The sequence below is a fragment of the Oryctolagus cuniculus genome, chromosome 5 (assembly GCF_964237555.1).
Source record: "Oryctolagus cuniculus chromosome 5, mOryCun1.1, whole genome shotgun sequence".
NCBI classification, from domain to species: Eukaryota; Metazoa; Chordata; class Mammalia; order Lagomorpha; family Leporidae; genus Oryctolagus; species Oryctolagus cuniculus.
In genome coordinates this window covers 116,745,436-116,889,614 of record NC_091436.1, presented here as the reverse complement: position 1 = coordinate 116,889,614, position 144,179 = coordinate 116,745,436, and the positions used below count along the sequence as shown (strand labels likewise).

At 43.4% G+C, this 144,179-nt stretch overlaps 4 protein-coding genes across 4 annotated transcripts; all 4 read right to left on the bottom strand.

Moving 5' to 3' along the window:
• Positions 1-33,682: 33,682 nt before the first annotated feature.
• On the bottom strand, positions 33,683-50,673 carry LOC100354436 (glutathione S-transferase A4). Its single transcript, XM_070074658.1, has 6 exons — positions 50,544-50,673; positions 45,519-45,570; positions 41,530-41,662; positions 39,041-39,182; positions 35,936-36,067; positions 33,683-33,952 (listed from the first exon to the last, which is right to left on the bottom strand). Exons 1-6 carry the CDS (start codon positions 50,628-50,630, stop codon positions 33,830-33,832), a joined length of 669 nt encoding a protein of 222 aa, XP_069930759.1. The 5' UTR covers positions 50,631-50,673; the 3' UTR covers positions 33,683-33,829.
• A 15,147-nt stretch (positions 50,674-65,820) lies between these two features.
• LOC100341622 (glutathione S-transferase A4) lies at positions 65,821-82,507 on the bottom strand. The gene is made up of 7 exons (XM_002714505.4): positions 82,407-82,507; positions 81,366-81,470; positions 75,417-75,468; positions 73,591-73,723; positions 72,520-72,661; positions 70,637-70,768; positions 65,821-66,418 (listed from the first exon to the last, which is right to left on the bottom strand). Exons 2-7 carry the CDS (start codon positions 81,450-81,452, stop codon positions 66,296-66,298), a joined length of 669 nt encoding a protein of 222 aa, XP_002714551.1. The 5' UTR covers positions 81,453-81,470; positions 82,407-82,507; the 3' UTR covers positions 65,821-66,295.
• Positions 82,508-85,553: 3,046 nt separating this feature from the next.
• Positions 85,554-124,925, bottom strand: CILK1 (ciliogenesis associated kinase 1). Its single transcript, XM_008263058.4, has 13 exons — positions 124,787-124,925; positions 121,173-121,227; positions 114,732-114,853; positions 113,653-113,732; positions 105,601-105,733; positions 103,221-103,392; positions 100,675-100,842; positions 97,946-98,266; positions 96,386-96,576; positions 96,101-96,249; positions 95,063-95,191; positions 90,151-90,273; positions 85,554-89,284 (listed from the first exon to the last, which is right to left on the bottom strand). The coding sequence occupies exons 1-13, from the start codon at positions 124,885-124,887 to the stop codon at positions 89,130-89,132; spliced, it is 1,899 nt and encodes a 632-aa protein (XP_008261280.2). The 5' UTR covers positions 124,888-124,925; the 3' UTR covers positions 85,554-89,129.
• LOC138849653 (uncharacterized) lies at positions 124,787-125,036 on the bottom strand. Its single transcript, XM_070073992.1, has one exon. The coding sequence runs from the start codon at positions 125,034-125,036 to the stop codon at positions 124,917-124,919; it is 120 nt and encodes a 39-aa protein (XP_069930093.1). The 3' UTR covers positions 124,787-124,916.
• Between the last annotated feature and the right edge of the window lie 19,143 nt (positions 125,037-144,179).

Genomic DNA, 144,179 nt, shown 5'->3' with positions numbered 1-144,179 from the left:
ACTCTTGAGGTACAGGTTTTTTTTCATACTATTTGTTGAACTCTTTACTTATCCTCTGTGTATAAAGCTAATTGAAAATAGACTTTAGTAAAAAGTAGAATGGGAATAGGAGAGGGAGGAGGAAGAAGGGTGGGAGAGTAGGTGGGAGGGTGGGTAAGGTGGGAAGAATCACTATGTTCCTAAAGTTGTATTTGTGAAGTGCATGAAGTTTGTATACCTTAATTAGAAGGTTTCTGCAGGGAGAGGGGAAGGCAATGATATTCAGAATTGCATTTTAGCAAAACACACTCTGGTTGTGAGCAGAGACTAGAGGCATGTGAAGCTGCATCTGGGGAGCCCCTCTATGAAGTCATTGGGGTGGTACAGGTGAGAACCCTCAGGACTCTCACCCCACGAGTGGAAGAGGATGGAAGAGGTGAGAGATGAGGGAGGTGGTAAAAGAGGAACAGTTTCTGGGATTGTGTTCCATCTAGTGGAAGGGCAGAGAGCGAGCTGAGAATGGCTCCTGCTGCCTTGCTTGGTTTGACTCTCCACAACACAGTTATAGTGGGGAGACAGATTGATGCCAATCTCCATTCCCTAGAGCCAGCTTTGGAGAAAGCAACTCAAACCCTCTCCCCTGGGACCACACCCTCCCCTGTTTCCGTGAGAAAAATAAAAGGCTGGGCAGCTCTCTTGGGCACAGCAATTCCCTAAGGGGTGGCAACAAGAGCGTGGTGAAATCAGCAACTGAACCGTGGGGCAGGTTTCTAGGAAGAGCTCGCTTCACAGACCTTTCTCAGGAGCATCTGACCCTCCTGCGCACCTGCCTCCTGGGCACATCCACCTGGCTGCCCCTCAGGCAACTCAAAACCAGTTTTGAATCTCAGAATTGGAGGATGCACACAGAGGCCCAGGCTGGAAACCTGCCAACAGCCCTGCCTCCACTCTCCTCCTTTTCTCTAAGCTCTCCAGTCAGTTGCTGCTGTCTGCTCCCACCCATGTTTCTGCAGCAGCCAGGGCTTTGAGTCCTGGATTCTCCATAGCATTTTCAGGCTTATAACTCTACAGGGAGCATGACTGCCTACAAGGTGAAGTTCAAGCTCTTGAACAGCTATTGAGGCCCATGTATTTCACCCCTCTCTACTGGGTCAGCCTCATTTTGGTCACTCCTCCTCCTCACTCAGACACTCGTCATCACAACCTCTTTCCTCCCTTCTCCCTCCCACCGCTGGACCCATTCCTTCCATCTGCCCATCTCCTCCTCCTCAATTTCCCAGGCTACCTCCTCCTGCCCTTTTAGGCATGCTGAAATCTCACTGCCTGCTGGAAGTTTTCCCAGTCCCATTCTCACAGTCCATGGCAGGGTGAGTGTGCAGCTCTGGGTCAATGGAGTGGTTTCCAAATCAGACAGCCTGGGTTCAAATCATGGCACTGCCACTTGGTACTGTGTGAGTTGGGCGATTACTTCCTCTATTTTTCTACATCACTTTCCTTATTTGTAAAATGAGGCAATAATAAAACCTATTTTATAAGGCTGTTTTGATGACTAAATGTAAGGTTTTAGATCAGGACCTTATAGTCAGAAAGCACTATACCTAAATCTTAATCATTAGATTTTTGCCCTTATCACAGTATTTCAAAAATGCCAGCCTTTAATACCACTAGATTTGGATTCTGTATGGGAAAACTTGGAAGTGTATACATTTTTTTTTAAGATTTATTTATTTATTTGAAAGGCAGAGTTAAAGAGAGACAGACAGAAAGAGAGGTCTTCCATCTGCTGTTTCACTCCCCAAATGGTCACAATGGCTGGAGCTGGGCTGATCTGAAGCCAGGAGTCAGAAGCTTCTCCTGGGTCTCCCACATGGGTACAGGGCTACAAGGACTGGGATCATCTTCTACTGCTTTCCCAGGCCATAGCAGAGAGCTGCATTTGAAGTAGAACAGCTGAGACTTGAACCAGCATCCTTATGGGATGAGAGAGAGAGAAAGTCGTCCATCCACTGGTTCACTCCCCAAATAGCCTCAATGGCTGGAGCTAGGCCAATCTGAAGCCAGGAGCTTCTTCTGGGTCTCCCATGAAGGTTCAGGGGCCCAAGGACTTGGGTCACCTTCTACTGCTATCCCAGGCCATAGCAGAGAGCTGGATCGGAAGTGGAGCAGCCAGGACTCAAACTGGTGCCCATATTGAATGCTGGCACTGCAGGCAGCAGCTTTACCTGCTTGGTATGCCACAGTGCTGGCCCTGAGTATATATTTTGATGGTTAGTGATGGTTAGCTTTGGGTTGTGGAATTAGGGAAGATAATGATATACTTGGTGTATTAATCCTTCCCTATGTCTGAAATATAGAAAAAGATATTATAATTTTTATATATGCAATTTTTACAATAACATCAAAGATAAAATTTTTGGTATATTTCTTTTTTAAAAATGTATTTATTTGAAAGACAGAGTTACAGAGAGTGGGATGTAGAGGTCTTCGTCTGCTGGTTCATCCCCAAATAATCACAATAGCTGTAGCTGAGCTGATCAGAAGCCAGGAGCCAGGAGCTTCTTCTGGGTCTCCCACATAGGTGTATGGACCCAAGGACTTGAGCCATTTTCCTCTGCTTTCCCAGACACATTAGCAGGGAGCTGGATTGGAAATCGAGCAGCCAGGACTCAAAGAGGCATCCATATGGGATGCCAGCACTGCAGGCAGCAGCTTTAACCCACTGCACCACAGCGCCAGCCTCCTAAATAGGCAATTAACAAAAGCAGTCCATGTAAGAACACAAGAGGAGGACATAGAGGAGGCAAATGACAAATTCACAGCGAGAGCAAGTTTATTCAAAAAGGAATAAACCTGAGAGAGGCTAAGTGCCGGCGAACACATGGCAGAAAGTGAGAATTCAGTTACAGACCAGGTGTGTGTAGCATAAGCCAGCTGAGGGTCACGAGTGAGAGGGCATTGCTGAGCTGGCTTATGCAGACTTTTCTCTCTGGGGGGTCAATGGTAGGAGGTAGTTGAGCTGAGTGAGGGGAGAAGTGGCGGGTGGGATGAGTTTAAGGTCTTTGAAGAAGATGGCAGGAGAATATGTCAGTGGGGCTGAAGGCTGAGGTCTGTTTCTTTAGTCAGTAGGCAGGAGACGAGCATCTTCATGAGGGCAGAGGTCTGCTCCCCAGTCACGTAAGCCAGTGACTCCTGACCCAGTTGGCTGAGGGAGATAAAAAGGGAGGTGTCTCAAGAATGCAGGGGATGGGGCTGAGCTGGTTGAGTTAGAAGACCAGGGGAAGTGTCACCAAGCAGCAGTTTCTAAGGTCATGTAATCAGGGAGCTGAAATAAATCTAAAACTTTTGTCCTTGCTCCATCAATCAGAATCCTCAATTCTTTCTACACCAGGGTTATAAATAGAAGAACCTTGGGCAGCCGGTGCTGTGGCATAGTGGGTAAAGCCACCGCCTGCAGTGCCAGCATCCCATGTGGGTGCCAGTTCGTATCCTGGCTGCTCCACTTCCAATCCAGCTCCATGCTATGGCCTGAGAAAGCAATAGAAGATGGCCCAAGTAATCCTTGGGTCCCTGCACCACATGGGAGACCTGGAAGAAGCTCCTGGCTCCTGGTTTCGGATCAGCTCAGCTCCAGCCTTTGTGGCCAATTGGGGAGTGAATCAGTGGATGAAAGACCTTTCTATCTCTGCCTCTCCTTCTTTCTGTGTAACTCTGACTTTCAAATAAATAAACAAATAAATAAATTTTTTTTAAAAAAAAAAAAAAAAGGAGAAGAACTGAAGAACCTTGGGGCCAGCACTGTGGCACGGTGGATACACTGCCTCTTGCAGTGCCAGCATCCCATATGGGCACCAGTTTAAGACCTGGCTGCTCCACTTCTGATCCAGCTCCCTGCTAATGTGCCTGAGAAAGCAGCAGAAAATGGCCCAAGAAACTGTGATGGTGGAGTCTTCTAAGCACAACAGCATCTAGCAACCAATTAGAGGGGTGAAAACACCCATAAAAAGGCCTGAATTGTAATCCTATCTAGCTTGCTCATGATAAAACGAGAGATCATCAGAAGGGTTGCAAAGGTAACTTCTTTTCTTATTTTGCTTTATTTCAGGTATGCACATTTCATTTATTTCATATATACAGATTTAGGAACATAGTGATACTTCCCACCCTCTTCTAGTCCATGCTCCCACCCTTCTTCCTCCTCCCTCTCCTGTTCTCACTGATAGGTAACTTCTTTATATTCTGAAGATACTTTTGTCTTGCTAAACATAGCTTCTAGAGAGAAGTATGCATTCCATACACTCTTAAAGAGATTCCCCCTTTTCTTGTTCCCACAAGGACCTGACTTAAACTGTCTGTTTAGTTTATCTATCTCCTCACATCCCGCACCACAAGAAGAAAGGACCCTAACTGCTGTTAGGGATATGGGAGTGATGTCTGCTCTGGCTGCTTCCTGCTGAAAGAGAAAATCATTGAGGGACAACAGCAGAGCATTCTTCTGCGGGTTGATCTAAGGGTCCCTGGTAGAATGCAGAGTTCCTTAGGCGCATTGTCTGGAGTACCACCTAGAGTTCTAGCTGTTTAGTCCTGGATAACAAAAAGCAAGACTAAGTCTGTTGTGATGATAAGTTCTTGCTAGTGTCTTTTCAAAATGGTGACTAGGGAAAATGAGACATGTGGTGTCCCTTGGCAGGGAGGGCCAACTGAGACCAAGTGCCAGGCCTTGGCTGCTGAGCAGATGCAACATCATTGCTACATCCCCACCCCTAAGCCCCGCCAACATATACTTCCTGACATTGAAATGAATGAGAGGGGTAGTGAACAGCCTGGGCAGACCAGGCAAGCCAAAACCAGGCAGGAGGAGGGCCTGGTAGAGTCTAGGCCTAGGCTTCTTTTTAAGATACTCCTCCTGCATGAGGGTGGCCAGGAGACTCTGGCTGAAAGAGGTTTTGTCCTTGCACAAGAAAGAATGCAGATGTGAGACAGAGTAGCCATAAGCAAGATAGCAAGGTACAGGGATTAGAAACACAGCACGGATGGGCAGTGCTGCCTCATTAATGAGGGGGAGATCCTGTACTTGTCTCCATTCTTCATTTGGCTTTTGAACCCCTAGAACTGGAGTATTGCAGAGACTGCTGCATAGCTTTAAAAGTCCCTGCACCTTGAGGTTGTCTACTATGGCTCTTAGTCCTTTTCCAAGGCTTAGGCTTTAATGATATTGATTCTGATGGGGAAAGGAGGATGGGTCTTTAAGATGAACATAGATAGCCATAGCCCAACCAACATTTCCCTGGACACTACAAACTTCTGGACCGGTGTCCACCTCTGTTAGAGGGAGGAGTAAACTCTCCCCTTGGTCCTGTAGGAACTCTGATCTTCATCTGGGCCAGGAGATCTCTACATAGTAAAAGTCCTCTGAGGTTTTGACTATATGGGAAGGACCCGACAGAGGGGACCTGAGAAACGGAGACTTGAGAAGGGAAGTAGGGGATACCAGGGAATGTGCTGGGGGACCTGTCTCCCCAAGCTCAGGTCACGCAGGGATTTACACCTCACAGGGAGTCAAGATGGAAAAACCGCCTGTCTGTGAAAGGGATATCTAAACTCTGATCCAGAACTCATGAGATATCCAGGAAATATCAGCTAATGGGATCAGGAATCCGAGTTTGTAGGAACTAAGGAGACCTGGCAAGGTGAGGAGAGCATTTAGAGCAGAGCGACAAGCAGAAAAAGAGATGGAGACCTTGTCAGGGTCTGGGGTAAAGAAGATTTACTGGGGCATGGAGCACAGAACCCAGGGCCTCACTCCAAATCATGCTCAGTGTCACTGACAAATTGATCTCCGTGGAAAGAGGAGAATGCAGTTTTCATCCTGACACCTTATCAGGCTGTTGAAGTCTGGTGTCCAGTCAAGGAACCTTTAAACAACACCAGAGCATGGCCCTGGCCTGAATTTTAAAATTACTCCAAGACCCTCTCCCAGTCTCACTTGATAGGCCAATTCCTGAGAAAGGAAACTGAGCCAGACAGGACCAACATGCCCAGAGCTGAGACATGTAATACGAAGGGTGGGACCTCTAATGTTTGTGAGGTCTCCCAGAAAGCAGATAATGAGATGGAGTCTGAGGTGAAGTATGGAGTCATTGAGGCACTGGGGCACGGATCACTATGCCCAGTCTCAACAGTGCCATTCCCTGCAGAGAGTGCACTTCACAGCCCAGTGTCCACACAGGATTCTCCGGGACTGGAGTCCAGCCAAGAGATTTACAGAAAGCACTGGAGTGTGCCCTGGCCAGAATTCCTCAGGCATCCCAGGGCCTTTTCCCAGTCCCTTGGGAAGGGCCAGTCCACATGAGAGAGAGTTTAGGGCAGAGTCTCAGCTCCAGGGAATTGGCTCCAGCCTAGACAGCAAGCCTAACCCCTGAGGCTTAAGACCGGCAGCCACAGTAACCACTTTTAACTGGCTGACGGGGCCCCGATGTTCTTGAGAGAGAGAAATAATGTGGAGGAGAGTGAGGATCTCTGAAAAACAGATGCTTGCTCACCTGTCAGGCAAGGCAATCAAATGCTGGCTGGAGTTGAATTTGAACTGGATCTGAGTCATGTTGGAGTTCTGAATCACAGTGACAAACTCTTATGGGGAAAATGGTGACAAAGGAAGGTGACCTCGGTTCTGGTCTCACAGAGAAGAAGAATTTCCACATGGACGAGGCAGTGGGCAAAGCAAGATTTATTTACATCAGAAACCTCCCACTGCAGCAGCCAGGAGAGGGCGCCAAGAGAGGAAGATCCGAGAAGCTGTGATGGTGGAGTCTTTAAAGCACAGCTTGGGAGAAAGAACACAACAGCCTGTAACATTCAAAGGTCAGGGACAGAACCCATCAGAAGGCTGGAATTGTAATCCTGTCAAGCTTGTTCATGGTAAAACAAAAAAGTCATCAGAAAGGTGTGCCTGGAACTTTTTTTTTTTTTTTTTTTTTTTTTTTCTGACAGGCAGAGTGGACAGTGAGAGAGAGAGACAGAGAGAAAGGTCTTCCTTTGCCGTTGGTTCACCCTCCAATGGCCACCACGGCTGGCACGCTGCGGCCGGCGCACTGCACTGATCCAATGGCAGGAGCCAGGTACTTCTCCTGGTCTCCCATGGGGTGCAGGGCCCAAGCACTTGGGCCATCCTCCACTGCACTCCCTGGCCACAGCAGAGAGCTGGCCTGGAAGAGGGGCAACCAGGACAGAATCCGGCACCCCAACCGGGACTAGAACCTGGTGTGCCGGTGCCGCAAAGCAGAGGATTAGCCTAGTGAGCCACAGTGCCGGCCGGAAGTTTCTATTCTCACGATAAAGCTAGAAACTCAGTAGGGAGGGATTGGCACCTTTGACAGCTTCTGGGGAGAAGTGTGCATTTTGTGCACTTTTAAGAAGACTTTCCCTTTCTTATTCTAACAGAGACCTGAGCTAACTGCCCATTAGTTTATGTAACTCCTTACAGAAAGACCTCTATGTACTTGATCAAAGACTGAAAGGGATACAAATCAAGAAGCATAATGTGCTTTGGGGTTGTGAGATTGTAAGTAAATTATTTTTCTTTTAAAATATTTGGAATTTTAGATAATATTTCTTACAGTGATAAATTAAAATCAAGAGAACAGACATAAAGCAAAGGAGAACTCTGTACAAGACAGAGGCAGAAAGGGAGAGATGAGAGAGAGGAAATAGGAAATTCACTTTAACTTGCCATAGATTTCATGGCCTAAGGGCCAGCTATGAACAAAATGGCACAACATTGCTTTGCATTGTACTGTATGACATGCTAGTGCTTTGCAGACCATGCACCAGCCCCTGGCATAGGCTTTAACTTTGTTGTGTATTAATTTCTGTCTACCTAGTAGCGCCTTTTTCCACATGAACAAGAACATGAATCATTGAGTTCAACCACGCATGAACTTATGCGAACTTGGTAAGCAGTTTAACAACTCTGAGCCTAATTCTTCATAAAATAGAGGCAGTAACACCTGCCACTGCAGGTTAATGTGGCTTAAATAAGTTCATAGATGCAAAACAACATATAATTATTCAAAGTGGTGGTTAATATTATCACATATCAATAGCTTTGTGGGACAGAAAGGGACTACACTTGCCAACAGGGCCCCAAATGCAAGAAATCAGCCTCTGGTGCAGGAGTTGGAGGGGAGGGCGTGGGGAGTGGAATGAGGCAAAAGCAAACACTTTTCAGGTGGAATTTCTTTTCTTTCTTTCTTTCTTTCTTTCTTATTTGAAATGCAGAGAGAAAAACAGAGAAATAATCAGAGATCTTTTATCCACTGGTTTATTCTTGAAACACCCTAATAGCCAGGGCAAGGCCAGGCCAAATCCAAGAGCCCAGAGTTCCATTTGCATTTCCCACATGGATGATAGGGAACCAAGTACTCGAACCATCACCTTCTGCCACCAGGGGTGACATTAGCAGGAAGCTGGATCTGAAGTGGAAGAACTGGTACTTGTTGGCACTTGAGTACCAACAGGTACTCAAGCCAGGCTCTCCAACAGTGGGCAGGCATCCCAAACAGTGTCTTTAACCACTGTGCCAAACACTTGAACTCCAGGAGGATTTCACAAAAAGGATATCTGGCCAAGAAAAAGATTCAGTTACCAGAGATTCAATCCAAAGCAAGTCCTGTGCCAAAAAATAAAAAATTGACCCCCAAATTAGAGACCATTTGAGCCAACAGAAGACAAGACCCAGCTGTGGGGAGGTCAGTACAAGGAGGCCAGGGGTCAACATGCAGCTGGTAGGACTGGGGCCTTAAAAGGACAGGCTGATGCCAGATACCAGGGTCCCTGGCTCAAAAAATGAAAGGAGCCCCAGCCTTGCTTTAGAACAGGATCCTGTTGCCTTTGTTCTAAAGCATGTTTATAAATTGGAGAGTACTTCCCCATAGGAAACATGCTGTGTTTGTAGCTTTTATTCCTGACCAAGGACTCATCAAATAGTCAAGAAAATGTCATAAGTATGAGAGAGAGAGAGAGAGATGGAGGGAGAGAGTTGTCTATCTGTGTGTTCCGTGAGGGTGGCAAGGGCTCCAATACTTGAGCCATCATGCCTGCATATCCTGAGGAGACTGTAAGCCTGATAAAAGCAGCTTAGGAAAAGTATATCACATAGAAGACCAGTTTCGGACAGCAAGGCAATGCCCTCATCTTTTTTGCTGTGAATTTATATGAGGCCCAACAACATGGGAACTACCACAAAAGACCTTGATGTTCTGAAAACAAGGTCAGAACAGAGCTCTGTGGACACTTGAACAGAGTAAGAATGAAATGCTCACCATGCCTGAAAGAAACCCCAGCATGGAGCTCAAGACCTGCTTGTCTGAACAAGCCCTTGGCTCCTATACTCAGTGCTTTGGACTGGTTCATTAACCACTCACCATGCTTGAGAAAACTCCTTAATTCCACTAGCTGTCCTTGTTACTATTTTATTTTATTTCATTTGTTTATTAGAGAGGCAGAGTTACAGAGAAAGGGTGAGACTAAGAGAAAGGTCTTCCATCCACTGATTCACTCCCCAACTGGCCTCACCAGCCAAAGCTGGGCCAATCCGGAGCCAGGAGCCAGGAGCCAGGAGCTTCTTCCCAGTCTCCTACAAGGATGCAGGGGCCCAAGCACTTGGGCCATCTTCCATTGATTTCCCAGGCCACAAGCAGAGAGCTGGATAGGAAGAGGAACAGCTAGGACATGAACCGGCACCACAGGTAGAGGCTAACCCTACTAGACCACAGTACCAACCCCTGTTCTTGTATTACAAATAGTGTTTAACTTAGACTGCTTTATGTACTGTTCTTGTTAGATAACTTGTAAGTTAAGAGTATGGCCTCTTTGCTTGGATTATGTGAATAGTTCATTGGATTACCTTGGGATTAAGGACTTGCCATTTGCCTTGCATAAATTTGCCCTCTCTCACAACTAACAGGAGACATGGTCACTTCTGGGAACCCTGAGTCCCTCAGGCCTGTGACTTCGGGCACTGATTTGATTAACAACAATAAAGCACGCCATTGTAGAAAGACACAAATGTGGGTGATCAGTTAAGGTCTCTCTGCTGCTCACAACAGGATCTGCCATATGTGTGGCCATCACCTGCTGCTTTCCAGGGTTCATATTAGCAGGAAGCTGGAATCAGAAACAGAACTAACCTCTTACTCAGGCACACTAATATGGGACATAGGGGTCCCAAAGGGCATCATAGCCTCCATACCAAGTGCCCACCCAGTGAAAGATGGAGAGTTTTTTGAAGGGAGCAGAAAAGAGACAGAAAGCTGGGGGAGGGGATCAGGAACAAGGGGCAAAGGATAGGGCCTGCATATGGGCCTCTGACCAGGCAACAGGGACTAGTCAGTCACAGATGCTCTTTTTATTATTATTATTATTTTATATTTTGTTTATTTATTTGAAAGTCAGAATTAGAGAGGGAGAGAAAGAGAGAGAGAATCTTCCTTCTGCTAGTTCACTCCCCAGATGGCCCCAACTACCAGGGCTGGGCCAGGGCAAAGCCAGAATCCAGGAGCTTCATCCAGGTCTCTCACATGGGTGGCAGGAGCCCAAGCACTTGGGCCATCTTCTGCTGCAGTTCCCAAGCCATTATCAGGGAGCTGGATCAGAAGTGGGGCAGTGGAGCAGGACAAGGACCTGCACCCATATGGGATGCTGGTGGTGCAGGCAGCAGCTTCACCCACCATGCCACAACACCTGACCTGGTTATTTTTAGCTTGTAGTCATAAATGAAATCCTCTGGACATAGTGACCAGAGCCAGATCACTTTGCAACTTCAGTTGGCTTTCTCATGGTCAGTATTTGGAATTCTCAAGCAAACATTATGTATCTGGCAAATGAAACATAGCTCAGATTAGTCACAAAGTCAGCAGTTAGGTTTTATCAAGCAAATTGAAGTCACTTGAGCCACTGTTACACCCTCTTCCCCTGCATGACCCCGAGGAGGAGTGCTTCAGAGCAGTGCTTCTGCAGCTATAGTGTGTAAAAGAATCGCCCAGAGACGGAGAGGTTGTAAAACACAAATTTCTGGGCCATCTTAAGAGGAGGGGTTGTGATTTCATACTCTCAGAAAGGACCTTCTTGGGGCAAGATATGCCTTTAGCATTTATATTCAGAAATTCCACTTCTGAACATACATCCAAAATGACTGAAAATGGGGTCTCAAAGAAATAGCTATGCATCCATATTCATAACAACATTATTCACAATAGCCAAAAGGTGGAGCAATGAAGCTGCCCATCAATAGAAGAATGATAAGCACTATGTGGTCTATATAGACAATGTATTAATCAGTCTTAAAAGGAAAAAAACTCTGATGCATACAATAACATGGATGAAACTTGAGGATGCTAAGTGAAACAAGCCGGTCACAAAAGACAAATACTGTTTGAGTACTCTTATATGAGGTTTTCTACAGTAGTCAAATTCACAGAGACAGAAAGTACAGCTAGATTGCCAAGGGTCTGGGGAAAGAAGGAAGTGGGGAATTAATTGCTCAATGAATACAGAGGTTTGGTTTTGCAAGATAAGTAAAGTTCTGAAGATGGATTGTGATGATGGTTGCACAACAATGTAAATGGGAAGTACCATGGATTGTACACTTAAAATCGTTAAGATGGTAAGTCTCATGTATATATAGTTATATATTTATAATTATATTTATATGTGTATACATATATGTGTACTACAATTAAAATTTAAAAGAATAAGAAAAAATTTTCATTCCAACAAGCTTTCAGATGACATTGGTTCTGCTGGTCACTGGACCAGCATAGACACATTGGAATTGTAAGCAAATTAGCTCTTCGAGATACCAACTTCCTTCTTTTGAATAAAGGATTAGTCACAAAGCATCTAAGTCGCAGCTGCTATAATTTGAATACGATTTGGCTCCTGGATTTGTTGTAGAGGGTTAAACCCCAAAGTCATAAATTGATAGTACTAAGAGGGGGGACAAACACCTAATTATGGTGATTAGGAGATGGGCACAGTGAAAGCCCTTAGTGGGCAATGCCCTTGCAAGAGGGGTGGGTATCAAGGGTTGAGTGGAGCCCAGCCCAGCCCTCTGTTCTTCCTGGCTCTCCTTGTGATTGTTCCTCTGCACATTCTCCCTCTTGCTATATGATGCCCTGGGCAGCTTCAGGATTCTTCCAGCAAAACACCAGTTGCTGGACCAGTGGAGCTTACCCAACCTTGAACTATGAACCTCCAAAGCAGTAAGCCAAAATAAACCTCCTTTCCTTCTTAAGTTGTTTGTCTTAGGTATTAAGTAGCAGTAATGAAAAGCCGACTGACACAACAGTAATGCCTATTGTCAGCACTGTACCAGAAGTCAGTTTAACTCCTTGGTTCACTTGATGTTCTCAACTGGACAGAGCTCTTAACCTCCCCAGGTGCTCACTCATGTTCACATCCATAAAGTGAGAACATGGATAAATGAGTAGACCAGGTGGCTCCTACACGTTCTTTGGCCAGAAGAGTGCATACTTTGAATCTGAAATCGATCCAGGAGCGAGAAAAGGCCAGTTGATGGAACGACTGTGCTATGTACTACAGTGTGGGGACCCAGGGCAGTCAGAATTTCCGAAATCTTTCCTATAAGGAACTCATGTTCAGGGTGCTGTAGTGCAGCAGATAAAGCCACCTCCCGCAATGTCCACATCGAGTCTCAGCCATTCCACTTCTGATCCAGCTGCCTGCTAAAGCACCCGAAAAAGCAGTGGAAGATGGCCCAAGTGCCTGGGCACCTTTTCCCACATGGGAGACCCAGAAGAAGCTCCTGGCTACTGGCTACTGGCTATTGGCTTCAGCCTGGCCCAGCCCTGGCCATTGCAGCCATTTGGGGAGTGAACCAGTGAATGAAAGACCTCTCTCTGTCTCTCTGTCTCTCTCCCTCTATCTGTCACTGTCTTTCAAATAAATAAAATAAATCTTTAAAAGAAAAGAAAATCAGGTTCATTGAGAATGATTCTGAAGATTTTGAATCAATAGTTAGCAAACCCACTATCTGACAAGGGATCATTTGAGTCTTGGATTGCTAACGTGTGGTAGTTTCCAGAAATGTGGAATCTAGCAGAGAAAAAGAAAGTTGTGCCACTACAGAGAAGGAGGCTTCTCGCCAACATTTTTGAGATACACATCAAAGCAAAAGCAAACAAGGTCTGGTTTGACCACTTTTGCCTGTTATGTTTAAAACGCAACTTGATTTTTCATGTTACAGCTGAGAACTAAAAACTCCAAATTCATTCAAAGTAGTCCAAAGGGAACATTCACCTCAATATGTTTTCCTTCTACTACATGGTTTTATATATATGTAGATATAGATATATTTTTTAACTTATTCATTTGAAACACAGACAGAGAACTCCCATCTGATGGTTCACTTCCCAAAATGTTTGCAACAGAGCGGGGAGGGAAGGCTAAGTATAGAATTGGAAACTCAATTCAGGTTTTCCACATGGGTGACAAGAACTCAACTACCTGCGCCATAACCTGGCATCCCATATGGACACCAGTCTGAGTCCCGGCTGTTCCATTGCAGCTCCTTGTTAATGTGCCTGGAAAAACAGTAGAGGATGAACCAAGTGCTTGGGCCCCTGCATCCATATGGGAGACCTAAAGGAAGCTCCTGGCTCCTGGCTTTGGCTTGCCCTAGCCCTGGCCATTGTGGCCATTTGGGGAGTAAACCAGCAGATGGAAGCTCTCTCTGTCTCTCTCTATGCATATATATTTCTGACAAATAAATAAATAAATTGTTCAAAAAATATGTATTTTGTTAAAAGTCATAGAGAGAAAGGGAGAGAATCTTCCATCTGCTGGTTCACTCACCAAACACCAACAGTAACCAGGACTGGGCCAGGCCAAAGCCAAGCGGTTGCAACTTCATCTGGGTCTTCCACAGGGTGGTGAGGACTCAAGTAATTGAACTGTCAACTACTGTCTCTGAGGATCACATTAGCAGGAAGCTGTATTGGAAGCGGAGGAGCTGAAACTCCCACTAGGCACTCATACAGGATGTGGGCACCTTAAATGCTGTTCCACAATGGCCACCCCTCCCAGATGGCAATACGTTGAGATTGACTGCCTGAGCTCATCCGTGCCAGGTCTGAAACATTGTGAAACTACACAGAGGGAAAAAGAATCTACAAGCACAAAAGAATGACTTGGTAAAGACTGGGACTGCAAACCTATAAATAAAAATACTTATATTAACAACATAGAGCAAGCTGAAAATACAAGCTAAAATCCAAAATGCCTTTAAGTGGATGTAACTTTTATTTTTTATTTTATTTTATTTTTTTTTTTGACAGGCAGAGTGGACAGTGAGAAAGAGAGAGACAGAGAGAAAGGTCTTCCTTTTGCCATTGTTTCACCTTCCAATGGCTGCCGCGACCAGCGCGCTGCGGCCGGCACACCGCGCTGATCCGAAGCCAGGAGCCAGGTGCTTCTCCTGGTCTTCCATGGGGTGCAGGGCCCAAGGACCTGGGCCATCCTCCACTGCACTCCCTGGCCATAGCAGAGAGCTGGCCTGGAAGAGGGGCAACCGGGACAGAATCTGGTGCCCCGACCGGGACTAAAACCTGGTGTGCCAGCACCGCAGGCAGAGGATTAGCCTAGTGAGCCGCAGCACCGGCCTGGATGTAACTTTTAAATTCAAGTTCCTCATTCTATTTTTTTAAGATTTATTTTGTTTATTTGAAAGAGTTACAGACAGAGGTAGAGACAGAGAGAGGTCTTCCATCCACTGGTTCACTCCCTAGATGGCCGCCACGGCTGAAGCTGTGCCAATCCGAAGCCAGGAGCCAGGAGCTTCCTCCAGGTCTCCCACGTGGGTGCAGGGGCCCAAGGACTTGGGCCGTCTTCCACTGCTATCCCAGGCCATAGCAGAGAGCTGAATAGGAAAAGGAGTAGCTAGGACTAGAACCGGCGCCCATATGGGATGCCGGCATTTCAGGCCAGGGCTTCAACCTGCTGCGCCACAGCGCTGGCCCCCGAGTTCCTCATTCTTATTATTTGAAGCATTACTTCCTTAAGTGTAGCAATGAGCCCCTAAACTGTTAGTGGTTAGTTCTGGGATTTGCTGCTAATTCAATTTTAAAGTGAAATTAAATTTTCTATAACAAGCCTTATAAAACTAAATTAACTGGTTAACTTTTCAACTATTATCAGATACACAGCTTGAATAATATGCCTAGTGAAAACAGATTGTGTAGAAATCAGTTTTAACTTTTGAGGGAAACAAAAGCATACAACGGAAAAATTTGACATCCCATTTTACTGAGTCACCAGAGGTCAAAAAATTACTTCAAAAGAATGTTTCTTCTTGCTTCTGCTGCCCTCTAGTGGTGCCGTCAGCGGTGTTTAAAAGAAGCAAAGGAAACAAGTAGAGGTGGTTGGGGGGAGGCACAGTACTGGGATGGAGGTGACCCAGAGGTCTAGGCAGATGCTGTAACATGTCCTCCATGTTCATGACTCCCCCTGCTAGGGTGGGAGCTCGCTTTGCCCAAAGCCCTGAACGCCTTGACCCTGAACGCCGCCCTTAGACTTTGAACGAGTGTGTGTGGTCTGGCGTGTGAGGCACAGCCTGGACTGATGTAGTCGATGGATTCAAAGTAGAACTTCCAGTGGCCCCCGGGAGCACCAGGCCACCATATCAGGAGCCTGCCAAGGCCCTCTACGCCTAGTGATCACTTGTGGCAATGAAACTCTTGAACAGTAATAAGAAAAGAAAACATTTATGGGTCATGTTCAAGAAGCCATTATGTGGTCATTGCAGATCTAGTAACTGCATATGTGGTACCCGAATGAGAACATGTGAATCTTCCAACAAATAATGACATAGAAACAACACCCAAGAAAGAACAAGAATGGCTTGGAAGAAGTAAACATCACCATCCACAGGTGAGAGAACAGCAAAACAATATCCAGAGTCCCTCAGAATCAGCCCTTAAGGCACGCAGATCTGCCTGAAAAGCCCATGAGAGTATTTCAGGCATGGAAAGCCAAGACACTCTGCCAAAAAAAAAAAAAAATGAAATTACCTAAATGAAAGATCTCTGCGAGTGAGATCCCAGTGGAAAGAAGGAGGTACCTTTCTCTGAAGGGAGGAGAGAACTTCCACTTTGACCATGACCTTGTCTAAATATGATCAGAGTCGGTGAACTCAAAAGGCTTCCATAGCCTTGGCAACTCATGACAAGAGCCTAGGGTGATTACTGATGCCATACACAAGAGTGTCAATTTGTTAAGTCAACAACAGGAGTCACTGTGCACTTACTCCTCATGTAGGATCTTTGTCCTTAGTGTGCTGTACATTGTGATTTAATGCTATAACTAGTACTCAAACAGTATTTTTCACTTTGTGTTTCTATGTGGGTGCAAACTGTTGAAAGCTTTACTTAATATATGCTAAATTAATCTTCTGTATATAAAAATAATTGAAAATGAATCTTGATGTAAATGGAAGGGGAGAGGGAGTGGGAGATGGGAGGGTTGTGGGTGGGAGGGAAGTTATGGGGGAGAAAAAGCCACTGTAATCCATAAGCTATATTTTGGAAATTTATATTCATTAAATAAAAGTTAAAAAAAAAAAAAACAATATCCAGAGTCATCTCTCTGGCCAAGAGAGTATAAGAAAACCACAAGGTGAAATGCAAGTGATTCACCTTTGCCAAGAAAAGGAGATAGACATTGCAGCAAGAGAAAAGAATTGTGAGGAAATAAATGGTGAACCACTAGCATCAATGGGCTGATAGCAAAAAAACACATTCTATATCAGAACAGTCACTGGACCAGGCTATAGGAAGTTACTACATTAACTTAGAAGATGAATTAAAGAACATAAAGAAGACATTCAGGGAAACTTAGAATCAGAAGATCAACAAAAGGAGGTAGTCCAAAACGCTGAGAAAATTCAAGATCATCTGGAAAAGTATTGTCGCTCCCCGTCTTCATGGAGGAACCACACAGGACCCTGCGCTGTTCTTTCGTCTGCTCGGCCCTTCCCGGGTTTGCTGCTGGTTCTTCCCGGGTTGGCTGCTGGTCCTTCCCGGGTTGGCTACCGTCCCTTCCACCTCCGTGGAAGGGCGGTTCCCCCTGCCACTTTCCCCACTTCCGCGGGGGAGCAGCACACCGCCGGCCGGCTCTCTCGGGGGCTGCACAGGTGTTTCTCCAGATAGATGTTCCCTCAGATAGATGTTCCTGGTGCATGCCGTCTCTCTCCTCCTTTATAGTCCTCTTCCACCAATCCCAACTCTGCTACCCACACGCCGAGTACGCTGCTCTCCTCCAATCAGGAGCAGGTCCCACAGTTTATTGGTTGAACTGGAGGCAGCTGTGTAGAAGCTGTTTCCCTTCTCAGCGCCATATTGTGGGAAAGCAGATGCATAGAATAAGTCTTAATTCCAGTAACTTAGTCTAGTCCGAGTTGCTCCCAGTTGCTCCCCACAAGTATAATTCAAATAACCATTCAATGGAATGGGAAAGGGAGCGGGAGATGGGAGGGTTGCAAGTGGGAGGGAAGTTATGGGGGCGGGGAGCCATTGTAATCCATAAACTGTACTTTGGAAATTTATATTTACTAAATAAAAGTTAAAAACAAAACAAAACAAATACCCATTCAAAATAACTTGAGTCTTTCTAAAGAAGTATGCCATGTACTATGAGAATTACATCAGTTTAGAACATAAGTAAGCCTGTGCGAAGCCAGGGAAAACTTTCAGTGTTAAACTGTTTTGAAATGCATAGCTTTTGAGCATTAGCCATAAATTTTGTGCATTATTCACAGAGCAACATAGAATCATGATATATTCTCCAAATGATTGACTTCAAATTTCAAGAATTTGCATAATAACACTTCAGATGTTTATTCAGAAATGTATTATTGTAAATTGACTTGTGAGAATAATTAATTTCTAATACACATTTAGGCTTGATCAAGAAAAACGTGAGTTGAAAGACATAATGGTAAAGCAATCAAGAAAACAAAAATCTTCAGGAAATCCTGTTCAGACTGATTTCAGTAAGTCAGTCATCCTGTTATTGGTATACTGAAAAGGACTATTTATTTCACTAGTGGGCAATTATAAGAATATTTCAGGGGGCTGGCGCTGTGGCATAGAGGGCATAGGTGCTGTCTGCAGTGCCAGCATCATATATGGGTGTCAGCTCAAGTCCCAGCTGCTCCACTTCTGATCCAGCTTTCTACTATGGCCTGGAAGAGCAGTGGAGGATGGCCCAAGTGCTTGGGCCCTGCACCCATGTGGGAGATCAGAAGCTCCTGGCTCCTGACTTCAGATCAGCCCAGTTCCAGCCATTGCTGCCATTTGGGGAGTGAACCAGTGAATGGAAGACCTCTCTCTCTTTCTGTCTCTGCCTCTCTGCAATTCGTCTTTCAAATAAATAAATAAAATCTAAAAACAAAAAGAGTATTTCAGATAATATGAAATTTGCAAATATATTTACTATAATAATGTGGATTCTGCTTGCCACAAGTAATGTGCATTTTCTTAGTTTCATACTACACATCAACAAGTTCATAATGTTAATGATTTTGGTAGTTAAGATTTTAACTTAGAGATTGCAATAAACATAAAAACAATAAATAAAAAGAAAACAAGTAGAAATGAGGGGGAGGGGGAAGAGAACATGTTCTTTGCTGAATGTATGGAGCTCCTAGTACCAAAACATGATTGAATTCAAAATGCATTTCAAAACTGAAACTTGTTCATTGGTGATGGTAACATGCTGCGTTCTCTCAAACAAAAACCTGCTACCCAAATAGTTACAAAAAATAATAACCACATAATTATTGCATTTTGCTTGGAAGCAATTTGAACAAAAGATTTCATCCTCAATTTACAACCTGGGAACTGCCTATGGCAGAGCTGAATTCATGGCAGATCAGGAAGAGGTGTTATTTGATGATGGCACTGGTTTGCATTTAAGTACCATCCACATCCAAGTCTCTGAAGCCAATATGGGAGAAGGGTATTATTCTAGGAAAACCTAGTATACAAGAACCAGCCACCAAGACAATGGTGTGGAGCCATTGAATAAAGAGGCAGGAGAGCAATGTTGTGGCTTAGCAGGTTAAGCTTCTGACTACGATGCTGCTATCCAATATTGGCACTGGTTTAAGAACCAGCTGCTCCACTTCTTTTTTTTCCAGAAACCTTTTATTTAAGGAATACAAACTTCATGCTTTCATAAATACAACTTTAGGAATATGGTGATTCTTCCCACTGTAACTGCCCTCCCACCCACACTCCCACCCATCTCCTTCCTCCCTCTCCTATTCCCATTCTTATTTTTTACTAAGATCTATTTTCATTTAACTTTATAGTCATACAATTTTTTTAAAAGATTGATTTTTAATTATTTGAAAGACAGAGTTACAGATAGAGGTAGAGACAGAGAGAGGTCCAATGGTTCACTCCCCAGATGGCTGCCATGGTTGAAGCTGTGCCGATCCGAAGCCAGGAGCCAGGAGCCAGGAGCTTCTTCTGGGTCTCCCAAGTGGGTGCAGGGAGGGGCACAAGGACTTGGGCCATCCTCTACTGCTATCCCAGGCCATAGCAGAGAGCTGGATCAGAAGAGGAGCAGCTAGGACTAGAACCAGCGCCCATATGTGATGCCGGAGCTTCAGGCCAGGGCGTTAATCTGCTGCGCCACAGCACTGGCCTCTAGGCATACAATTAACTCTATACTAAGTAAAGAGTTCAACAAATTCTATGAAAAAAAAAAAAAAACTGGTCCTCAAGCCCAAACAAGGACTTTTCAAAGTCATTGCATCTTGAAGTGTTCATTTCACTTCCATAGATTACCTTCTAGGTGCTCTATTAGTTATCAAAAATCCAGGAGAACATATGGCATTTGTGCTTTGGGGACTGACTTATTTCAGTAAGTATGATATTTTCCAGTTTCATCCATTTTGTTTCAAATGACAGGATTTTATTTTTTTATTACTGTTTAGTATTCCATGTTGTACATATCCCATGATTTCATCATCCAGTCTTCAGTTGATGGGCATTTGGGTTGATTTTATATCGTAACTATCATAAATTGAGCTGAAATAAACATGGAGATACAGACAACTCTTTCATATGTTGATTTCATTTCCTTTGGGTAAATTCCCAGGAGTGGGATGGCCGGGTCATATGATTGCTCTACATTCGGATTTCTGAGGTATCTCCATACTGTCTTCCACAGTGGCTGTACCAGTTTACATTCCTACCAATAATAAATGAGGGTACTTCTCCACATCCTCACTAGCACTTGTTTCTGTATGAAAACCATTCTGATGGAGGTGATATGAAACCTCTTTGTGGTTTTGATTTGTGTTTCCATGATGGCTAGAGATCCTGAGCAGTTTTTCATGTGTCTGTTGGTCATTTAGATTTCATCTTTTGAAAAAATGCCTGTTTAAGTCCTTTGCCCATTTCTGACTGGATTGTTTGTTTTTTGTTATTGAGTTTGTTGATCTCTTTATATATTCTGGTTATTAATCCTTTATCAGTTGCATAGCAACTGGCAAAATTTTCTCCCATTCTGTTGGTTATCTCTTCACTTTGCTGAGTGTTTCTTCTGTAGTGCAGACAGAAGCTTCTAAATTTGATATAATTCCATTTGTCAATTTTGGTTTTGATTACCTGTGCCTCTGGGGTCTTTTCCAAGAAATATTTGCCTGTGCCAGTGTTTTGCAGGGTTTCCCCAATGTTCTATAATAATTTAATGGCACTGGGACATAGATTTAGCTCTTTAATCCATGTTGAGTCAATTTTTATGTTAAGGTATAAGGCAGGGTCTTGCTTCATACTTCTGCATGTGGAGATCCAGTTTTCCCATCACCATTTGCTGAAGAGACTGTTCTTGATCCTTTGCCAAAAATAAGTTTATTTTAGCTCCTTTGTCAAAGATAAGTTGGTTGTAGACACATGGGTTGATTTCTGGAGTTTCTATTCTAGTCCATTGGTCTATCCATCTGTTTTTGTACCAGTACCAGCTGTTTTGATTATAACTGCCTTCTACATGTCTTGAAATCAGGTACTGTGATGCCTCCAGCTTTGTTTTTTATGTATAATATTGCTTCAGGGGGGCAGCGTTGTGGCATAGTTGGTAAAGCCATCACCTGCAGTGCCGGCATCCCATATGGGTGCCAGCTCGAGTCCCAGCTGCTCCACTTCTGATCCAGCTCTCTGCTATGGCCTGGGAAAGCAGTAGAAGATGGCCTAAGTTCTTGGGCTCCTGCACCTGTGTAGGAGACACAAAGAAGCTCCTGGCTCCTGGCTTCGGATTGGCAAGGCTCCAGCTGTTGAGGCCAACTGGGGATTGAATTAGTGGATGGAAGACCTCTCTCTGCCTCTCATTCTCTCTCCGTGTAATTCTGACTTTCAAATTAATAATAAATCTTTTTTTAAAAAAAGATTGATTTAGTTGGTTGGGGTCTCCTGTGTTTCCATATGAATTTCATCATCATTTTTTCTATACCTGAGAAGAATGTCCTTCATGTTTTGATTGGTATTGCATTGAATCTGTAAATTGCTTTTGGTAGTATGGACATTTTGATGATGTTGATTCTTCCATATGTTTAATATGTTCTTCCATATGTCCCATCCATGAATATGGAAGATTTTTCCAATTTTTGTGTCTTCTTCTATTTCTTTCTTCAATATTTTGTAATTCTCATCAAAGAGATCTTTGACATCCTTTGCTACATTTATCCCAGAGTATTTCATTTTTTTGTAACTACTGTGAATGGGATTGATCTTAGAAGTCCTTTCTCAGCCATGGCATTGTCTGTGTATACAAAGCTGTTGATTTTTCTGTGTTGATTTTGTATGCAGCCACTTTACCAAACTCTTCGATGAGCTCCAGTCGTCTCTTAGTAGAGTCTTCTGGATCCCCTATATATAGAATCATGTCATCCACAAATAGGGATAGTTTGACTTCTTCCCAATTTGTATCCCTTTGACTTCTTTTTCTTGCCTAATGGCTCTGGCTAAAACTTCCAAGACTGTATTGAATAGCAATGGTAAGAGTGGGCATCCTTGTCTGGTGTCAGATCTCAGTGGGAATGTTCCAACTTTTCCCCATTCAATAGAATGCTGGCCATGGGTTTGCCATAAAATGCCTTGACTCTGTTGAGGAATGTTCCTTGTATACCCAATTTGCTTAAAATTCTCAACATGAAAGGATGTTGTATTTTATCAAATGCTTTCTCTACATCTATTGAGATAATCATATGGTTTTCGTTATTCAATTCATTAATATGATGTATCACATTGATTTGCAAGTGTTGAAACATCCCTGCATACCAAGGATAAATCCAATTTGGTCCAGGAGAATGATCTTTCTGATGTGTTGTTGAATTCGATTGCCTAGTATTTTTCTGAAGATTTTTGTGTATATGTTCACCAGGAAAATTGGTCTATAGTTCTCTTTCTCTGTTGTATCTTTTTCTGGTTTAGGAATTAAGGAGATGTTGGCTTCATAGAAAGAGTTTGGGAGGATTCCCTCCCTTTCAATTGTCTTGAATAGCTTGAGAAGAATTAGAGTTAGTTCTTCTTTAAGTGTCTGGTAGAATTCAGCAGTGAAGCCATCAGATCCTGGGCTTTTCTTTGATTGGAAGGTCTTTATTATTGAATCTGTTTCCATCTTGGTTATGGGTCTGTTTAGGTTTTCTGTGACTTCATGACTCAATTTAAGTAGATTGTAGATGTCCAGGAATCTATCTATTTCTTCTAGGTTTCCTGATTGGTTGGCATAGAGCTCTTTGTAGTAATTTATGATGATTTTTTTCTTGTGGTGTCCATTGTTGTGCTTACTTTTTCTTCCCTAATTTTATTGATTTGGGTTTGCTCTCTCCTTCTTTTGGTTATTTGGGCCAAAGTTGCGTAAATTTTGTTTATTTTTCAAATAACCTGCTTTTTGTTTCACTGATCTTTTGTATTGTTTTTGGTTTCAATTTTGCTTATTTCTTCTCTAGTTTTAATTTTTTAATTATTTCTTTTCTCCTACTTGTTTTGGGTTTGGTTTCCTGTTGCTTTTCTAGATCCTTCAGATGCATTGATAGCTCATTTATTTGGTGCCTTTCCAATTTAGTGATGTAGACATCAATTGATATAAACTTTCCTCTTAACACAGCTTTTGTTGTATCCCATAAGTTTTGATATGTTGTATTGTCATCTTCATTCGTTTCCAGTTATTTTTGATTTCTTCAATGACCCATTGTTCATTCAGGACCATGTTGTTCAGTCTCCAAGCATTTACATGCTTTAGAGATTCTTGAGTTGTTGATTTCCAGCTTCATTCCATTGTGATCAGAGAAGATGCATGCTATGATTTTAATTTTTTTGAATTTGTTGAGACTTGCTTTTTGGCCTAACATGTGGTCAATCCTAGAGAAAGTTCCATGCACTAGTGAGAAGAATGTGTATTCTGCAACTGTAGGATGAAAATTTCTGTAGATATCCATTAGGTGCATTTGGTCTATAGTGAATTAACTCTGTTGTTTCCATGCTGGGTGTCAGTCTGGTAGATCTATCCATTGCTGAAATTGTTGCCATTAGCATTTCTTTTAAATAGCCAGGTGACCTGTAATTAGGTGCACATCTTTTTAGTAGTCACATCTTCCTGTTGAATTGATCACTTAATCAATACATAATGCCCTTGTTTGTCTTGTTTAACAGTTTTTGTATTAAAGTCTATTTTGTCTGATATTAGGATGGCTATACCAGCTCTATTTTGGTTTCTGATGGCATGGAATATCTTTTCCCATCTTTTCACTTTCAGTCTGTATGCATGTTTGTTGGGGAGATGTGTTTCTTGTAGGCAGCAAATAGATGAGGTTTGTTTTTAGTCCATTCAGTTAGTCTGTATGTTTTAACTGGGGAGTTGAGGCCATCTACATTCAAGATGATTACTGATAAGTAATGACTTTGTCCTGCCATTTTTCAATAAATATTCTTATTTTTTACTTTTGATTTCCTTTGTACTTTTACTGGGAGATTTTCTGCCTTCACTTTCTTTCATAGTGATGACCATGTTTCTGTGTTTCTGTGTCCAGCACATCATTAAGCATCTTTTGTAAGGCTGGAAGAGTGGTGACAAATTCTTTCAATTTCTGTTTGTTACAGAAGCTCTTTATTTCACCTTCATAAATGAAAGCTTTGCGTGGTACAGTATTCTGGGTTGACAGTTTTTTCTCTTAAGACTTGCAATATATCTTGCCATTCTATCTCAGGGTATAGGGTTTCTGATGAGAAGTCAGCTGTGAGTCTAATTGGAGATCATCTGAAAGTAATCTGGCACATTTTAGAACCTTTTCTTTTTGTTTTACTGTGGAGAGTTTGACTACAATGTGTTGTGGTGAAGATCTTTTCTGTTTATATGTTTTAGGAGTTCTATGTGCTTCCTGTATGTGAATGTCCATTTCTTTCTCCAAAATAGGAAAATTTTCTGTAATTATCTCACTAAAAAGGCCTTGTAATCCATTCTTTCTTTCCATACATTCAGGAACTAAGAAGACCCTTATGTTGGGTCTTTGATGGCATCCCATAAGTCTCCAACACTTTTTTAGTTTTCTAATTTTTTTTGGCCTCACATTAAATTTTCCAGAGATTTGTCTTTCAACTCAGATATTGTTTCTTCTGCCTCACCAAGTCTGTTCTTAAGGCACTCCACCATATTGTTTATTTGTTCTATTGAATTCTTCTTTTCCAATATTTCATTTTGATTTCTCTTTAAAATCTCAATTTCATGGGAAAATTTTTTATTCATGTCATGTATGGATTTCTTTAGTTCATGAATTTATATCTGATTACTTATAAGTAATCCTACAATCAATTCTTTGAATATCATTTCTGGCATTTCATCACTCTCTTCATCTTCACATTCTTGTATTGAATTGTTTGTCTTTTGGGGACATCATGTTGTTTTCCTTATTCTTTTTTTCTTGAATTTTTTCATTTATTATTAGGCATTTGTGGAGATCCTTGCTGGTATTTTATCCCCCTGTGAGGGCTTTTATCTTTGAACCACACTCTGTGGCTTACTGGAGTGTCCACTCTTTCAGTGAATACTCAAAGCAGGTGTGGTCAGGGAGCTCTGTTCAGTGCTTCAGAGTGAGGTGATGACTAAGGTGACACCCAAGTTGGGCATGGTAAATATCTCTTTTTTTTAATCAGAGGGGAGGTTTGTTCAGTTCTGTTGGCATGGTCTCATGCTCACCTCCTCTTTCAAAGGAGATCAGTGCCTGCGCAATAGCCCCAGTGGGTACACTTATCATCTATGCTTCCACAAGTACCACACAAAGGATCCATGCAGTCTTCGGTCTGAGCATGGATCCTACAGCAATGACCCTCACCAGGGAATCAGTGAGCCCTGAGTACATGGAGCTGCCCACAGTGACTGCCCAAGATCCCAGTCACACCCTGCACCCTCCCACACAGCTACAATGTTTTCACAGTCCTGGCACACAAGGCTCCCACAGTCATGAGCTCCCAGCCCCCTGTCAGTTCTCCCAACCAGACTCAGGCATCTCAGCTCAGCTGGTTGCTGGGCTCACAGAAACAAGCTGGTGCAGCTGTTGTGTATGTCCAAAATGGTACCCACCCTCTCTTGGCTAGTTACAGGATGCTGGTGCTTGGTGCTCAGGGAGAGAGCATCATGCCCCCTTTATTTTTCCCTCTAGGTTAGCAGGTACACTGTCCCCAACAAGGCTCCAAGCCAGACTCACTCCAGGCTCTTCCTGTTGCCTTATCGTCCATGGCTTGGGCTACTACAGTCTGGTATCACCTCACTCCAAAACTGGTGCTAAGACTCTCAGTTGTGCTGGGTCCTGAGTTGTGTATGTCCACACCCTCCACATGGGTCCACCGCGTCCTTCTAATTTATATGGAGTTTCCTCTGTCATTTTTTCCCTAACTCTTCCCTGACACTGCAATCTCTCCACTGTTTTTAAACTATTGCCCCCTATACTAGAGCAGTAAGCTCCCTCCCTATTCTGTCATCTTGATTTTCCCAGCTTATAGCTGCTCCACTTCTGATTCAGCTCCCTACTAATGCACCTGGGAAAGCAGTGGAAGATGGCCCAAGTGCTTAGATCCCTGTACCCATGTAAGAGACCTAGAAGAAGCTCTAGGCTCCTGGTTTCTGCCTGACCCAGCCCTGACCATTGTAGCCATTTGGGGAGTGAACTAGCAGCTAGAAGACTTTCTCTCTCTCTCTCTCTCTCTCTCTCTCTCTCTCTCTCTCTCTGTAATTCTGCCTTTCAAATAAATAAAAAAGAAAGTTTGAAAAAAGAGACTGACAAATCCAGGGTTACCCAATGTGTAATTTATTAAGGGGACTTATCGACAGAAATGTGGTCTCAGGGGGTCAGGAGACATGGATCTCACATCCCATGTCAGGAAGGGGCTTATTTTAAGCAAGACAAAAGTGGCCCACAGCTATCCTGAGTGCACCTTGCTGTTCTCAAGAAATATTAACATTCCAGGCATCAGACAAGTGATATTCCAGGGTGCAGCCAGCAAGACTAGCTTGGGGGCTTATCTTAACAACTTTATCTCCTAAGTTTTGGGATAACTATCAGCATTAAGCTAAAGGGCAAGATGACAGTTATGACCAAAATAACTGTGATCATGTCAACCTGAATGCGTACAATGTATGGGCCCTAGGAAGATAGGACCATGCCAGCTGGGGTTGCCCAAGGACTCAGTTATCAGCAGATAACCAGGTGTAGCCAATAAAGTTGAGTACAGAGATGAGTTGAGTGCCAGGCACTATCTACATGACGTCAAGAGTATTCATGTTCCCATTTTACAGATAAGGAGAAGGAGGCTCAGAAAGATAAAGATTGGGTTGGTGACTCAGCTGGCAAGTGACAGATGCCAGGTCTTTCTGATGCCAAAGTCCAAGCTTTTCTCACCACATCATGTACCTCTTACTCAAAACGAAAGGGACGAGGCAAACCATAGTCTGGGTGTTCAAGAGAACATGAACAAATGCCACCACCTTGAAAGTAAGGGAGCTCTCAAACTCAGAGCAGGCAGAGATGGAGAGAGGGGCTCCTATGGTACAGATGGCAAGTGAGGGGTGAAAAGCCATAGAATATTCTCACACCAGGGAGGATGGCTTGCTGTCTGGGGAGCCAAGAATGTGTGTGTTTGGAAAGAGGAGTCATAATACACAGCACTGTCACAAACTTCAATGGGCACATGAGTCACCTGGAAATCTTGCCAATTTGCTCACCCCACTTGTGACACCAGAATCCCATACTGGAGTGCTGGTTCACGTCCCGGCTACTCCACTTTCAACTCAGCTTCCAGGCAATGCTCCTGAGATCACAGTGCATGATGGTCTAAGTACTTGGGTCCTTGCCACTCATGTGAGACACCCATCTGGGTCCTGGCTCCTGGCTCCTGACTTCAGATGACCCAGACCTGGTTGTTGTAGCCATTTGGGGCTACCACAGATAGAAGCAAATGCTACAGCAGATGGAAAAAATCTTGTAAAAATGCAGATTATGATTCAATACAGCTGAGGTGAGGCCCGAGACTACATTTCTAACAAACTCCCAAGTGCTGCCCACGCTGCTGATCAGGGGCACACGTGTAGACCACAAAAGCTAAACAGGAAGTTCAGACACAAGTGCTCTCTACAGGCACGGCCTCCACACGCGGTGGGGACAGAAGGTATCGTGAACAGGACTGCAGTTGCACACACACCAATGCTTCAGAAACAACAGCTTGCCGAATGCCTGTCATTTCCTGCCACTGCTGTGGTCCAACAATGGGTCTTCACTATTTGTGGCAAAAAATACATGTTGGTACTTCAAAAGCTCAGGGAATATTTAAAAAAAGTTTTTATTTTGGTGCAAGAATATTTTGAAATCCATAAGCTTCACTTCCCATGAACTTTTTGAAGCCCCTTCATACAAGGTTATTGCTTGGCCAGAATCGCCAGCCCGAGACTGTTCTGTCTTTTCTGTTAGCCCTTTTTCGTTTATGCAGTGGGTGGGTGGCCCTGGGGCTGCCGTGCATGTCTGTTCTTGCAGACTTTGTGCTGAAGGTCGAGGAGCATCTCACTCTGCCTTTCCTTTCTTGGTGTAAAGGGGCTCTTTCCCCGACAATGCCACCTTTCTAAGCTTCATTCTCTGCAATTACAGGAAGCAGGACTGAACTGTGGGCCAGGGTTTAGGAGGCTGGTACAGAGCAGAAGCCACAGGCAGGTGTTTGGGAAGAGGAGGTTTTCCTGCCCTAGACCCACACTGCTGTTTCTGCGGAACACAACACTGCTCCCGTGTTCAAGACTTCCGCTGTCCTATTTAGGCAACTCCAAGGCCAATCTTGTCCTCAGGGCCGCTAGCAGAAATATCTGCTCCTCTTTTCTATGTTTGGAAGGAACAAGGGAAACTATGACATACTGAGAATCTGCTATGCATCAAGCATTGTGTCTAAACCCATCATTTGATTCTCTCTCTTTCTCTCTCTCTCTCTCTCTCTCTCTCACACACACACACACACACACACCTGTCTTGAACCAAGAATCAGAAAGCAACCTCTGATTTTTTTTTTTGTTTCTTTTGAACTCATCTCATTTATGAGAACAAATGTGATCTTTGCTATCTACCGAAAAGCCAAGGATATCTCTCTAGTGCTTTGTTTTGGTTTTCTCTATGTGCATAATCTGTGATTCAACAGAAGATGGAATTTTTGAAATTGCTCAGAATTACGGACATTAAGGAAAATAATTTTGGAAAACCCTTTGCAGACCCATTCCCTAGAGGAGGCTACAGCTAGCCTTCTAGCTTGGCATCATGCCTTTGTTGCTTTGCCTGATTCAGTTTTCTCTGACATCTCTTCCAGATATGGGACTCTTCTGTCTGCTTGTTTCACACTTGGCAGGCTGCTTAATCACTGCATAGATCCATCCTCTGGGATGCCTTCTGAGAATACTACATGCAGCTAAATTATAGTTTTAGATTTGACCACAGAGACTTGAAAAGAAAGACAATTGAATGAACCAGATTATTGGATTCTTTTGCAATTGTGAAGGAGAAATGGAGGCATGAGAAATAACAGGTGCTTCTACTTATATTTTACAGCCTGGTGAATAGGTGATACGGCTTAGGTGATACCTGAGAACTCTGCACACATCCACTGTACCAGCTGCCTTGTAATGCAGTCTAATCATAGTGGAGGATTCTCCTTCCCCCTTCACTTCCTCTGCTGTCATGATTGACAGCAGGCACCCCTCAACCAGACCCAACCATGCTCAAACCTCCTTCCAAGCATTTAACTCTGATCATGGAAAGTTACTTAACTTAGCCTTACGTGGAGGTCGTGAAGATTAAGTAAGAGGTATAAATGCTGAGCACAAGGTAGTTTCAGGGCCGGCACTCCATAACAGTAGCTATTAGTATTATTGTTTCTCCTATAACAGAAGAGGATGTGGAAAAAGGATTTAAGGGTACTGAAGAGTGAACATAGAAAATGCGGATGACAGAAGTGAGTCAGTTGCCCCCAGAGCCCCTGGAATGGCTACTGTCTCAGGTGGTTAGGAGTCTGACCAGGAAACTCTGTGGAGTCTACCAGGCAGGTCCTGTGAATGCTGCAGGGGAGAATGGAGCCACCCAGGTCCACTGCCCGAGGACTCTGGTGGTTGTCCACAACAACTGCCAGGAAAGCAAAGCACCCCAGGTCCCTTTCTGGGCCACTGGCCTGGTGCTATTAAAATGCTGTACTATTAAAATGCTCTCAGGCCAGCGCCATGGCTCAATAGGCTAATCCTCTGCCTGCAGCGTCAGCACCCTGGGGTTCTAGTCCCAGTCGGGGCGCCGGATTCTGTCCCGGTTGCTCCTCTTCCAGTCCAGCTCTCTGCTGTGGCCCAGGAGTGCAGTGGAGGATGACCCAAGTCCTTGGGCCCTGTACCTGCATGGGAGACTAGGAGAAGCACCTGGCTCCTGGCTTCAGATCAGCGCGGTGCTCCGGCCGCAGCGGCCATTGGAGGGTGAACCAATGGAAAAGGAAGACCTTTCTCTCTGTGCCTCTCTCACTGTCCTCTCTGCCTGTCAAAAAAAAAAAAAAAAAAAAGTTCTCACGTGGACGTTGGGCTGAGCAAGGAAGTCCCTACAAGACTGGATTCCTTCATGCTATTGGTGACCACAGTGGGAAAGAAGATGGAGGACAGGCTGAGCATCTCTAACCCAAAAATCCAAAATCCAAAATTTATTGGGCACCGACATGATGGTACAGAAAGAAAATTCCAGTCAAAATGCAGGGGCAGTGAAACATTACATAAAATTACCTTCAGTCTATGTGTAAAAGGTGAATATGAAGCACAAATGAATTTCGTGTTGGGGCTTGGGTCTCATTCCCATGATATCTCATTACATATGTACAAATATTCCAAAATCAGAAAAATATGAAATCCAAACAGTTGTAATACCAAGCTTTTCAGATAATGAATACTCAACCTCTACATTCCCCCCACCTGGCATCTGGGACTTCCTAAATTGTGTGCTTTTCATGCATTTGCCCTTAACTCTGACAGAGGAAGGCCCCTTGGGCCTGGTAAGAGTAGGCCTGGCTTCTTACCCTGGTCCTGACTTTGTCTCCAGGAACTTAGGTCCCCTGGCTTCTCAGGGCTTCAATTTCCTCCCCTGTGCAAATCTGAAGGATCAGATGTCTCTTGGAGAGTTGTTGAAAGGATTAAATCATAGAGTGGATGTCGAGTACCTGGAAAGGTGCCTGGTCCATAGAAAGTGCTCTCATGACCTTTGACCTTTGTCTAACTCAGTCCCTATTTGGTGTAGTTTCGGCATGATAGACTTTTGATCCCTGACGTAGACATACCTGTTTCCTGGTACCTGAAATTCCTTTTAGAAAGGATAAAGCTTTTTTAAAAAATCACAATTAAATATAAGCTATAAAAAGTACAAATTGTGCACATAAGAGAGGTTACATAAATCTGAGAACTAATTATGAAGAGGAAGAGTGCTGTGGTTGGAATAGACAGAAAGAACAGGATTCCCAACTGGCTTCTCAGACAAAGATGGTTATATTTTGTTGGGTCAGCCAGAGTCTGTGTGTCAGCTCCACAGGTCCTGGCACCTGATTGAATAATGTGCCTCTGGATATAATACTACAGGAAGAAACTTACTTGCAAGGTCCAAACAACAACAATAACAGAAATAGGATTTACCTGAAACAGGAGAGATTTGTAGCCTGTGAGACAAGAAATTCTCACATGCCAGAGTGCTAAATGGGGGCCAAGGCTACTCACTGTGTCTCCATCCCAGTGTTTCTGGAATGGAGGATCAAAGGCTGTCCAATCCGCCAGCCCTCCATTCTCAGGGATATTTTAAGCTAGATGTCTTCACTTGCCTTTCTTTCTCTGTCCACAACTGAGACTCTCTGAAGAGCAGAAGGTAGAAGTTGGTCACTGAGTGTTGTCCTGTGCTGTTGGGTTTGCAAAGGTTTGCTTTTCCGTAGCACACATAGTCACTTCTGCTGGTGAAGCTAAGACCCCACCCAAGAAGCTGGCACTGAGTCCAAAGAAAACTACAAAAAAATGACTAAGAAATACAAATAGGTCCCAACTTATAATGTCTCTACTTGTGATTTTTTTTCAACAACAGTTGTGTGAAAATGACAAGCATTCAATAGAATCTATACTTCAAATTTTGAATTTTGACCTTTTCCTGGATTAGTGATACATAGTGCAATACTCTCTCAGGACACAAGGCGGCAGCTGTGAGTCACAGCTCCTGTTAGCCAAGGATGGGGAAAAGTGTCCATTACTCGATCCTGTGCTATGTTGCTGAGCTAAGGTGTCCAATAGGTTAGATGTACAAATGTATTTTAACTGATTGGCTGGCTATGTCTGTCATCAGTTGCCTTTGGACTATTTTCTGAGAACATATCAGAGTGCCAGGTTAAGGTCAGGCCTTAGAGCTTGTTTTTAAAACCCACCATGTAGAACACAAGCAAAACTGGCTTGGAGCTTTGGGAACTCAATCATGTAGTACTTGCCTACTGGAGGGAGGCACCACTGCAAGGTGTAAGGGCCCAGGGACTTCTGTCGGGGAAGAACTGTATTTTCCATGTATAGCCCTTACCAAGACCAATGTAACAAAGAAAATTGTAAGTTAGTATAACAAAAATAAATTGTTTTTTCAGTTTAGACATTAAAAATAATGTCTTTTTCTTTTTCTGCTTAATTTCTGTACAGACACTTGGCTTTGGTGGAAGTGGGCAGAGTTTCTCTTCTTGTGTTTTCCTCTCTGTCTTTATTGCCATCGACAGCTGACTGGCCATGGCTTTCTCATGATGGGATCTGACCACATGGGCTAGGAGAGGGGATGCTGTGTGGCCCACGTTGTCAGAACTCTGCTGCTCAATCCATCATCTGAAGAAAGGAGGAAGAACAGCCAGGGCAGATACAGTAAAGGAACAGACAAGCCCACAGTGACCCTGAGGAAATGGCATGAAGTCTGATGAGTCATTAAGTCGTTTCAAAAATAAAGACCCAAGGGTGTGTCCAAAAGTTCATGAAAAATGGAATTAAAAGATAATACACATTGTCCATGAAATGTTTGAAGACCCTCCCCTCATATGTCCCTGGATACACACACAAAAGTGGTAAATTGTATAGCCGAGGACAGGATGTCCTAGCAGGTGTTTAGAGCTGTCAAAACCACAGGCAGAAGTCCTGCTCCAGAGCAGAGACAGATTCTCTATCAGTGAGTCAGCTCCAGCTTCCCCCATTAAGTGAGCCCCAGTGAGGGGCTGGACTCCAAACTCTATGACTTGGGGACATGATAGGTGACCTGTAGAAAGTACATCAAGGCTGGGGACTCTTTGGGTCAATTTTTGTAAGGAAATATTCATTGGTTATATCCTAATCACAATGCTACCTGGAATTGTTTCATAAAGCAAAACCCAGTCTTGGGATTCTCCGTCAGGTGGAAGAGGATCACTTGATTTTCAATGTCTTTTTCAGGCTTCAAAATGGTGTTCCCTGGGCATGCGCTGTTCCCCACATTGTCCCTTAGGGTTTCCTAGCACCAGCTATCATCTTCCTCCCATTGGTCATTGGCCATTTGTCAAAAAAGAGTTATTTATGCGAAAAGCAGAATGAAGTGGGGTGGGAGGGGAGAGATACCTTCCATCTGCTGGTTCACTCCCCAAATGACATGGCTGAGGCCAGACCAGGCTGAAACTGGGAGCCGGGAAGTGAGTCCTGATCTCCCACATGGATGGCAGGAGCCCAAGCACTTGGCCATCTCCTGCTGCCTTCCCAGGTGCATTAACAGGGAGCTGAATCAGAACCAGAGGTACCGGGACTCAAACTAGTGCTCTAATATGGATTGCATCATTGCAATTGGCACCTTAACCCACTGTGCCACAACACTGGCCCCCATTTTATTTTCTTTCCAAGCACTGGGCAGTCAGTGCTGTGTTGGGAAGATCCTTCTCCCACACATCTCTGGTCTCTTCCTCCCCCAGTTGTTACTGATCTTGATGCAGGCTGCAAGAACAGTGCCCTCTGCGGGCTCTATCTGCCCCCTATTTATTTATACAGGTTGTTGATTTCATAAAAGCTGTATGTAGACAATCGTCTCCAAATGACAAGATTAAAAAAGCCTCACACCTCATAATGGTTTTCTATGCATTTAATCTGCATTTGCTATAGGCATGGTTTTTCCTTCCCGTGAGCTTTATTCTTAGATGCCACAGTTGGCTTCTGTTCTCTCTCGGTGGCCTGTGCAAGCGGATCAGGCTCCAGCCACCGGGGACCTCTGCTGTTACATGGATAGGACTCTCCTGACTACTTCCACATAGTGGCTGTCTGGGGGTGGCTTCTTCTGACTCCCAGGCTGCAGGAACTTCTTCACCGTAGGAATGCCGCTTACTCTCGTTTTAAATGCCTGCAATGAGCAATGGTAAAATCAGGACTTCAATGGCAGTCACAAGCTTTAGGAAAAATCAGACCCTTGTCATGGTTAGGACTTGCTAAGCCATTTGGGACATAAATGGCTAATGCCACACCTGGTACTTGGGTGAAGCTACATGACCCTGAAGTAACACTGGGGTAGTCCATTGCCTGACCTTGTGCCCACCTGACTGTCTCTCATGGTTCCTTGCCAGAGACATCCTGGGCTGATAAGACCATATGGTGTAGGTTGTTTACAACTGCCAAGGGGGCTTTCTGTCTGTCCACCTGCTTTATCATGGGGAATGTGGGTCTCTCTGAGGCTGCATGGCTCTTTCCCAGGCAAGGAGCAAAAAAAGGACAACTGCCCACTGCCCAGGGGACTAAACACTCACTCCAGCCTCCCGGGCGGGCTACAGTCCCACCTCTGACTCCACTCAGCTGCCCTTTCCACACTAAAAGTCTGTCCTATCTTGAGCAGTTGCCTCTGTGTCATCTTTGGACCTATATCTTATACCTAACAGTATGAGGGGAGGGTGCCTAGACCTTTGGTTTACAGGTTCTGTGTGTTGAATGGGAGTGAGTTCCTCCATATGTGTTTGCTGGTGTTACCTGGGAAGGGTGACATAATTGCTGGCATGAGTTAAATGATAATCCTATAATATTCATACTCTTTGACTTATCAGTTCTTGTTCTAGGAATTTATTATAAGGGAATAAATAAGGATGTGAGCACAGAAATAGCTATAATAATGTCAACAAAGTGAAAAATTGTAAGTCACCTGTTTCCATAAAGGGCAACTGGTTATATAAATTATAGTTCTTCCCTACATAAAGATAAGCCAGAAATTTAAAATGATATCTTATGTAAAAGCAAAGAGGACAGTCCCTATATTGACAGGGAAAGATCTCTAGAATGCATTTTTTGTTTGCTTTACAAAGTCCTGGAGAGGAACAGAATATATACGGCTGTCTGTTTTGTTAAGAGAGTGGGGCAGAGGTGGAATCAGAGCACACATTCGTATTTTCTCATCTCAGCATAAGCAGGAACACAGGAAGGACACCCAAGAAACCAATGAGAGTGACTGCAAGGGCAGGAAGGTGGGGAGACAGTGGTGGGTGTAAGACTCCTCTGTTCATTTGTATTTATACAGCTCTGAAGTTTCAAAAAGATATGATTCTATTGACCATTGAAAACAAAATAACATGATATGGCAGAAAAATATTTGTTGATATGTCCATATACTAACCATCATTGAAAAGAAAGTTAAAAAGCAGCCACACAGCAGTATTCAGTATAATCCTATTTTCAGAGAAACACAAAATAATAGGCCAGGATGTCTCACACAGTAACCTCTGTCTGACCTCCTCTGTCTCCCCCTCCTCCCTCTCCTCCCCCTCCTCCTCCTTCTTCTCTTCCATCTCTTCTGTCTCTTCCTTTGGCTTATACAAGTGTCCAATGTAACTATATGTATTTTAATTCTTTTCTTAATAAGAAAAAAAATACTATTCTTAGACTACAATACTCATGGTCACATATTATAGCAAATGTTCCTAAGGAATTGTAACAGGGCCCAGGTAAGTTCTGGCAGTAGCAGAATTTGGTCTAAGAGCCGATGGCCTGGGCAGTCTCTGGAAGGCCTGCAGGCCTGGACATCAGGGGACACAAAGCAGACAGGGCTGTCTGGCAGGAGTGGAGGCAGAATCAACAAAGACAGACTTGAGAGTCTCACTTCATTGTGGAAAAAACAGAGCAGAGAAAATAGGTTGGTAGTAAATGCTCATGCTAGAACTCAAAATAATCTCTATCTCCCTTTATGTGGTTTTTTCCCTAACAGATCCCACAATGTAAGCAATAGAAAATAACCAGAATGAATAAAATAAAGATTTTAAAGCCCTTCTTCTCAAGGTGTTTTAAGATTGATTTGGAAGCACACTTTGCTTCAGTCATTGTTCCTGTCCATTCTGTAATACACCACCTGCAGCAGAGGGAAGTCAGTAAGAGCAGAAGCATTGAGCTCTTCCACCATTAAAATAGCTTCTAACAGTTGCACATCTGCCCAGCTGAACGTGTTGCCAACGAGAAAATCCTCTCCATGATCTCCCAAAATCTACAAAAAGAAAAAGAACAAATATTGAGTGGAAGCAAAGACTAAATACTTAACAAAAGCATGAACTCTTAAACAGATCAGCTTCACTGAGGAATCTTTTTTCTAGATAATCTGTAAGACTGACCAGGATAGGATGAAACAAACACTCTTACACATGGTGTAAACTGGCACAATCTTTCTGGAAATTTGCCTGTGATTATCGAGCTGTCTTGTGTGATGAAATGCTGGCACTGGGCTCTGGTTACAAGCCTGGAAATGGCTAAGTAAAATTATACTTAGGGCCAGCACTGTGGCATAGCAGGTAAAGCCACCGCCTGCAGTGCTGGCATCCCTTATGGGCACTGGTTCGAGTCCCAGCTGTTCCACTTCAAATCCAGCTCTCTGCTATGGTCTGGGAAAGCAGTAGAAGATGGCCCAAGTCCTTGGGCCTCTGCTCCCATATGGGAGACCTGGAAGAAGCTCCTGGCTCCTGGCTTAAGATCGACTCAGCTCCAGTCATTGTGGCCATTTGCGGAGTGAACCAGCAGGTGGAAGACACCCCTTTCTCTCTCTCTCTCTGTCTACTTCTCTCTATGACTGGCTTTCAAATAAATAAAATAAATCTTTTTAAAAAAGAATTTGGAATTAAGGAAAGAAAGGGAAAAAATGAAGAAAGGAAGGAAAAAATGAAGGAAGGAAGGAATGAGGGAAGGAAGGAAGAAAAGTACAAAGACTAATTAAGAGGAGTTTAAAAATAAGTTAGAGAGCCAGAATCTGGTCTAGGGGTTAAGTCTAAGCCTGTGTCCCACATCAGAATACCTGGGTTCAAGACTCCACTCTGGCTCCTACTGCAGCTTCTTGCTAATGCAGCCGCTGTGAGGCAGCAGGTGACGGCTCAAGTAATTAGATCCTTGTCACACATATGAAAGACCTGGTTTGAGTTCCCAGCTCCAAGCTAGGGGTTTGTTACAGGCATTTGGAAAGTGAATCAGCAATGTGATATCTCTCTCTCTCTCTCTCTCTCTCTTTCTCTCTATCTCTCTCTCTCCCTCCATCCCTCTTTTGTCTCTCAAATAAATTAATTTTAAAAACATTTTAAAATTTAAAATCCAAAGTATTACAAAAAGAAGGGAAAGAGAGAGACCAGAAAAGGAGATTTTTTTGGATTAAGAGGCATAAGAAACATGTTGACTGATTACTTGACTAAACAATGTAAAATGTCTTGTGGGGCTGGCATTGTGGTGTAGCAGATAAAGTCGCCATCTGCAATGGCAGCATCCTATATGAGCTCTGGTTGGAGTCTTGGCTGCTCCACTTCCAGTCCAACTCCCTGCTAATGGCCTGGGATTTAGTGGAGGATGGCCCAAGTCCTTGGGCCCCTTCCACCCACACGGGAGACCCGGAGAAAGCTCTTGGCCATTGCATCTATGGGGGAAGTGAACCAACGGATGATTTCTCTCCCTCCCTCTCCCGATCCCTCTCCTCCCTCCTCTCTCTCTGTAAAATTCTGCCTTTCAATTGGATAAATAATTTTTAGATGCCTTGAAAAGTACTAGATTAGACCACACACAGAAATCAACATCTGTAGTATGATAACTCATTTTGCATGGAAGGCTTTTCAAAAACACTGGACAGTGTCCCTGGATATACAGGAAAAGATCCAGTACTAATTCTCCATCACAGTTTAGTCAATAGCAAATCATTCTTTCCCAAGGCTCCAAAACCTTTATTTATGGGGTCCTATGTTGCCAAATCTTCCTTACCCTGTCCTGTGCTATCCTTAGGGTTTAGAACCTCACCAGATGTATTGTGAGGACATTCCTCATTAATATTCACTCCAAAATGACTTCAAAAACATCACCTCTGTAAAGACCTTTGTATTTTGACAGAGGTGTGATTTGCTTCCAGTATTAGATCTAAAAAGGACATCCTATAGGGAATTCAAGGCAGTGACACGTTGGGCTGTCGCTCCCCCTCTTCGTGGAGGAACGACACTAAACCCTGCGTTGTTCTTTCGTCTGCTCGGCCCTTCCCGGGTTTGCTGCTGGTTCTTCCCGGGTTGGCTGCCGTCCCTTCCACCTCCGTGGAAGGGCGGTGCCCCCTGCCACTTTCCCCACTTCCGCGGGGGAGCGGCACACCGCCGGCCGGCTCTCTCGGGGGCTGCTCAGATGTTCCTCAGGTGTTCCTCTTAGATGTTCCTGGTGCATGTTGTCTCTCTCCTCCTTTATAGTCCTCTTCTACCAATTCCAACTCTGCTACCCACACGCCGAGTACGCTGCTCTCCTCCAATCAGGAGCAGGTCCTGCTGTTTATTGGTTGAACTGGAGGCAGCTGCGTAGAAGCTGTTTCCTCCTCTCCCAGCGCCGTATTGTGGGAGAGCAGATGTATAGAATAAGTCTTAATTCCAGTAACTTAGTCTAGTCCGAGTTGCTCCCCACATTGGGCTAATGGTTTATGCTCCAAATTAGAACAGATATGCTGTGTATCTGCATGAAGCGTGGTTTGTTTCAATTCTGTTGGAATTGAATTTTGTTGGTAGCACCACAAATTTACCTGTTGTTTATTCTGGAACCTTTATTTAAGTTTTGGGGTTTTGTCTATTTGTGTTCTTTTAAGGTTGTATTTATTTATTTATTTGAAAGTCAGAGAGAGAGAATCTTCCATCTACTGGTTTATTCCCCAAACGGCCACAACAGCCAGGGTTGTGCCAGGCTGAAGACAGGATCCAGGAGCCTCTTCCAGGTCTCCCCTGTGGGTGGTAGGGGCCCAACTACTTAGGCCATCTTCCATTGCTTTCCCAGGCCATTAGCAGGGAGCTGGATCAGAAGTGGGGCAGCCGGGACTTGAATCGGTGCCCATACACAACTCTGGCCCCCTTATTTGAATTTTGATCCCTGAGCACGAAAGCTCTAACACGGTTTACCTTTTCAGAAAGTCATATTTGAATATGCTTAGCACAGGAGATGGAACACACCCTGGGTCCTTGCATCCTACCTTCTCAAAGACAGGGAAGTAACGGGTTTTGGCTTTATTCAAGATTAAATCAATATTCTTCTGTTTTTCCTCGGGTGGTTTGAAGGCAGTCAGAGCCATCATCAGCATCAGGTCCAGGGTGCCATCAGCATACATGTCAATCCTACAAAACACCATGGGCTCTCAGATGGAAAGAAACTTCGGGTACAGGCTTTCCTAACCTGACACTGCTTTAGTATAAACAGACGTTGGGGCAAAGGCTTTTTGTTTCCCTTAAGCTGTCACTCTCCCAAATGATTTCTAGTACCAAAAGCAGCCAAGTCACTGGGATACAGTAGGGTCTCTGAAAGTATTTATTGAATAAAAGGATGCATTAAAGAATTAACAAGTTCATCTAGGTTGAAATCTGCCATAAGCTATAAGCAAATGACTGAGTTAATTAAGCCTTTAAAAACTGAACTCAATGAAGCTTACCAGAAGTGCAAAGCTATTAGTACTGAAATCTTTTCACTTATTTAGAAAAGAAATGTAATTTTACAGATGTCCCTTGACATGGCAACTGAGAAGGGAAAGTTATTCAGATAAACAAGTCTATTTCATTCCCTTTAAAGTGTTCCTTTCATTGACAAACTCTATTTTAAAAGCTAGTAAGGAAACTAGTAGTGGAAGGCATATTACTGCTATTTGCTGGTCTTCTGTTGTGTTCACACTGTGCTAGCCATCAATCCAAGGACAGCTTTTTGTCCTCTATGATGTGTTAATCGCTCAACCCATTTGGTTTAATGATCTTCTGTAGTCCTGGTCTTTCTTTTTAACAGCATATAAAACAATAACATACCTTCATTGCCCTATCTGAATTACTTAATCATTTTTCTTTATATTATTACTTGGCCCACTTGCTTTAGTCTGTTACAGTTTCTGCCTAATCTGGAGAGAAGAATACCAATGACACTATCCAAATAGTTTAGGACACATCTCTTGGAGGGAAAGTAATGGAATTTTTTTAATATCAATATGAATCAAAGCAGTGAGAAAATAGTCTGCTTTTGCATATTAATACTTATTTGCATTGTTACTAAAAGATTCCACACACAGTGTTTGAAACTGCTTCTCTGGACATTTGGGGATTGCAAGTTGGAAAGAGTAAACCATTTTAAAGATGGGGACACAGGGCGGGGGTGGGGGGAGTGGGGGTGCTGTGGCATGGTGGATGGTGGAGGATGACCCAAGTGCTTGGGCCCTCACATCCGTGTGGGAGACTCAGAGTAGGCTTCAGATCGGCTCAGCTCCGGTTGTTGCGGCCATTTAGGAAATGAATCAGTGGGTGGAAGACCTCTCTCTGTCTCTTCCTCTCTCTGTCTGTAACTCTGCCTTTCAAGTAAATAAATAAAAGCTTAAAAAAATAAAGGTGGGGATATGAGAAAGTTGGGGTAAGGTTCTATAATTTTAAGGACTTCTCTCATTCCTGGATTATGCTTTCTCCTTTGATTGAACGATTGAACTTGGGCCTTTCTGCCACCATGTCTTCTGTAAACACTATCCCACCACGTCCATGCTAATGGTAAATTCAGGTAAAATTTTATAAGTTCAAGTGTTTGTGTTGTCCTAATCTACTTACCTCCTGTGACACTAAACTATCCCTGGCATTAATAACCCAATTGCTCTCAGCCAGGCCTAGTACAGCGCACAGCACAGGGAAGATATGCTTATGATTATACAAAAGAAGTGACTGTAATCCTTCACCTTCCAGTATTTCTCACGGGTCTTGGCAGCTCCTTCCAGCAATAGATGGTGTTCTTTCCAAGACTAACCTTGTAACTTGCTCTGATCTATAGAATGAGGTGGAAATGATGAGGGACCTGTCCTGAGCTCAGAAGGTAAGAGGCTCTCAGCCTTAGAACCTGGCCCAGCTGCCACAAAAACAAGCCCAGCATGAAAGCCTGGGGAACACTTGGTCCCTTTGTCTCTCAGCTAAGGGCCAATATCCCAAAGCAAAGCCGGCTGGCCAACTACTGGTTGACGAGAAACATATGAGTAAATCCAGCTGAGAGAAGTCAAGCCTGGCCCAGAGAGGTCAACCACCCAGCTGACCCTTAGACTGGTGAGCCCTAATACACACTTACTGACTTAGGTCACTGTGTTGCAAGTGTGATGCAGCATTATTTAGGGCAAATAGATCAGTGGTGCAGTGCTTAATACTTGTTTGCTGAGTCACTCATTTTTTTGCTCACGTAAAATAGTTTACCAGGTCATTTTCTGTGAACGTATTTTGTGAGTAGAGGGGAGAGAACATGAGCGCTGAATGCAGACCTCTACAAGTACTACACAAAAGGAGGGAGATTGGAGTAGTCATGCAGAATTCTGCCTTGGCCTTCCAGGTCTGTCAAGGGCGTCCTCCCAGCAATGCCCTTGCCTTCTCCCCTCAGTGCCAGCTGAATGTTACACACCTTCAACTGGGCTCGGTTGGAAGCTTGGATAAGAATCAAGTACAAGCATGAACACTATAGTACCTGACTCTCTCCTTCAGGTCCTTCCCATACAAGTTGTACTTGGCAGCAAGGTAGCTGAGGATAGCTCTGGTCTGCGTCAGCATCATCCCATCAATTTCAACCAAAGGCACTTGGCCGAAAAGCAGGCACCCATCTGTGGATTGAGCAAAGAGAGGTTAAGGTAGATAGACTCCTGCAGTGGGTACAGGAAGTCTGCAGCATGGTGCATTAATAATTTCATGGAATGACTCCAAGCTTCCATCCAAAGTGAGGAGTTAAAGGCCCTAGCTGGTGAGGAATAGCTACCATTCACTTCTTCTAAAATTTGAGATTTATTGTTGTGTATGGATTAATCGTGATTATGTAAGCCTTTCCACATGTGCTGTAATTAAGTTATACTATATACTATACAAGTTTCTGGTTCTCAAAGTTTAGGCTGCATAAGAATCACTTGGGGTGAGGGATTGTTAAGACATCCACTCTAGGGTGGGTCAGTTAAGGTAGTCTGGTCCCACATTGGAGTACCTGGGTTAGATTCCCTGCTCTGGCTCCTGACTCCAGCTTCCTGCTGATGTAGACCCTGGAAGGCAGAGGGGATGGCTCAGGTAATTGGGTTCCTGCCACCCATGTGGGAGACTTGGACTGAGTTCCCAGCTTTGGTCCAGCTTGGTCCTGGACATTGTGGGCATACGTAGAGTGAACCAAAAGATGAGATTTTTTCTCTCACTCTGTCTGTGTGTGTGTGTGTTTGTGTGTGTGTATTGGGGGCGGGTTCTGTCTCTCTGCCTCTCAAATAAATAAATAATTAAAATTAAAGTAATCCACTCTATTTTTCGGGTATTCTGATTCAGAGGTGGAGTCTGGGAGTCTGAATTCTTTAAAAATCACATTGGGTATCACTCTAGGTGTACTCAATGGCAGGATGGACATGATAGCAAGAACCCAGGCAGACTAGCGTTCATGTGTCAGCTTTAGCCCATTCTACCATGAAACTAAACAAATTACTTATCTGAGCACCAACTTTCTTCCTCTAAAATAGCAATAATATCTGTCTGATAGGACTTTGGAAGAATGAAATACGATATATGTAAAACTTAATATTGTCGGAAATCAATGTTCAGTAAAGTGAGTTCTTTTTGAAGTGGCCGCCTGTGTAAACAATTAATTTAAAGATGTAATACAATGGGCTCTTTTCAGGGAGTCTTAAAGCAATGAGTAGGGTTTAAATTTTCACAAATAACCTGCACATACTTGAGAATGAGGAACTTGATCCAATATAGGAACCAAGGAAATTAATTTCTCCTACTTCTAAAACTGCTCACACCTGATTTAACAAAAGGCAGTAGGAGATGGGAGAGGCCATCCAGCCAGTGATAGTTCCCCAAAGGGCGAGTGTTCCTGCCTAACTGGATGAGTGAAGCAAGTCTGGGACTCCTCTGAGACTCTGATATTTAGTGAGTCTTATCTGGAACAGTATCTCCCCTTCTCAATTACCCAGTCTTTTTGAGTTAGGAATAAGATCAGGCTTGTGACCATGCTTTGGAAATGTATTATTATTAATGGAGGGGCTGCAAAACTTCCGCTCGCTCCAGGTCTTTCTATATTTGTCACATGTTGGGCAAGCATCTAAAAGCAGGCACTGTCCTGCTGTGGAAATATCGTAGAAATGATGCCTGCTTTAGGATCTGACCACCTTCTTCAGAAGGACTTCTAAAAATCACAGATCATGAGAGAAAGTAAGGATCTTTGGTGCCATTTATTTCAATCCCCTCATATTATAAATAGAGCAATGCAGAGGCCAAGGGAAGTGGACATGATTTGCCGAAACTCACACAGTCTAGGGATAGCTAAGCCCAAAGAAGTGGGCCCCCTGAACATTGTCCCATGTTCTCTCTGCGGTCTGACTCTGCTTCCTGTCCAAAAATAGCAGTCATGCCCAGGAGGGTGTCCCAAGTAACAGCATCAGGGTGGAACAATTAAGAGCTTTGCACAGGGGTGCACTTAACCTAGCAGTTAAGACACCAGCATCCCACATCAGAGTTAACCGAAGTTTGATAGCTGGCTCCAGCTCCTAACTCCAGCTTCCTAGCAACACAGAGCCTGGGGGACAGCAGGTGATGGCTCAAATAGTTGAGTCCCTGACATCCACATGGGAGACCTGGATCGAGTTCCTATGTGCTGGCTTTGATCCTGGCCTAGTCCCAGCCCTGAGAACATTTGGGAAATGAAACAGTAAATGGAAGATCCTGTTTTGCTCTCTCTCTCCCTCTTCCCCTTTTCTCTGCCTCTCAAAGAATGAATACATAAATAAAATGTTTAAAAAGATATACTGAATGTTAAACACGTCTTTTAAATAAGCATTGCAGCCGACGCCATGGCTCACTAGGCTAATCCTCAGCCTGCAGTGCCGGCACACCGGGTTCTAGTCCCAGTCGGGGTGCTGGATTCTGTCCCAGTTGCCCCTCTTCCAGGCCAGCTCTCTGCTGTGGCCCGGGAAGGCAGTGGAGGATGGCCCAAGTGCTTGGGCCCTGCACCCCATGTAAGACCAGGAGAAGCACCAGGCTCCTGTCTTCAGATCAGTGCGGTGCGCCGGCCGCAGCGCCATTAGAGGGTGAACCAACGGCAAAGGAAGACCTTTCTCTCTCTCTCTCTCTCTCTCACTGTCCACTCTGCCTGTCCAAAAAACAAAAAAAAAAGCATTGCCCCCAAGCATTGCCCTTGGGGTCAGTGTTGTGGCATAGCAAGTAAAGCTGACATCTGTGACGTCGGCTCCATTATGGGCACTGGTTTGTGTCCCGATTGCTGCACTTCCCAACCAGCTGCCTGCTAATGGCCTGAGAAAATCAGCAGAAGATGATTCAAGTGCTTGGGCCCCTGCACCCACGTGGGAGACCTGGAAGAAGCTCCAGGTTCCTGGCTTCAGTCTAGCCCAGCCTTGGCTGTTGCGGCTGTTTGGGGAGTGAACCAGTGGAGGGAAGACCTCTTTCTCTCTGTCTTTCCCCCTCTCTCTGTAACTCTGCCTTTCAAATCAAATAAATAAATCTTTAAAAAAAATATTTTGTGTTAATTTCATGACTGAGGACACTTGCATTTCCTTAGGCACAGAAAATACAAATTAGGGCTATTAGAAGTTCAAAAAATAGGGACCAGAGCGGTGGCGCATTAGGTTAATCCTCTGCCTGCAGCGCCGGCATCCCATATGGGCGTCGGGTTCTATTCCCGGTTACTCCTCTTCCAGTCCAGCTCTCTGCTGTGGCCCGGGAAGGCAGAGGAGGATGGCCCAAGTGCTTGGGCCCTGCACCTGCATGGGAGACCAGGAGGAAGCACCTGGCTCCTGCCTTCGGATCAGCATAGCTCTGGCCATTGTGGCCATTTGAGGAGTGAACCAACAGAAGGGGAACCTTTCTTTCTGTCTCTCTCACTGTCTTTAACTCTACCTGTCAAATAATTAAATAAAAATCTTTAAAACAATTTTAAAAAGAAGTTCAAAAAATACTGTGAAAGTATTTTTCTCAGTGTGAGAAATTTTTCTGGAGAATTGTAATAATTATGGTCGACGTGTAATCAAGCTTGGATCTTTTCCAGAACCTTGATTCTCCTCTGTGACCTGCTGCAACGGTGTCTGTTAAGTAAGGAAAAGTGGACATTGACCATGAGAAGTAGGACATCCCCTCCCATGGCTGCCTCCCTCTGATCCACTGGATCAGAATTTTGTAATTCTTCAAGGATTCTCCAGTGGGATGGGGAGTTTCAAGCAAGTTGGCACAGGTCAGCTCATGCTATCATGCCCATTGAGGTCACCAGCAAAACAATATTGACAAGCATTGTGAAGGCCAAGGTGATAATACATTTAGATATGCCAGGGACACAGTGAGCAGTCAAGCAATATTACAAGCCAGGCTGTGCTTGCCTTTTTTTTATAGTTATTGTTCTAGAGCTATGTGTTTTTTATAACAAAACAAATGTTTCTATTTTTTCTAATAAGATAACATTGAATAATCTAGGCTCACCCTTCTGCAACTTTTCGTATTCTTCTCTTGTTTCCAAAAATTCTTCTTCAAACTAGATAAAGAAGGAAAGAATATTTTATTTTATTTTCCTAAAAAAGAGAGACAACGTGAAATGCTGACAGCATGAAATGTCTAGCAACAAATATCATCGGTATTGTGATAGGAATTGCATTGAATCTGTAGATTTCGCTTTAGGTAGTAAAGACATTTTAATGATATGGATTCTTCCAATCCATGATCAAGGAATATCTGTCCATTTTTTGTGTCCTTGATGACTTCTTTAATTCATGTTTAATAGTTTTCATTGTAAAGATCTTTCACTTCTTTGGTTAAATTTATGCCTAAATATTTGATTTTATGTGTGTGGCTATTGTGAATGGGATTTCTTTCTTGATTTCTCTTTCTGTGGGTTCATCATTAGCATAAAAAAGCTACTGTTTTGTATGCTTATTTTGTAACCTGTAATTTTACTGAATTGGTTTATTAATTCTAACAGCTTTTTGGTGGAGTGTTTAGGTTTTTCCATGTACAACATCATATCATCTGCAAACATGGATAATTCGACTTCCTCTTTTCCAGTTTTGATGCCCATTATTTCTTTCTTCTCCCTGATTGCTCTTGCTAAAACTCCCAGTACTATATTGAAAAAGAGTGACGAAAGTAGACATCTTTGTCTTGTTCCAGATCTGAGGGGAAAAGCGTTCAGCTTTTCCTCATTCAGAATGATATTGGCTGTTGGTTCATAACATATAACCTTTATAATTTTGAGGAATATTCCTCTAAACCTAGTTTGTGGAAGATTTTCATTATGAAGGGTATTGAACCTTATCAAATGCTTCCTCTGCATCTATTGAGATGATCATATTTTTTGTTCCTCATTCTATTGACGTGATTTATGATGTTGATTGATTTGAAAATGTTGAACATCCTTGCACTTCTGGGATAAATCCCATTTGATCATGATGTATGATCTTATGAGGTGTTGGATTCAATTTGTTGGTATATTGTTGAGAATATTTGCATCTATGTTCATTAAGGGTATAGATCTGTAGTTTTCTTTTCATGCTACATCTTTGTTTAGTTTTGGTATTAAATAGCCAAAATGACCCTGAACAAGAAAAATCAAGTTGGAGGCATCACAATATCAGACTTGAAAGCATACTACAAAGCTAGAGTAATCAAACTAGCATGGTACTAGCATTAAAACACACACACACACACACACACACACACACACACAGATCAATGGAACAGAATATAGAGCCCAGAAATTAATCCTCATACATATAGCCAACTGATTTTTTTTATTTTTTATTTTTTATTTATTTATTTTTTTGACAGGCAGAATGGACAGTGAGAGAGAGAGACAGAGAGAAAGGTCTTTCTTTGCCGTTGGTTCACCCTCCAATGGCCGCCGTAGCCGGCGCGCTGTGGCCGGGCGCACTGCGCTGATCCGATGGCAGGAGCCAGGTGCTTCTCCTGGTCTCCCATGGGATGCAGGGCCAAGGACTTGGGCCATCCTCCACCGCACTCCCGGGCCACAGCAGAGAGCTGGCCTGGAAGAGGGGCAACCGGGACAGAATCCGGCGCCCCGACCGGGACTAGAACCCAGTGTGCTGGCACCGCAAGGCGGAGGATTAGCCTAGTGAGCTGCGGCGCTGGCTGAGCCAACTGATTTTTGATAAAATGTTCAGACCATACAGTGGAGTAAGAATAATCTCTTCAACAAATGGTGCTGGCAAAACTGGATGTATGTAGGAGAATAAAATTAGATCTATACCTCTCTCTGCACACTGCATATAAAAATCAACTCAAGATGGATCAAAGACTTAACCTGAGACTATGAAGTTGCTGGAAGGAGATGTAGGGAAAACACTACAAGATATTGGTGTAGGGGATGACTTATTAGAGAAGACCATCAAAGCAGAAGTCAATAAAAGCAAAACTAATCAAATGGGAGTATATTAAACTCAGAAGTTTGCATAGCAAAGGAAATGATCAATAGGGTGAAGATATAGCCAACAGAATGGGAAAAAAAATTGCAAACCACCTATCTGACACATAATTAATATCCCAAATATACAAGCAACTTAAAAAACTCAACAACAAAAAACAATCAATCCAGTTAAGAAATGGGCAAAGGATTTCAATATACAGTTCCCCAAAAAAGAAATACAAATGGCCAACAAATATATGAAACAATGCTCAACATCGCTGACCATCAGGGAAATGCAAATCAAACCCACAAGAAGATATCACCTCACCCCTGTCAGAATGGCTGAAATCCAAAACACAGAGAGTAACAAACACTGACAAGGATGTGGACAATGGGTAACACTTACACACCTTTGGTGGAAATGTAAATTAGTGTAGCCACTGTGGAAAACCATGTGGAGATTTCTTAGAAAACTAGAAATAGATTTGCCACATGATCCAGCAATCCCATTACTAGATATACATCCAAAAGACTTGTACACAATGTATCAAAGAAATACCTGCACCACTATGCTTATAGCAGCACTATTCACAATAGCCAAATGTGGAATCAACCAAGGTATCCATCATTAGATGTATAAAGAAAATGTGGTATATATACATAATGGAATATTATTCAGCTATAAGAAAAGAATGAATTTCTACCATTTGCAGCAAAATGGATGCAAACTGGAAGACATCATATTGAGTGAAATAAGCTGGACCCAGAAAATACCACATGTTCTCACCTATATGTGTGAGCTAAAATTTAAAAAAAGAAAAAAGTCTGTATGTCATTATTGCTGCAAATATAGTTTTGTACAACTTTTTAAAAAATGATTTATTTATTTGAAAGAGAGAAGAGAGGGAGAGAGAGAAAGAGAGAGAGAGAGAGAGAGAGAGAGATCTTCCATCTGTTGTGTCACTCCCCAACTAGCTGCAAAGGCCAGAGCTGCGCTCATCCAAAGCCAGGAGCCAGGAGTTTCCTCCAGGTCTCCCACATGGGTGCAGGGGCCCAAGGACTTGGGCCATTTTCTACTGCCTTCCCAGGCCATAGCAGAGAGCTGGATGGGAAGTGGAGCAGCCAGGTCTCGAACCAGTGCCCATATGGGATGCTGGCGCTTCAAGCCAGGGTGTTAACCCACTGTGCCACAGAGCCAGCCCCTCTTAAATTTCTTATTCAGTGAAGTATTGAGCCTTTTTACTGTAATGTATATTTAAAATATGTAATCTGAAAAAATTTAAAAAAAAAGAAAAGGGAAGGATGGAGAGTGAGAGAGAGGGAGGGAGAGAATTTCATTATATTCTTAAAATTGTATTTACAATGGGGCTGGCACTGTAGTTCAGTGGGTTAAATCACCACTTGCAGGGCTGGCATCCCACATGGGCACCAGTTTGAATCCCAGCTGCTCCACTTCACTTCTGATCCAGCTCCCTGCTAATGTGCCTTGGAAAAGCAGCAGAAGATGGCCCAAGTGCTCGGGCCCCTGCACCCAGTGGGAGGCCTGGAAGAAGCTCCTGGCTCCTTGCTTTGGATCAGCCCAGCTCCAGAAGGTACCTCCCTTTCTCTCTCTCTCTCTCAGTCTCTCTCTCTCTCTCTCTCTCTCTCTCTCCCCCTTCTCACTATAACTCTTTCAATTAAGAATTATATCTACAAATCACATTGAATCTGTTAAAATTAAAAATAACATTTTTTAAAGCCCCAAAATTTCCAGAATAAAATGTTAAAAGGAACCACAAATCTACCAGCTTTCATGCAGCTGAAAATTGTCACAGAGGTAAGAGTAGATTAGCTTAGACAGTGTTCCCAAGACCTTGTCTCCTTTCCTTACCTATGCACTTCCCTCCAAACTCTAGTCCTTTCTCTATACCTCCCCCAGTGATTTCTCCTCTTCCCTTGTCTCTTTTCTTTCACCTCCCTCTTAAATGTCAGTCTCCTTCCATTTCAGGACAAATCAGATTTCTCTTTGATGCACATATACTCAAAGGAAGAAGTTAAAAGATCATGACTCAGGTCAACACTGTGGCACAGGGGGTTAAAGCCCTGGCCTGCTGTGCCAGCATCCCATATGCATGCTAGTTCCAGTCCCAGCTGCTCCACTTCTGATCCAGCTCACTGCTAATGTGTCTGGGAAAGCACTGGAGGATGGTCCAAGTACTTAGGCCCCTCACTCAGCGGGAAACCCTGAAGAAGCTCCTGGCTCCGCTTCAGATCAGCTCAGCTCTGGCTGTTGTGGGCATTTGGGGAGTGAACCAGCAGATGGAAGACCTCTCTCTGTCTTGATCTCTCTCTCTCTGTAACTTTGTTTTTCAAATAAATAAATTTTTAAAAATAAAAAAAGAGAAGAGCATGACTCAGGCAAGGTTATCAAAATTTATCGTTGGTGTGTTTCCAAACCTTTTGTGAGAGTCCTTTTTGTCCCCCAAATCTTGAAGCAAGTGGTAAGATGAGCAGTGTAGGGGAGAAGGCTTCAAAAGGAAAAAGACAAAACCAAAGAAATAAGTCCTTGCTCTGTGGGAGATGACATTCAAACAGTGAAAAGGAAGTCTACACACGCCTGAAACAGAACAATCCCAAAGCATTTGTGGAAGTCTATGGAAGAGTCAGTGGGGAGGAAATTTATAGTGCAGACCTTGTCGGGGAGGGCACAAGGAGAGATAGGACTGCAGCTAGGCCCAAGGTTCTAGCTGACAGCCGTGACTCAGGTGTGCAGGGGGAAACTGCAAAGACCCAGAAAATCAGCTGATCCTAATGGAGAAACCAAGTCCAATGTGGGTCTCCCTTCTCTCTCTGTAGATCCACCAAGGTCTTTTCAGCCCTGTGGAGCTCCCAGAACACCTCTCAGCCCCTCCAACTTCTCCCTAATGTCTCTTCCACCTCTGGGCCCCAGAACTACAATCCTTCCCTCCCTCATCCCCTACACAGGAAGGCTGCTAGAAAAGGAAAGAGTAGACACAGCCTGGAGGCACCATCAGAATTCTGAGGGGAAAAGGAGACCACTTCGATCCAACCCAAAATATCCTCCTTCCTTTTCCCAATCAGGAACCAACCTCCACTCCTGCTGCAGCCAGCAGCCAGCGGATCGACTCCATCCGGCCCCTGCCATTAAAGTAGTAGAGCTTGGGTTTGGCTGCCATGACTCCTGGCTCAGGGTTTCCTAAAAGGCAAAAATTTTAAATATATTTAAATAACAATACACACCATACAGTATGTCTCCATTTAAAGCAATTCTAAAACAGATATGCAAAAACTATTGTTTAGGGATGCATACACATGATGTAAAACTGGAAAAAAAAAAGAGAAAGTAATTATTGTCGAAGAAGGATGGTGTTAGCTCTGATGAGAAGAATGGGCATTGTGATTGAGGAAGGAAATTCAGGGCTTCTGAGATGCCAACAAAGTCCTCTTTCTTGAGTCTTTATAATTAGTCTTTAAATTGTGCACAACTGTTTTTTGCACTGTTCCTACTTTAGTAATGCTGTATCTCGCAACTTAAGGCAAACAAAAAGCTATACATGTCAAGGTTTCAATGTATTCTGCTTCTGGCATTTTGAGATATGAACCAGGAGTTAATATAATGGCTTCATGGATGACCTTGCAAGACAAACAACAGCAGCAACAAAGATTTGCTAACAGCAGCAAAGAGGAGGCCCTGTTTGCATTAAAGTGTTGGCTCAGAATTGGAACTTCTTGATTTCTGTCACAAGACTTCACAGAGTCCTGAGACGAACACAGATATAGGCCTGCACAAGACAGAATCCTGGTCCTTACCTGGTCACCAGTGAGCTGAGCCACCTGAGACTAAACCTCTGTCTGCTGTCGTGTCCTCAACTGCAAGTGGTTGGAATTACCCTAGGTGATCTGCAGCCTTTCAAGGTGGAGTCCCAGCTCCTGTCCTGCTTATAGCTTCCTGCAACACCTGCCTTGGGAGGTGGCAGTTGATAGCATAAGTGGTTGAGTCCCTGCCACCAATGTAGGAAACCATATTGAGTTCCCAGAGGCATTTGGGGAGTAAATCAACAGATCAGTGGGATCTCTCTCTTTCAATGTCTCTCCCTTACCAATAAGTAAAATTTTTAAAACACAAGGAACAGTGCTTTGGAAATTCTGAGGCTCTATGCCACGCAGGGCGATGGCTGAGTCTTCTTTGCTCACATCCAACCCTCCCACCTCATATGCAACAATGGGTGCTTCAAGATAACAGCAAAAATAGACACTGTTGCATGTGGTGTCATAGCTTGGAGGATGCTGGAGGTTGTTAAGGAGGTGCCCCTATGAACAAATCATAGGGCTGTATAAAGGGAGACACATACATATTATCCCTATGTCTGCTTCCTGGTTTGCCTTGAGATCATCCCTCCATTCGCCATCCTCCTCATCAGGTGCTTGAACCTATGGGGCCATTCTGTCTTGGTCAACAACATCCAAACCTTAAGTCAAAAATCAACCCTCATACACAGCAGATTCATAGAATGGCTAGAAAGAACAGGTCATCAAAGAAGGAGGTACCTTTCTCTGAAGGGAGGTGAAAATTCCACTTTGACTATGACCTTGTCTAAATATGATCAGAGTCAGTAAACTCAGAAGGCTTCCATAGCCTTGGCAACTCATGACAAGAGCCTAGGGTGATTACTGATGCCATAAACAAGAGTGTCAATTTGTTAAGTGAACAACAGGAGTCACTGTGCACTTACTCCTCATGTAGGATCTCTGTCCTTAATGTGCTGTACATTGAGATTTAATGCTATAACTAGTACTCAAACAGTATTTTTCACTTTATGTTTCTGTGTGGGAGCAAACTGTTGAAATCTTTACTTAATGTATGCTAAACTGATCTTCTGTATATAAAGAGAATCGAAAATGAATCTTGATGTGAATGGAAGGGGGGAGGGAGCGGGAGATGGGAGGGTTGGGGGTGGGAGGGAAGTTATAGGGGGGAAAAGCCATTGTAATTCATAAGATATGCTTTGGAAACTTATATTCATTAAATAAAAGTTTAAAAAAATAAAATTAAAAAATCAACCCTCTTCTTCCTAAGGACTTCCTCTTCAGTGTTTTAGTTAAAGTAAGCAAAGCTAACCAACATTTGGTTGGCCTTGCAGAGTTTGCCCATGTACAAATCTATTTTGTGGATTTCACTGTTATGCTGACAAATACAACTGTGCACATGATTACACAGCAGAAACTGTAGCAAGAGTCATAAAAGAATCCTGAGAAAATCCAGGGAATATGTTACTACTTGTGAAGGACAGAAGGTTTATTTGTGTTTTGATGTATCAGGGAAACATGAAAAGCCAGGTGCATGCCATTTTTTTGTGTTGTTCTCCAGAGGTTAACGGTGCACTTTTCTGTCTTATATTTGATATTTTAGGATGTTTGAGTGTTTTTTATGGGCATAGTTGGATAGATACAGCCCTACAGAGTGTATATGCCCTCCTCTGAATAAAAGTGGATGAAAACCTGCACAGTAATCGGTGTACACAAATAATGGAGACAAGATTAGTTATCAAACGTCAAGCAAAATAAATGAGGCCTCTGCATGTTTGCAGCATATCTGCCTTTCAGGAATGCAATCAAGGTCTAACCTTTGGTGAGTGTTTTACGTCTGTGTTTTTTGTAAATGGCACACCAAAGAAGGACAGGCAAGCTACTTCTTCCATAGTTAAACTTCAACGTTCCCACATGTTTTTTTTTAAGCCAGAAGAAAACCATAAAGAAGATCAGACCTTCCTTTCTGTGAAACTAGCATTTGGTTCCAAATGCCATATGGTTGGATTGGTCTTCTAAGAGCTGTCCAGGCATTGTGTGAAAGCTAAACATCACAACTGGTTATGGATAAGAACATCAGCCAGCGACAATGTCTTGAGATAAGCTTGGAAGCTAATTGCACTGGCTCTCCCCTGAAGATGTCTTGTGTTCTGATTGCTAAAAACAGGTAGCCTGGATGTACACTAGGATTAATTCATTTACAATCAAAATTAAGAAATTAAAACTCTATTGGATTTTGACACAACAGCAGCTCTAGGAAGGTATGGTCAAGTTTTCACTTGTATCTTTTGTTGAATTTTTTGGTACAAGAAAGATTGCAAAGCTTTTTAGAAACTTAGATCTAATTGTAGCTGTACTCATCTGTGTGGAAAATGTAACCAGTGTGGCTGCAGCAGATTTCTTCAGGTGTCCAGCACCCCTTGCAGAGGACTGCTTTATCCTAGTAGCTGCACTAATGTGCAGGACCCCAGTGTTCTAGGGCTACATTATCTGCAGCATCATACAACAACGACTAGAAAAGACCGTTCACCTCACTTATGCTTGTCTTGTAATGTCATTTCTGTGCTATAATGGAAGGGTTATAATGCACGAAACGTGTTTTTTGAGATTTTTTTAAAATGAGTATATGAGTCAGAATTCGATCACTGTTGTGGTGGTGGTATTTCCATGTGTAATTGGTGTGAACATGAGGCACTGCTTCTGATTTCTTGCAGTGCTCAATCCTCGTTTTTGCTTTCATTCTTAAATCATTTAGCTTGGCTTTCAATTTTATGTCCCTTAGCTTTGAGTTGGATCACAGATGTGTACAGAGAGTTCATATCTATGTGTTGCTTGTATTGCACAAAATCAGCACTGATGCTCTATTGCATTATGTGAATAATAAAAGCCAAGTATGGGGTGAAGGGAAGAAAGTAAAAGCTGAATATCACTGACAGATTATAATGAGAACATAACTGTTGATAGCCATAATTATATGCTAACAAAGTCAATTTGCTCCACACGGTTGTGCAGGTAGTCGGAAGCCTTTCCTCCCTATGCCTGTCCTGTTCCCTCTCTCTTTTGTTTTGGACTTACATTTTTTTTAACCCTTAGAGAAGTTTATTTCCCTTCTTGCTCCCTGGACACCACCTATATTGGGTCTCTTTCCAGATTTGTTCCTTTTAAACGGCCTCTTTAGATGTGGCAGGTTGGAAAGTTCAGGAATTCCTAAAAACCTATCACTTTATTAGTCTGAGAGATGCTAGGATTAAAAAAGAAGAAGAAGAAGAAGAAGAAGAAGAAGAAGAAGAAGAAGAAGAAGAAGAAGAAAAGGCACTTTGCTAAGCAAATGCCCTGATTAGAGAAACCATGTTTACATTCAGGAGCTCACTGACAAACCTGAAAATGAACTTTTCAATAAAATGAAAGTGAAGAAATATAAGAGAGGAAGGGAAGCGAACTCTGGAGTCCTCTGCTCTTCTTGAGTGCCCCTAGCAGGAAGGTTAAGGAGTCCTCATACTCTCCAAAGTCAAATAGAGGGCCAGCACTGTGGTGTAGCAGGTAAAGTCGCTGCCTTCAGTGCCGGCATCAGATATGGGTGCCGGTTCAAGTTCCAGCTGCTCCAGTTCCGATCCAGCTCTCTGCTGTGGCCTGGGAAAGCAGTAGAAGATGGCCCAAGTGCTTGGGCCCCTACGCCCACGTGGGAGACCCAGAAGAAGCTCCTGGCTCCTGGCTTCAAATCAGCCCAGCTTCAGCAGTTTTGGCCATCTGGGGAGTGAACCAGAGAATGGAAGACCTCTCTTTCTGTCTCTCTCTGCCTCTGCCTCTCTGTAACTCTGCCTTTCAAATAAATAAATGAATCTTTTAAAAAAAAAATTCCCTTCTTTCAAAGTCAGAGACATTTGGGTTTTAGAGTTACAAGTCCCCATTATTGATATTTTGTAAAAGGAAGTTAAAACTTACATAAATTTCACTTGGTGATACTCAGTGCAGTAGTGTACTTGGGAATTTTATGTGATGCCCTTGTTAGAGCCTGCAGAGATTCCCCTATTTCACCTCTCTCTGCTCTCTCCACATTCTCAGGCACATGAGAGCTGGAAGGATGTGACTTGGGAAGCCAGATTGTTAATAACCTAATAACCAGCACCTCAAATTATATCCAGTCACTACTTCTTGTGAAAAAAAAAAAACACCAGCAAATGTTTGTGTACCCCATAAACAGCTGGCTCTGGCCTCAGAGTTTCCACTTTCAGGATGGATAATGATGGACTGACCTAGAGGGTGTCATCAAAGAATAGAATCATGACTGATTTCAGAGCCCAGGAAAGGTGTAGAAGAGGAATTGGTGAGAAGATGGTGAAGGGTGCTGGGGTGCAGCAGGCTAGGAGGAAGAATTTCTGCTGCTCCATACGACAGTAGGATAATTATAGTTGACAGTAATTAATTGTGTATTTCAAATAGTTAGTACAGAGGAACTTGAATGTAAAGAAACGAGGAATTGCTGATTTGATCATTTTGTTTTATATCCAGCATTGAAATGCCACACAGTACCCCAGAAATGTGTACAATTATCCTGCATCAGTCATATATTAAAATCCTCAGTAGGCCTGTAGTCCCCAGACGAAACTCCTCCCAGAATAGTTGAGCACAGAGAAGTGGCCCCATACCTCTCACCATCTCACACCCACCCAGGAACCACCTGTGCTCCCTGGAGCCTACACAGCAAAATTCTTTTTTGTTTTAATTTAATTTTTATTTTTTTTAACTTTTATTTAATGAATATAAATTTCCAAAGTACAGCTTATGGATTACAATGGCTCCCCCCCATAACTTCCCTCCTACCCTCAACCCTTCCCTTTCCCGCTCCCTCTCCCCTTCCATTCACATCAAGAATCATTTTCAATTCTCTTTATATACAGAAGATCAGTTTAGCATATATTAAGTAAAGATTTCAACAGTTTGCACACACATAGAAACACAAAGTGAACAATACTGTTTGAGTACTAGTTATAGCATTAATTCACATTGTACAACACATTAAGGACAGAGATCCTACATGAAGAGTAAGTGCACAGTGACTCCTGTTGTTGACTTAACACATTGACACTCTTGTTTATGGTGTCAGTATTCATCCTAGGCTCTAGTCATGAGTTGCCAAGGCTATGGAAGCCTTTTGAGTTCACCAACTCTGATCATATTTAGACAAGGTCGTAGTCAAAGTGGAAGTTCTCTCCTCCCTCTAGAGAAAGGTACCTCCTGTTCTTTCCACTGGGATCTCACTCGTGGAGATCTTTCATTTAGGTGTTTTTTTTTTTTTTTTTTCCAGAGTGTCTTGGCTTTCCATGCCTGAAATACTCTCATGGGCTTTTCAGCCGCATCCACATGCCTTAAGGTACACAGCAAAATTCTAACAAGGTGGCTAACTCCCAGAAGGCAGGGGTCACATCTTTCTTGCTCTGTGGAACCAAAGGAAGACCTTTCTATCCTCTGTGGAACCAACCCAGCATTACCCTGGACACAGTGGCTGCGCAATATGCATTATACTGCCAGGATGCTACTTTGAGATACCAGTTTCTAAAATTGAAAGATTCCTTGGTTCAATCTTTTATTCATTCTTTCAATATTAATCATTTATTGAGCTCCTACTATGGATAAAGTACTAGATTAGAAACTCCAAGCATAAAAATAGCTCCTGCCAGCAAAAACATCTAGAGTGTGAAGTAAGTCAGATGAAATGAGCACTCAGCACGGGATTACAGGAATTGCCCAGTCTTACAGAATGAGGGTATGTAAATGCAATTTAGTTTGGCATCCCCTTTGCCACCCACAAAACAGTACAGGTAAAAGGCTGAACCATGCCCTCTAATCCTTTTTCCTTGACCTCTAAGGAATTTCAACAAACAGCAGAATAAACCACAGCTGGTAACACAGAAGACCAAGTTTGTTTATGCTTCAAACAGTAAACCCAATTATTCTCATTGTATAAAAGTACATTGCAAAGCATAAAGCACAGGTGCAATGGAAATATTCATTCCATCTGTGGGAAATGAAAAACGCAGAGAACAAAGGAGCAGTTCTTTCTGAATTTCATCCAAAGTGCAAACACCCTGAGAACTCGGCTGCGGAAACACCCCGAACCCCAGGGAGGGGGAGGATTAGGTGAGCATAAACTCAAACCTGTGTGTTCAAGTCTGGTTTTTCTGCCTCTGATACTGGCCAACAGGTGTGTTGTGAATTAAACAAACCTGGCTTCCAGGGAGGCTTCTTGCATGGGTCTTAGGACATTGGGAGCTGAGCCCCCTCCCTCAGGGTTCACAAACTTTGCCTGAGAGGAGCGGTAGGGGTGCAGAGACCCAGCACATATCTCAGGCGGGCTGAGCAGACTGCAAGACAAGCTTTGCTCGTATGGCCCTTTGATGAAAACTAGGCCCCACATGTTGATTTTTTTTTTCTTTGACAGGCAGAGTGGACAGTGAGAGAGAGACAGAGAGAAAGGTCTTCCTTTGCCGTTGGTTCACCCTCCAATGGCCACTGCGGCCGGCGTGCTGTGGCCGGCACACAGCGCTGATCCGAAGGCAGGAGCCAGGTACTTATCCTGGTCTCCCATGGGGTGCAGGGCCCAAGCACTTGGGCCATCCTCCACTGCACTCCTGGGCCACAGCAGAGAGCTGGCCTGGAAGAGGGGCAACCGGGAAAGAATCTGGTGCCCCGACTGGGACTAGAACCTGGTGTGCCGGCGCCGCAAGGCGGAGGATTAGCCTAGTGAGCCGCGGCGCCGGCCTGTATTGCATTTTCAATTCCCCTTTCCCTCTCCTTTTTCTACTTGTTTCTTATAATTGGTTTGGGCTGGGAAACAAGAGCCCCACATGTGACTGAAGTTTCTGCACAGAGTCACTCCTGAGCAAGGGTACAGGTACTTGAAGGTAAGTGCTTGAGAAAAGTATGTACAATTTAAAATAAGGACTCAGTAAAATCTTACTTCTGAATGCTCCCCTCCCATATGATAACGTGTGCAAACTTCTGACCATAGTAAAGATGAAAGTGCTACACACACACACACATCTCCAGATCGCAGCACCATTCACATGTGAGAAAAGTCCCACTTGCTTCTTATACATAACATTCTCTGAGTATGACTGTGGACCAGCTTCTGGGAGCCAGTCACGAAGGCAACAGCTCAGTCCCTGGATCAGGCCTACTGAATCGGTCTATGTGTTGAACAAGGTTCTCAGGTGATTCCCAGAGACATGAGGATAAAGCTGAGAAGCTGGACTCACAGAGAAAATCCAACTAACCTGCACCTGGGGCCCAAGGTGTGGTGCCAGAGCTGTTCTTTGCAGGGGGGGTCAGGCAGGCAGGAAGTGCAGGACGTTCTGTTTAAATAGTAGGCTGTGCAAAGGGTCACATGCTGGAGTTTTATGTGGCTAAGGATAGTGAATGTTCAGGGAAGAAGGCAGTTGGGAGGATTATAAGTCAATTTTCCATGGGAGATCAATCTGTACATTTTTCAAGAGAGGAATTCCTAGGATTGAAAGCCCTTGCAATTCTCAAACTTAACAAAGCACCAGATGTGCAGGTCCCAGCCCTAGGGCAAGATCTGAAAGAAATGTAAGGTTCCTCAACTTTCAAGTGAGGCATTCATTTGGAAGGAGATAATCTTAGTTTCTCCCAGTTTGAAATACCTTTCTGATCTTGTTTTTCTTCTGATGCCCTCATTCTTTGCCCTATATAAACTCTTATCAACCTGAACACACATCTTACTCAGAAAAGTGAAATTCAACCAACAATGTTAACAGTCATACTGAAAAATTTGGATAAAACTAAACATATTTTTCTCTATTGTCTGAGTAATTTAGCAAAAAATGACTGTTACTGATTTTTCTGGATATGATTTGAAAGGGACTAATTTAAGAGATCAACATTTTTAAGTGTACAAGAATACTTCAAGAAGTTCATGGAGGACCGGCGCTGTGGCCTAGTAGCCTAAGCCTCCACTTGCGGTGCTGGCATCCCACGTGGGTGGGGTGCTGGTTTGTGTCCCAGCCGCTCCTCTTCCCATCCAGTTCTCTGCTGTGGCCTGGGAAACAGTGAAAGATGGCCCAAGTGCTTGGGTTCCTGCACCCAGAAGGAGATCCCCAGAAGCTCCTGGCTCTTGGTTTCTGATCACCCCAGCTCTTGCCATCATGGCTATCTTGGGAGTGAACCAGAGGAAGGAAGACCTTTCTCTCTGTCTCTCCATCTCGCTCTCTCTGTAACTTTACCTCTCAAATAAATAAATAAAATCTTTTTAAAAAAGTTCATGGAAAATAGAATTAAAAGATGTTTATTTTGGTGCAAAATTTACAAAATCCATGCATACTGGGAATCTTCAAAAAGTTCATGAAAATGTGTATTGTGAAAAGAAACTATGTGTGTATTTCAAACATTTTTGCATTACTTTTTTTTTTTTTTTTTTTTTTTGGACAGGCAGAGTGGACAGTGAGAGAGAGAGACAGAGAGAAAGGTCTTCCTTTGCCGTTGGTTCACCCTCCAATGGCCACCGCAGCCGGTGCGCTGTGGCCGGCACACCGCGCTGATCCGTTGGCAGGAGCCAGGTGCTTCTCCTGGTCTCCCATGGGGTGCAGGGCCCAAGCACTTGGGCCATCCTCCACTGCACTCCCGGGCCACAGCATAGAGCTGGCCTGGAAGAGGGGCAACCGGGAAAGAATCCGGTGCCCCAACCGGGACTAGAACCTGGTGTGCCGGTGCCGCAAGGCAGAGGATTAGCCTAGCGAGTCACGGCGCCAGCCCAGCATTACTCTTTTTAATTTTCCGAAAAACTTTAAAAATTACTGACACATTAAAAATTGTACTGTGAAACAGTAGCTTAATCCTCCGCCTGTGGCACCGGCATCCCATATGGATGCCGGTTCTAGTCCTGGTTGCTCCTCTTCCAATCCAGCTCTCTGCTGTGTCCTGGGAAAGCAGTAGAAGATGGCTCTAGTCCTTGGGCCCCTGCAGCCGCATGGGAGACCAGGAAAAAGCTCCTGGCTCCTGGCTTCAGATCAACACAGCTCCAGCTGTTGCAACCATTTGGGGAGTGAACCAAGGGAAGAAAGACCTTTCTCTCTGTCTCTCCCTCTCACTGTCTGTAACTCTACCTCTCAAATAAATAATTTTTAAATTATTTCTTAAAACTTTTTAAAAAAATTGTACACATATAGGGTACCGTGTGATGTTTCAGAATATGTTCGCTTATCCACAAACTTTTTAAAAGTTCTTATCTTTAATTTATTTGAGAGAAAAGACCCTTTCCAGTTGGAAACTCAACCCAGGTCTCCCATGTGGATGGCAGGAACTCAGCGACTCGAGGCGTCCCTGCTGCCTGTCAGAGTGCGCATTAGAATCAGGAACCAAGGTTGGGAGCTGGACCAGGCAGTCCACTGTGGGACATGGGCATCCTAATCAGGCTAGGTCAAACTTTTTAAAGTACCCTTTTATAATATGTCAAAGAAAGAGTACTTTAAAATTGGAAGAAAACAATTTTAGCAACACAACCATGGTTTTCAGTATAGCTTTAAAGCATAGCTTTATTATAGTTTCAATTTCACTTGAAAGTTAGGGTGATCAGGGATTCTTTCTCTTTGTATTTCTAGCACATAACATGTTAGGAAAAGACTTAATTAGTTGAATTTGACATGTTATTAGCCAAGCCAACACGGCATCCTACATGGAACCAGCCCCTTCAAAAAAAAAAAAAAAGCCATGTATTACATGGCATTTTTACTACACACAAAACAAATGTTTCTCTGGGTAGTGGGTGATCACTTATGGAGTAAGATGATTAAGGAGGGAGGAATATTCCAAGCTCATATGCTAAGGATATTTTCCAGACAGTCCCATATTTCATTTTCAAAAATTGAGTTTCCTACCACTGGGTTGATTCACATTCCCAAACTCACAACAGGTTGACTTACTCCATTAAGGCCTTCACATTTGCTCAGATGGAAAGTACACCTGAGCCAAGAAGAAGATTCCCACTCCCCAGGTCCTCAAGGCCACGTGGAGAATAAACAAAGTGAGCTACCTACATGGAACCAGCCCCTCCAGGAAAGCTACTCATTGCTGTCCAAAGACTGTGTCAGAGCTGGACTCAGAGAACCTCCGCTTTGCAACTCAGCATGGTCCCCTGGGTACTCAGGACCCTGGAGGTAGACCCCAGTGTCAGATCAGTCAGATCATTCAGATTAAATCTCCCAAGCATAGATGGAGTAGATACTTAGAGACAGGACAACATTGTTCATCTGTTAGGCACCAAGGTGTAATGAGGCTGACACCTATGTCCTTTTCTCTTTTTTTGACAGGCAGAGTGGACACTGAGAGAGAGAGACAGAGAGAAAGGTCTTCCTTTTGCCGTTGGTTCACTCTCCAATGGCCGCCGCGGCCGGCACACTGCGCTGATCCGATGGCAGGAGCCAGGTACTTCTCCTGGTCTCCCATGGGGTGCAGGGCCCAAGCACTTGGACCATCCTCCACTGCACTCCCTGGCCACAGCAGAGAGCTGGCCTGGAAGAGGGGCAACCGGGACAGAATCCGGCGCCCTGACCGGGACTAGAACCTGGTGTGCCGGCGCCGCAAGGCGGAGGATTAGCCTATTGAGCCACGGCGCCAGCCTCTATGTCCTTTTCAACTGCCTACAAAGACACTTGAGATGTGCTAGAGAAGGAAAAAATGCAATGGCTCAAAAATTAATTATTAGTTTTCAATTTTATTAAGCACATTATATCACCCAATCAATGGAAATACTGCTAACATCAAATATACTTAATTTTTAAATTACATTTAATGTATGACATGGGTGTGGAGGCATGTCTGATAATAGGTATATCAGCACAGGCGATGAAAGTCTCCAACAGGCCTTGTCCAGATATACGTTTGCTATCCCAGTTTCATTTCCCTAGCAACTCTGCAGAAAAAAATATATATAATACATATATTCTTTTTATTTTCGTAATTAAGTTTAGTGGCTTAATTAACCACAGAGTTAAAACTAGTTTTCACTATACATTGCAAATTTGGCAGCAAAATATTTTAACTATGCAGGCCAGTCCAACAAGAGTTTATAAGAATTCACCACTAACCTCAAGTCTTCTAGGCGCTGTTTGCTGGAGTGCTGCAGGGAGATTAAGTGAGGATTTATAACCCATTCTGTTCCTATTGAAAGCTCCACCCACTCTAAGGATTAGGCAATGTGCATGCAGGTTTGCACACACATCTTCGAAGCTTCACTTTACATCCACTGTTTGAATGTTTGATAATGCATCAAGTTACCCAAGGAAGAAGAACATTTTCTGAGAACCTCTTTGTACCAGGACTGTTTTAGGTTTTGAGTCTGCAAAGGTGGGCATCATAGACCCAATTCCTCTTACATTCAAGCTAGGGGAGACAGGCAGTATAAATACACAAACAAATGGTTTGTTCAAGATAACAACAACAACAATATATCAGGTGACTGTAACTTGTGGATAAGTGAATTGCATGGCAACAAAGGAACCGGGGGAACACTGTGTGTCTAAGTCCACTCTGTGCTGCTGCAGTGGAACATCTGAGACTGGGTAATGTCTGAAGAACAGAGATTTATTTTTTACAGTTCTGGAAGTTGGTAAGTCCATGGTCAAGGGACCAGCATCTGGTGAGGGTCTTCTTGCTGCATCACCCCATGGCTGAAGGCAGAAGGGCAATTGCCCACAGCAGACATGCATGCCTGAGAGTAGAAGTTGGGAGATGGATGCATTCTTCTTTTTAAATATATATTCATTTATTTGAAAGGCAGAAATGATGGAGAGGAGAAATAGAGACAAAGATATCTTCCTTTTGCTTGCTAACTTCCTAAATGGCTGCAGCAGCTACGTCTGGGCGAGGTGGAAGCCAGGAGCCTGGAACTCCATCCAGGTCTCCCACCTGGATAGCAGGGGCCCAAGCACTTGGGCCATCTTCCACTGCTTTCCTAGGTGCATGAGCGGGGAGCTGGATCAGAAGCAGAGCAACTGAGACTCCAACTGGTGCTCTGATACATGATGTCGGCATTAATCTGCAGCTCTACAACCCCAGACCCCAGCTGTCCTGTTGTATGCCAGATTCTGGAACCCCTGCAACCGTCCATTTATCCGTGGCCGTGCACTCTAGCCCAGTGGTTCATTTGTCACGCTGTTAGTCTGTGGACCTGATGCCTTCCCCTGCTCCTCTTGCTCCCTGTCCCACGTGAAAGCAGTCCTGAATCTGGGTTCAGCACTGAGCATTCCAGCATGCTGATTTTATTTTAGGATAGACGACCCTGTCCCTGACCTCCTACTCCACGATCAAGTCTGGTGATTATGAACATGGGAGGGTAGTGGTGCTGAAGCCTGCACCCACAAAGCAATGTGATAAAGCAGGGTAATGCTACCTGAGGCAGGATGGGGGTGCAGGGGACTGGTTCCCTATGGGGAAGTGAGTCACACAATTCAAGGTCAGGCAACAGTGAACAGAGCAAAGGGAACTTTTCTTCACTGGAGCCTGGCCTTCATTTGTTTTGTCTTGTTTTTTTTTTTTTTTTTTTTTTTTTTCTCTGATCCTTTAATTCAGTGAGGAAACCAGCCTTCCAGCCTGGTTTGGTTTCCTCCAAGACAAGTATGGAGGGGCCTCTTGCAGCTGATTAAAACCCAAAAGGCAACACTTGCACAATGGCTTCAGGTTTTACCGGGCAATAGCACTTGATGGATAAAACACATCAAAATCAGAGCAAAATCACCCAAACTTGCTGCCATCCCACAAAACTCAGTACTACAGACTCCAGCATGTTGCTGTGTCAACGTCTCCTCCCTGAAGAGCTCAGCGGCCGCAGTCCCCAAGGCCACCTTCTTTATGACACAGTAAATCCAAGCTGGTAGCGTTCCCTAAACCATGCTCAGGTCCGGTCATTCAAAGGACAGACAGAACTTGCCGAAAAGCTGTATACACACAGCTGTGGTTTATTACAGAGAAAGGCTACAGATGACAGTCAGCCCAGGGAGATTGATGAGGCTGATCCAAACTGGGGGCTTCCAATGTCCTCCTTGTATGGAACCATGGGTTCTGTTCACTCCTCCTAGCAACAATGTGTGACAAGGCACATGGGGCGTCATCAGCCAGGGGAGCCTTGGTGTCTGGGGGTCTTACTGGGGGTCCATCACATAGGCATGGTTGACATCCAAGAGGCTGCTCTGTTTTCCCCATGTCTGGAGCTGAGCGAATCCGATGTGACCCAAAGATTTCCCCTCTATCACACTGTGGTGTGATGCAAATGGTCAGGTGACCAGGTAGGTGACCGAGGTCCCCGGGCAAACAAAGATAAGACATTCCATGGGTTTCTAGAATGTTTCCCAGAGGCAAAGGCCATCTGTTTCTAGGGGCACTGCAAAATTCTTTACCACACACTGTCTCATTTCCTTCTTCCTGTGGGTTACCACACTCTGGGGCCTGGCTAGAATGGGGCCTCTCCCTCGGACTCAGCAGCCTGGGACTCCAGGCCTGCCCAGTGCCACACCTGCCACTAAGCCTTTGCTCCTACAGAAATTTTAAATGTCAGTGGGATGACGGAGTGTCACATTGCATCAGTATAAAGACGAATTCCACTGCGATGTTTGTGCTTGATTCTCCTCTAAAAAGGGCAGGAGCAGAGGGACACTTGTATGGATTGTGACAGGCACTAACGGTAGCTCACAGCTATATTCTTTTACTTTTGAGCCAAAGATCTTTCCTGTACTGAGGGATGAGTATCACTCTCTATGAGACTCTCTTCAAAGCTTGCCTTTCTCTGGTTTTAAAAATCCCTGCATAGTAACTACTTCAAAAGTAGTTTTGGGATGTTCTTTTCGAGAGTACAGGCTCTGCTCTGGGATGCTGCCTGGCATACAATGGGTGTTCAATCAGGACCTGAGATGGAAGTCAATATGTGTTTAAAAGCAACATTGAAAGACCATACATCTAGTTCTGAAATGCAAAAGATTAGAGGCCTATAAATAACATTCGGGTAGTAAGAGGATAAAAATAACATATGTTTGCATGTTGTTATATATATGTCAAATATAACTCGGAGGACACACAGGTTGAGTTCCTCTTCTCTGAAATGCTTGGGATCAGAAGTATTTTGGAACCCAGAGGTTTTGGGGTTTTGGAATAGTTGCCTGAAGATAATGAGATATCTCGGGGTGGGACCCAAGTGTAAACACAAAATTCATCTCATCTACACCTCACACACACAGCCTGAAACTAACTATATGCAGTTTTCAGTGCCCCTGCCTTTTGACTGCACCCTGTCACACAAGGTCGGATGTGGAATTTTCCAGTTGTGGCACTCAAAAGGTTTCAGATTTTGCAGCATTTCAGGTTTCATATTTTTGGATTAGGGATGCTCTGTCTGTGTAAGTATTACCTTTGCTTGCCTGTGAGAAACAGAACTGGGTGGCTGGGAGGCAGAGTCAAAGACTCTAAAGACTGGACAGCCCCTTTTATACTTTTGTGATTTCTGAACCATGGAAATGTATTCTGCAAAAATGTAATTAAAAAATTGTAGCAACAGGGTAATGATTGGCAAATTTTATTTGGCAAGTATCGATCATATTTATCACTACCATTTGACTTATGATAGCTCAGAGGAGAGGCATTCACAAAACTCTCTGTGGTTACTCAGCACCAAACACGAGGGAGAGACTGGAAGGGGATTAGAACAAGGTAGAGAGAGGAGCAGAGTGAAGACATGAGATCTGGTCATCCCCACCCACAGGATGGATTAGCTGCAGGAGATGAGTAGTACAATCAGGTCTAACTCACACACCAGCCTCCCCAGAAAGGTTTCCCAACAAGTCCTGTAACAACTATTCACTAATAATAATAATAATAATAATAATAAAACAGATGAGGGGTATAGAAAAGAAGATCTCACTGATGCGAGAGACCCAACAATACACAGCACCAGGACAGAGCTGGGATCAGTTAAGACAGCCCGGGCACAGCCGTGGCTAGAGACAAGCTCTCACCCGCAAACAGGCCTGCCGTTTTAGGGCATGAAGATGCTGTACACAGTTCTCACGTAGATTTCGTCAGGGGGAGGCTTCTTCTTGCTGCCAGGTTCAAGGAATCTCTTGATTGTAGGGATATTGCTGATCTTCACCGTGTACTCCTGAAAACGGGAAGCCCTTATAAGTTCTAGGTTAACAGCAAGGCTATCCATTATGATGAAAATATGGCTGTTCAACAAATCTTTACTGCAAAGAGCCAAGCAGGACTGCGATGCAGCATCTGTCTAAGGTCTGGTCTCATGCTATGATTATTTACAGTCTCTGCCAGGAGCAGCTGCAACCAGCCGAGATCACAGTGTATCCAGCTCTCAGTTAACACAAAGGTGTGGGCTCTTTTCAGAGGCAGCAACAGAAGTCATACTTAATAGTGGATGATTCTGACACTCACGAAAAGAGAAAAAAGGAAGAGGGAAAACAGAGGAAGTATGTCAGGTATACTGATCTGCCCAGAGAAAATGCAAGGAGTGATTAAAAAGAAAGCACTGCAAAAAATCATCAGATGGCACAATTTATATTTTAAGACTCAGCTTCCTTGGAAATTTTACTCCTATTAGCAAACAAATCTTCTTCCTAATGATGTATAGGTGATGGCCAGATGCATTTTATAGCTATGGCTTAGATACAAGATGTCTATGCAAAAAGGAAGAGAAAAATTATACTTTGCATTCATTGATAAAAGTCAAATCTTAGCATTTCTCAGTAACTGAGAAGAAAATCATTGGTTAAGTGAAAATTTTTAACTGTGAAGTATTATTCTAATAAAGTATTTTAACATGGAGAAGTCATTGATGAAAAATGCTGATACTTACTAAATACTCTTTATTAAATATTAAATACTGTACTCTTTACAGGGCATGGTCTTAATTCAGCTTATATACAAACACATTAACATACACAGAAGCCTTAAAATTGAATGCCATACCAATATGAAGGAGCTTGTTCCAAAGGATGATTTATTGCTTCAAGATAACTTGAGGTTCTTACTTATCATGAATGTATAATAAAACTTCCATGGCCAGCACCGCGGCTCGCTAGGCTAATCCTCCGCCTTGCGGCGCTGGCACACCGGGTTCTAGTCCCGGTCAGGGTGCCGAATTCTGTCCCGGTTGCCCCTCTTCCAGGCCAGCTCTCTGCTGTGGCCAGGGAGTGCAGTGGAGGATGGCCCAAGTGCTTGAGCCCTGCACCCCATGGGAGACCAGGAGAAGCACCTGGCTCCTGCCTTCGGATCAGCGCGGTGTGCCGGCCGTGGCAGCCATTGGAGGGTGAACCAACGGCAAAAGGAAGACCTTTCTCTCTGTCTCTCTCTCTCACTGTCCACTCTGCTTGTCAAAAAAAAAAAAAAAAAACAAACAAACTTCCATAACTTTGTTTTTTGTCCATAATCAGTACTGGACTAACTCTTTCACTCAAACAGATCTGGTGTCAGACTGAAGACCTTTACTATTAATGCTCAACCTGATCAGATTAAAATTATACATGGATACTTGACAGTTTGTGGAAAATATTAAAAATAAAAACCAAAATGATAGGAGGTGGACATTGTGGTGCAGCAAGTTGAGCTAGTACTTGGGCCACCTGCATGCCAAATCATGGAGTCCTGGGATCGCGTGCCAGCTCCTCTGCTTCTGATATAGATTCCTGGTAATGCACACCCTGGGCTGCAGTAGTTGATGGCCCAAGTCCTCGGGTTCCTGCCACCCACCTGGGAGACCTGAATGGTGTTTCTGGCTCCTGGCTCAGCCAGGCACAGCCCTAAATGTTTTAGGTATTTGAGGAGTAAGCCAGCGGATGGGAAATCACTTGCTCTGTGTCACTCTGCCTTTCAAGTAAATACATAAATATTTTTTTAAAAAAAGCAAAACTCTTTGGACCAAAACAAAAATATGTTTGAATTCCATTTTATCACAAGCTTTTTTGAAGTACCTTCATGTTCTCAAAGATGTACCTTAGGGCTTAGAGACATCTATCTAGGTTAGCATTCTAGATAGAAAACATCAGTGGGTCCTGGTGTTATATTTATGAAAAGTGTTGATCTCTATTGTTTGCACTACACGTTTTAGATCTTTATGTAGTCAGTGAAAAGTCCTTTGCTGCCTGTGAGGTATGTGAGGATGTGAACACCAGAATGTACATGCATGCCTGGGAAGATTTCAGATTTGATGAGCTTAGCAAATTAACCTTCAGTTTCTCCCTGCAATCTGCCTACTTGTGAGGTCAGCATCCTACCTAGTTAGGGACAAAGGTACTTCTAATCAATGCATTTTCAAGAAGCCACAGAGCTGAGTGGAAAGGGCACCGATTTAGATTGGAGACCCATCTGTGACCTCCAACTCAGTTGCCTGCAGTCATGTAACTTGGTACAGTTTGTGTCATGTTTCCAAGCCTGCAGGTTTTACCTGTAAAGTGGCAACAGCAAAGCCTGTTTCCTTTTTTTTTTTTTTTTTTTTTTTTTGGACAGGCAGAGTGTGGACAGTGAGAGAGAGAGACAGAGAGAAAGGTCTTCCTTTTGCTGTTGGTTCACCCTCCAATGGCTGCCGCGGCTGGTGCGCTGCAGCCGGCGCACTGTGCTGATCCGATGGCAGGAGCCAGGTACTTATCCTGGTCTCCTATGGGGTGCAGGGCCCAAGCACTTGGGCCATCCTCCACTGCACTCCCGGGCCACAGCAGAGAGTTGGCCTGGAAGAGGGGCAACCGGGACAGACTCTGGCGCCCCAACCAGGACTAGAACCCCGTGTGCCAGCACTGCAAGGCGGAGGATTAGCCTATTGAGCCATGGCGCTGGCAAAGCCTGTTTCCTAAGGTTACTTTGGTGGGAGTTGGGTGGCAGATGAGGGAATGCACGTGCCTAGTAGCCTGGCTGCGATGAAGCAGAGCCCTTCCCTGCTCAGCACATAGCTTTTTTAATAATGTAAAGGAATACCTCAAAAGTATCCCACATTCCACATAAATAAAATCAGAGTGAGTTCACCTCTGTGTCTGCAAGAAATGAACATATCCATATCTACATCTATCTTTATAAACAGCATTATCAACAATCTACTGGCTTATCTGCCTTGTTTAAAATGTCTGTTCTCTTTTTCCAGGTATATTTAACTGGTGGTGGTGATTCCAGTTGGTATATTAAAATGATGTAGACTAGACTTCAAAAATTATTTTAAAAAGTGTATGTCTTACCCTTTGAGGATATAGTGTGCCTTTCCTGGCTTAACTTGGGCACATATATGTCAACTTAGTCTATATGGGATTTGGCAACATTTTTCATAAAAGTCCAGTTGGTACCTATTTTTTTTCAGTCACTTAATATGTTTTAAGTTTTGTAGGCCATGTAGTGTCTATCAGATCTACTCTGCTGTGCTGTAGAAGCCCAGAAGCAGCCATGGAAAATACACAAGTGAATGGGCACAGCTGTGTTCCAATGAAACTTGTCGATGGATATGGAAACTTGACTTTCACATAATTTTATGTGTCATGAAATATTATCCTTTCAAGCCTTTAAAGATGTAAAAACCAGGCTTAGCTCACAAGCTATACAAAAATAGGTGGCAGACCAAGTGTAACCCAGGGGTCATATTCTACAGCCCCCATCCCTTTACCCCTCCCCAGTCTGGAGGAAAGCCTATCAGATTTGGAGATAAAAAACTGAAGTCCTCAGGCAGCCACTTAGCTACACCATCTCGGCTTCTGACTTCTTTATCACGGGTCTCTCCTTTCTCTTGTGTAGACTGAAGACACCAGGTGAGAATGTTTTTCAAGATTCTGTGGTCAATCCTGCCAGAGTAACACCAAGGAACAAACTGAACCACACAATATTTCTGGGGAGGAGAATCTCTGGGGTGATGCTTTGGGGTGATGTTAAGGCTACCTCTTATTTGCTCTCAGAACTCAGGCTGGGAAGTTTCCAATCTGAGACCACATTACTTCTGAGAGAAGGAGCCATACCCTGGTGAGGAGACACTCTGAGATGCAGGCTTTGCCTGCTTTCCCATCAGTAGACGTATCATCAGCAGAAGAGAAGCACCTTACCCAGGTGGTCATCTATAGGGATAGTCCCCACTGGCAAACTCCTATGTATGAAGTTTGTTCCAAGAAGGTAGCTAAAGAACAAATCAAGATAAAAACTTCTTCACCATGTCCATAATCTTTCAACACTAAGATCCAAAGTCCAGAAAAACAACCTCAGCTCTGTACATTCATTGTGTTTTACTAACTAGAATCTAAAAGAAAAAGTACACATACACCCCACAAGCCAACCAACCATCAGTCACTGAGGGAAAACCTGAGAGTTCAGTGCCAATCTTCTAATTCATGGTTGTATTTACCTGGAGGAAAGGAAATGCAGACAGGATATTGGGTATTTTCTCTTCTAGAGCCAAAATGGTCTGGAGTAGAATCACATCTGCAAGGCTCAGCTGATTGCCAACCAGAAAGCTTTGTCCATGGCCCCTTAAAATCTGCAGAATAGAAATAGTTAGTGTTGGTTACAATACAGGGAGGAACTGATGAAGCTATCCAATCAGTGCAGTATCTGAAAATGGGCTGAAACTATGGCCTGTCCTTTCAGTATTTTATAAATAACATCAGTTGGGAGGATGTACCCTGTAGCTGAGAGAACAAAAGGGTATGGAGATGAAAGCAGCTGTGCATATCTCCTGCAGATCAGAATGAAGACACTGAAGAGGAGAAAGGAAATTGTATTATTTCTGGACTCGGCTTTTGGTGTTTTAAAAGGATACATCCATTCCATAAACACATTGACAGAGGTAGATTGCACCTGATGAAGCCTGAAGCTTCAAGAAAGGAGGTGTGGCTGGAAAAAGACTCAGTAACAGGTTTTCTTCAAGGGGTCCACGCCACCTTCCAGTTGTGTTTCTATGAACAGCAGCATTTGTTATCACAAACCAGACCTGACTACAAAAGTCAACTTCTTCTCACCTCTCCCAAAACAGAACAGTTGAAGCCTGAGTTCAACCTGACTCCCATTTTAAAGGTAACATATGGGTGTTGTGATTTTAAGAATAGATTATGATCAAGGAATGAAGAATAATGGTAGCAAAATGGTACCTCACAGTGAACCCCTGGATGCCCATACATATATGTGTGGGAACACACAGGTGTATGTATGTGTGGCAGGGACTCTGAATACAGTTTCAAATCAGATATAGCTATTAGAACCAGGCTGTATCACACGGTGACTTCAGAATCTGCAGCCAAAGGCCAGAGTTGCAATCCTGGCTCCCCATTCTTCGGCTGTGGAACCTTGAATGGGTTACTATGTGATATCATTTCATTAGAAAAATACTTCAAAAGAATTCATGGAAAACGTGTATTCGAAAACTCTGCCTGGGTTGGTTTCAAATTTTTTTCTGCCAAACCAAAAAAGACTTACTTCTTTATTTCATTTCTATAGGAACTTTGTGAAATTTCCTTGCATGTGCAAAGGGGTAACAATTTTTATCTTGCAAGTATGAGGAGTCCTGACAACATCTGTACCACTGAAGAACCAGGAATGACCCTACAACTTCATAAAGTACCTATGGAAGACACCATGGCATCAAGCTATTGAAAAGCCCACAGACACTCTTGTCTTCCATCTAATGCAATGAAGGTGGTCCAAGGAACTGTGCCCAATAGGCCTTTCCATATTTTTACTTCCTCTTGTTTTATAATTGGAACACTAGATAGAAAGATAGATATATAAACAGATAGATAGATAGATCCCTCGCAGGTCAGGAAAGGAGGAATCTTAAGCTCAGAGAAAAGCAAATTTAGTAGTAAAAAAAGAAAAACCAACAAAGTAGAAAATAAAAACAGCAAAGGGAAGAGAAATACAATGGATAAATTATTTTCTCTTATAGCAAAGTATTAAGGAGGAAGCCTGCTAGCTGACCACTAAATGATTAGTAAATGAATGGCCAAGGGTGGTACCTGCTTTTCTGTAACTTGTACAAGGTGGCACTGGGTGAATGCAGAAAACAATCAGGAACAAATGCAACGAGGCCATACGTTTTCTAGATGTGCGGCTGATGTAGCCCTATAGAGTCTGAGGAGCTCCAGGCTATCAGCTCTGTGTTGATGGCCACCCCTAGCTCCCAGGTTTGTTGAACTGGGCTCAGCTTTCCACCACCCTGGGCAGAAAAGGGAATTTGTGGTAGCTCCCTTGTGGTTTGGTTACGCTATATTCATGGGCTTTTCTGCCACGTACCTTTTCAAACACAGGAAAGTATCTAATGATAGCCTTCTGGGCCATGTTAACCACTTCCCTTTGTTGATCATCTGGTTTTAAGAAAGGATGCATGATAAGTAGCTCCAGGAGATCCAGCGTCCCCTCCACGTACATGTCGATCCTTAACACAAAAGAGCAGTCCTCTGAGTTTCTCTTCTCTCTGAACTCAACAGTTTCCACAGCTAAGAGCTCAGAGTGCATTTTCTTACTGCTGGCATTTGCCTAAGCCTGTCCCGAAAGAGCAAAGTCATTTCTATTTGTCAATTTCAGAAAAAATCTTTCAGAGGAACCTATCACACACAGGGTATGATAGTCATCACTGGCCTCTCCCCTGAGCACCAACTCTTTGGTCTTCCAGGAAGGGCTGGAAATGTCACATTTATAATGTTAATGTTACATTAATGTAACATATAAACATATAATAAATAACATAATGTACATATAATGTTAAATGTTACATTTATAAAACTACTTAATTATCACTTATTCAATGCTTGATATATACCAGGCATGGTACTAAACATTCTATTTTCATTATCTTACTTAAAAATCCCAAACTTTATAAGGAATGGGCTACGATTAAACCCATTGGACAAAAGACTTATCAGGAAACTATGACTTAACACTTTGCTCAGAATCATGCACCGGGGTGGTCCAAGGACCAAGCTTGAGTTCAAATTACAATGCAATGCACTCCCCTACACCTTGACTGTCACAGCAGCTGCCCGCTCCTCATACTCAATGATACTAAATAGGCAAGACAGGTATAAAAAGCAGTATCAAAACATTTAAAGGTGCTGCAATCGGAAGCAGTGCACCCCAAAGAAGACTAGTCAATATCTGAATTCAATTCTTCTCTATTGCTTTCCTCAGAACTATCTTCAAACTGAATTTCCTGCTGGCCTTCATGACCTGCCTGGTTTTTTTTTTTCCCCTGTTGACACTGATGAGACAAGACATAAAGGAAACGAGGCATGCAACAGAGGATTGCTAATGAGCCAAGGCATCAGCAAGCTGACAAGTGAGAACACTTGAGAGGGGCCACGGTACAGGGTTCTCTCCTTGAGGTCCTTGCCAAAGAGCTGGTGCTTTTCTGCTATGTAATGGAGGATGCTTCGGGTCTGCACCAACTTCATTCCATCAATTTCAACCATAGGCACTTGCTGGAAGAGCAGGTGATTACCTAGGAATGGAAGCCCAGAGTTAGAAGGGATCTCCTCTTCCTTGTGCTGCAACCTCTAAAAATGCTCTATTGAGTGAAAAGGGAGAAGCGACAGGCTCAGGAATAGTGTAAATGTCTCTGACAACAGAAAACCTTACCTTGATTCAGAGGAGCACATTTAGCCATAAAAGAAGCTTGCAAACTAAAACTGTTCTAAGCCTTCCCTTTCTAGCTTCACCCCAGGAAAAATATGTATGTGAATTTGATAAGGGTGGGAGGAAACACAGTGAAGAAATTTCTTTTTCTTCTTTAAAAAAAAAAAGTTTATTTATTTGAATGGCACAGTGACAGGTAGAGGGAGAGTGGAGATCTTCTATCCACTGGTTCATTACCCAGATGGCTACAACTACCTGTGCTGGGCCAGGCCAAAGCCAGTAGTGTGGAACTCCATTCGGGTCTCCCACATGGATGGCAGGGGCACACGTACGTGGGCTATCCTCTGCTGCCTTCCCAGGTCTATTAGCAGGGAGCCAGATGGGAAGCAGAGTAGCCAGGACTCCAATATAGGCATTCTGTTATGGAATGCTGGTATTACCAAGTGGTGGCTCAACCTGCTGAGCCACAGTGGTGACCCTAGAAATATTTCTTTAAAACTATGCTGGCCAATCTTGCAGCCACTAGCTACACGTGGCTATTTAAGCCTAAATTTACATTAATTAAAATATTTAAAAATTGAGAATTCAGTTGGACTGGACACACTTCAAATGCTCGATAGTCACATGTGGCTAGTGGGTACCACACTGGACAGTGTGGAAAAAAGCATTTCTGTCACTGCAGAATGTTCTAGCAGACAGCAATGTTTTTATATAGAGAGCCTGATAATGAGACCATCACCAACAGCTGATACTCACATATTCTCATTAGTTTCTCTCTCTTCCACAGCTATAGTTCACTTACTACCATATATGCTGTCACTAGTCAAAAAGTAACCCAATATTTTCTTCAACAAACCTGTATCCGACACTTTCCACCAATCAGTCATAGGCAGGGGTCCAGCTACAGCCCGGCACTGGAGGGGCTCATGCATCAGTGGCAGGTAAGCCTAGAGAGCACATGCTTAGTGACTTTAGGCCAGTGTCACATAGGAAAGGTGGCATCACACCCCTGGACGCTGGTACCCCTCAAAGGAGCCTTGGGTTGAGCCTGGGGTTATTGCTGACGGTTGAGAGGGAGGCTGGTCAGAGGGCTGATAAGAATTCTTATGGGTTTGTTGAAAGTTCTCCCTCTAAAGGCTGGGCATGGAGGGAACGGTCTGACGTGGAGTTAAGAGGAGTGGACTCTCACTGATTTGATTAATTAACCATGGAAATGCAGCCCCTTGTAAATGGGGACATTTATCTGCATACGTCAAGCAGGCAATGATGGCTTAAATAGCATGAAGGAGGTAGGGACAAGGAAGGGAGAGAAACAGGAGATGACAGGGATGGAGAAGGGCTGCTCAGGTGCATGCGAAAGCAACTGCTCCCTGCCTTCAGCTAGCTAATTAGAACCCTTCAACTGAAAGACTCCTGCAGCTTCAGAGACATATTCCCTCCTGCTTTTAGGATACTGTCCTGAATGTTCAATGTCTTCAGCATCTTTAGCCCTTCCACATTAAAAAAAAAATCCTTTAAAAAATCAGAATTATAGAAAGTTGTTTTACTGTCATACTCACCATCCTGCAACTTGTGCAACTGTTCTTTGGTTTCCAGAAATTCTTCATCAAACTAAATTGTTAAAAAAAAAAAAAAAAAAGACACCCCACCCCCCAAGAAGGCAAATGTCATTATAGGGTCAGGGCTGAAAATACCAAGTTAAATTATCTCAAGAGGCAGAGAGAAAATGCATCCTTAGCACCCATATCTCGGTGTCTATGTATCACTGCCCACTGAAAGGAATGAGGTAGCCAGCACAGAGAGCTGCCTCTGCTTTGTCAGAAAGCCATGGAGTAGCCAGATGTGAAAGAGACATGCCAAAGGCAAGGACCTGGAAGGCCTTATTTGAGAACTCCCTAGCCAAATTTGGGACAATGTGGGCATCAAAAAGAATGACATCACTCATGCATTACAATGTGCAACAAAATCCTTAGGTTCATAAATGATACTACAAAAAAGGAAAAAGAAAGCTCTTTTTTACAGAAGAACCAGTGCAAATTAATGTCAAATTGGTGCTAATTAATAATAAAATTAGAAAATTGTCAATTTGCAATCTCCAAAACATTAAAGGGTGATAATGAATGCTGAAGTTATTAGTACGATGGTAGGAAGATTGTTTGTCACTTTGGAAACTCAAGTTGAAACTGGACTGCCATTGTAGTGGAGCTGGGAGATGGGGCCTTTAGGAGGTGATAAGGCCATTAAGAGACATTAATACTTTTCTCAGGTTAGTGGGCGCATTATGGAGAGAGGGGGTTACCACAGATTGAGCTCAGCCTCTCTTCTCTTGCACGTGCCTGACATCCTCTGGCTTTTCTGCCGTGTTGTGACACAGCATAAAGCTCTCACTCAAAGCCGAGCAGATGCCAGCAGCGGCACTTGCACTGCCCAGCCTCCTAGAACTGTGAGCTAATCTCTTTCCTTTATGTTACCCAAGCTCAGCTGCTCTGTGATAGCAACAGAATATGGACTAAAAAATTGGGATACAGAATCTTCACTCAATCTGTGACTATTTCCCATAAACTACTGAATTATGATAAAGGAAAAAATTTATCTTTACAATGAAGCAACCTGGATCACACCATCTCTCTAATCAAGCGGTTAAACTGAGCTCCTCAGGGGACACCCAGATATTCTGTGTGTCCTACAGGGACACAGTGAGATGGTCACAAAACCAGCTGTAAAAACAGTACCGATGACATTGAATCTGAATCTGGTCAGATGAAAATCAGGAAAATCTATTCTGTAACACCACAGCCTGGACTCTTCAGGAGTTGAGGGCTTGAACTAAAAACACTCATAAATAAATAAATAAATAAACCAGGTACTGTTCTTGAGGAAAAGCAACCAAAAAGTCTAATAAGGCTGGGTCTTGATGAGGTCCTGGATGAGGGGAAACCACAGACAATGGGAAAATCTAAACATGGATTGCATGTTAGATGTTGTAAACTTAGTGTAAATTTCCTGTGGTGACATGGTACTACCACAGTTGTTAGGACAATGATTTATTCTTTCTTAGAAGGAAGATTACATGCTGATGTCTGCAACTGCTTGCAAGTGATTCAGGGGGAAAAAAGAGCAGAGAGAGAAAGGGAGAAAGCAAATGTGGCAAAATGTTAACAACTGGTGAATTTAGTGGAAAGGCATCCATTGTGCTATGACAACTTTTCTGTAGATTTAAGCTTCAAATTTAAAAGTTGTGGGGTGGGGGGAACACAAACAATGAAAACAAGTTCTCCTGAGATGACATTATGAAATGTGTTCTAGGATGTTCCACACACACAGATGCACTTCGGGTGGGAGGGGGGCCCTCCTCACACCCAAATCCGGGGATTAGTCCCCGCCCATGTGGGCCCTGGCCCTGCACTGCATTCCCACATCATCTGAGGAGGGGCATGGCTGCACTGCTGGCATCAGCATCCCCTCCTCCTCTGGTGCAGCCAGCTGACCTGGGGGGCAGCTAGGATGAGGGTGTGGGAGTAGCTTCTGCTACTCGCCTGGGTTCTCAGAGCATGAGGAGAGGGGCCACTGTGCCCTTGGAGGATCTCCACCTGGTGCCCACCAACCAGCAGGTAGAAGGCACCAATGCTCAGGACATTTGTCCAAACGCCCCAACCTTAAGATGTGGTGCAGGCAGCACTCCCTCCACACTACTGTTTCTCAAGCTTTTATGACAAGAGCCATTCAGAATACATCAAACCTCTAGCACCCTTCACAGATTCATATTTCTAGGGAGGGCCTAGAAATATGCATTCGAAAAAACAAGTCTTTCTGAATGATTCTAGTTTTTAGTCTGGGACACATAGGGAAAACGTGTTCTCACTAGCACAAGTCTGTGCCAAGGTTTATGAAACCATTGGTAAATTAAGGAAACTGACACTGGGGTAGGGGTTGAGAAGATGGAAGAAAGAAGGAAGAAAAGATCCTACATCAGAGCTTGCAAAGAGGCTAGCAGCTGCAGTCCAGGTATAGACACAGGCTGCAAGGAGGGTAAACATCTTGGTTTCTAGCCACACAATCACCTTTTATTCCCTAACCCGGGGTACTGTTCACCACGTGCGATTCTGCAGAGAATTACCCTTCCACACCAAACCATTCCTTTTCTTCTATGCGAATTGCTCAGAAGTTCCAAATTAGGAGGTCATGGCCTTTAAGTCTTCTCCTTTGCACGTGTCAATCTCTCTCTTATCAAGGGGGATTTGCCTGTGTTTCTGGGTAGACTTAAAACAAACAAAGTTCCAAGCACCAAAGTCTCAAAGACCAGCACAACAAAGACCAACACCCAGCAGATAGCGATGCCAGTGGTTGATATAAAGGGGACACTGGCTGCCCAGATCCCGACTGGTAGTTTCTCAATGGGTTTCAGTGACTTAGTTACTCAGATATGTGCCCCAAGCCTGGGGCACTGGGAATCATGAACCCATCCAGCAGCTGCCAGCTTGTCCCTCATGTGTGTTTCTGATCTACGAGAACACAATAACTAAAGATATTTTTTGGTAAGGAGATGGGGAGTGACACCTTTCACAAACCACCTTTTGAGAATAACTACTTTATAGTTTATACTTTATATGGTTTATATGGTTTATACCATACTTTATATGGTTTATACCATGCGATCAGCCCTAGTGGGCTTAAGACCCAACTGGGCTCATTGTTCGACCCCATCTGCCTGCCAGAGATTGGTTGGTAGGTGGGTGAGATGACCCATGCTCTCTTTACTTAAGTAGAATTGTGTTTCTACTACTGAAGCTAAGAATCTTAACTCATAGGAGCATAGGAGGGACAGAGTGGGACAAAGACAGGGAAGAGAGGGGATTTGACAAAGGAGTACATTGTATGCATAGATAAGATAGTCACTCAAAACCTATTAAACAAGTCAAGAATTACAAAGTCATAGGACTACAGGTTAGACAAGTGGCATAAAGATCCTGGGACCACACATGTTTTCTGTCTCCTCTCAATCAATACAAGTAAAAAACACTCCTGCAGTAAGAGAGAACAGTTGGGCAGTCCTTATTCAGATCCAGCAGCACTGCCCTGTAACAAGGGCCCTACTTCATCTCAAGAGGAGTCAGGAATCAGGATTTATATGCAAAAAATCATGTCAACTAATCTAGAAAATTCTAAAACACTAGGGGGCAAGTGATGATGACATATAAAACACACAAAGACCCACATGTGTCATGCTTGGAGGTTGCCAGGGTAACAATTCACTATCCTGGAAACTGACAAAGGGAATCAAGCACTTATCTTGCCTCTCCTGTATGAACTGTATCTCAGGACAAATTGTATCTCAAGAGCAAACTGTGAGAGAATCAGCATTAATAATTGTGGGTGAGATGAGGACAGAAATAGCCAAGGCTTCCATTTTGTAAGGCCCAGCAACAAGGGCACCTGACAGTTGTTGAACTCTAGTTGAAAAGACGGATGGGGGAAACTCAGTGCCTGAGTTAGGATGGCACCACTGAGACACATCCATCAAGCTCCGCTTCACTGAGCACGAAACACCAGACACGACATAGCCCCTGGTGGATGCAATGCTCACCCTAGCTCCTCAGACAGAGTCTGGTGGAAGAGAGAGGAAAAAGAGCCTGGATCTGATCACACCTTTGCAAATAACCATGGACAGAAAGAGCATGATAAACACAGGAGCCTTGTTTCACCAGGTTGCCTCAAATAAGCCCAATCCAGAATGGGAGAAAATTTCTAGAAGGAAATGGGGTAAATTTCTAGAAGGCAGTCTCTTCCACAAATCAATGAAGTTAGAAACAAATGCAGACACCTACTCCCAGACCTTGGCTGCTAATATCATTTTCCATGAATAGGGACAAGGGCTCCTTGGAGAAATAATGGATGCTAAGGGTAGATAGCACAAGGAAAATACAGGATGAGCCTGGAGCATCTTTGTAGGTTCAGAAAGGAAGGAAGCATTGAGAGAAAAAGGAAGGTCACCCTGAAACAGCTTCAATGGCCAAAGCTGAAGCATGTGAGCCAAAGAACAAAATGAATATACTGAGGTTCACGATGATACAAATAAAGAAGGGAAGAAATGAATAAATGGGGGCGGGGAGATACATTTTTTAAGTAAAATTTCTTAAGAATTCCAAGTGTAGATACTTCCTGTTCCAGAAGGTGGAGCTTAATTCTCATCATTTTGTGTGCAAACTGGGTTTAACACAGGCAAAAACAGTAATGTGACAATGGCGGAACTGGCAGCACTACCTTAACCAAATGACCAATGCTATCGTCATCAGTGATAATTCACGTTGACATCTGTAATCGCCGATATTCTGCAATGAGAAAGGCACTTAGCCTCCTTGACATTCTTCTCCCAAACTCATGAGCCCAGTCTCAGGACAAAAACGTTAGACTAACCAGACTGCGAAAGATTGCACAAACATACCTGGCCAAGTTTCCAAAACTGTCAAGGTGATAGAATCAAGCGAGGGAGGGCTGAGTAAGTGTCACAGATGGAGGGCAACAAAGCAAACATGATGACTAATTAGTAGATGGATGCTAGTGGAAAAATGAGTGACATCTGAATGAAGGCTGTAGTTTAGCAGATCACACACCTATGTTAATTTCCCAGCTTGACATGGTTATGTAAGATATTACCAGTAGAGACTGAGTGAGGGTAATCTGGGGACTCTGATTTAAAAGTATTCTCAATATAAAGTTTAATTATTAAAAATGCAGAGGAACCCGTTACAGATTTTTGAGTTCCTGAAGGACACATAGTCAAATGCCATGGGATGGCCTTGTTTAGATCAGGACTGAAACCTATCTGGAGACAGCAGGACTTGGAAATGTGAGAAGACCCTACGGAACTGTTCATTTTGCTGGGCATGATAACAGTGTTGTGAGATTTTACAGTCCTCATGTGGTAGAGAGAAATATTGAAGCGCAATCCTCCCAGAGAAAACAACAGCATGTTTGGACTTTCCTTGAAAATGCTCAAGGAAAGGAGCGGAGCAGGGGAAAGCTGAAACCAGAGCACAAGCATATAGCTGGCTGCCAGGCTGGGGGATGGGTGCTAGACGTGATGGTGACCTTCGTTTGCATTTGAGAACTTCTAAAAGAACACAACAAAGACAAAATAAAAAACACTGCAGGGGTGAACCCACAAAAACGCAGGCAAGCCACCACAGCTGCCTGACTTGAAGACGTTCAAGTACACAGGAAATGTACCCAGAGATGGTAAAATGAGTGAAAGTTCTGGAAGAAACTGGCGAATTTCAGGTTAATTCCGTGGCTGTGGAGCAGAAGCCAGCGATTCAGTGAAAGGCAAAAGGAAAACAGAACTACTTTGCACTTATAAAGAAAAGGCCCTTGGAGGGGAGGAAGAAGCCTGGGTCTCAATGAAGCACACTTGTGACTTCGCTGCAACAGGCAAGGGCTCAACGCGGCTCTGAAACTCATTTCCCCTCAGAGATCTCCAAGACACTGCGCATCGGTGTTGGTACCGGTACCTCGACTCCGGCGGCCGCCAGGACCCATCTGACGGATTCCATGCGGCCTCTTGCGTTCGGGTAGTGGAGCTTGGGCCTCTCTGTCATGATGGCTTTCCAGGCTTTCTGAAAAATAAATGCAGCAGCCCCTCGCACACCAACAGTCTGAATTTCCGCCTCAAGGGCACCATGAATATTTAGCATTTGGGCACCGGGTTTTTTGTTTGTTTGTTTGTTTTGGTGGGATTTTTTTTTTCATTGCTGCGCCTTCCTTCACTCAATAAAAACAAACTACCATTTTAATACATGAAGAAAAGAGGGGAAAAAATAGCCCTGGCTTTCATCTCATTTTTATTTATGATTTCTTATCCGGGACCTTGGGAAGCTGGGACCATTTGTTGGGAAGACATTTGCGCCAGGAGTTTGGTATTTCACTGATAACCGCACAACGTTTACAACGCACTTTGACCTTGAGAATCTCAAATTTTCCAAATTCGGCTTGGAGGGGCAAGTCGCGCGGGATCTGCACATCCGTGGGACCTTCCACGTTTGCACATGCATCGGCCTACGTCACTATAGCAGCAACCGCTCGGCGGACAGGCAAGAGCCTTACTATTGTCTCCCAAGGGTGCTTCCCAAGCCGGCTCCCCGCGGCGGCCAGAGCTCCTTCACCTGCCCAGGCCCAGAGGAGAGCCGAGCTGCCCGCCCCGAGCTTCGCTGCCAGGCTAGCGCTTGGACATCTAAGTCTACGCTCGTGGGCAGCTCTGCGTGCTCGACGGTCCACGCAGGGCCAGAGGGACCACCTGACCAGGCTCGGGGGCCATCCGAGCATTCCTTCCAGCAGTGGATTCAGACTCCGCAGAGATTCATAAAAAACACGCGCACTGCCCCAACCCCAGACCGGGGACCCACGTCGGTCCTGATGGAGGCGGGGGTGCAAAGGACAAGAAGGGGAACAAGCGGATCGAGCAGGGCGGAGGAGAGGGGCTGGGAGCGTAGGAGGCTCGCTGAGTAGGGGGGAGGAGAAAAGAGAAGAGGGGAAGGGGTGGGTGGGAGACAGACCTGGAGTCCACTCGGAGCGCCGGAGCTGCACAAAGCGCTCGGCGAGCTGTCTGCAGCCCGGCGCGACCAGAGGGCTGCCGGAGGCCCCGGAGGTGGGCGAGGCTCCGGGAGGATTTCACCAATAGAGACGGCAATATTTAGCATGCCCCACCTATCTGCAAGGCATTCTGGATAATATGAAAACAATCCCAATTTAGCCACTTTCGCTTCAATTTTCGCATATTGAGGGACACAGTGGCCTTTAATTCATTGAATAGATTTTACTTCAGTTAAAATTCCATGCTAGAAAGTCGCCATAATAAGTAACTCAACCTATGTGTAAAAGTGCAAAGGATCCTGAGGTTTAAATAGCGCGCGTCCGGCCCTGGTCTTTCGGATGTGAGGGCGATCTGGCTGCGACATCTGTCACCCCATTGATCGCCAGGGTTGATTCGGCTGATCTGGCTGGCTAGGCGGGTGTCCCCTTCCTCCCTCACCGCTCCATGTGCGTCCCTCCCGAAGCTGCGCGCTCGGTCGAAGAGGACGACCATCCCCGCTAGAGGAGGACCGGTCTTCGGTCAAGGGTATACGAGTAGCTGCGCTCCCCTGCTAGAACCTCCAAACAAGCTCTCAAGGTCCATTTGTAGGAGAACGTAGGGTAGTCAAGCTTCCAAGACTCCAGACACATCCAAATGAGGCGCTGCACGTGGCAGTCTGCCTTTCTTTTGACAACTGTTTCTTAATATCAAGTTTTGAGTCCCATCATTAGATTTTATTTTCAGCAGATTACTTCCAGTAAGGTGTCGGTGTGAATTAAAAGTAGTAGCATCAGGAGTTTGAAGATGCGTATTATCACCTCACATGATTTTTACATTTAATTGTAGATTTACCAGCATACATTTCATGAGATTAGGTGGATTTTTCCTGTTTGTGTATCATATTGAGTATGGAGTAAGCATTCAGAGAACATTTGCTGAATAAATGAATCAAGGAACCATACTTTGGTTTCCAACTCCATAAAGGGTGGAGGAACCATCAGGGTGGACCCAGCAGGGGGACATTAGTTGATTTGTTTTCATTCCCATGAACCATCCAACTGGATACGTGCACTAGACACTTTGAATAAGCTACTGATGGAAGAGAGGACTGATGGATCTGTTTGGAGTCAAAGCATGAGCTCACCCAGGGCAAGTATGTAGAGTAAGAAGAGAAGCAAGGCCAGGACAGCTGGGCACCCCAGGAGTCAGGAAAGTCACTTCCAAATAGGATTAACAGTACATGTCCAGTCTCATCCTTCTAATTGTAGCCCAACACATAACCACGCTTAGAAGCTGTGTTCTCCAACTTTGCTGAAAGCCATCAGTGATCATGCTGGATTCATTTTTTTCCAACACATTTTTGTACAGGAGTTCACCCTAATTGTAATATCCGTGTTGCTGATCAAGCATCTTACTTCCATTTCCTTACTTCTAATTGCTTTGCTGAATCACACCAAATTCTGACATTTTGCTTTATTTTTTAACCTTTCAAAGTGACAATTTCTTATGTCCAACCTTTCTAAATAGGGGTAGCATTCACCTGAAAGAGTAACTAAGGTAGCTTAAGACTACTATCACACAGGCTTATGGAGAAATGAACGTCTTTTTGTAATAACATTGCCATTCTAGGAGGGTACGCTAAAGTCATTTCATTCCTTGGGAACCCCTGAAATCCTATTCTCACGGACCCCTGGAGTTACCTCAGTCCAGGACAGTCTGACAATATACCTGGTACACTTTCAGAGGCCCTGGGAATGCCATCCTGTTACCTTAACCCTTCACCCGCCACCTCCAAAGCATGTGAAGTTGCTGTAACAAAAACCAAGTGTTTTAAGTACCAGTTTGAGAGGAACATTAAATGTAAATACTCCAGCAAGAGAGAGTCAACTTACATTAAATCCAGTCTTGATTATAAATGCCCAGGATCGGACCCTGTTCTAACAGTGTGTTTTCACATCAGGAAGGAAGCCTGGAGGGGCAGTGTGGTAGGGGTCTTCCAGGAACAACAACAACAAAGCCTGATGTGGCCTAATCAGTAACTATGTACCCAAGTGAAACCCTAGAGCAATCCTGCAGCACTGGAGCATCCAATCAGAATATACGTTGTGTATGGGGACAAAGAAACTAAAGCTAAAACAAAAAACAACCGGAAACTAGCAAAGGTATATAAGGTAAAGCTGTGGCTTTGTTCTTGGCTCAGTTTTTGGATGTGAGTTTGCTGAGCCTGAGACAGCAGGAATAAAGGCTGCTTCCTGCTAAAAGCCCATCTGGCTAGAGCAGGGAGGGCTGAATGTGCTAACAGAAAGCCAGAAAGATCCAAGGTGACACAGTAAGGTTAGCCATGTTCTGATGGTGAGGGACACATTTAGGGATTTGCCAATGCAAGTGTGATTGACAGATCATCTTGCTACAAAATCTTTTCAAAGTCATAATATATTTTTAAACTTTTTATTAAAAGAATTGATGTATTTATAAGTCAGAGAGGAGAGACAGAGAGATCTTCCATCCACTGGTTCACCCCTACCAGGTGATGGCAATGACCGGGGCAGAGCCAGGGCAGAGCCAGGCCAAAGCCAGGAGCTTGCAGACACCTGGGCATCCTCTGTTGTTTTCTCAGGTGCATCAGCAGGGAGCTGGATAGGAAGTGGAGCAGTGGAGACACAAACCAGCGCCCATATGGTGTCGGTTTCACAGGCAGTGGCTTTCCTGCTACACCACAGTGCCAGGCTGTCATATTATATTTAGAAAATGAATTTCCTGTGGCATCCTGCATGTAGTTCATGAAGCTAGGAGCTGCTTTTGAAGGAAAACGTACAAGGTAGGTATTAAGGAAGATGAAATCAGCCACAAGAAATTGTTATAACCTTTTTATTTTTAAATATCTCCAGTCCCGTAACTTGCTAAAAACTGCATTTGAAAAACTCTCCACATTGCAGTATAACTTCTCATAATACCGCTCCAAGTGTACATTTCCAGATTCATGCCAATGACAATACACTATGCATTAAGGAGAATTTATAAAAGATCAAAGTTTGAAAAGAACTAACTAGCATACGAAAATTAGGAAACACAAAGTGTTAACTTTTGGCGGAAGAACATGAAAGCATAGAAAGTAGAACACTCAAATCAGTTTTTGGTAAAGTGTAATTTTATTTGGAGCAGGAGAATTTTCCTTACATAGAGTTAACATTTTTAAACACCTTAAGACAAACTATTCAAAAAGCATTGATTTCTGAAGTCTTAAGTGGTTTTCTGTTCTATTTTCTCATTATTATGAATATTTGCTCTATAAATGAAAATATTCTGTTACTCCATTGTACTCAAATCTGGTGACTCAACTGCTATCTGTTCTGAGATATCTGAGATCAGAAGAGTTTTTCAGGTCATTTTCAATTCACATTAGCATAATGTCTATAAGAAACCAATAATACCGATAATACCTCCAGTTTGTCTTTTTAAATGGTTCCCATGAGAAAATCTTTACAATAAATACATAAAAGTACAGTACATTTGGTTGCAAATTGTAAAAATAACTCTAAAAATTAACCACATATATTAAACAAACAGGTTGCTACAATATGCTTAAAATGATATAAAATTAGTATGTAAAACATTTTCTTAAAAACATATTGCTTTTGGTCATATGTTCAGCTGAGATGACAGCCTGCATTCTTTTTTGTTCCTGTCCTAAATGGCACACACAAAAAAATGGCTTAATGGTAGGGAGAAGCTACTTCATGAGAAAAACCTGATGCCCATGAACTCAAAGTACCTGTAGTTATGTCAAAAAAAGGAAACAATTCTTATTTTGTTTGGCGTGGATTGCCTTGATTGTATTAAACTTTTGGTAACTTTAGAAAACCATATTGTGTCACTTTATTAAATGTCTATAGTTCTTTATGCAAGAGATGTGACATTATTTGTAAATTAATGTTATTCCTACTAAAATCTTTCAAGCATGAAACGGGTGAGGTCTTGGTAACTGATAGACTTGTACTGTAAAATGAACAATCAAGCCAAGAGTAGCTTTAATAAAAATACAGCCCTCACCCCACCTCCCGGGCTTGCTCTAAAGGAGGCACACCTGTACTCCCGAGCACACCAGTTTCTGAACCTTTGGCTACAGAATGAGAGCCAGCTCTGTACCATCTCCTTACATCCCAGAAAGCTTTCTCACTGTAATGAGGTATAATCATGGTAGGTACAGTTAAACTCTTCATTCCTGTTGGTGTCTTGCATGATGTTTTATTCATTATATAGCAACTAAAAGTATGTGAAATAAGCATTTTATTTGCACTTAACAAAAAATGGCCACTATTCCCTTCTACAGTATATATGCTGTATATACAACTTGTCCTCTTTACTCATTTTGTGGGAAAAAAAGAGTAATTTATAGGATGTTGCTAGTCCTTTAGAATTGATTTATTTCTTACAGTCTCCTAGTTTTCTCAACTGTACATCAGCTTTGTGACTTTCACATGAACGTGTGTTTGACTTCTCAACGTAAGTTGTTTGTTAGTAAAGAAAAGGGTAAAAAGAAAAAAAGTGTAGTATTTTAAAGTTGAGCTCTACAAAAGGATTACAAAATCAATTTTATTGTGTGCAATAACTGGGTAACTAGATTTTTTCAATTTAAAAAATTGGAATGATCTTAACACAAACTAGAGTACAAAGAGTATTAACAACCCACTTGCTTCTCTAAGGGGTATGTATATACAATCTCAAACCAGCTTTCTGGAAAGCTGAGCAAGGTTGCAGATTAATTTACTTTTTATATATAATACAGAAAGAGAAAATAAATATTAACCTCATAGTAGAGGACTCATCTCTGAAAACATATTCTGTTGCTTTAGATAACGAGTTGAAAACAGAATACAGAAATGAATTCAGCTTCAAGTTGTGCTTATATTTACACATTCCGAAGAGTTGCTGCCAGCTTGTAGACAGGACAAAATTACAAATCAAGTCCACATCCATTATGTGCTTTTCTCATGCTCCAAAAGGTCATAGTGCTTGGTCAAGTATATTTCTGAGCAGGATTCTCCAAAGTATAAATTACTCCCTGATTTTAGGTTAGAGTCCTTTGGAAGCCATGGTAATTTGTTCAGGCTGCTAAGTATTCTTAACCCACCAAAGCAATCATTTGCCAACTTATTAGGTTGAACCACAGGAAAGTGCCTATATTTATACATTTTTCATCTTTAAAAAGTGAGATGGGAGGGATGTGAGTGGGAAGGAGATTATGGGGGGGGGGGAGCCATTGTAATCCATTAACTGTACTTTGCAAATTTGTATTTACTAAATAAAAAAAAAAAGAAAAAAAAAGTGTACATTTCATGTGGTTGAACTTGCTGTATTCTAGAACCTGGACCCAAAAGAGTAGTTTGAACCCTGGGAGACTGTGAGTTGATATACTGCTGAGACCATGTCACGATCACTGGTGGTGACTATTCCTTTTGCCTGTAAGGTAACCATGAGTGGAGGCACATAAGCCATACAGAGATGGACTAGAGTGGACCTTTCCTGTTTTTCTGTCTCCAAACTAGCTTTGTCATTTTCAAAAATCACTGTAAACATTGCTCTCAATGAATAGCCTCTGCCCAATAGAGTTCTCACTCTTGAAAGAAACTACACAAGGATTAGGAGTTAGATGTGACACGCTATGGACACTAACATCCTCGTAACTGTGACTGCCATAAACCTTCCCTTCCCCAGATTGTCCTGAGAATTCAGTTGGGACAGAAGATTATTCATTGGCTGCTTCTAGCCAGGCCTGGAGGACTGAGCCAAGTGTAAATTTCTATCTCAGTTATTACAATAAAAATTTTTCTGTGGCTTTCAAACTTGTGTTTTTTTTGGCCATGTGTCATAGCAGGGACATAATGGACTGTGTTAAACTTTATGTTGAGAATCTTTTGACATGGAAGCATCCCTCTTATGGGTACTTATACGATTTCAAAAATGGGAGAAAATTGAATACGAAGGCATAGCATGATGAAGCTTGGTTTCATCTGGGTATCTGAAACTATATTAAAGGGTGATGCACCAATTTCAAAAAAACATTTACTTAGAGTTCTTTCATCTGGGAAATAAAAATAAAACAAAGTAGATTATATAGTAGTACCTTCCAGACTGCACAGTGGCATCAAAAACTCAAATTAACGATATCTTAAGAAAAGCAGAGGGATGCTTTTCTAATGTCAATCCAGGAGAGTCTGAAGTACCTAATGAGCCACATTTAAAATTTAACTACTTTCCAAATATCTCCACACAGAGTAAATAACCCTTTATCACATAAACTGCACCCCTGTTGCAATACTGCATCAATATTATTACATTTGTCAAAATCTGTATAAAATATTATCTGGAACCCCAAAGGAAAGTCACTTAATCTTTAAAAAGTTCATTACAAAGTTGACTGTATAAAATGCTAAAACATAACCCATATATACAAAACGCTGCTGTTTAAGAAAATAATGGGACCCAGTTTTAGAATAAAATAATTCTATACAAAAAAGGGTATTGCATCCAAATCAATATTTAAAAAAACTTTAAAAAAGAATATTGAAATGTCTCAGTTCAGAAGGGTAACTATAAAGAGTTGGTTTGCTTTTACACCAGCTGCGTGTCTCTGGCAGGTGGAACATGCATTGGCCAAGGGGAAGTGTCCCATTTTCCCCCATGAAGGGCTTCGCTGCTGAGATGGTCATCGCCGAGATGCGTACTTGGAAGCCCAGTCTGTCCGGCCATGCACTGGCTGGGCGGCTGGAGGCCGTGGTATCAACCCAGGGGTGCTTCTAGGCTGGGTGTGGAAGAAAGGTCGTCCAGGATGAGGTCGTACAGCCTTCAGGGAAGAATAACCTGCAATGAAAGAGAAAGAGGCAGCTGACAGGGACCCGGGCTAGCAAAGGGCAGATGAATACATCCTGGTGTCAGAAGTGTCCCAAAATGAGAAATTTAAGAAGGAGCAATTCGCCATCCCCCCTCCCTCCATTAAGGACAATCCTAGAGCTACAGTTGTCAAGCCAAAAATACTGGTGTCATTTCTGGCCCCTCTCACTTTCTTGTCTCCCAATTATCATTTGCCAACTTGCTGGCTCGAGTTTTCAAATACACTTAGAATCTGGCAACTTTTTGTCAATTCAACTCTTACCAAGCTAGCATCACTTTCTGTCTGGAGAACTACAACCATCTCCTGACTGGTTTCCTTGCGTCCAACCTAGCACCTGCTCCTGTCTAGTGAAAAGCTGTGGCACGAGTTAGCCAGTGAAGATGGACATCAGCACCTCAACCCTCCACAGAAGTCTGCAGTGGCTCCCACGTGGCTTCCAGGGCCTGCTGCAGGACCTCAGATCACTAGCCTCTGCTTGCGATGCTCCCTCTCACTGACACCACTCCTGCACTCTGGCTCCCTTGCTACTGCTTGAATTTGCCAGGTTTGTCCTGTTTCAAACCTGTGTACCGAAGAATCCTGCATCTGGAACAGTTTAACCCATACAGCATAGAAACTGCCATCTGTACCCTACACTCCTTGCTTCCTGCCTGGTTGGTTTCTCTCCTTAGCACCTATGAGCAGAGCCACTATATAGTGCAAGTGCCCCAGGAGCAGGAAGTGCTGCCTTTCTCATTCATTGGTAGATTCCAGGTCTGTACAGCGTCTGGCACCCAGCAGTTGCTCATTAACTATTTGTGGAATCAATTCATGAATTGTCTGAAACAGAACTTACCAGGGGCAGGGTCTGGGATAGGTGCCAGGTGTACCCTCTGCATAGCAGAACCAATTTCTTTTTTCAGAAAGGAAGGGATGTAGTTTCCAGTCAGTCCACTAGAACTTGTAGAGCTGGAACCAACTGATTTGCAAAAGCAGAGTCATTACTACAAAGACACATAGACATGGCACCACAAGACAAAGTATGCAGAGGACACAGGACTGTTAAAGGATAGCCATAAAGAATAAAAGTTAAGTTTTTGCTTTTAGGTTAAAAAATTATGATGATGAAAGAATATATTCTGAGCACAGTGTTCTACCTAGCGACATGGTCAGGACAGCTAGGAGGGCAAAGACAGTGCTGCTCCTCTATATAGCAATCAAATAGCATCATTTGAGAAATTCTAAAAAGGAGAATTGCATGTGGGAGGCAGGGCCCGTCTCCCACAACATGGCGCCGAGAGGAAGTACAAGAATGCGGAATTGAAAGTTGCAGAACATGACTGCTAGAAGTTGCAGGAGCTGATCCAACCTCTGATTGGAAAAGAACGGTGCGCTCAGCGCGTGGACAGAGGCCTGATTGGTGTGATAACTGCAGGAACGCCAGCAGGGCACGGATTGGTGGGAGAGGACTATAAAGGGGGGATAGAGACGGCACGGTTCGTTCGTTCGCTCCTTTTTTCTTCTCTTTACTTGCTCTTGCTAAAACCCTACTGAAGGGGGATCAACAGTGTCCAGTGTCGTTCATCCGCGGCCGGAGGAGCGACAATTGCATATTTTTATTTATTTTAAAAATAGATTTAGCCTGCTCTGCAATTGCTTTTTTCACTCCATGAATACAAAATAGCCACCCTTCCATGTCAGTATATACATATTCTAAAATAAGGCTAAACCATCGATCAACACACAGATTATCTTAATTATTTAGCTATTTCTTTTTGTTTTTATTTATTTGAAAGGCAGAGTTACAGAGAGAGAGAGAGAGAGACAGGGAAAGAGAGAGAGACAGGGGAAAGAGAGAGATCGTCCATCTCCTGGCTGCAATAACCAGGGCTGGGCCAGGCCACAGCAAGGAGTGTGAGATTCCATCCAGGTCTCCACATTGGTGGAAGGGGCCCAGGCTCTTGGGCTATCTTCTGCTGCCTTCTCAGGCACAGTAGGAGGGAGCTGGATCAGAAGTGGAGAAGCTGGGACTGGAATCAACACTCATAAATTCTTGACCTGCTGCGTCACAACATCAGTCCCAATTCTTTAGCTATGACAAATAATTACATGGTAAATATTCCTGTTCATAGTCAGAAAAAATTAATTGTTAATAAAAAATGCTAGAGACATTTACTTTGTGTGTCATTTCCATTCCAGAGTGCTTTAAAAAGGGCAAGGTCTGTCTGCATTCTGAGAGGCTAATGCATTGCCTCGCATATAGCAAGGAATCAGTTACCATTAGGTGTCTGAAGGAATAGCTAAAATGCTTATTATTAAAGCTTAATACACACATAGCATAGTGAAGAAGAATGCTATGATAGGCTATTATATAAACAGAAGTTCTATCCATTGGGAAAAGAGTGAATAAGTAGAGTTGCTCTGTTTTTGTAACACAGAATGTTCTTGGCAATTGCTTAAGGCAGGGTGGGAAGATGGCCTGGAATGTGAGTGTGAGGGAGGAGTTATGTCTTTCAGCTAGAGGAACTTTGCATTTTTGCAAACTAAAGATAGGAAGAAAAATGGGAAGAGAGTTTGAATGGGTAAGTCACAAAAGGGGGAAAATTGTAGACAATAAACCAAAGAAAAAATGATGACCCTCATCAGTAAACAGGCTATGCAAATATAAACCACTACACACCCATCACGTTAGCACCATCTTAAGTCTTGGCGCTAATCAAGTGGCATCAAGGACACCATGCTGGACAGCAATTCAGCAATATATGCAACATCAAACATGAGCATAGCAATTAACTAACAGTTATGCTGCCAGTTACACCAGAGAAACCAATACATAGGCACAAGAACAGGGTTGAAACAACGTTCATTTCAGCATGCTCTGTAAAAGCAAGATTTGTAAACAATTTATGTTTCAGCAGGAAGAGAAACAATAGATAATTACCAGGAAGGATAAATAAGAAATTATGGTATAATATAGTTATATATGCATGTGTGTGTGTATATAGCTGCTACATACAGATTTACTAAAATGAGTGGTTACCCACGATTATTATGCTCATCAGGGTGAAGTAGGCAGGCATACGGGCTAAAATTGATTAGGTTTGTGAGCTGGCAGACCACGCCTTCGTCACACCCCTGTGTGACCTCATGCCCTGATACCTTCGCCAGGCCCCTGTGTGACCTCATGCCCTTACCTGGCCACACCTGAGCGCCCATGGGCCAATAAGATTAATGAATCACTCCCCTTTGAGAGTGGATTAGAAGCCTGGGACAGGGTGTGCCAGGCCCTTTCCTCCATTTCCCTCGCCCTGGCCTCTTGCCAGTAGGGGGCAGGCTGTAGCCCTGTGCCTCCAGGGCGCATGGCCTTTGGGCCACCCGACCTAGGCTTCCTGGCCTAGATGCTCCTCCATGTGGCTGGTTCTGTTAGGCAGGAAGTTAGGTATGAGCTTATGTGTGTGTGACAAAGGCCTCCGGAGAAGACTTCTATGTCCAGCATATGCATCTACATCTCAAAGTCATCCCGATAATGCTTCAGGGGCAGCCCAGTGTTCGCATCCTGCCCTGCCCCCTTCTACCTGATAACCTGCCAGGTGGAGGTCCCCGCCCCTTCTGCCTGACAAATCTTCCACACTCTCCCAGATGCAGCCCAGTATCTGCATTTCAAACACCCTGCTCTGGATCCCCATTCTCTAGGGGGTCCTGCTCACCCTTCCTCTGAACCCAGGATGGCTACCAGCTAGGCTTCCTCCTGTCTGATACCTTCAAGGGAAAACTCAGATAGGAGCTTCTTAATATTTACAGCCATAAAATCCTTTGTTTCAGGAGGAGATGTGTGAAGACAAAGACCCATCTCCTTAAAAACCCCAGACTGTGCGCTCAGCCCTCTTCCTCCCTGCTGAGCCGCCCACCTGGTCTGGCCAGGTGTACTCCACTCAACCATGTAACCTCGCTCCTTCCTCCCCCCCCCCCAAGTCTGAGCGACTGCACTCTCTCTCAGGTCCTGTCTGGAGAGGTGCCCATCCATTCTTGCGGATGCCCCTTCCCTAATAAACCTTGCTATTTTACCTCTCATTACTCTGTCTCATGCCTGAATTCTTTCCTGCACGAAGACAAGAACCCTCAAATTTTTCCGGTAACAGTTCCTGGTACTCAGTATGAACCCAGATTTACCCCTCTCTCTTAGATAAAGCTTTCACTCTCCTATGCATCTTTTGCACTAAATAAAAGCTTTAAATGTACCATGCTGCCTCGTTTATTTATGCCGGTATTTAGAATTCTCTAAATATTAGGCAAGAACCCACTCGGGCTTATTAATATTGGGGATTTATTAATAAGCATATGGTAATATCGTATGGCACCCCAAATTCCGATAACATATGTGGCACCGCAGACTCGACTTCTGGGGAACTTTAAGGGGCCACATTTTCATACATATTTTAGGGGGTCAATTCCGATATCAAGGGTGTTTCAAAAAGTCTGTAGAAAAGTGGAATGGGAAGAAAAGTTCATTTTGGTACAATAAGTTTTGAAATCCATGTGAGTGGTCTCTGAAAAGCTTAAGAAAAACATATCTTCCGAAAAAAAATCTATGCATGGATCTCAAAAATCTTAGCACCAAAATAACCTTATCTTTTTAATCCCATCTTCCATAAACTTTTTGAAGTACTCTTGTATAAATTTTAAAACATGCAAAGCTGTGCTAGGAATTTCACACCTACTTTAAAACAGTGCACAGGAATAAAAAAATACCCATACCCAAATCAGGCCAGGGCAGGGAAGAAGGAGGGGAGGGAGGAAGGAAAGGCTTAGACACTGGCTTCCTGTGTGCCTGCAAGGCTTGACTTCTTCAACTGGGCTGTGGGTACACACAGGCTGTTGATCTCTTTCTTTGTATTCCTTAACAAATGCAAACCACGGAAGGATGAAGGCAGGGAGAAGTGAAGCTGGCTGAGGTGCAAGGGGAAGGAATGGGCTGCCTGTGGGAGGCAAACAGTGAGTCAGCCAGCAGGAATAGCAACTCCTTCCCTTACTTAACAAAGGAGCTACCTTCTAGACAGGAGGGATTTCAAAGGCCAGGTCCCCAGATGGACAGGACTAGCTGGAGTGAGGCAGACAGCGTATTAGGAGTAGAAACTAAACAACTTCACCATAATACTGATGCTGAGGCTCTGAGCTCGCCTGCTGTTGAAGCCCTGCTTGCCCGAAACTGAGATGTAACTGTGCTCTTCAGTTCAGAGGCACCACCTGTGCGGATGCTGTGAGAAACCATCCTCTATGGCTAAGACAGGTCGTGAGGAACACTGGAGGTACTTTGGGAACCTTGGGCGGCTGGTTTGCCAAGTGTGTTGTGTGAACTAGGATGTGTGACTTCCCCAGTGCGTAATAAAATCCTTATTGAAACCGACACAGTCTCGGTGCCATCACTGCACTGGCGACACGGGGCCCTTCTCCACGTGGCTCACGGCAGAGCAGGGCCTCTGAAGTCAGGCTTGGCAAGAGTCTGTAAAGTTATTTTTGCTTGTCCCTCGAGCCGGCTTCCAATCTGCCTTATTCCTCAATGATTCCTGAGGGCAGGGCCCTTTGGGAGCTGGCCGGGACCCCAGAGCCTGCTGCCTAGAGAGGGTGGACAGAGCAGGAAAGCAGGCTTGAGTCTGCGCACGAGAGAGGCCCTCGCGGTTCTGCAGCTTGTCTCCCATCTGGCTGTGCCCGCCTTGCCGCAGCCAGAGGACTGGCTTTTTGTCTTTCAGGAGCTAATGAACATTTCTCACCTGAATTTATTTTGCTGATGACCGATACTGTCCCTGAAGACTTTCCGGACAAACCAGAACTAGACCATGGATTTGATGGAATGAAGTCCTTGCCTGGGTTTGGCAGGATGCCATTTCTTATATTGATTCCTATAGAGAAGAAGGGGTTTTAAAATGTAAATCACAGTGGATAAAGAAATTGGTACATATACACAGTAGAATATTGTTCAGCACAAAAAAAAGGGGGGGGGTGAGTCCAGACTATATTATGTTAAATGAAATAAGCCAGACACATAAAGAAAAATATTGCATGATTCATTTATGTGTGGAATTTTTGTGTTTTTTTTTTTTTCCAAATATGCAGAGATAGGGAACAGCACAGTGGTTACCAGGGTAAGTTGGGCAGGGAAGGTGAGGAAGAATGGAGAGATATGGGTAAGAAGATACGAGGCAGCAGATGTGAAGGACAAGTAATGAGGTCTAAAGTACAATATGAATACTACAGGTAACACAATTATACCATGTATGGGATTCATGCTCAGTGAGCAGACTTTAGTGTTCTTGTCACAAAAACAAAAACAGCAAGGCCACGATGTGAGATGAAGGAGATGTTCATTTGCTTTGCTATAGTAATCATTCTACTATCTACACGTATCCACATGCATAAGGTATCATGTCATATACCTTAAGTATACACAAAAAGTTTATTTAAAATGCCAATTTATTTTATTTGAAATGCACTTAAGATGTAAAACACGCATTTAATCTTGTATCAGACTTTAGAGATAAAATAAATGCAGAGTCCAATCTGTTCAAAATTTCCCATGGCTCTCTTTTTTCCCTCTCTGTTACTCTTTCAAATAAATAAAACAAATTATTTTTTTTAAAAAAATGATAAAAATGTGGGCAGAGACTTCAGCAGGTATTTTTACAGTGGACCCATTAATTCCAACAAGAAGCCCCACATATGTCTTCCAAAATAGAATCTATGTGAACCTGTGACTCCAAGGACAACATTTCCCATCACTGACCCCAGAACAGGCAAGTCCTGTGTATTACCAGGCAAGTATCGAGAGTGCTTCAAGTAGTGCTGCTTGGCGGCTGATCTCAGGGTGGGGGTGTCTCGCCTCTGATACGAAGTCTGGGTAGGGGCACTGTTTCCTGTACCCATGGGCTCAGATGGCTTCAGGTCCAAAACACTTTCGAATCTGAATCAAGAGATCAAGAGGATGTGACTTAGGTCAGCAAGCACGCGTCCGAGAGAGAGAGAGAGAAATAGATGGACACTGCATCACCTGATAGGTACAGATGCAGTCTACTTACAGTGACCAGCCATGCACTTGCCTGCAGAGAGTGTCATCGCTCTGTCTCTTCTTGTTTTTCACATCAATCCTGGTGAGGGATGGACTGAAGTCCAAGTCGTCCAAGTCAGCCCAGTCATCAGAATCTTTCGTTGATCTAGAAATGAGACCCCATCTCCTCCTACTCTTTGGCTTCATCTCTCCATTTTTGTGCTCTAGGCCAGCTGGAAGTTTCTGTGTCAACAAGAGGAGGAGAGGAGCAATACTTGGGATTAACAGACCCCATCCATGAACAATCCCCGTTCCCAGCATCCTCTGTTATAGAAAGGAGGCTCCTAGGGCATAACGTTCCCCACATGCAGGCTGTCTCAAAGTGCAGTCGTGGAAATCATATCCCCAGACATCTGGATCTCTCCTGTCCTGCCCCAGCTGCACTGCTTCTCATCCACGGAGGCTACTAAGTTGCATAAAACAAGGATCTGAACAAGGGGATTTAATATGCTTCTGACATACTAGGAAGCTGACTGGATTCTCATCTGAGAGTCACCCTGGGAAGTTAGGGATTTATGCTATTATGCACAGAGATCCAAGAGAGCACGGCTGAGGTGTCCGCCATCCTGCTCTGCTCCAGGAAATTCAAAACAATGCCTTCCTGGCCTTCTCAGTGGACCTGAAGCTATCTCTAATTACAGAATTTTCTTACAACAGTACAAATTTCCAAACCAACCATTTCTAAATCACGGATTTGGGGTGAAGTCTAGAGATACCACTCTTAGGGTGCCTCACGTGGTGCTGGCTGGGAGCCAGCCCCCAGTGAATGTTAGTTGACAGAAAAGGACTCCTTTTGCTCAAAGGTTTAGAAAGTCACACTCTTCAGACAGCATCACAAAGCTAAGGATAACTAGAATCCCTTATCAGGGTATCAGTTGAATGAATTTAACACTTAACTGTTTTCTTATGAAAACCAGCTCAAAGGGAAAGATGTGGCTCAGTGAGTACCCAGCGTTAATCTGAGTGCCAGTCACAAATATTAGGGTGGTACTTTATGATTCTCCATGAGCATCATGAGCGACCCTTGAATGGCGGGCGAGCCATGCTTCGCGATCTGCCTCTGACAGATGAGAAAACTGAGCCAAAGGGATTAATAGTAACAATGAATAACTCTTATTGGAGGGCTAACTGGGTACCAGGTCCAATTCCGAGTCCTTTTCAAGTCTTAACTTAGTCCTCAAAAACAATCCCATCGGGTGGATGCTGGGACCACCTCTATTTTACAGAAGAGGAAATGGGCAACTTGCACAGGGTCTTGGAGCTGTGAAATAGCAGAGCTGAGATTTGTGACCCCGGACATCTGGCTGCAGTGTGCAGGTCTCAGTCACTACCTGACAGCTGCCCCCAGGAGCGGCACTGTGACCAAGAGGCAGAGCCAGAGCTCGAATTTGCATCTTTACCTGCTGAGCCAAGAATCTTCTCATCATCCCATGTTCTTGCAAAGATAAATATATTATAGTTAGATCAGAAAAGCAAAGATTCCACACAGTAAGTGGGGTCAGAAGAGGAAGAAGCCAGACACAAGGCTCCCTGGAGAACCCTTGCTGCTTACCGACTGAGGATTCTTGTTGTGCAGGGATGGCAAGAGCAAGGGGCTGGGCTTGTCCTCCTGAAGATGGCTCGGGTGATCTGTCCTGGAGGCCTCTGCTTTGTAGGGGTAGGTGAGATGCTGGGGGGCCTGGCTGGAGGGATGTGGTCGTGAAGAAATCCGTGGGTGAGGCTTGGTGGGGGGCTGGGCAGGAGGGACAGGCTTTATATGAGGAGCAGGGCCTGCTTTTTCCAAGAGGTCTTTCTGTGGTTTTCCTGGATCCTGAACACTCTGTAGGGTGCCGCCCCGTGGGTGCCCAATAAGGAAGTAAGGGTATCGAAGGGCCTGGAATGACAAATCAGACCGCTGGAGAAAAGCAGGCCAGGGCTGAGAACACGGTCATGATCGCTGGGTTACATTCCCTGTGACCAGTTTCCTACATTTTCTCAGGCCAGCATTCTGCATCTGTAACACCCCTTGTCATTTTCTTTTTCTAAGATACCCTAAAATTTACTTACTGGATGCAACACTTAAAATTACTTGCTAGGGCCAGCGCTGTGGCGCAGCGGGTTAACACCCTGGCCTGAAGCGCCAGCATCCCATATGGGCGCCAGTTCTAGTCTCGGCTGCTCCACTTCCAATCCAGCTCTCTGCTATGGCCTGGGAAAGCAGTAGAAGATGGTCCAAGTCATTGGGCCCCTGTACCCACGTGGGAGACCAGGAAGAATTCCTGGCCCCTGGCTTCAGATTGGCACAGCTCTGGACATTGTGGCCAATTGGGAGTGAACCATCGGATGGAAGACCTCTCTCTCTCTCTCTGCCTCTCCTCTCAGTGTAACTATGACTTTCAAATAAATAAATAAATCTTTAAAAAAAAAATTACTTGGCTAAAGTAGCCAGTTACACTGCTGTTACCTTTGCTACTTCTGAAAAGCATTGCGGATCAGTGTCAATCCAGGTTTTCCGACTTATTTGCTACATGTCTTAAACATGGTATTTCACCCTAATTCGTTTCCTAATTCTATAGAGAGAAGAAAATAACACAGAACCAAGAGTCAAATCTAAAATTCCTGGAGGACTCAGGAGAACAGAGAACAAAACAAGTGGGTATACATGCTATTACTCCACAAGTGCCAAGAGCATAATGCATGCAGAAGTTAGCTTTCCCTTTCAAGAACAGCTCTCAAGGAAACCATGTCGGTTGTTCTGGGTAGTAGAGTTTGCTGGATAGCCAGAGGCTAAATCTTACAAGTGCTGAAGTTTACAATTCTTTTTGATATATCCCCTTGATTCTGCTGTCTTTTTGAATGGAAGCTACTGAATGCAACATGATCTTTCTTAATGAACCTGGGACCCAGTTAACAAACATCCCTAATGATTACATCATGATTAAATAAGGGTGGACAAAGAAGCAAATAATGCGGACTTGGGTAGAGGCCATGGATTCTGGCATCTGACTTGAAGAGTTTTCTCTGTGTTCTCATTTTTAAAATATCAGACGATTTGGAGGTATTCTTAGGTTTTCTGGCACTGTGCTGAAAAGCACATATTTCTATCGATTCCTTGTTATAGAATCTTTTTCACCTCTGTGCGCAACCGTTAAAGAACTAGGTTCATCAGAAAACATCCGCTCAGCCCTGAAACCATTTGTGAATTCCACCAGCCCTGGTGCATTTTGCGAGCTCTCAAACCCTCTGAAGCCATCCAGACTCTTAGAGCACTGAATTCTAGCTTTTTTTTCTTGGAGATTTTGCAAGACTGCTTTTCTACACTCTTTAAATTAGTCCCCCAACTATCATAAGTCCTAACATTACATTGGCACTTTGTTTAAATGTCCCCACCACCTCCTCTCAGCCAAATCTCTCCTCTGATTAGAAGTGGTCACTTGATCTTCTGAGTAGTGGAACTGTCAATGAGACAAGTTGACAAGGGTCCAGATACATGTAATACAAAGGGGGCCTTGCAGGAAGCAGGTGAGTGCTGGAGCTCACGGCATAACTAGTCCACTTTGGGGTGCATTTCATAATCTAACTCAAAGTGGCCTAGGAGAGGGTGAGTAAGAAAACAGGAAAACTGAAGTTGTACGATCCGTCATCTGTGTGTTAGACTTTGCTCTGCCTGTACTGTTTACTGGATAAGCAGTTAGGGCTAATCCCTTAAACTTTCTGAGATTCAGTTTTCTCACTTACAGAAGTGAAAACAATAATGCTTATCTCATAGAGTTTTATTAGGTTCGAGTCACATAAGATATACTAAAGCATTTTCAAGAGGCAAAGTGCTATAAAATACTAGTTACAGTCACTGTTCTAGCTTTACCTCACCTATCAGTCTCTCTGTTATCTGTGAAAATGAGTGTGTTGGATTTTACAAGTTATGAAGCTATTTTTCAACAGCCAGTACCGGCTTATAAACAACTGTAATCTTAATTCATAGAGAATTCGTAGAAAACTCATGAGTATTTGACAACCTTCTCCAAACACAGATAGATAAATCTATTTTCATTTCTACATGTGGTGATATATGAATTATACGCCAATTTTCAAAGCATTGATATTATATAAACCTTTGCTACTTTAAGTTCCAAACTATTTTAAGTTCTTACATCTTATATGGTATACCATAGCGATATCAATACTATTTTTCATCTAGAACACTAAATAAAATTTTTCCTACATGATTTCTAGAGATTATTGAGAGTTAAACATGAACTCCGTAAGAGATGCATCAAACAGAATAAGAAAACAGAAGAAAACCTGACTAGCTGTTGGTCGTTTCTTGGGATCCCATTGGAGCATGTCTCTCAGGAGCTGAATCGCTTCGCTGCTGGCATTTGGGATCAGGGTCTTTAAGTTATTGGGGACACACTGGGGCCAGCGGAAGTTCATAGCACTTGAAAGTTGGTAGCCTTCAGGCCAGTCAGTCTGAAAAAAGGAAAACAGAGAAAGTCTTGTTTAGCCAATTGCTATGACCTGAGTTTGCGTTCCAGCACGTGTGCTCCTGATGGAAGGGCAGCCATATTCCAAACCTGTCTATAATCACTACCGTGGCTGTGTAGGTGAGGAGACACAGAGACATCTTAATGAAAAGACTGCGAAGAACAGGAAATCTGGGGGATAGTGGAAAGGACCAGATTTTCAATCAACTTGCTTTATAACCTTCACCTAAAATAGTCCATCTCTAGTGATTTTAACTCTGAACAAAATTAGTATTTGCTCAACTGCATTTCACAAGGCAGAGTTCTAGAAATTGCTAATAAGATTTTTTTTGGGGGGGAACTAAATATGATACCTTATTCCTGAGTCAAATAGAATTTGTGAAACCATACATCCTTTACTTATGTTACTTTATGCTCAACTTGAAGATTCAAAAATGAGGCAGGAAATAGCTAGGGACTAACCTGGGAAGCAGAGAAAAGCAAATACCAAAGTTCTTTTTTAGTTTGTCCCTTTCTCTCCATCTCTGCCTCCTTTATCCAAGACCAAGACACTGAGGGAGGAGACAAAAAAGGGCTAACTGGGGAAGCTGAGAAAAAGAAACTGCCAGCTTGGAAACCCTTCACCTATATGCTGTAGAGATATGCTAACAGCCAGGGGATCCCTACACCAGGGGTCTTCAAAGCCACACTAAGGGCTCCTCATCCTTGTAAAAATGTAACATTTCTCACATTTGGGACCTCGAGTCTCGGCCTCAATATGAGCTTTGATTCTTGGCCTGCTTCTACTCTTTAGGAAGTGTACTTTCTTTTCCTATAATAAACTTTCTAGGTATACTTACTGTCTCTGTGAGCTTCATTCAGTTCATTGGTCCTTGCCTTCCTACTCTCTACTCCCATAGCAAAAACTCACATGCTGAGAAGACCATGGAAGCTGTTTCTCTAAGCCTCAAGCTTTCTACTTTTTCTTGCATCACATCTATGGGACACCGAATGTAGGGGTGAATGATGGAAAATCTTGAACAAATCTTCAAGATTCCTTCTACTTGTAACACCCCCTATTTTATAAACTACATCCTGGAGTAATTGTTTCCCCTCCCTTTTCAAAAGCCAAGTGGCAATAAGTATAGCTTATATCACTCATTTACTTACTGAGCGTCTACTATAAGCTTAGTGCTGTTGGATATTAAAAAACAATCCAATGAAAATCCTGTACCTTCTTTAAAGAAGATAACAAAACATTTATGAAAAAAACATTATCATGTAGACTAAAAAGTGACAAAGGCCACAAGAGGTACAGATACACACGTGAGGGTCTCATTTGTATCAGCAACAGGGCTGGGATCTGGGAAAACAAACACAAGACAAATCCTTGCTCGGAGTGAACCTGTGGTCCAGGAAACAGATATATCCACAGATAATTCTATTAATAACACAGAACATAGCTGAAGATAACAAGGAAATTGGAGAAGTGGTGAGGCGGGAGATCACTGAGGGCCTTGAAGGGGCAGCAGGATTTGTCCAGGGGAGAGCACAGAGGTGGGGCAGTTCCAGGGCTCACAGCCTGAGGGTGTGCAGGCAGGTACCACGTGGGGAATAGGGATGAGAGTTAACCACTATTTTTAGGGAGAAAGGACAGTACCAGAGCTGTGCATTGGGAGGATGACTCTGGCTGCAGACTAAAAGCTAAGCTGAAAGGAAGAATGGAAGACAGGAAGATGAAGATACTCTTAACACAGGCAGGCTGGTCATGGTCCCATTTGTAATGGCAGCATTTAACTTCAAAGAATGAGTAGCATGTGTCAGATACCACAGTGATATTCATTAGAACGTCCTGACCAACTGGTTGGTTAAAGGGAAGGAGGATTGAGGAAAAGAGAGAAGGCAAAGCTAAAGCCCAGCCCCAAGCCTGGGACTCTGGGATTACGATGAGACCAGAGACAGAAATGGAGAATGGAAGAAGGAAGCGCATTGTTCCTCCAACTCAGTTCGAGGTGACGGTGAGGGAGTCGGGAGTAACTCCCTTACGTAGTTGTACATATGTGGACTGGATGGCGTTAAAAGGAGGGAGGTGAGAGCACAGATTGCATTTAGGAGACCTGAGATATGAGTTGTGGCCAAGAGAACAGAGACGCACTGCAGGGAGGTGCAATGAAGAGGAGAGGAAAACAGAGGGAGCCAGGACAGACAGCATACTTGAGTAGAAGGAGGAAGAGAGGCAGGCACATCTGGGGACCTGACCAAGGCCGAAGGAAAGATTGCAGAATAAGCAGATGCTCAACAGCGCCAGAGTTGCACAGGGCTGGACCGCAAGCAGCACGAGAAGCTGCCGGCGTCGGTCCACAGGCCTTCGTTCTGTGTCATTACCTTTTTCGGTGTCCCCAGGACTTGGCAAATTTTGAATATCGTGTCAATCTCACTGGCACCAGGGAAGAGCGGCCTGAGGGTGTACACCTCTGCCATGATGCAGCCCACGGCCCAGACATCAATAGGGGAGCTGTAGTTGGTGGATCTCAGGAGTACTTCTGGGGCCCTGTACCTGGAGGGACAGAGGTTAACCACGAGCTATTGATTCCATGGGTCAGAAATCAAATTAAGCAACAACGCAGGCTCTGGGTTTCTATATTTCCGTTTTCTCCAGTTTACTGTGGTGCATGGACTTGTGATGACTCTGAAGCTGTTGTTGCCTGCTGAAGAGCAATGCTTCTAGAGGCGGGCATTTGGTACAGTGCTTAGGTCAGAGTTTGGGATGCCCCCAATCCCACATCAGAATGCCTGGGTTGCAGTCCGACCTCCTCTGCTTCCAATTTAGCTTCCAGCCAAGTACGCACCCTGGGAGGCAGCAGGTGCTGGCTCAACTATTTGGGTCTCTGCCACCCACATAGGAGACCTAGATGTAGTTCTGGGCTCCTGGCTTCAGCCCAGCCCAGCCCCATCAGCCACAGGTATTTAGAGAATGAACCAGAAGATGGAAGATTGATCTCTATCTATCTCTATCTTTTAAATAAAATGAAAATAAAAAAGAAAAGTAACGGTTCTTTATTTCATAGCATTTTCTTTTCAATTTTTAAAGGACTTAGTGTATACACTTTTAAAAAAATACTTATTTTTATTTATTTGAAAGGAACAGAGAGAGAGAGAGAGAGAGCACCACACAAAGGGGTCAGCCTTATGGCACAGTGGGTTAAGCCACCGCTTACAACACCAGCATCCTGTATCAGGGTACCTGTTTCAGTCTTGGCTACTTCACTTCTGAGCCAGCTCCCTGGAGATGTGCCTGGGAAGGTAGCAAAGAATGGCTCCAGTGCCTGTGCCTCCTGCCACTCATATGAGAGACCTAGATTGAGTTCCAGGCTCCTGGTTTTGGTCTGGCCCAGCCCCAGCCATTTGGGTGGTGAACCAGCAGATAGGAAATTTCTTTCTGTCTCTCCCTCTCTCTGTGTCACTCTGATTCTCAAATAAGTAAACATTAAAGCAGACACACACACACACACACACACACACACACACACACACACAGAGAATGAATCTCATCTACTGGTTCACAACAGGAGGGGCTGGGCTAGGCAGAAGCCAGGCGCCTAGGACTCATCTGGGTCTCTCATGGGAGTGGCAGGGACCCAAGTACTTGACCCATCACCTGCTGCCCCACTGGGAGGAAGCCAGAAATTGGGAGCAGAGCTGGAACTTGAACTCAGGCACTGCAATACTGAATGCACCCATCCCAAGTGGTTTCTTCACGGCTGTGCCAAGTATCTGCCCCTTATAACATTTCCTACTGAGCATTTCTCTACTAGAGTCTCATCTACAGCATCTTTGAGAAACAGAGAATGAGAGTTAGGAGGAAAGAGAAGGGATGGGTAAGGGCGAGAGAAAGAAGACACAAAATGTGTGTAAAATACTTCCTTGGTCATGGCAAATTGCTTAAACCAAATTCCTAGGATATGAAAGTTTTAACTAGGGCTGGTGCTGTGGCATAGTAGGTTAAGCTTCTGCCTGCAGTGCCAGCATCCTCTATGGGTGACTGTTTGAGTCCCAGCCATTCCACTTCTGACCCAGTTTCTGCTGATGGCCTGAGTGCTTGGGCCCTTGCACCCATGTGGGAGACCTGGACAAAGCTCCCGGTTCCTGGTTTCAGATTGGCCCAGCTCTAGCCATTATGGCCATTTGGGGAGTGAACCAGCAGATGGAAGACCTCTCTCTGTGTTTCTCCTTCTCCTGTCTGTAACTCTGCATCTCAAATAAATAAATAAATCTTAAAAAAAAAAAAAAAAACGTTTTAACTACAACAATTAGTTGAATGTGGTTCATTAATTGTGACAAAAATACTAACACGAAATGTTAATGGGGAAAAGGGGTAAGGGATATATGGGAATTCTTTGTATTGTTACCTCACAATTTTTCTCTTGTAAACTTAACACTATTCTGAAATAAATAAAATAATTTAAAAAACAATAGCAATTATAAGGTTTTTCAAATAGATAGTTAGAGAAATTTTATATAACTCTTTTGGGGAAGTGTTCCCAGAAAGAACTATATACAAAATCTTATTTGTAACTTGTTATAATTTAAAATTACTTACAAGTTTTTAACCTTGTACAATGTTGACATACCTACAGATATGTGTTTCAGATTGCTCCATTCTCTGGGTGAAAAGTTAATGGCTGTGACTTTGACATCCTCCTCTGTATAATGGTATCTTTTTAGACAAGTACAATTAAATAGTTTGGAGAAAAACAGTATTCACCATCTGGTAGATACGTAGTCCGTGTATGGAGGTCTGGATCGGATTTCTCGGGCCAGCCCAAAGTCTGCAATTTTCACAAGTTCTGGTCCCATGCAGAGTAGGTTTTCCGGCTTTAAGTCCCGATGGAAGAAGCCTGCAGAGACAGCAGAGAAAGAATCCAAATGCACATTTGTTTCTGCCTTACTCTTTGAGGCTGTACTGCTCTTTTCCTAACGACCATAATTTAAAGAGCAGTCTGGCATGAAACCAAAGACTGCCTCCATCCCGCAGATAACATACAGTACCTTGGACTTCTTACTGGGGTGCTTCCCTTCTCAAAAGCATTCCAAAGTTGATCTTTGTAATTCTTATTTACTTTTTTTTACAAGAGAGAAATATTTCCTTTAAAATATCAAAACCCAAGGCAGGAGTTTGGCAAAGTGGTAAAGACACCATTTGAGATGCCCCTATCTCATTGTCAGAGTGCCTAGAGTTAAATCCCAGCCCCTCTTCCAATACCACTGCCTACTAATGTGCACCCTGTGAGGCAGCAGATGATGGTTCGAGTAGCTGGGCCCCTGCCATTCATATGGGAGACCTGGCTTGAATTCTGGGCTCCAGCCCCAACTGAAACAGGCATCTGAGGAGTGAACAAACCAGCACATGGGAACTCTCTCTCTCGCTCTCTCTCTCGCTCTGTCTCTCCCTCTCTGTCTACTTCTTTCTACCTTTCAAATAAAATGAACAGTAATTAAATTAAAATCAATGTTCAGTTAGGGGTTGCGATAACTGTGCAAAAGTAGTTTTTTCAGGGGAAAAACATGATTCCTACCCTGCCTGCATCAGTCAGATAGAACCTGGATTAAAATCATTTCAAAAGACTATTGTCTTTTGAAATGATTTTAATCCAGGTTCTATCTAGGGGCTGGCGCTGTGGCACAGTGGGTTAAAGCCTCCGCCTGTGTTGCTGGCATCCAATATGGATGCCGGTTCAAGTCCTGGTTGCTGCTCTTCCAATCCAGCTCTCTGCTATGGCCTGGGAAAGCAGTGGAAGATGGCCCAACTCCTTGGGCCCCTGCACCTACGTGGGAGACCTGGAAGAAGCTCCTGGCTCCTGGCTTCAGATCAGCTCAGCTCTGGCCATTGCAGTCATTTGGGGAGTGAACCAGCAGATGGAAGACCTTTCTCTCTCTCTGCCTCTCCTTCTCTCCGTAACTCTGTCTTTCAAATAAATAAAATGATTCTTAAAAAAAAAAAAAAAAAAAAAGACAATAGTCTTAGGAGTATCAAAAGAATATACTACAGCAGAAAAAAATTGTTTGTTTAGAAAACAAAGCGTTCATCAATATGATCTACTCATATTTGAGATTCAGGTGTGTGCTGCAACATGTGTTTCAATGTTAAATACTTTTGCTTTGCCTAAGGAAGCAGAGAGGGACAGCTCTATGTCACACTGTGAAGGGCAGAGATGTTATAGACCCTTCTCTCTGAACCTGAGTACAGCTCTATCATTTTCAAGTACATTAACCATTTTTCATTAATTACGTGGAAACACTTTAAGGATAAAAGTTTTGCTTATATTTCTCCTAAATAACTAGCACAGTGGCAAGAGCATGGGGGTCTCGTAGTATATTCTTGTTGACTTCAATAGGGAGCATGAAGAAGCTTAGTGGTGACAAATCCACCTGAGCAAGGTCAACAAAGACCAGACCTGGAGGGAGGGCAGCTAAGCACTGAGAAAAAAGCAATGACCCTGATGCGGTACAGGGGACAAAAACAGGCTCAATGCTGGAAGGCCTCACCACGGGTCACATTCAGCAGGACTAAACCTGTTAGTCAAGGTTATTTCCCAGCCTGTCTCAGCTGTGGAGGCAGGGGAAGGGGACCATGACATAGTTAAATGTGGAGACGCACTAAACACCATGAATCACGTAAAGCAACAATGTTATTTGTTTATTTTATTTACTTGAGAGGCAGAGTTACAGACAGAGAGGGGAAAGAGACAGAGAGAAAGGTCTCCCCTCCATTGTTCTCTCCCCAAATGGCAAAATGGCTGCAGCTGGGTCATACATGAGTATGTATATGCATATGTATAATGTATGTGTGTATATATGTGTGTGAATTTGCATACATACTATGCACACACACATATATTCTATTTCTTTATTCTGCCATTGTACTGATATATAAATACTGGCATTCCTCATAGCAATTCCTTGACGTATCCTAATCAAAGTAAGAGTAAATGAAACTTAAATTATAGTAGGAACCACACTTTAGGTTGTCAACTCTATGAACGCAAAGATGAATTCAGTATTAGTCAAGAATGACCTTTAAAATGAAAGAAAAGAATTTCTCATATGGACAAATTTGGATGGCGTATTATCAGCCTAATTAAATAAAGATTACCCACACAACCAGAGTGGGCGAAGCCTGTTCTTAGACTTGGTAGGACTGAGTCACTGTGTATAGACCCTCTGTTCCACAGAGCTCCCTCAAGCTCCCAGAAGCCCTGACTGTATGTTCTCTCCTGGATGTGGCTTAAGAATGTGTAAAGACATGAGAAGTTATTAGAGGGTGATCTTTTGTCAATGCTCCTAGGATTCCTGTGACCCCTGAAAATAAATGACCGGCAAGACCACTGTCCCTGTTCCTAAAAACTCGGAGCGTCAACACACTCCAGTGAAAAGAGAAGCGGCAGACGTCATCTTCTTACTGAACAGATGGGAAAACTCTGTCACAGGAGAGGCGGTAGGAATGTGTCACAGCTGTTGCAGTGTCAACCTCTCCTCTTCTCCCTCGATCCATGTAGCTAAATCTTGATTTGTAGGTCTGAGCCTCTCTCAAACCCAGAATAAAGCTGCTTTTCCTCATGGACTCCCTTTTGTCTCCTCTAGCTGGGCTAAATATTATTTCCAAACTTCTGTGTCATTTCCCTTATAACGAGTCATCTGCCTTCCAGCCCTCACCCCACTGCAACCCCCTCTGCCACCATCCACGACACCCACCTCAACAATCTTGCACCTTCCCCTGTTCGGTTCATCTCGTCACACTAATTTGCACTAGATCTGGCCATCATCCCTGTGCTCCAGACCTTGTCCTTTGCACAGTCCCTGAGTCACACGCCTGCAAACACCAACCACCTCCTCCCATCACGGCTAAATCTCCTTTAATCCTCCTTCCACAGAGAGCCTGGGCACTAATGAAGTGAGGAGAGGGAAGATCCCATTCCCCATTGGCCCTCTAAGTAGCTTCCCTTTCTATAGATCATACTTCAGGCCCAAAGCAATCAGAAGGAAAATGGTTATGATAGGAGACAAATAGGCAGGAAGCTAACTAGGTGTGATGACCTGGGACTCTTGACCCCTGCTCTTGATGCTGTCTCTAACTATCAATTTGCTAAACATACCTTCCCAGGATGCAGCTGTCACACCCAGGACCAGGGCATATGCTAAGACCCCACCCCGTTTGTATATCCAATTGGTGTGGCACTCCTCTCCTTATAAAAAGAGGTGGAAGGCAGGAAAGAGCTCTCTTTCCACTATGGACCTGGTTTAGAGGCACCTCTCTCACGTGGAACATGCTGACACACAGGGCCCTTGCTCTCTGTGCGCTCTTCCTCCGCAGAACTAGGATGAACCTCACCACACCCCCTCTAACCCACTCTCGGCCAGACTGTCCCAATTAGAGGAACCACTTTCAGTTTCTCCTTTCTCTCTAGTTTATGAGCAATTCTTTGGCCTGCTTATGTTGGGTATTTATCAGTGTGGGGCAACCTACATTTGAGCATAAATGCATGTTTATTTCCTCACTGACAAGTAAACTGTGTTCCTATTTGCATACCATCCCAGTCTCCGCTTAGTATTTTTATCTCTGTGGGACACAAGAACCTGGATCAAAAATTAATATGTTCATTGCCCACATCAGCTAGGGGAAAAAATGAGCTGCAACAGACTTTAATAAATAACTGATGCAAACTGTACCTGTCAGTTGACATACGCTGTTGTCTGTTATACTAAGTATATGCCTTTATAACAAATACATGAATAAATCTATCCCTCTGTTAATTACTGAATAATACAGCAATTGTTATCGGCCTTATACCCATGAGTTTTACTCCTTGGAAATTAAAGGCATAAGGCCCTTACTGTCACATGATTACTTTTCAAACCCAACTATATCCATAAGAGAGGAAATATATCACAGCAGTATAATGATACAAGTCTTATTACTAGAAAACTGTCTCGATTGACCAACAGCCTGGTAAGTGCTCAGGCAGACACAGCTCCACTTATTGCAGGAAAGAGTGAAGGAAGGCTCCTGAGGTGGCACTGAAATTTTGATGTTTACCACACTGGGTGCACATTCTGCTGATGTGTGCACTGTGGCCTTAAACAATGAGCCTACTTCTTCCTCTGGGTTCTCAGTCACAGTGGAAACCCTTGGGGGCCAGTGCTGAGGCACAGCAGATAAAGCTGCTGCCTGCAGTGCCAGCATCGCATGTAAGTGCTGGTTGAAGATCTAGCTGCTCCACTTCTAATCCAGCTCCCTGTTATCGCCTGGGAAAGCAGTGGAAGATGGCCCAAGTGCTCAGGCTCCTGCACCCACATGGGAGACCTGGAAGAGGCTCCTGGCTCCTGGCTTTGAATCAGCCCAGTGTTGGCTGCTGCAGCCATTTGGGGAGTGAACCAGTCTCTCTGTCTCTGCCTCTGACTCTCTGTAACTCTGCCTTTCAAATAAATAAATAAATCTTAAAACAAACAAACAAACAAACAAACAAACTTTGTAGCCAGGTCATTCCTAATCACGCAACAGCCACGTGCTCTGATGGTAAGAATCTTCTTGTTCAAAACTGTTTGGCTTCCAGAAGACAGAACCAAACCTTCAACTTAATTGCAGGGTCCCACATGCCAGTAAAGGAACAGGGATTTTCCTTTTCACTCTGGCAGAAAATTTGTTGTGCATATTTTCTCATTAATAACCCCTGGGCAAAAAAAAAAAAAAAATGAAGCTACAATGAAGGCTTTCTGTACTTTCTACCACATTCTGTTACGTGTGGCTCTGATATGACTACATGGAAAAAAGCAATATTTGAATGCTATGACTTTACAGAGCATGCCTTCCCACTGTGGAAACTGCAATTGAACAGATAATCCTGAATTTAAGCCCACAATGTTTTCACCAAGAAAGCTAAGAGGACAGCAAAGAACCAAAAAGCAAGGGATCATGGGATATCTCAGGATCATGCATGGTAAGTCAGTGGTGGAACACAAAAGCAGAGAATCACTTCTTGCCACATAACATTGTCCTGTCCTTCCAGCTACTCAATACATTTCTGTTACCTGCATGGGTATCTGGGTATTTTTAAGGGCAGGTCAAGGATGAAAGAGACACTTTGAGTTAATTGTTTAATTCCTACAAAGTACATATGCTTTGGCATTGCCTAATCAGCAGCAAGTAGCTGCTACTCCCTGTGTGGGTAAAATACTCAGCGACGAGAAGTATGGCCATAGCAACTACCTGCAGCACTGTTCGCTCTCAAAGGAGCCTGCTCCCTGGGGGCAGAACGCACCTTGTCACAGTGAGAATGAGCGCCAAGGGAAGAGACAAATCTGTGGAGTGCTTTAGATATTTTTCACCATTACTAGATAGAAGGAATAATATGGAGTCACTGGTGCATTCAAAGTCAATCAATTCCACATGAAAAATCATAAAAAGCTTTCAAAAATCAATTGTCAATGAAAATGGAATAGAGGTTATACAATTAGTATCTATCCTATTTACAATTATGATTTTCTTCACCTCTTATTCTCTTGTTGTCTTTGAGAATACACGGGTTTTTCCAGGAAAGCAGATGGACATAAAGTACTTGTACAGGCAGAAGTAACCAGGAGGGACCAGCAATGTGGCTCAGAAGGCTAATCCTCTGCCTGCAGTGCTGGCAACCCATATGGGTGCTCCTCTTCCAGTCCAGCTCTCTGCTATGGCCTGGGAAAACAGGAGAAGATGGCCCACTGCATCCACATGGGAGTCCTGGAAGAAGCTCCTGGCTCCTGGCTCCTGGCTTTGGATCAGCACAGCTCTGGCCATTGCGGCCATCTGGGGAGTGAACCAGTGGATGGAAGATTTTTCTCTCTGTTTCCTCTCACTGCCTGTAACTCTATCTCTCAAATAAATATATAAAACCTTAAAAAAAAAAAAAAAAGAAGTAACCAGGAACCTTTTTTCTGGAATTGGCTCACAATCTGACTCAGTCTTGAAATGTCCACGCTGATTACTCAGCATGTACCAGAAGCTGACAGGGATTTGCACAGATAGTCTTTGTCTGTTTGTGCTCCATTTAGTCTCCAACTGTGAGGAATTACTTAAGGGTAAAGAGCAGGTGGGTAACAATCCAGGTGTACACCAAGTCTTTTCTACTCATTGGCAATTCATGTCAAATCTGAACTGGCTTCAAGCCATTAAGCCTCCTCACTAAGTAATAAAGCTCATTTGTTGGCACAACATTTCAATACCAACAACGTCCTTAGACTGACAATGGATTTCTGCCTGTGCAAAGCCAGTTGCTTTGCCCTTCTATCTGTATGTTAAAATGATCTCAAATGACATCTGAGGGGACCTTTGGCCTCACCCATGGCTTCATGTAAACCTCTGTGTTTACAAGAAGATATTGATCCAAGCCCAACTGGGTCTATGTCCAGTCAGTAGCAAAGACTGGCAATGCTCCAGCTAGCTGCTGGAGAAAAAAATATAACCTCAACCCCATGGTTGCTTAAAACCTTTCAAAAGCTCAGTGAGGTAAAAAGAGAGATGAACACTGCCTGAAGGCTATGTGGCCATCTGTTTCTCTGGATACTCATCTCTCCCTAGAGTCACCAGACCATGTCCAGAGCAAACCATACTGGGCCTCAGTAGCACTTTTTCCTCTGACCAGGTGATGTAATTGGCCTACCTGAGGAACATGGCATGAAACTGCCCTATGTAAGCTGCTTCTGTGTTTAGAAAGAAGTCATGCTACCTACTGTCGCCTCTAAAGGCCCATGACCAGAAACTTCTCTCTAATCTCAGTATCAAGATTATCTCAGTATCAAGATTAGCTCTGCTATTCTTGGGCAACTGCTTTTTACCTCAGAGAAACTACCTATGTTGTAACTGACCCTGTTTCACATTTTGCATGGTCTGACAACAAACACAAAAATCAAATCTGTAGCCTGCTTCTTCCACTAAAATGAAATTTGCTGACATGCATTTTGAGGACTAATCTCTCCCCTGGCTATATCCATAGCTTTGCCATTGTCCCCCCGCACCCCCCCCCTTTTTTTTAGTTTACTGATTTTTAACTTGTTTTATTTTCCCTGTTGCATGAATTCTGTTTGAACCACATTAAAACTCTTTTGAAACAAGTGGGAATGTAAATATTTTAGCCCCCAAAAGAGATAGTTCCAAGGGGCCCAGCAGATGCCTGAGAGAATGGATTCAAACTTTATATAGGCTATGTTTTTTTCCTTACATAATACCTATGATAAAGTTTAATTTATAAATGAGGCACAGTAAGAGATTAACAACAGAAACTGATAACAAAATAGAGCAATTATAACAACATGCTGCAACAGAAGTTATGTGGATGTGATCTCTTTCAAAATTTCTTACGTACTGTGGTTGACTATGGGTAACCAAAGCCACACAGAGCAAAACTGTAGATACAGGGAGACTACTGTACCTTAGGAAAATGAGAAAACAGTGAAGTGATACTAGTTGGTGGGTTAAAATTCATACATGGAACTTCTCAGAATTCTAATCTTGGGTTTCTCGTTAATGTGCCAGTTAATAGTCAGGAATCATTTTGAGATCTATAACTAACAGTTCAATGTTAAAGCCTAAAGAAACACACAGGCAAGATGAATAGCAAGGGATATTCAGAAACCAAGTTACAAAACACAACATATTCCTAAACCCACTGTCAACTTCTTAATTCTTTAGCCTTTTCTGGGAGTCAGTTCCAGAAGACATGAACGCTTCTGACTTGACAACATTTCACTGCTGTTTAAACACACAATCCTGCAGATCACCTACCATGTTTGTGAATAAAGGCAAGTCCTTGCAGGATCTGAAACATGATATTCCTGATAGCCGACTCAGGAAATAATTTATTCCTGTATGGGACACAGGAAAACAAAAGTGATCAATCCGGGCTGACCTATGAAAACAAATGCCACTTCCATGTTGCACTGGTTAAACAGTAAGAAAGTAAGAAAACATTCACTTATACACTAATTTTTTTTTACCAGATCCTTTGGTAATAAATAGTAAAGAAAAACAACCATTTGCTCATTAGGGCAGTTATCTTATAAATACTAAACAAGTTACAAAGGAGAAAATATTACATATTTTATAGTAAACAATACAAAATCATTCCCTCTAACACAGCACATAAAAATCTAAAGGTCTCCTTCATGATATGAACTGAAACTTCAAAAAAAATGTTAGTGGGGAAAATCTTAAGGTCATCCCGATGAGAGCTTATGAGATGCAGTAGATGCTAATATTTTCCCCCTGGTTGGGCAAACCACATGGTTTCACTGCAGTTATTGACCTTGAAGATGGTATTTGTTCACTCAAGTTGCTCTGAGAGATGCTGTGAATGGCATTCATTCTGCCACCATGAAAGCATGCCCTGGAGGCTCCCTGTGGTTCATTTTTAAAGTTCAAAATTATCATAGCAGGCTAAGTTCCTCATCAGTCTCCTCTTCCCAGCACGCAAGTACCTGAATGCTGTGGCACGACAGGAACTGAAACGAGCCTAGAACTCTTCAACAGAAAGTCTCAAAACAAACAAAGCGTGCAGGTCCCTGACTTGTAGTTGCTATGCCGCACACAGGAGTGGAGAACTGCACTGGGACTGTGAGATCCGTGAGCTTCCTTGGGTGAAGAAGCCTTTAAAACAGGAAAGCAGCTGCACCGCACGTAGCTTCCCTGAGGCTACCAGAAGGCCTCCAGAGCAGGAATGTGGGTTGGGCCTCTTTTCCAGCCAGCAGCTTACAACAGATGCCCAGGAGCACAGAAAGAACTGTGAGAGTGCAATGAACAACACAGAAAGAAAACACATCCCCTTCACAATCTTTATTTCTAAGATGGTCATGAGCAAACTATACCTTTCTTTAATAAGCTGGTAAAGATTTTCCTTCATGTACTCGAAGATAAAATAAAGATGATCATTTTCCCTGATAACTTCTTTTAATTTTACTACATTGGCATGGTTGAGCTTCTTTAATGACTGGAAGGTAAGGAAGGAAAAACACACAAAAATTAGAGAAAAGCTGCTGCTGAAAAAGAAAAGTAATCCTGTGTATATTTAGAAAGAAACACCCAATGTTAGAACTATGGAAATGCCATACATTCTATTTTATTGACTGTTAAAACATTATTTCTCTGAAATCAATAGTAACTTAATCTAAAAAAATAAACTATTTTAATGAACTGGCTAGAAAAATAAGCATTTGGCCAGTAACTGGCGTTTGAGGCCATCCCCAGCATCAGGCAATATGCCAGGGCTATTTTAAGCCCACTCCCTCCCGATGATAAAATTCAGCCTGTGGAAGTGGCCAGAGAGAAACCAATGAAGGCGGCTCTGGTTTTTTTCTAACACTGGAGAGCGCAGCTGCTCTGGGCTGAGAGCACTAGTTTCCATCCACTTTGAATAGGAAAATTGTTCAAACAAACTGAGCCTGACTGCCTGATTCTCAGGGCTTTTGTCTGACTCATGTGTGTCCCCAAGACACAGAATGCTCGTTCTTACAATATGAGTTTTAACTACAGAGGAGGGAAAGGAAGCGTTGCATTGGAAAGACCCAGAAGGTAGATGAGAGCAGTCTCTCTGCCTCCAAGGTAACAAAGGCAGAAAAGTCAGGCAATGGACAGGAATCAGAGGGCGGCTGAGAACACAGAGCCTGCCTTCTGATCACTCGCGCCCACACTTAAGGAGGCTCCCTCTTCCTGGAGTATGTGAGTGCGGCCACTCATGCACTCGTTTCTATTTGCATCATCAGTTCTCTCAATGAGGAACATTTTTGTGTTAGTGAATAATAATCCTGCTTATGGTCAACAAACAGAGATATTCAACTGTTGGTCTGTTTGCCAAACTATCACAATTTAATGGACTGTCTCTCCTTCAAGGAAGTGTTCAACAATCCCTTTGGAAAGTAAGTTAAGCCGTTTAATTCGTTTATCTTTATTTTATTTATTTGAAAGGCAGAGCAAGACAGAAAGAGATGGAGATCTTCTATCCACCGGTTCACTCCCCAAACACCTACAACAGCTGGGGCTGGACAAGGCAGAAGCCAAGAGCCAGGAACTCCATCCAGGTTTCTCACCTGGATGACAGAGACCCAAGTACATCAGGCACCATCTGCTGTCTCCTGGGGTGTGCACTAGCGGGGGCTGGATCAAAACTGAAAGTACGGCTCAATCCTAAGCACTCTGATATGAAGATGTGCGTGTCCCAAGCAGCAGCTTAATTCACTGCACCACAACAACCACCTTAAACCCTTTAATTTAAAAAGCTTTGTTCTCATGGAGAAATGAGTCCAATATAAGTGGCAAAGCCTTCTTTATCTTTAAATTGCTTGAAAAAGAATATCCCTTTTATACAGCAAGATGAAAGTGTTAAAATGGGCATTGAAATCAGAAGGATGCTCGGTAATACGGTACCTAATGGCCAGAGCTTGGGAATGTAGCATGATCAAGTGACTTTAAGCAACAGGGGGAGAAGAGAGAAAATATGGTAGTGACTGAGAACAAAATCAGGCTGCTCTGGAGCCTCCTCCCTGAACACCAAGTTCCCGCCAGGACACTTTTCTGGCAGGAAATGCTCAGCAGCCTTGGCCAGAATCTTCTAGAATGACACAACTGGGCTGATTACTTCTTTTGGTTGGTTGGATTCCTGGTTCTCCATGCGTAACAAGCACAAACATTGCCTAACATGTTAGTATTCACTGATTCTCACTGGTTGCAGCCATCTTTTCTGCCTGTTTGCTTAAAATGCATCAAAAGCAATGGCTGAGACAGCCCTCGGTGAGCAGCCCGGAGGCAAAGGCACTCAGAAAAATGAAGTCGGCCGCAGCCTTTCTTGAAAAGGATTCCAGGCAAGAAGTAGGGGACCTTCGGTTCTTAGCCTGAGTGTGTTTCATCACGAATTACTGGCCCAAATCGAAGGCTGGCTCACAGCTCTTGCTTCTAAGAGAATCTCATGAGCAAGTTAACGACTATATTCATTTAATACAAAAAGAATCCATTTTGTGTGGGGAACTCAGTGCGGCTCACTTTACAGAGATACATTTCTAGGAAAGCATCTTATTTTGGCTCAGGGAAGGTCCCCTAAGGAGTGGGAAAGGCAGGTCAAGTGTATCACAGCAGATAAGCAGAGGTCCAAGTGGCAACTGGTTAACCCCACGGATGAAAGTGGCAGAAGGATATTATCAGTTCTGCCCACCTCGGGGATTGATCAAATTCCTGAGTCACAGAGAAATGTCACTTAACCACAGGAATAAGATCTGAGAAATATGCTGTTCGGGATTCCATGGCTGCAAGGACATCAGAGAGCCTACTTACACAAACCTAGGTCGTGTGGCATACTATACACCTGGGCCATGTGGTTAAACCTATAGCTCCTGGACTACACACCTGTAAGTATGTCAGCATTCTGAATACTGTCAGAAAGTACAGCAACAGTATGTATGTACTTGTACACAGAGAAGGTACAGGAAAAATAGGCAATCGGAATTTTTCAGCTCCATTACAGTGTTCTGAGACCACTGTATGTGCGATCCCTTGTTGACCAAAATGTCATTGTATGGCTCACGACAATAATAAAACTACAACTCACTGGGCCCCAAGGATACCCTGGCACCTAAGACTCAGTGCCTGCTCTTAAGAGAAAGATAGTGAGTGAATACAACAGGTACAGAAGAGAAGAAGAAAGATATTATTATGTTAACTGTCAAAGGAAGCACAGGAACAAGAAACACCAGAGATTTTTCAAGCAGGAGTAAACATTGAGTGGTGAGGGCATCTCGCGAGATGTGCCTGGAAGGAGGAGTTACACCCAGAAAAATTCACTGGGAAGGAAATGCTTCACCAGGAGGCGAGCCCGCCAAGGCAAGGTGCGGAGATGCAGTGGCGGACTGTCGTCTGGGGGCTGCAGGAGGAGAACTGCCCAGGCCTGGCTCCGAAGGAGGAAGACTGCGGCTGGAAAAGTGGGCAGGGCACAGCCTGTGTGGATGCCACCCATCTGGCAAATCCGCCAGCTTCCCGAGAATTGCGGAGGGAGGTGTCTGATCCAATTAGGTTGAAGACAATGGTGCTGGAGGAATACGTCTGGTAGGGAAAGCAACGAAAGGAAAAAAGCTCAATGTGGGAGAGGGCTGAGAGGTTTCTGGATTAGTTTGGCAGTCACATTCATAGATTGAAGAGAGGGAGCCAGTGGAAAGGAAGAGTTTAAAGGTATGAGGAGGAGGGCAATAGTTGGAATAAGGCTCTAAGGATAGAAGTTAAGATGGTTAAAAAAAAAAAGACAGCAGTGAAAAGAGTAGGCAGGACACAGGCAGCCTAGTACCTCAGAATGGCATCTAGAACATGTCACAAAAAACAGTGCTTCATGTATTATAATTATGTCTAAGTGCTCACAAAAGATGTATTATTCTTGGGTGCAGCTTTAAAGTCAATTAAGTTGAGTGAAATTAACTTCAAGATGCAATGACTTTGAATAGCCTTTGTCTCGACTGTTGAGTAACAGTTTTTTTGTTGTTGATTTTTTTTTTGGTGCAAAGTGTTGAACTCTTTACTTAATATAGAGTTGGTCTTCTGTGAACAAAGTTAGTAAAAAATGGATTTTAGTGGAGAATGGGACTGGGAATGGGAGAAGGAGGAGGCGGAGTAGTGGGAGGACAGGTATGGTGGGAAGAATCGCTACATTCCTGAAGTTGTGCTTAGGAAATGCATGAAGTTTGTATTCTTTAAATAAAAAGTTTAAAACAAATAAAACAAGCTTCAAAGAAATTTGTCCCAAGGTCCCATTCCCCCCATGACATCACAGGAGCAAGGATGCCCCTCCTCACAGCTGCTGTCAGATGCAGAGTCTGCCTGTAGTGCACAGGCTCTCCAGAGAAAGACACGGGCGGGCAGGCAGGCAGGCAGGCATGGAGGTGAGAAGACAGCGCCATAATCAACTCCAAAGTGCAGGCTTTCCCTCCGTTTCCTTTCACTGCTGAGATAGGAGACGGCAGGGCACAGGGAATGATGGTGACAGTGATCCTTTCCCATCTCCTCCCCTTCTGAGTCAGCAGGCAGCAAAATCGGACAAGGAACCTTGCTGAGCAAGGTGCCTCCTTTCTGCCCCTTTTTCCTTCCCCTTCCCTCTGAATTCACTGGTTGGCTGTGGTCCAGTGCTGTGTAAATTTGTCAGAGGATCGACAAGGGCAGGCAGAGATGGAAGAATCCCAGAAGGCAGCAGATGCAGCATCTGCATGGGTAAGAAAGACGACTGGCAAGTGTCGTGGCCATTAGTTAGAGGAGCAGTTCCTTCCACTGTCTTGCCCAGGCAGCCACTTGTTTCCCAAGACACCATGTGCTGATAGTTTTTCTCAGCTGTGCATATGAGTAATATTCCTTTTATGAGAATGAATACTGTTAGTTGTACAGAAAAGAAAAGGTTTAACATCCAAGTCAAGGATATCTCTCAGAACCACACAGAGCCAATGACCTTGAATCATCCTTTGTTTTTAATCTCTGCTGTTTTGGGATCTTCCAGAGTATTTATTTCTAGATAAGAGATTAGCAAACTGTAACCCATGGGTGAAATCCAGCCCACCACCTGTTTTATGTATGATCCCTCATCTAAGAATAGCTTTTAGAGATGAATATTTGCAATCAGTTTGATGATAGGGAATACTCAGAGTCCTAATTAAGTTAAATGCTCCCCAAAAGAATGCCATTCTCCTCATTGGAAGACATATAATATAAAAATTGTACTTAATGATCACTATTATATTTTCCATTTTGCAAATAAAATTTTATGAGTATGGACTTATGTAATAATCTCATTATTATGACCTATTGGCCCCTGAAGCATAAAAGATTTACTACTTGGGTCTTTATAGAAAAAGTTTTAGATTCTTGCTCTAGACTTTTAACTCCTCTTCCATGCCCAGGGTCCCCTTGGAGGAAAAGGAAGGAGGGTTTCAGTATTCTGTTAGGTGTCCCAAGCAGGGCTTGATGAAGACACTGAGAGCTGCTGAGACGCTCTTGTAGTGCGCAAGGAAGAGAATGACACAAAGGTGCTCAATCTACTCTGAAGGAGACAGCAGCAGAATTGAGAAAGAATCCAGAGAAGAGGGGGGCAGGGGAAAAGAAATGGAATGGCTCCAATCAGGGGCTGAATAAAAGTGAAGCTATGTCCTTTGTGATGCTAACAGAGCTCTATTCTAGCTTTATCAACAAACTCCCACCACAAGGGAGTTTGTGGTGTAGTTGTAGTGTAGCGGGTAAAGCTACTGCCTGCAACGCTGGCATCCTATGAGGGTGCCAGTTCATGTCCTGGGTGCTCCACTTCAAATCCAGCTCCTTGCTAATGGCTTAGGAAAAGCAGCAGAAGATGGCTCAAGTGTTTGGGCCCCAGCCACTCACACGAGAGACCCTGAAGAAGCTCCTGGCTCTAGCTTGGCCTAGTCCTAGCCATTGCAGCCATCAGGGAAGTGAACCAGAGGGTGGAAGGTCTCTGTCTCTCTCTGTATCTCTCTCCATTTGTAACTCTACCTTTCAAATAAATAAGTAGGGGGTCGGCGCTATGGCACAGCGGGTTAACGCCCTGACCTGAAGCCTGAAGTGCCAGCATCCCAGCACCAATTTGAGTCCCAGCCACTCCACTTCCCATCCAGCTCTCTGCTATGGCCTGGGAAAGCAGTAGAAGATGGCCCAAGTCCTTGGGCCCCTGCACCACGTGGGAGACCTGGAAGAAGCTCCTGGCTTCGGATCAGCTCAGCTCTGGACATTGCAGCTATTTGGGGAGTGAACCAGTGGAATGGAAGACCTCCCTCTCTCTCTGCCTCTCCTTCTCTCTGTGTAACTCTGACTTTCAAATAAATAAAATAATCCTTAAAAAATTAAAAAAAAAATAAATCTTTTTAAAAATTTATTACCAATAGCAGACTGCAAATTATTAGAGCAAGAAACTGAAATAAGCACTTCTGTTATATCTAGGAAAAAAACTCAACAAATAGATATTCCTTTATATTAATAATTACGACATCTTTAGAGGTAATAACAATTCACTAAATCAACATATTCAATTTGCTTATATTGAAATATATTAACATAAGAGATCCATTAAAGAGTTTTCTAATAACAATATATTCACAATATAATAACATAGCAATCTCCTACATGCAGTCATAAGCCATATAATGTTGTCAACTGCCATTTTTTAAGACTTTTAGTCAAAAATTTCAAGTGGAATGACAATATGAATTAGAAACCTAACCATATGTTAAGATATTTTAATCAGTCATATATAAATTATTCTATGGTATATTAATAAATACCTTGACCTCCCGAAGGTTCATACATTCCTCCCAGGAATAAAACTTTCTTTTCATTCTAAAAGAGAAGAAAGAAACAAATAACATGCTTATTCTCAGTAATAAGCTAAACTTTTTTTTTTTTCAGAATATAATGGACAGTGCTTAAAGTTGGTTTCAATTTTATCAAGTATTATATAGGTTGGGAAAACTTATATGCAAGATGGACTTATATAAAATGTCTGGGACCAGAAGGATTTCAGAATTTTTTCAGGTTTTAGTATATTTGCAATATACATCATGAGATATTTTAGTGATGGGATCCAAGTCGAAACATGAAATTCATCTGTGTTCCATACATATCTTATACACATAGCCTGAGGTAGATTTTACATATTCTTAGTGTGCCTGCATTTTGATTTGTCACATGAGATTAGGTGTGGAATTTTCTTTTGTGGGGCCACACAGGAGCTCAAAAAGTCTCAGTTAGGGGCATTTTAAATTTCAGATTTTTGGATTAGAGCTGCTCAACCTGCATTACCCAAAACAGCATTTATTTTAAAGTCTGGCAGTGCAATCAATCCTAAGTCATACACTTTCCATTAGCAGTGGCATGGCACAGTACAAGAGGCCTGGGCTGCTGTCTTGTTCTACCACTAATTAGCTGACTTGCCCTGGGGGAAATTCCTCAGGCTGACTCCATGTAGGCCTGAGCTGTCCAACAGACTGTGTTGGCAGAAATGTTCAGTGTTGTCTAGTATGGTAGCCACAAGACGTGTGCGATATTGAGCATTTGAAATATAATTAATGCAACATAGAAAATGAAATTTTAAATTTTAATTGAAAATTTTAATTTTAATGCCACACACACATGGTTACTCACTACTATTTTGGACAGCACAGTTATAGACTTTCCAGGGCAGGGGTCAGCAAATTACAGCCCATGGGTCAAATCCATCCCACCATCGGTTTTCATACAGCCTGTGAGCTAAGAAGAGCATGTGTACTTTTAAATGGTTGGGAATAACAAAAGAAGGATAATATACTGTGACATGTAAAAGTGATTTGAAATCCAAATTTCAATTTCCATAGTTGATGTTTTATTGGAACACAACCACGACTCCCTCATTCATTTATGTGTTGTCTGTGGCTGCCTTCACGCTACATAGCAGAACTGAGTTGTTACAACAGAAACCATATGGCCTGCAACGCCTAAAATATTTACTGTCTAGCCCTTTACAGGAGAAGTTTGCCAACCCCTTGTCTAGAGGCTGAGGGGAGAGAAAGAGAGCCTTATTAGCTAACCAGAAATCCAAATTTCAGTGCATTTCCATCACACCATCTGATCTGAGTCTTTCAGCAGCCCTGTGAAACAAGTGGGACAGGGGAGGAAACTGGGAAGGTACACAATTCTTCCACGGTCTCACTGCTGGCTAACGACAAACTCAATTCCATCTCTCCAGCTTACTGCGACACTCTGTCCTTGTCACATTGTTTTCTTGTTGAGCAATCAATTCTGTTGCTTATGTTCCAAATACAATTATTTAGCCCCCTCTATGTGGGTGGGTGCTTCATCAAGCCCTAGGGACACAGTGATGAGGAAGTCATCCTTCAAGGAACGGACACAGTGGCAAGAGGCAGACGATAATTTTCTGTACTAAATGCTATGAAGGAAAGAAAAGGCACTATGAGAAAGGACTCCAGGGGACCTAACTGTTCTGGGATATCAGGGAAATACCCCTCTACGAGTGATCTTTCAACTGAGAGGGATGAATAGAATTTAGCTAGGTGGGAGGCATGAAGGTATGGATAGGAGTCAAGGTTGAAGAAAACAGGCAGGGGCCAAATGACTCAGCTACTTGGAGGTCACACTTGGAAAATTGACAGTAAGACACTGCTTAGTTTGGACTCCACCAAAAGCAGAGCCTGAGCAAGGACCTGAGTACAGATAGATTGTGTATTGGTGATTCCAGGAAATCAGGGCAAAGAGCAGAAAAACTGGGAAAAGAAAGATGCGTAACTCAACAGAGGGCACTTGACTGAGTTGACGTCCAGGTGAGCAACTGAGGCTCAGGCCCGTTAAGGAACTTTCAGGGAGCTGAGCAGAATGTATCTTGGTCAACAGCCTTCCAGGTACACCTGAGGTGGGACACTGGCAGCAGGCACAGCACTGTATACTACAGATGCACAGAAGGCAGATGGGACAAGGGGGTGTGATGGGCCAGCAGGGCAAAAAGAGTGTCTGACACTAATGGCTTTAGTTGATTGGATTCATGTGCTTAAGATAACCCTTTCAGTCTGATATTAACAGGGGAAAAGAATGGAAGCCAAGAGTCATATGGAGAACTAAGTTGAGGTGGTAAATGGTAATTGGTTGAATGGGAGGTTAGCAATGGGAATACAAAAAAGTAGAAGGATTAGATAAATATTTAGTAGAGTTAACAGAACTCAATGACCAAAGGTGGGACACAAGTGTAGGGGAAGCAAGGAAGACTCCCAGGTTTTGAAGGGATGGTAGTGTCATTTATCAACATAGGGCACACTGAAGGAGAATCAAGTTGGCACAAGACAGACTTTGCTGAGTATGTGAGTTCAGTTCATACATGATGAATTTGCAAATGTTTGCAGGACATCCGGTTGGAGATGCTGAGAAGGCAATTGGGCATAGATGGATACAGTAGACGGACTCTAACACAGTTTTCAAATATGCCCACCACCTGGCATTCACAACCTTGAATAGCCTCCTCTTCTTCAGTGGCCCACTTCTAACGGATAGACAGCAACAACTGCAGGATGTCACTACTCTGACTAGCTTACAAAAGCAAAATGATGACTTCCATCTTTATGGAAGACTCTTCATATTTTCTTGACTCCCATGCCTTGATGAGGATAGCTGCCATGTAGTGAGCTGCCTCTAGCCAATAGCCAGTAGGCAATTGAGGCCCTTGGTTCAACAAACCTCAAGGTACTGAATGCTGGCCACAATTGAGTGACTTAGTTAAAAAAAAAAAAAAAAAAAATGGGCCCTTCCCCAGTCCAGTCTTTAGATGAAACCCCTGTGCTAGCTAACACATTGAATGCAGCTTCATGGGAGACCCTGAAGCACAGAATTCAGCTAAGCTGTGCCCAGGCTCCTGATCCATAGAAACTGAGAGATAGTAAGTGTGTGCTATTTTGAACCACTGCGTCTTGGAAGGAATTCTGATGCAGTAACAATTAACTAATACAATGGGTCTGGACTCAGGCTGCAATGACCAAAGTGAAGCCAGCGTCCAGGACAGCAGTCACAAGACCACCACTTGAAAAATGACCCCAATTAAGCCACTTCATTTCTCAGAGTTTCAGTTTCCTCTCCTGTAAAATGATGTTTAACTTACTCAACTCCACCTCACAACAGAAGAAAACACTTTAAAAACTAGTGCTACATGCACAGTGGCAAGTCTAAAGCAGGAATGTTTTATGACCTCCAACACGAGCATTCCAGCCACAGATCCGATTAGCTAAGGTTTTTCTCCACACCCCCCACTCACTCCCCTTTAGAAATATCTCAAAGATGGATAACGGAGAGAGTGAAGTTAAAAATATCTTGACAACATATAGTGGAAGATGAATTCATGAAAGTGGAGGATAAGACTCACTTTTTGATAGCAATAAGTTCCCCAGACTCAATGCTTCTTCCCAATAGGACGGAACCATAGGTCCCATCCCCAAGCTGCTTGATCATTGTGTATCTATTCATGGTGTGCACACTCAGGCCAGATGCTCATCTCAGGGTTGCGGCGGTTCAGTCCTGCAGTGGTAGCAGGCCTCCCCAGAGTGTAACCAGATTTTTCGATGGCAGCACCAGCACAACGTAGTCAACAGAACGTGACTATCTCCCAAATACATATTTTCAAAGATCAGTCTTCTACCTGTAGAGAAAAATGAGACAAGGATAAATACTAATGTACATTTTGAACTTGTGTGTTTTGATAGTCCAAATCAGGAGGCCCAGCCCACCACTTCTTCTTGTAAATAAAGTTTTGTTGGGACAGAAGCATGACCACGCACTTGCATTATTGTCTATGCTGGCAGGGTTGAGTATTTGTGACACTGTATGGCTTTGAAAGTCTAAAGTATTTACTATACAGCCCTTTACAGAAAGTTTGTCAACCCCTGGTCTAAATAATGCTCTTTTCAGGGCGGACATTGTGGCACAGTGGTCTAAGCCACTACCTGCAGGCCAGCATCCCACATGAATGCTTGTTCAAGTCCCAGCTGCTCCACTTCTGATCTAGCTCCCTGCCCATGTGCCTGGTAAAGCAGCAGAAAATGGGAGACTTGGTTGGGGTTCCAGGCTCTTGGCTTCGACATGGCCTGGTCCTGGCTGTTGCAGCCATTTAGGGTGTGAACTAATGGACTGAAGTGTCTCTTTCTCTTTGTCACTCTGCCTTTCAAAAAAAATAAATATCTTTTAAAAAATGTTCTTTTCTAGTTCTTTTTAAAAATAAAGCTAGAGATACTATGTTTGGAAAGTAAATTTGTCACTGACTCAGAAACAAATCAGTTTAATTCAATGCTTTTCTGCTGACTAACTATTCTAGGCATGGGAGCTGTGGTTGACGAAAATTGCTGAGTTATGAGAATCCATGCTAAATATACTGTATACTGGGCACTGCAGTTATGATTAACAATGTAAAATGCAAAAGTGAATAAATGCTAATGTTACAGTTCCCCTGACAGAAAACTTAACATGGGTTCCATGAACAATTTATGGGTAAGCATCAACACTGTTATGTTTACTTTGAGACATTCAAAAGCTCAACAAGAACAAGGCCTACTACAGGGTGGGTCCCTTTTAAAGTCATCCAGTTATATGGTTTTTCTAATAAGTCATTTTTTTTCTGTTATATGATTAAGAAGCATTCAGTTTTCTTCTCTCAAACAATAAGTGATCACATTAATAATGCAAACATCAAAACAATTTCTTAAATAAGAACACAGCATACTTTCTAAAAATATGGCTTTCAGAGTAATAATCTGAAGACTCAAAAAATCAGAAATTAATGATTAGAAGGATGTGATATTCTACATCCCTACCACTCACCAAGATTGAGCTGCACACTCCTAGATTCAGCTAGATCTAGCTCTGGCTGTTGAGGGCATAAAATTTAGAGTGAACCAGTGAATGGAAGACCTCTGTCTCTCTGTGCCTTTCAAACAAATAAATAAAAATAAATAACGAAATAAATTTTTCAATTAAAAAGCTACATCTAGGCTGTGTTCTTCTGAAGGCTGTGTGTGAGCATGAGAACCTTATGAAATACAAAGGTCATGCCTGATTTCACCACTCTATCATATAGTGGAAGCCTTACAGAGAGCAAGCTCCGCCCACTGCCCCACTCACTCCCCTTTCTCCTGGAATCACTCGAAGGCCCCTGATCACAGGGGCGTTTTCCTTCCTCTTGAAACTCTTCAGGATCTGACTCCCTGTGACCTCCTTGGCAGCTCTTTACAGTCATGTATTCCACTGATGATTAATAAATATTTATAAAGCACTTGCTGTGTAACAGAGCTGATGTTTAGCTCTGGGGATATAAAGTCCAATAAAACAGGGTCTCTTCTGTCAAAGAAGAATCTCGTGGCAGGGGATGAGGGGTGGGAGGTTACGTGCTCATGAATACAAACAATATTTCAAACACGCTTAGGATACGGGATGTAGGGAAAGGGATAAGGAGAAAGCACCCTTGGCTTCCAGGTGGGGCGATTCCATCTGGGCTCAAGAGGGCAATCAGGAAAGTCTTCAGAAACGACTGAGCATTGAAAGAAAAAGAAAAAGAGGTTTTCTGTAAGCAAACGTGGTTTTGGCACTGCAAGGGGCAGAAACAAAGGCAGAGGGGCTGAAGGGAGCTGAGCAAAACCCACAGGCTTTGGAGGCAGATGTTTGATTGAGTTGTTAAGACACTGAGTGTGATGTCCACACCCCATCTCAGAGTGCCCGAGTTCAATACCTGGCTCCAGCCCCCGACTCCAGCTTCCTGCGAATGCCCACCCTGGGAGGCAGCAGTGATGGCTCAAGTACTTAGGTCGCTGCCACCCATATGGGAGACCTGGACTGAGTTCTGGGCTTCAGGCTTCAAACTGGCTCTGCCCCCACCGTCATGGGTATTTGAGGAGTAAACTAGTATATTGGAACTCTCTTTCCTTTTTCTTTTTCTCAAAAAAATAATAAAATGTTACAAATAATAATAAAATTAAAACACAGTCTTTAACTAGATCCTGTACTAGAGGAAAAGAAAATGTTACAAAGGTCCATGAAAACAACTGGAATATGAATGTGTTAAATTTACCGAAGTTGATGCCTACACTATGGTTCAGTAAGCATGGTCTTATTCTTGCAAAATCACCTCAAAGGATTTATAGGTGAAGGATCATGATACATGCAATTTAAGTTGTGTGATACATGCAATTTACTCCTTGACTTTCAATGGGGTTAGAAACCCATAAACTCATCAGAAATTGAAAGGATGACTTGGAAATTCACTGACTACACCCAACCTACTGAATATCATTACTTAACCTAGCCTACCTCATATATGCTTGGAATACTTAGGTTAGCCAACAGTTGTGTGAGATCGTCTAATGCAAGTCCTATTTATAATAAAGTGCTGGGTGTCTTCTACATACACACACACAGATGAGCATGCTGTAGACAGGAGAGGATGCAAAAACGTAAAACACAATATTCAGCCCAGCATCGAGAGCATCACTCTGCACGGAGCAAGCCTGGGAGAAGATCAAAATTCAATATATAGCTTCTACTAAATGCACATCCCTTATGAACTGTTGTAAACTCAGAAAACTTTAAGTTGAACCATAGTGATATCAGAGATCATCCTTATTCTCATGTGGGTAGAACAAAAATTATATATTTGCACATGGACAGGTATGAGCAGGGGGCCGGTTTTGGGGAGATAAACGGGATAAAAGGTTAACAGCTAAATCTGGGCAAAGGATCTGCTATGGCCCAGATTGTATCTCCCTCCCCCCAAATTCATGTGTTGAAACTCTAACTCCTAATTGATTATATTTGGAGATTTGCAGTTAAGAAGAGAACATTAGGTGAAATGAGGTCATGAGGGTAGGACTCCGACACCACAGGATCATTATCTTGTACCTTCCTCCACTCCCCCACTCTGTCCTGGCCAGGTGAGGACCATTCACAAGCCATGCATAAGCTAGGAAAGCAGTCCTCACCAGCTGAAATTAAAACCTACAGGGACATGGGAGACCCAGAAGAAGCTGCTGGCTTCTAGCTTTGGATCGGCACAGCTCCGGCCATTGTGGCCAATTGGGGAGTGACCCAGCACTCTCTTTCTGCCTCTCCTTCTCTCTGTGTGTAACTCTGACTTTCAAATAAATAAATAAATAAATAAATCTTTAAAAAAAAAAATCCTGCCAGGACCTCGGTCTTGGACTTCCCAGTCTCCAGCATCATGAGAACATCAATTTCTATTAAGATACTTAATCTATGGCATTTGCTATGGTAGCCTGAGCAGACTAAGATAAGGTGGTCTTTGTATTATTCTTGCAGCTTTTCTACAAATCTTAAATTATTATAGATTTAAAAATTTTTAAATTCTCCTCAAAATGGTAGAGAGAGGAAATCTTTAAAAAAGTTTTTATATCCATCTTATTAAACATTTATTTTAGCTTAACACACATCACTGGAGGTTTATTTAATACTGACTGGTTCAGAAGACATAACACTATCATACAATAAGTTTCTCCAGATGAGGATTACTGCTCTGTAGACTGTTTGGGATTCAAGCTATGCCTCAACATAACAGAAGGAGTAGACTGGGATTCAAGCTATGCCTCAACATAACAGAAGGAGAGTATTCGAATGATAGCACAAACAAATCTGACTCTGAATTTGCTGTCTCCTCTTCTTCATGTTTATCATCTATTTTTTGATACAGCACATATGATTTCTACGTCATTTATAACTCGTTTTCCAATGAAGACTTCTAAACCATTGCATTATGTCATCTGCCTGGAAAAAAAAAACCACCAAAGCCTTTATCAAAAATCAAGCAACTCCCGGTGGTGGTGGCCACGTGCGCACGGCCAGCAGGCACGGAGCAGTGAGCTGGCCACCTTCTTGTGAGCGGACTCGCCCCACCTGACCTGAGCATTCCTTGGGTCGTCACCAAGGGACCAGGAGAGCTCCCTGAGTTTCATTTTTTAAAGAGGTTCATTCATTTCTTTGAAAAGGAGAGTGACAGAGAGAGAGAGACAGAAAGCTTCCATCTGCTGGTTCACTCCCCAGACGGCAGCAACAGTAGTACTGGACCAGGCGGAAGCCAGGAGTCTGGAACTCCATCCGGGTGCAGGGGTCATCTGCTGCTGCTTCCCAGGCCATTAGCAAGGAGCTGGATGAGAGCAGCCGGGATTCGAAACAGCGCTCTGGTACGGGGCGCCGATGTCCCCAGTGGTGGCTCATCCCACTGTTTATCAAGAAGGGGGTTTATGGGGCCGGTGCCGTGGCTCACTAGGTTAATCCTCCGCCTGTGGCGCTGGCATCCCATATGGGCGCCTGGTTCTAGTCCCGGCTGCTCGTCTTCCAGTCCAGCTCTCTGCTGTGGCCCGGGAGTGCAGTGGAGGATGGCCCAGGTGCTTGGGCCCTGCACCAGCGTGGGAGACCAGGAGAAGCACCTGGTTCCTGGCTTCGGATCGGCACAGCACCGGCCATAGCAGCCGTTTTGGGGGTGAACCAACGGAAGGAAGACCTCTCTCTCTGTCTCTCTCACTGTCTAATTCTGTCAAATAAAAAAATTAAATTAAAAAAGAAGGTGGTTTACTTCTAAAAAAAAAAATCAAGCAACTAATAAATTATATCCTTTACTTAAGAAAAAAGAATGTATAGGCTTTTCCCCAAAGAGACAATGAAAAGTCAATTACTTTTTTTCCAACTAGGGGACTAATATGCTCAGATCTGCATTTTTAAATCTACTTATAATATTTTTCTTCATGACTAATCAACAATTTTCAAGTTCTGATTTAATTTCTTCATGCTTAGTGTTGGAGGACATAAAGAAATCATGTCATAACAATTGTGTATTCACATGAAATTGATAATCAAGTGTCTCTTGGCCTTCTGCCTGAATTGTACCACCTTTCCTCGTGGGACCCATTTTCCACTCCTTTAATTAGCATTGGCATTCATCTCCGAACCTCACACATTTCTCCATCTCCTTAATAAACTGTGGCAGCCAAATCTTAACAATGAGCTGTACTACAGTAACAGGTGGGTTTCCCTCACTGTTTTTGGGTAATAGTATTACATGTACCATTTGCTTCTATGAATTCTAGAAACCTTTCTTTGATGGCTAATGCCCCACTCCTCCTCCTTCATTCACTTAAATTGTAAAATTAGAACAATGCTTTCCTAGATTAACACTAGGAAAGTAATTTGTGAAAGAATTAAGAGATTGAAATTGAGATAGATTGGGTCATTCATTCAACACATAGTCAATTCCTTGACAATTCTTCCTTGTTACAGTTTTTCAAAGAACAAAATTCAACTACTCTGGCAAGAATTTAACTCTTACACTACAGTAGCTGCATTTCCCCCTAAAGATGTATTTATTTATCTATTTATTTGAAAGGCAAAGTGACAGGAGGGAAACAGAGAAACAGACACAAAAAGAGCTCTTCCATGTACTGGTTCACTCCCCAAATGGCCACCAACAGCCAGGGTGGGTGCCAGCCCAGCCAGGAACCAGGAACTCCATCTTGGTGATCTATAAGGGTGGCAAGGGCCCAAGCATTGAGGCAATTTTCCATTGCCTTCCCAGGTACCTTCATAGAGAGCTGGATAGAAAGTGCAGCAGCCAGGATTTGAACTGTCACTCTAATATGGGGTGCAGGCATCACAACCAGCTTCTTAACCCACTGCGTCCCTAAGCCATCCCTGGCAGTTGCTTTCCAATATGTCCTTTTGGGTAATTAATATCAACTATACAATGGGTCAGACTAGTGTCTCTCCAAGCACTGATGTCAGATTGAAACGGCACATAGTTCTATTATATCTTTACTGAGATGCTAAACCCTATGCAAGGCTCTGGGAGTCCACTATAAATAAGGGGAGGGGTTTTCCTGTCAATAATTCACAACCATCATGTACACAAAAAACGTAGAAAGTACTATAAATCAACATGCAAGAGAGATCAACTAGCTCTTGGGAGAAAGGGAGAGATCTGACAACCCTCAAGAAGAGCTAGAACTGAGATATTGAAAAATGAGCAAGATTTTCTTACACAGAAAAGAATTAAAGGTAGAGAAAGCTGTGCAAAAGGTTGGCAGGTCCCAGAGGGTGGTATGTTCACAAGCATGCAAAAGCCTAGTGGTACTTGCCCTGGCTCAACATTAGAATCCCCACAAGAACTTTTAACATCCACTGATGCCCAGCCCTACCCATAAAAAGCAAGTCAGGAGTGAGGAATGAGCTGTGTTCGTTTTTGAAAGCTTTCCAGGAACACCAATGTACAAGCAGGATTGAGAGGTGCCAGACTAAGGCATAAAACCAATGGAGGGCAGTGGGTAAATGCATAAATACTTAGAAATTCGGGGTGGGACCCAATTATCAAGAGGTATATGTGTCATTCTCATTCTGAGTCTTAGCAGTAAGAAAGTGTCAGCACACAAATGTTCACTTTTATTGTATACTGTATCATGAGACATCTACTTCCATAGTCAGTCTTCAAAGAAAGAAGAAAATACCAAGGATGTAAGAGGTGAATGTGTAATAGCTGTTCTTTTTTTTTTTTTTTTAAAGTTGAGTACTTCAATGTGTTTTATTAATTCAGTGTTTTGGAACGCTCATTTAGAATAAGAGCCACTAAGCTACCTTGTATCTTTAACTGTATCTAAACAAGTCTCAATTCAGTATAAAAATACATCTCATCCTGTCATCTGGTTCCTCTTAAGCACACCATGCGTGCTCCTCTCCAGGAGATTTTCTCCATAAGTTACTCTATGGAGATCTCAGCAGATAAGTACAACACAGTTTCTACTGCTGAATTTTTTACAATGTGCTTAAAATATCAACTATTGTCTCCTCAGTGCTTGGCCCGCTCATCCGCAATTATACTGTTCAATACAGAAATGTGTAAACAGTTATTATTATAGAAGGATATAAAAGCATATGTCAGATATACACAAATGTCTGAGATACAGTCAAGAAGTTAATCAACAAAGTATCACTTGAGTGAAAAACTAAGTATAAGGCACTATGCTATGGTTGGTACTGCGATCTAAGATCCAAGGAGCTCCGAGTGGTAGATCTGGCCTCTAGCTGGAGAGCTGGAGCATATACAAATGACAGGAGGACAGGGAGACAGGGCACGTGAGATAAGCCCTGGGGGAGTGGAGCCAAGCATGCTACTGGTGTACAAGGAAGGCAAAGTTACTGTGCAGATCACTGACTTGGAATCCCCAGAAGCATGACATCTAAATAATGCCTAAAGGGCACAACACTGACCTATATCCTGTATCACTTAGCAAAAACTAATTTCTTAAAATTGAAATGTTTTTCTTACCTGTTAAATTAGGCTGCAGGGATTAGGACCTGGTTATCTTTGTGGGCTATTATTTGCCCTACCTCTCTCCAACAAAACATCCCAAATCATACACATAAATTATAGCAGCAATGATTTTTACTCATTCAAAACTGAATGTTTTAAAAGTGAAATCAGAAATCTATGCTTCTTTACTCAATGAACAAGAGGCCTTCCTTTTTTAAATAGAGTACATCCTTTAACTTTGCACAGTGGACAGGAGTTCATAATTCTATCTAGAAATCTGAATAACTGATATTAGCATATGGCAATACCACACCACGTTGACAGGAAAACACAAAGTAGCAGTATGGGGCTGAAAGCAGAGGTATGCTTCCAGTCTATATTTAAAAGTATGGAGGCAGACATTTAGCCCAGTGTTAAGATGCCTGCATCCCACATCAGAGTACCTGTATTCAGTTTGCAGCTCTGGCTCCTGATTCCAGCTTCCTGCTAACACAGACCCTGGGAGGTGGTGGTGATGGGAGATCTGCAATGAGTTCTCAACTGCACCCCTGGCTCAACCCCAGCTTTTCCAGGCACTGGGGCAGTGAATCAGTACATGGGAACACAAGTGTTCTCTCTCTCTCTCTCTCTCTTGCTCTCACCCTCTCTCTGTGCCTCTCAACTAACACAGGTAGTTCCAGGGGCAGGTATGTGGGAAAGTGGTTCAGTGAGCACTCAGGACACCCACATCCCATATCAGAGAGCCTGGTTCCAGTCTCAGCTACTTGGCTTCTAATCCGGCTTCCTGCAAATGTGGACTTCGAAGCTATTTTAGTGGAGGAAAAATATTTCTATGTTCTTCTGTCTCCATCAAAAATGGCAAAGTAACAGCCTAGGAAAAAATGCTTATGTTTAAAGAGAAACTGGGAGAGAAGAAAAATTGTTCTTTTTCTACTTGATCAGCACACATACAGCTTCCATGGTGCTTTTCATGTTTCCAGCTCTGCCCCTGACAGTACAATATTTAAGTTTAGCTCTTAGTACACATGGTTAACACAGCCCAAGAAGTAAACAGAATGCAATAGCCCACCTGTTAACTTTGGAATCAGCATTTTAGAACTAGCAATACTTTTTTTTTTTTTTTAATATTTAATAATGGCCGGCACTGTGGTACAGTGGGTTAAAGCTACAGCCTGCTGCGCCGGCATCCCATACGGGCGCCAGTTTGGATTTCGGCTGCTCCTCTTCCGATCAAGCTCTCTGCTATGGCCTGGGAAAGCAGTGGAAGATGGGCCCAAGTGCCTGGGTCCCTGCACCCACGTGGGAGACCTGAAAGAAGCTCCTGGCTCCTGGCTTCAGATTGACACAGCTCCAGCTCCAGCCATTGTGGTCAATCTGGGGAGTGAACCAGCAATGGAAGACCTCTCTCTTCCTCTGGCTCTACCTCTCTCTGTAACTATGTCTTTCAAATAAATAAAATAATTATTTTAAAAAATATTTATTTGAAAGGCAGAGTTATAGAGAGGCAGAGGCAGAGAAAGAGAGAGAGATGTCCTTCATCCACTGGTTCACATCCATATGGGATGCCAGTCCTGCAGGCTGGGGCTTTAAACCGCTTAAACCCACTGAGCCACAGCACCAGCCCCAGCAGTACTTTCAAATATAGCTCAGAAACCAAGAAACCAAGAATTAACTTTGGTAAGTCATTCACTATAACTAATCCACACTTAGGGTCCTAATGTATTAAATAAGACAAAAATGTTTTGATAATTTTATGTGCATAGTACTAAGTGTTTTGTTTATATTAATGCATTTAATACACACAACTCTACCAGGTAGGTATCGTTTTATTATTCCTACTTTACAGATCTGGAAATTGAGGCACAAGTAATTTGTCCACAGTACTTTTTTTTTTTTTGACAGGCAGAGTGGACAGTGAGAGAGACAGAGAGAAAGGTCTTCCTTCTGTTGGTTCATCCCCTAAATGGCTGCCAAGGCCGGTGCGCTGCGCAGATCCGAAGCTAGAAGCCAGGTGCTTCCTCCTGGTCTCCCATGGGGTGCAGGGCCCAAGCACTTGGGCCATCCTCCACTGCCTTCCCGGGCCACAGCAGAGAGCTGGCCTGGAAGAGGAGCAACTGGGACAGAATCTGGCACCCCGACCGGGACTAGAACCCGGGGTGCCGACGCCATAGGCAGAGGATTAGCCTATTGAGCTGCAGCGCCGGCCTACAGTACTATTTTTAACATCTTTCTCCCATAAAAAAAAAAACTGAGATACAAGTTACTTGCTCAGTTAAACAACTATTGTGGTATTAAGATCCAGGGGTTGGTATTGACAAACCATGGTTTAAGAAACCTCCTGCAATGCTGGCATCCCACATGAGCAAAGGTCTGAGTCCTGGTTGCTCTGCTTCCAATTGCTGCAGCCATTTGGGGAGTGCACCACAGGATGAAAGATCTCTAGCTTTCAAATAAATAAATCTTAAATATATTTATTAAGAATATGTTATTAAATATATATATTTATTAAGAACTCAAGCTGCAGGTATCAAACTTAAAGAAAAGTTTGCAAGAGTCAAAAGTTCATGAAGTTCTTAAGGAGATCGGAGAATGATAGGAATAGACAGAGTATAGTCACCTCTCCATACCCACGGGATGGGGTAGGGGGTGGGGTGGGTCAGTTCCAAAACCCTCAGAGATACCAAAATCCATGGATGTTCAACTCCCTTATATCAAAGAACCTAATGCTTGCTTATTACCTACATACATCCTCCCTATAGTTCAAATTGTGTTGATATTACTTGTAATACCTAAAGCAATGTAAATCCTAAGTAACTATTATACTATACAAGGGATCTTCAAAATACCCATGGGAGGGGCCGGCATAGTGGGCAAAGCCGTCGTCTATGATGCCAGCCTCCCATATGGATACTGGTTCACGTCCAGGCTGATCCACTTCCGGTTCAGCTCCCCACTAAAGAGGTTGGGAAAGCAGTAGAGGATGGCCCAAGTGCTTGGGCCCCTGCCACCCACGTGTGTGATCCAGATGGAGTTCCAGGCTCCTAGCTTTGGCCTGGTCCAGTCCTGGCCATTGTGGCCATCTGGGGAGTGACCCAGCAGATGAAGATCTCTGTTTCAGTCTCTGCCTCAAGTCTTTTAAATAAATAACAATTTTTTAAAAGTTTATGGGAAGTTCACATTAAAAAAATAACATGTGAGAATTTCAATTTTTTCTTTTTTGCACCAAAATAAATTTATCTTTTTAATTCCATCTGCCCGTGGACTTTTTTAAGCACCCTCACATTGTTTAGGGCATAATGACACACAAAAAAAGTTGTATGTATTCAGTAGAGATGCATGTTTTTCAAATATTTTCAGTCTGCAGTTGTTTGAGTCTGCGGATGTGGAATCCACAGACAGAGGGCCAGCTGTCCTTTGTACCTCAAAGTGCAAACACAGATATCAGCAATGTGGTTGTCTCTAGTTGGCCCAATTCTCCAATCAGACATCAGCGAACATACCAGGCTCCTGGCAAAACTAAGATGCCTATAGTGAAGGCAAAATGAATGCAGAGGGAGCGGAGCCCAGCTGCCACTCAGCAAGGCTCTTGGTCCCTGGGTTTACTTGCAGTATGATCAGGGCACTTGGCCTTCATGCCCAAGGTACTTTCTCATCTAATACTTGTGATTCTGGGACTCTGTGGAAGAGTCAAGTTAGCATTTATCTATGATTTTCCTGTCACATGCACAAAGGCCAGAGAGGAGGCCAGGGGCGTTCTGCACGCTATGCCTGTCCGTCCTAAATTCAAGAGAAGCCAGCTCTCAAAGCTAAGAATCAACTCTTTCTTGGTTCCTATAGCCCAGCTTATTCCCTTTACAGAGCTCCTGCCTCAAGCATAGACAGGCACGGCTGAGGGCTCACCCATGATGCTCACCCATCAGTGACCTATTCTCACCTCCTTGCCAGTCTCTTCCCCAGGGCCAATGACCCACAGCCTTGTCCTCTGCATCAGCGGGGCTGCTCTTCTGTCATTTTTGTGCCCCCACACTTCACATTCAGCCTGCACTTGCACACAGCAGGTGCTCAGAGGCATCACTGATTGCATGGCCCAATTACAAATTTCAGTCTGTGCTATTTATTTTCTGTTCCACCTGGGCCATTACCTCAAAACTCTCAGGACTGATAGTTCTTCATGTACAAAGTAAAGATCATCAGCTTCTTTGATCTGACCAGCCATGTTCTGAAGTTCTGATGGAAGGAAAGTAAATGCCATAGAAGGGTTGGAACAGGCAGGCCACCTGGGTTCTTCCCAGGTGACACTGGTGCTGCTGGGTCAACAGGAACCACAGAAAGGAACCCCTCTGTGGAAATCAGGTCAGGTCCTTGACCTTTGGGCAAGGCTGTACCCAAAATGAACAGAGAAAGCCAGCATTAGCCCTCGATCAAAGAGTTCCAGCAAACCTTTAAAGTCAATGTTATGAGTTTTTCTGGCTAGGTGACTGACAATGGGGAAACCTCCCTGCGATCTGCCCCAATTCCCTCCCCTCACCTCCAGTCCTCAGGGGAGGCCAGAACACCTGTTGGTGGCCAGCGGCCTGCATCATGAACCTGGTGTTTTACAGCCCAGGAAATGGGCTTGGGCCAGGGACAACTGTAGTCCATGTTTAAAACAAAATTAATATCTTATTTATTTGAGAGATAGAGTTACAGACAGAGAGAGGGAGAGACAGAGAGAGAGGTCTTCCATCCGCTGGTTTACTCCCCAGATGGCCGCATTGCTGGAGCTGAGCAGATCCAGAGGTAAGAGCCAGGAGCTTCTTCTGGGTCTCCCAGGCTGGTGCAGCAGCCCAAAGACTTGGGACATCTTCCACTGCTTTCCCACCTATAAGCAGAGAGCTAGATTGGACAAGGAGCAGTTGGGACTAGAACCGGCCCCCATATGGGATGCCGGCACCTCAGGCAGAGGCTTAGCCTACTGCTCCTCAGTGCAGGGCCCCTCCACTTGTTCTTTATTTGGAAATCTAGGTGACCACTGAATAAATGCCCCAAGTATCCATGTTTTAATATCAGAGACAAAATGATACACAAACTTGGAATTCTTGGTAGATGAAGCTTACCAGAGCCACTGACGTCCCTCAGATTCGTGGGACAAGTCTGTCTCACTTGGCCTTAATCGTTTTACACTGGAAAGGTTCTAGCATTTTTACCTGTCCTCATGGGAAAATCAGATTCTGAGCAAAATCACTAAATGACCCTTCTCATGGTACTTCTGAGTTCCATTTCACTTTTCTAGGCTCATAATTAGATTTCCTATCAAGATTGAATGTGTCGTTACTTTCCAACAGTGAATACTGTTATTTCTTTTAAAGAGGCACTAAAAACAGTGTATCTGGGTTTATATTTTCCTCTACAGACTCCAGTTCTGCTGCCCATATACAACGTAACTGCTTTTTTTCTGCATGGAGAATAGCAGCTATGTGGCCAAAAGAACCTTCTTCCTTCAGAACTCGGCTCTGTCTTTACCTTGACAAAGGAGTGAATTAATAAGGTTGCATCAGTTGAGCAGAGCAGGAGGAGATAATGAAGACATCTGTGTGCTCTCTTCCGTGCCCGGAAGAAGCTTCACGCCTTTACCTCTCCCTCCTCCTCTCCTCCGTCAGCCTAAACTCTGAGACAAGAACTCCTCCTGTGCCAGGTGCTTAATCCCAGGAGGAGCCACAACTTCTCTTGCAACACCAAAGGTGCTGGCGTCTTGAACCTGAGAAAGTCTTCAGGGGCAGGCATCTGGCCTAGCAGTTAAGACACAGCTTCTGATGCCCATGTTGGGGGCCAGCAATGTGGTGCAGTGGGCGAAGCTGCCGCTTGTGACCCATATCAGAGTGCTGGTTCAAGTTCTAGCTAGCTATTCTGCTTCCAATTCAGCTTCCTGCTAATCCCCCCTGGGAAGGCAGCAGAGAATGACCCAAGTGCATGGGCCCCTGCCAAACCATGTGGCAGTTCTTGACTCCTGGCTTTAGCTGTTTACTTTGGTATAAAACAATGTTGAAATTGTATCTATGGGGGACAGTGCTGTAGCATAGTAGGTTAGGCTTCCGCCTGCTGCGCCAGTGCCCATGGGAGCTGGTTTGAGTCTCGATTGCTCCACTTCTGATCCAGTTCCTGGCTGATGGCCTGGAAAAGAAGTAGAAGATGGCCCAAGTCCTTGGGCCCCTGCAACCGCGTGGGAGACCTGGATGAAGCTCCAGGTTCCTGGCTTTGGATCAGCCCAGCCCTAGCCATTATGGCCTTTTGGGGAGTGAACCAGCAGATGGAAGACTTTTCTCTCTGTCTCTCCCTCTGTCTGCAACTCTGCCAGTCCAATAAAGAAATAAATAAAAGAAATTGTATCTATGAGAGGGTCTTCAAAAAGTTCATGGGCAATGTATATTATTAAAAACCTATGCATGGATTTCAGAAATTTTTGTAGCAAAATAAAACTTATCTTTTAATTCCCTCTTTCTAGGAAATTTCTGAAGAACCCTCATATATTCAAGCTCTGTACAAATATTATAGCACATTTACGTAAAGAACTGACCTCAGTGTAAGAGGGTTCACTATCACGTAGAACAAATCAACACAATGCATTGAAGAAGAAATGGCTTCATATAAAACAAGGCAGTGGGCAGCACACTGTGAAGGGCCAGGAAATAATCCAGGCCTTGAGGGCTGTGTACCTCAAGGTACTTGAGGGCTGTCGTAATGACCCGAGGCTGCTGTTACAGCGCAAGAGCAGTCATTCTGTGAAAAAACAAGCAGAGCAAGTGAGCATGAGCATACATGAAAAAATGGACATGGTTGATTTCCAACACGACTTGCTTTACAAAACCAGGCAGCAAACAGGATCTGACCTCTGGGCATCAGTTTGCCAAACCCTGAACACAGAGGAAACCCCTGCAGCTAGGTAGAAATACTTCAGCACTCTTCTTGTCACCCTCATTTGCCACCACTGCAGGAGTGCATACCCACAACTATGTCATCACTACACTAGAAGCACTGTGAGGAAGGAAAATTTGTTATGTTTACAGCTGTATTCCCAGCACCTAGCAGAATGGCCGGCATACAGCTGGCACAAATGGGTGCTCAAAATAATGGTGCATTGAACTCACGGATCTATAAAGGGTAATCCTGATTAGAGGTGGTTCTCTTACACAACCAAGTCTACCCTTGCTGCCATTCCATCACACCTCTCCCCTTTGTAAAACTGAACAGCTATTTTGGGATTAAGGTTCAAAAAGCATGTGTCCAGGGACCGGCGCTGTGGTGAATTAGGCTTCTGCCTGCAGTGCCGGCATCCCATATGGGCATTGGTTTGTGTCTGACTGCTCCTCTTCTGATTCAGCTCTCACCTAACAGCCTGGGAAAGCAGTGGAAGATGGCCCAGGTGTTTAGGTCCCTGAATCCACATGGGAGACCAGGAAGAAGCTCCTGGCATCTGGCACCTGGCTTCAGGTCGGCCCAGCTCTGGCTGCTGTGGCCATTTGGGGAAGTAAACCAGCATCTCTGTCTCTCTCCCTCTGTATCTGTAACGTTCCTCTTAAATAAATAAATCTTTAAAAAAAAAGGCATGTGTCCTAAAAAGTTTTACACTAATTTAGAAAAACATTTGCTTTCCAAAGCTAACATGACAACATGTATATCTTATTTTTTTCTTTCTTAGCTTTATTTTAAATCATTCTCTAATAAACTCACTTAAAAAACAAAGGTAGTATATAGCAGAACAAAACTGTTAATAATTATTTTCTGAGAAGGACAAATTTATGTAGACAGTTAACTTTCATCACATTGTCAAATACAGTTAGGCCGCCCTATTTGTGGGTTCTACATTAGTGGACTTAACTAACCAGCGGCCAAAGATATTTAGAAAAAAAAGTTGTGTCTGTTCTGAAAATGTGTAGCCTTTTCTTCTCCCTGCTTTTTTCCTAAACAATGCAGTGTCATAACTATTTACATTGTATTAAGTAGTATAAGCAGTCTAAAGATGACTTAAAGTACACAGGAAGCAGCAGGCACTTGGAACAGTGTTTAAAATACTGCTTGGGATGCCCACATCCCCTACTGGGGTTCCAGCTTACTACTCACACACATGCTGGGAGGCCACAGGTGGCGGCTCAAATAGTTGGGTCCTTGCCACCCACATGGCAGACCCAAACTGAGTTCTCAGCTCCTGGTTTTGTCCTGGCCCCTTCCCAGCTGCTATGGGCATTGGAGGAGTGAAGCAGTAGGTGGCAGCTCTGTCTGCTTATCTCTTTTTCTTTCTCTCTGCCTCTCTAACAAATAAATAGATAAGAAAAAAATTAACATAGGAGGATATGCACAGGTTATATAAAAATACTACATCATTTTACACAAGAGACTTGAGCATCCACAGATTTTTGTATCCACATGTTGTGTGGGGGTGTCTGGGAACCAATTCCATGTCTGCAGTACTGAGAGATGGCTGCATGCAATTGGACATTCACCATAATACTTTGTCTTTTTGGCTCTGGGGCATTCTCTTCGAATGGCCACGAGGGCAGTCACATGTTATCAGCACTTTATCACAGGTCACGTTATACATATGGAAGGTAAAAAAATGACTCACACTGGTATGACTTCAAAAGTGTGTGGTTCTCGGTGCCATTTCTGTACATTTATCAAGGGGCTACCAAGAGTCCTCAGTGTAGTGGGAAATCTATCAAATGAAGTGTGATGCACCACTGTGGCCTTTTCATTAAAAAAAAAATGGGTTAGGATGACAATTATCTTCTGGGAACCACAAGTTCAAGCAGATAAGTAACTTTCATGGCATTGTCATGTACACAAGTGGGTGTTATACCATTTTACTTTATTTTTTTGATTCTGGGAAATTACCTTTTATGGTAGCCCCAAGGACTACCAAAATCTAGGGAAAAATTAAAGATAATATTTAACTGAATGCTAATTAGACCCCATTGAGGAAGCTTCACTTCATTCTAGAGGATTAGAATTTTTTTTCTCTGTATGGGGACTTAATAATCACACAACGTCTGCACTTTATAGATAAGCTCACAGGACCACCTAATCAGAACAAAATCCTTGTTATCTGCAGAGTGGCATATTTCAAAAAAAAGTATGAGTATTAGTAAAGCTATATCAAACTCTCCCCATTTCCTCCTTGGAGAAGGTACATCAGTATTTGGCTAATTCTGAACCCACATATTAAAACAAAAAACAAGTAGAACTCTGAAAATTTCTTCAATCTTGGCCACAACTTCTCAAGTCAACATACACAGGGTGTGATTCCAGCCTGCCCAGGTGAGAAGCACCAACAGGACCCTTCCTAGGAAGGTATCAACTTTCAAAGTGCAGTGAGTCACACGGCAACTTCCCTGGAAGGAAAGCAAAAATGGAAGCTTTCTGGTCTTTCTTCAAAGTCTATGAAGTAGTAATTTCCTGACACCAGAGGAGCAGAGAGATGGAGCGTGAATGCCCACACCAACCTCAGTCACCATCCCAAGCTGAACAAGAACTGCATCTTGTACTTCTTCCTTGGCTGCTCATCAAGTCACCTCTGATTTTCTTCCTGCCACATTACTTCCCTGGGCATCTGATGCAAGTTGCCCCCAGAAAATGATTTGCTTCACCAAAATCTTTTTAACGAAGGGATTTTTTTTCTAGAACACACGTATTTTGATAAGGAATTTAGAGCTGCATTTCAAAGGCAAACACAAGCATAAACTAGGACACAATTACACTATGATTTTAAAATAGTATGTCTTTAGTTATCCAAGACACACCTCTGTTTGCACATTCTCCCCATCAACTGCAAACATTGAGGTCCACAGACAGATAGATTTCTGATACTCTAGTCACTGGCCTTTTTCAGAATGGTGTGGCCATCAAAGATTGATGAAAGAATCAACAGCTAAGTGACATACTATTCACAGGCTTTTAGATGAACATATACCAAAAGGTCATTAGACACAAAAATTCTGCCAAGAAACCATGAGGCAAGTAGTGCTACATAAACATACACGCTCACATATACCCACAAGCAGAAAAATGCATTTTATAGGGGCTGACATTAATAAAAGGGCTAGGTACCAGTCCAACTCAGCCAGATCGTACAAAAAAATGGAGGAGCTTGCTGCATGAGCAGCAGTGAAAAAAGAATTTTTTTTAAGGCAGTAATGTTCCTGGCAAGGTTCAGATGGAAAAATAGCAACACATCCCAGAAGCAGAGCTGTAGCCAGGAATAACCTAAGCCCAAGCCATCTTAAGTACAGACAGGATAATACTTACTAAAGATTCAATGCATGATTACCCCAGTCTTCCTGGCTGCTAATTTGAACCATGACATGAGGTCTACTACAAGCCAGGTGACAAGTATTTACCAAATGTATACTACATGTTCAGGACTCTACTTGTCACTGGTTGATGGATGACAGTCCATCCACAGTCAAGCATACAGTTACTGAGTCGGTGCTGTGGACCATCTTCACACCACAACCAGCTGGGGCAAGCATTTCCCCTGTCCTACACATGAGAAGATTAACACCAGGAGAATTTTTCAAGGCAAGACTAGTAATTAGAATCAGGCACTGACCACAATTCTGCCTAACTCCAAAGCCCACAATACCAAATTCCGATGCATAAAATATGGCTTCTGTTCTAAAGAGGCTTAAAATAATGTAAATGAATTAGAGATTGATATAAGCAACATAACAAAGATCAAACAAACAAGTATCTCAAGCCTTCAAAGAAAGAGAATGAGTAGTTGGGAAAGATAATTTGAAAGGAGTAGAACTTGAGTTCCTCCTCCAAGGATGGGTACAAGCTGTACTCAGAGTGGAGAGCAGAGAGGGGGGTTTCTAGAGAGAACATGGACAGTGATGTTGCAGGGGGACCAGGCTGGCCCCCTCAGAAGGACAGCAAGGAGAGCAAAATGCACTGAGCAGCAAAGACATAGGCAGGACCAAAAATAGGATTTAGACAGGGAGGGTGAGGCTCATTATGAAAGGCCTTAGAAAAATCAGACACACTAGTTTAGATTTGAGATAACAGATAATGAAGAGGAACTACAGGTTGCAGGACCAGTTCAGAGATAAAAGGAAGTGATTATTTTAAAAGAGAGGGAAGCTTCTCAATCACTCATTCATTCATTCATTCATTGAGCAAACATTCAGTGAGAGCTTTCCAAGAGCCAGGCTACCTAAGGGCCGTTCTAATACTGCAATAGAGGAAGACTGAGTCCCGGAATAGAATATAGAGAGAAAGCTATATATATATTTATATATAAACCATACACACATATCAAAGGTCTTTATGACTCACTGGTTTAAAGGATGAAGGAAATGAAGGAACAGATGGTTAAAGATCGTTCCAAAGTTTCAAGGCTGACATAACTTCCACCTTCACCAGGAACCTCAGAAAGCAATGAGAACACAACACTGAGAGTATAAAAAGGGATTTGATGACGCTGAGCACT

Excerpts from the sequence above, each read along its gene's own strand:
- LOC100354436 (XM_070074658.1), bottom strand. The coding sequence starts at position 50,630 with ATGGCAGCCAAACCCAAGCTCTACTACTTTAATGGCAGGGGCCGGATG. Across the intron at positions 41,663-45,518 it reads ATACGAAAAGTTGCAGAAGG|ATGGGTGCCTGCTTTTCGGC; the intron begins GTGAGCCTAGAT and ends CTCAATCCACAG. Across the intron at positions 33,953-35,935 it reads CTGACTTCCCTCTGCTGCAG|GCATTTAAAACGAGAGTAAG; the intron begins GTGGTGTATTAC and ends TGCTCATTGCAG.
- LOC138849653 (XM_070073992.1), bottom strand. The coding sequence starts at position 125,036 with ATGTATTTGGGAGATAGTCACGTTCTGTTGACTACGTTGTGCTGGTGC.
- LOC100341622 (XM_002714505.4), bottom strand. The coding sequence starts at position 81,452 with ATGACAGAGAGGCCCAAGCTCCACTACCCGAACGCAAGAGGCCGCATG. Across the intron at positions 75,469-81,365 it reads TGGCGGCCGCCGGAGTCGAG|TTTGATGAAGAATTTCTGGA; the intron begins GTACCGGTACCA and ends TTAACAATTTAG. Across the intron at positions 72,662-73,590 it reads GACCTCAAGGAGAGAACCCT|GATCGACATGTACGTGGAGG; the intron begins GTACCGTGGCCC and ends TTTTGTGTTAAG.
- CILK1 (XM_008263058.4), bottom strand. The coding sequence starts at position 124,887 with ATGAATAGATACACAATGATCAAGCAGCTTGGGGATGGGACCTATGGT. Across the intron at positions 121,228-124,786 it reads GAACTTATTGCTATCAAAAA|AATGAAAAGAAAGTTTTATT; the intron begins GTGAGTCTTATC and ends CTTCTCTTTTAG. Across the intron at positions 105,734-113,652 it reads TGCCTTTATTCACAAACATG|GCTTCTTCCATCGGGACTTA; the intron begins GTAGGTGATCTG and ends CTGTCTCTGCAG.